At 51.8% G+C, this 137024-nt stretch overlaps 9 protein-coding genes and 1 long non-coding RNA gene across 18 annotated transcripts; 2 read left to right on the top strand and 8 right to left on the bottom strand.

Moving 5' to 3' along the window:
• Positions 1-13442: 13442 nt before the first annotated feature.
• On the bottom strand, positions 13443-20759 carry CNGA2 (cyclic nucleotide gated channel subunit alpha 2). Its single transcript, XM_013959813.1, has 6 exons — positions 20659-20759; positions 20190-20300; positions 19073-19243; positions 16102-16209; positions 15544-15650; positions 13443-14863 (listed from the first exon to the last, which is right to left on the bottom strand). Exons 1-6 carry the CDS (start codon positions 20757-20759, stop codon positions 13443-13445), a joined length of 2019 nt encoding a protein of 672 aa, XP_013815267.1.
• Positions 20760-27262: 6503 nt separating this feature from the next.
• LOC106498561 (mitochondrial fission factor homolog B) lies at positions 27263-37482 on the bottom strand. Its single transcript, XM_013959825.2, has 7 exons — positions 37442-37482; positions 33533-33760; positions 32668-32834; positions 31366-31454; positions 30736-30897; positions 27955-28033; positions 27263-27574 (listed from the first exon to the last, which is right to left on the bottom strand). Exons 2-7 carry the CDS (start codon positions 33726-33728, stop codon positions 27443-27445), a joined length of 825 nt encoding a protein of 274 aa, XP_013815279.1. The 5' UTR covers positions 33729-33760; positions 37442-37482; the 3' UTR covers positions 27263-27442.
• Positions 37483-39111: 1629 nt separating this feature from the next.
• On the bottom strand, positions 39112-44722 carry PRRG3 (proline rich and Gla domain 3). The gene is made up of 3 exons (XM_067304436.1): positions 44683-44722; positions 43365-43525; positions 39112-42807 (listed from the first exon to the last, which is right to left on the bottom strand). The coding sequence occupies exons 1-3, from the start codon at positions 44720-44722 to the stop codon at positions 42271-42273; spliced, it is 738 nt and encodes a 245-aa protein (XP_067160537.1). The 3' UTR covers positions 39112-42270.
• A 1195-nt stretch (positions 44723-45917) lies between these two features.
• Positions 45918-53183, bottom strand: LOC106498562 (uncharacterized). Its single transcript, XR_010885535.1, has 4 exons — positions 53146-53183; positions 48270-48311; positions 47345-47543; positions 45918-46368 (listed from the first exon to the last, which is right to left on the bottom strand). It is a non-coding gene; the product is annotated as an uncharacterized lncRNA (long non-coding RNA).
• A 914-nt stretch (positions 53184-54097) lies between these two features.
• RIPPLY1 (ripply transcriptional repressor 1) lies at positions 54098-55785 on the bottom strand. Its single transcript, XM_067304434.1, has 4 exons — positions 55694-55785; positions 55280-55346; positions 54438-54523; positions 54098-54296 (listed from the first exon to the last, which is right to left on the bottom strand). The coding sequence occupies exons 1-4, from the start codon at positions 55783-55785 to the stop codon at positions 54098-54100; spliced, it is 444 nt and encodes a 147-aa protein (XP_067160535.1).
• Positions 55786-60734: 4949 nt separating this feature from the next.
• Positions 60735-62112, top strand: CLDN2 (claudin 2). Its single transcript, XM_013959824.2, has one exon. It carries the CDS (start codon positions 60833-60835, stop codon positions 61526-61528), a length of 696 nt encoding a protein of 231 aa, XP_013815278.2. The 5' UTR covers positions 60735-60832; the 3' UTR covers positions 61529-62112.
• A 1846-nt stretch (positions 62113-63958) lies between these two features.
• MORC4 (MORC family CW-type zinc finger 4) lies at positions 63959-90247 on the bottom strand. Of its 6 annotated transcripts, none has more exons than XM_067304167.1 (19): positions 89375-89465; positions 89224-89296; positions 88482-88614; positions 86270-86487; positions 85376-85523; positions 84146-84308; positions 83746-83874; positions 81780-81899; positions 80985-81076; positions 79244-79342; positions 78751-78879; positions 76694-76771; positions 76399-76468; positions 74722-74903; positions 73430-74150; positions 71066-71143; positions 70180-70233; positions 65889-66018; positions 63959-65160 (listed from the first exon to the last, which is right to left on the bottom strand). In XM_067304167.1, exons 1-19 carry the CDS (start codon positions 89405-89407, stop codon positions 65057-65059), a joined length of 2754 nt encoding a protein of 917 aa, XP_067160268.1. In that variant the 5' UTR covers positions 89408-89465; the 3' UTR covers positions 63959-65056. The 6 variants fall into 6 exon arrangements, with proteins under 6 accessions (XP_067160268.1, XP_067160270.1, XP_067160269.1 ...); XM_067304169.1 differs by having other exon boundaries at positions 63959-65105; positions 89375-89462; XM_067304168.1 differs by lacking the exon at positions 70180-70233 and having other exon boundaries at positions 89375-89462.
• Positions 90248-91231: 984 nt separating this feature from the next.
• RBM41 (RNA binding motif protein 41) lies at positions 91232-99748 on the bottom strand. 2 transcript variants are annotated; one of them, XM_067304164.1, is made up of 7 exons: positions 99695-99748; positions 97241-97357; positions 96632-96824; positions 94713-94917; positions 92959-93335; positions 92229-92376; positions 91232-91849 (listed from the first exon to the last, which is right to left on the bottom strand). In XM_067304164.1, exons 1-7 carry the CDS (start codon positions 99700-99702, stop codon positions 91692-91694), a joined length of 1206 nt encoding a protein of 401 aa, XP_067160265.1. In that variant the 5' UTR covers positions 99703-99748; the 3' UTR covers positions 91232-91691. The 2 variants fall into 2 exon arrangements, with proteins under 2 accessions (XP_067160265.1, XP_067160263.1); XM_067304162.1 differs by having other exon boundaries at positions 91762-92376.
• A 1343-nt stretch (positions 99749-101091) lies between these two features.
• NUP62CL (nucleoporin 62 C-terminal like) lies at positions 101092-113422 on the bottom strand. The gene is made up of 12 exons (XM_067304161.1): positions 113106-113422; positions 111359-111753; positions 109908-110018; positions 109343-109471; positions 107926-108021; positions 106698-106809; positions 106412-106556; positions 105978-106027; positions 105716-105850; positions 104928-105039; positions 104015-104081; positions 101092-101327 (listed from the first exon to the last, which is right to left on the bottom strand). The coding sequence occupies exons 1-12, from the start codon at positions 113387-113389 to the stop codon at positions 101236-101238; spliced, it is 1728 nt and encodes a 575-aa protein (XP_067160262.1). The 5' UTR covers positions 113390-113422; the 3' UTR covers positions 101092-101235.
• A 268-nt stretch (positions 113423-113690) lies between these two features.
• Positions 113691-123808, top strand: DNAAF6 (dynein axonemal assembly factor 6). 3 transcript variants are annotated; one of them, XM_067304171.1, is made up of 7 exons: positions 113691-113993; positions 115229-115346; positions 117017-117080; positions 118585-118696; positions 119922-120018; positions 120824-120909; positions 122981-123808. In XM_067304171.1, exons 2-7 carry the CDS (start codon positions 115248-115250, stop codon positions 123108-123110), a joined length of 588 nt encoding a protein of 195 aa, XP_067160272.1. In that variant the 5' UTR covers positions 113691-113993; positions 115229-115247; the 3' UTR covers positions 123111-123808. The 3 variants fall into 3 exon arrangements, with proteins under 3 accessions (XP_067160272.1, XP_013815276.1, XP_013815277.1); XM_013959822.2 differs by lacking the exon at positions 113691-113993 and adding an exon at positions 114142-114322; XM_013959823.2 differs by lacking the exon at positions 113691-113993 and adding an exon at positions 114330-115106.
• The last annotated feature ends 13216 nt before the right edge of the window (positions 123809-137024 follow it).

Genomic DNA, 137024 nt, shown 5'->3' with positions numbered 1-137024 from the left:
ACTTTTCTTTGGGATATGCCTCTACCTCTGCTTTTTAACATGAGTTTTCCTTTTATTTCATCTCACTGATTTTATATTTGGTCACAGTTCATGCTGTCATAACTTCAGAATTACAAAATCAATCAAGTCATCATGAATTTAATCACTTGTTTACAGTGACAGGCAATATAAAGTTATTTCCAACCACATCAGTTTCTAATTTAGACCGCATCATTCTACAGAGACAGTTTAACAAGCAATTTGCCAGCTTCAGTTTAAAAAAAAACCAACACACATCTGGTTTTCTTCTCTTCGGTCAACCTTTCTGCCAATTTTGTTTTTTCTGTCCTGTCTTATTTGTCTGTGTTAAGCAGCACCCGTAACTGGAGCAGGTCAGTCATTCCAGAGTCAGAGAAAGGAGAATACTTTCCAACTGCCCAACGTTCCTGTGCACAAATTTAAGACTTTCTAATCCGAACACTGTAGTGCTATTTGTTCAGCATAACTCTTAAATGCTCTAGAGTTTTGATTTACTAAACATTTCTGAATTTGCCACAAGACTAGTCATACTGGTTTAGCCAAGTCTTCTCCAGTCAAACTTACATTGGATTCAGCTATAAGGTGAGAGAACAGCAGGGAAAACATTACAAAAAAATAACTGCAGGATTAATGAAAACAGGTACACGTGGAAGGTCTCAAGAAAAGTGTACGTAGGTATATTTAGGCATTAAGTTAACTGTTTGATGAAGTAAAAGATCATATGCAATCATCATCTTAAGACAGGGAAAAAAACACTGAGATTAAGGGTAGGGACTATGCATATTAAATTGAAAAAAAAACAAAGCATTTACTATTTTCAGTGCTCTTACACAATAATAGCTACAGCCCTGACTGTAATGGAGACAAGATGTGCATCCCTCAGGCTATAGCTGCATCATGTGATGAAAGATTTATCCAAAAGTACTCTCTCTTGCTTACTTCTTTTCCTTTTGCCATTTGACAATGGGACAAATGACTGGCAGATGGCATGTTTACTTTATTGTCACTTTTTTTAACTCAAACTTGTAAACATTCTGCATGTCTGCACATACAAAACTTGGCTATGACATAAAATCATTGTTTGAATTGTACAAGACATTGCTACAGGATTTTCCAGAGAAGTGTTTAATTAGATTACCGTAAATCAAGAATTATTATATCTACTTCACAGTCTCCTCAGCAGAAGATAAAGCCTTTTCTTTTTGCAAATGTTTTTAGTCATACTCCAGAATTTTAGTATTCATATTTTTTTCAGCTTCCAGGATGGAAAAGCAAATATTCCATGTATGAACCAAGGAAATATGAGCATATAAACTCTGCAGGCAATTTTAAGTAAAAGGAGTGAAAAGAGATAATGCCATTATCCCAATTAGGAAAATTTAAGTGGGAAAGCCCCTCCACAAAAAAAAACCAAAAAACAAAAAACACAGCTCTCCTTAAACCAACAAACAAACTTCAGATCATTTTGGCAATCAGTTTGCAGTGTAGTATTTTGGCCCATCTCTAAGAGCAGCCTAGTATGGCCTGAGGGTGGAAATTAGTAGTTGTTGTAAATCTGTTTTTAATTTGGCTTCATCTCTGAAGAAAATTTATTTTAAAAGTATACATTTTTCAAAAATCACTTTATAACATTAAAACCATGTAACTACAGAGGGCCACTACGATGCAGACACAACATTTCTCCTTGTGGTTTCTATGTAATCTGTCATATTCAGTGACATAACCAGAATAGCCAACAGTGACAGAAAACTGTAAATAAGCATCTGTTAAAAAATAAAATAAAATAGAAAAACAGACCATTAACTTAGAGCAAAGAGACCGTGTCCTGATAGGCATGAGATATTTTGAGCCACCCTCGGAGACATACTGTTTATATCTGAATTTGAACAAAACAGGCTTGTGAAGATGACTGACTGACGCAAGCAATATAAGAACTTATCCCTCTCTCCCCCTCTCTCTAAACATAAAAAGTACAACTGTGCAAACTTCCAGAAGACTCATACCCCAAGAACATATGTAAAAGAAAGGGGGTTTAAGTTTGGGACAGTTTATAAGTTCAGTGATAGAATTTCAATTTGCCAGGGAAGGCATAAGGCTCTGCTTAAAACAGCAATTCTAAAACAGGTGAAGTCAACTGGTCACCAAAGCAGCTATTCCTATTTTAGTCCTCGAGAAATGTTCTGTTCTCAGGTTTTTGGTAGCGAAGAAGGAAATCAACAAGATTGAAATCATTGTCCTAACTGCACTGGGGGAAAAAAAAAAAGAAAAAAAGAAAAAATCAATGTTCTGTATACTACCACAGGAGAAAACTTACTATATTTAACTTAACCGCAAACAGGAAATGTGTTGCTAAGTCATCCAGCAGTACATACCTTCAGCTTTTCATCCAAAAATTCTTTATCGTTCGCACAACCACTCTACCACAGAAAACACACCGCAGTCATCCTTCCACTGCTCCTGTTGGATTCGAAACATTCCTCAAACTGTCTTGTTTCTCCTCCCTATTACCATACTCAGTTTTCTCCTGAAGCAGTTACTTTCCTGCCCCTTGTCCTTTTTGCAGTTTTAGATGACCTATTTTACATTTAGGAATTTTTAAAAATCTTGAGAACTCTTCAGAAGGAAGCCAAACTAAGATTGCTTACAATGCATGAGAATGTGGTAAAATACAGTGATAAAAAAGTTGCAGTGTAAATAACTTAAAAGGTAGAAAAATGGGATTAGAAATATTAACTACTAAGCAATGTAAAGCAACAAAGAACATTATTTGGATATGAATAGATATTCTGTATTGACAAAATAAACTCATTTGTTAAAAATATTCTCTTTGACTATTAAGTTTAATATATGGTTTAGTTTGCAAACCTAAATCCAGAGAAAATTCACTTACTGATAAGATAGTCCCAGGAAGTACCTGTTTGCCAAAGGTTTGTTTAATCTACAACGGTAACTTCCCGGCCTGTTAGAGGCAGTCATTGTACGTTGCATCATGTGTCTGTAAATTAAGGTACAAGAAGTTACTATCATTTTTCTAACAAATGTATGTTAGTGATTTGTAAGTTCATTAAAACATCCTAAGTTAATCATTGAAAAATGAAGCTACACTTCATATTACGATCATGAACAGAATCAAAAATGTTGACTGAAAGCACAGCTAATTACAAATATTTCTATAGAAGGGGAGGAATACAGCATAGGCAGCTTTTCATAGCTATTTCAATGAGTTTGATTTTCCGTGGCCACAGCTACACTTTGTTTTTAACCAGTTATGAGATGGCTGCAGAACTGATCAGGCTATATACTGGAAAATTTTGAGCCAGCTTACACATTTTGTCTGTACCTATTTACACCTTTTAGGAAGAGGAAGCTGACAGCTCCCACCTATTGTTTAAAAAAAGTGTTCATATTGCATGTGTTAGTGAGGTAATTGACTCCACAGTCACAGCAGACCTACAGCTGAACAGTGCTTGCTGTGTCTAGCTCCAAGTTAAAACCAAAAGCAATGTTAGACAAGGTATAACATTATTAAATGATATATTAAACATACATAGTCAACCTGTGCCAAGACACTTCCTTCAATAAAGAAACTTATGTAAATCCAAAAATAAACTAAATACTGGTTTTAATCTGAACAAATTTTTAGTGAGCTCAATTTACTCCAGGACAGGCTCACCGAATATTTAGGAATTGAAAATTTGATATGCTTTTTAGGTTTACGTTTTCCAAAGTGTTACTTTTTTTTGTTAAAGCATTTTCCCTTTTTGAAGCATTTAACTAAAATAAGTGAATTCCATTCTCACCATTTTATAAGTTTTGGCTATTTAGTCTATAATTCTAGATCACAACTATGTTTCTCTCCTCCAAATGATCTTTCCCTGTCAGATTTTAAGAGAACATTAAAACTGTTTTCGTTTCCCAGTTGCCTTTTCTAGAAACAAATACATGCCTGAAAATTTTTCAGAGAAGATGACTTCAGAGGATGATATCAAAAAAAAAATACAAAAAGGTTAAAATTACTTTTGCAGAAATAAGTAAACAGTAATCCTTTTTTCTTCTTGTTATAGGTTTTTTTCCCACAGAAAAAACAGTTGGGTTTGAGCAAAGCATAAAATCAGTTATAGTCCAGAACATAATAATTCTGTTTATATCCAGGTCTTTTTTTCCTAGAACACGAAAATAGAATTCTCTAAAACAATCTTTGCTTTCCCAACTATTAAGATCTGAGTGGCAGTTGCAAATCTTAGTGCAAAGATTACACAGAATCCAAAGCCAGCTACTAAAATGTGGCTACATTAAATTAATTTTTTTAAAAGTCCAAGTAAAAGAAGTGATTTCAAACCGTTTTGCAAATTGATTTCTTATTATATATTTTCATTCTAAGAAAAGACTTCTCTTTGACACAGCAAAATTTACCAAGGTCCCTGCTCCTCCCCTTTTTATTCACTGAAATTTAACACTCCTTCCTGTAAGTTTGATGGTGGTCCTTTGTACCCAAGTTTTCTTTCACTTTTTAAATATCTTTATTACCCAGTTTTTCTGTTACCTATATTGTTGCGAAAGCCATTCTACCTAAGCATTATGTGACATTATTCTTTCATTACATTTATATACAGCTATGGAAAGTTGAGTACCTGCTATGCTACCACTTTTTCCTACTTCAGTTTACTGTATATTTATCAATGCCATACAATGACTGAGAATAGTTTTAATAACCTTCTGAAAGCTGAGTAAAAGGACTAGCCTGAGGAATGCAAAACAGACAAACACAATATTTACTGGTTGGTTGATATCCCTACACAAGATTAATACTTGTGCCAATCTTTATGTCATTTCTTTGGACACTGATATATGGACTAGCTAATATACATGGTAATTTTTTAATTATTGATTTCTTTTTTCCCCTTTGCTTCTAAAATATGAATTTGTAGTCATACTTGATACAAACTGTGGTTATTTGTGCGATTTTTATCTCAGCTTTGCATCTAGCAGTAATTTCTCAATACTGTTGGCAAGAAAAATGCCTGCTGCATTTTTTCATACAATAATCTTGATGGTATCATACAGAACTTCCTGGGTTAATATTTCCATTTTTAACAACATTTTATGTTCCAGGACAGGACTAGCTTATCTGAATATAAGCCAGTAATTATATATAATATAATGCCTCTTTTATTACAATGCTCAGATTTCTTTCCAGCTTTAAAGAACTGGATATGATCTATACAGAGAGAGAAAAAGAAATATTGCAGCTAAATACTATTTCTGAGTTTTCAAACATACATTTAATACTGTGTATACATGCTGCCTTACCATTTTTAACAATACAGTACATCTTTTTGATTTAGAGTCAAATCCCAATAGTTACTGTTGAATTAGATAGGGTATTCAAGCTCTTAGTAACAGCTACTAAATTTTCACACTTTTTCTATCATCTCTACTACTTTAGACCTGCACGTCTCTGTACTATCTGTAGCTGACCATATACTCCAGAGAGTGCATTCTATCATTGCATGCAGTTCTGCAGAAGGTAACAGAGAAGAAAAGGGGATGTTTCTTCAGAAAATAGGGGGGGAGGAGGGCGCGGTTCTGCTCCAAGGCTACTGGAGGACTTTGCTGTCTGTTTGCTCTGCAGGTCTCCCTATGAACCGGTAGCTGACTTGCGTAGTTTATAACACTATGGTATGTTCCCCAAACTGTTTAGAGCTTGACTTTCGATGTTCCTGTCTCACAGCACAATTTAGGCAAGGACTTTTGCTCTGGGTATGCTCCAAAAGCTTCACAGAGCCATACCAAGGTATCTCTACTTCAAAACTACCCTGGCAGCCTTCTCAGCAAGGTTTGTGTCCTTACCCTGGGCATGGGCCCTGGGAGGGTCCTGGCAGCCTCCACCCTGCACGTCATCTGGGCTTCCTCTGACCTCCAGGGAAGCGGCATTGTCCCTCCTGATGGATCCCTCCTGCCCATCTTCTTTCCCCCAGGCAGCAGCACAGTCTACCCAAGCTATTGCAGACCATCCTGCTTAGCAAAGCACCCAGGCATTTCTCCCTAGAGCACAGCCAGACCCAGGGAGGGCTGATGGGAGCACCCCAGCACCAGCTGCTCTTGTTGGCTCCCCTCTATCCGGCACCGCATGCAGGCCTGAGCTGCTGGGATCACAGCACTCGAGGAGATCAAGGGTCCTGCTACAACTACAGGTAATCCAGAGAAGGCAGGCAGAAGAATTCGCTTCCTCTTGCAGAGTTTATCTGGCTCCAAGAAGGATAAGCCTAAATCCTCAGTTGTATTTCCCCTCCCTCCCCTCCATCCTCTAGTCCAGGAGACATAATCTGGCATCTGACCAAGGTTGAAAGGCAAAATTTAGAAACAGGTACAGGAAAGACTTGACATCTCAGAGGGAGGGGAGGGAAATAGAGAGCCTGCAGTCTAAAAACACCCCTCCCATGATTCCCACCCTGATTCTGCAGGCTCTCATCTTAAACCAGCCACACGGAGGAGAAATGTCTCCTGCCCCAGAGGCTGGAGGAACTAGCCACAGCCAATGCCCCCAGGAGATGGTAAGCTCAGAGGTGACCTGCTCTCCCTTCAGGCAGGACTGGCATCCCTCCGTCCTGTGTCAGTGCCACCTGGCCCAAGCCCGGCTCCCAGCTTCAAGTCCTCCTTGACTCCTGCAAACTGCAACCCTGCTGAGGTGATGTGTCTTCCCTGCCAGGAGCTGCCCTGCTCGGACACCTGTGCTGCACCAGCACAGCCCCACCATCCCCGTGGAGCTCCGTACCATAGGCAGAGCCTGCTGGGGTTTCCCAAACACCTGTGTATTCCATATGATTCACAGACCACCATCTCCAGTGGTGGAGCCCCAGGAGCTTCTCAGCACTTCCCTGCAGAGGTGGGCTGAGGAGGGCACTTGGCAGAGCGCTGCTGCTGCCATGTCCCCAGGATGGGGCAGGGAAGCCTTTGCCTCGGGAGCCCTGAACCAGGGGGTCAGTAACTGCCCTCCCCAGAGGGGCAGCAGGAAGGTGGTCCCAGGGTTTTCCATCTTCCCCTCCGTGCCTCCAAGCGAGACAGCTCCCGCCAGCCTTCTGCCGGGGGCGGTTGCGGCTGGTCTCCCCTCCGCTTGCCTGCCTATCACCACCCCAGAGCGGCTGTCATGGCAACGCGTGCTGATGCGGGAATGCACCAGGGACTTCGCTTTAGTGAAACCTGTAGGCAGCGCCCTGATAGTCGGAACAGGGAAAGGAGCAGGGGAGCAAGCGAGACAACCTTGGCTGCAGCTTGCAAAGAGGCTGACCTGGACTGGCCCTCTGCATTCAGCTCAACAAACCTATTTACCAACATCAACACAACATGCGCAGGTTTGCAGCTTCCTGCATCCCAAGAGAGGAGATGTCAACATCAGCCACTCGGCTCTCCTCCTTATGGCTTGGCAATGTGTCCATAGAGACAATATTGCCCCACCACCACCCCAAGGCCCCATGTGAAGATATGGGCAATGGAGGGTTTGTGCTCCATAGGACAAAACTGGTACCGAGCACCCACAGGTCTGCATGACTTGCTGGGTGCTCAGCACCAACCCTCCTCTCCAAAGGGCAGACCTGACCTCTTGACTCACTGAAACACCTTGGTAAGGTTTCTCCCTCTTAAAAGACCTCAAACACCCGTCAGGCACTGCAAAGAAAATACCCATTGCCTGGCACTACCAAAAACCCTTTGGGCATAGTGGTGACTCCCATGCTGGTAGGTGGTGGCTGCCCTCCCTAACCATTTCCCAGCAGCAGTCCCAGACCCCAGCACCATCCAGCATCACCTGTGGATAATGAGAACAAACTGAGAACGGAGCCTTTTCTTAGAAATCCCACTCACAGCTGCAGGAGAAGCAAGTGGTGCTTTGCTTTCAGAGCTATCATGAGCAGTCATTCCCCTGCTTTGGCATACAGCTGCTTAGCAGTCTGGTGACCTTCCTCACTACCCAGCTTCCCAGCCCTTGGAGAAGGGATGCAAATCCTGCGCACAGCACCCAACCTGAGCAGTGCCTTGCTCCCAGGAATGCAGCGCCAGCAATGCAGGGGGGAGTCCTGGCTTTCCCTGGGTGTGAAGGAGGCAGGATCTGGGGGAGGCAGAGCCATCCAGGGAGAGCTCAGAGGGGGCCCATGCCAAACAGCTGCCTTCGAATTTTTCTAATCTTCAAGAGACTCCAGTGCTGAGCCCACTGGAGAGATGTGGTGCCGTCAGGAAGACAGAACAAGACTGGAGCTTGCCCACTGCTTCGCATCATTCACATCAGACCCCATCTCTCCCTAGCAGAGCAGGCTATTGCACAGTGCAGCACTGTGAGGAAGACCATCCCTGAGTTCAGCAGCATCTCTGACACATCATAGGCCAGAACACCAGTCGCCAGGAATCCCAGCTAGCCATTGAGCCAACCATCACCACAGACCTTCTGCGTTTCACACCTTGAGCCCTGACACTGCATGCATCATGATGGACCTGCTCACCAGGGTGAGCCTGGTGTGCTGCAAGAGCCTGAGGCATCAGGACTGAGTCAGATGCAGGGCTCCAAGCCAGAATCCCTCTGCAATACCCAAATCCAGTGGTCTAGATCCATACAAACCCTGCTCACAGCTTGCTGACCTGATACCACCTACCTTACCTCTCTAGAGAAGGGGCAAAGCCAGTAGGTCTCCCTGTGCTGTGGTCATCATCCCTGCTGTTCACAGCCCAAGTAGAAGAGGTTTGATTGGGGCCTGCTCACATTCACCAAATGACCTCTTCATGAACACCCTAAGAAAAATAAAAAGCAGGCAGTCAGCATGCAGGAGTTACCACCATAATGTCATGGTAAGATCTCTCCATTTCCCCTAGCTGTAAAATAGAAATACTTACATTTACCAGAGGCCCATGAGAGATTTTTTTGTGGGTGTCATCCAGCCACAATTATCTTATTCCTGGAACTACTGCTCAGAGAAAGGAGAGGAAATCTGGTACAACACAAAGCATTTATGGTTGATTTACCTGAAAAACCCAGCCTTTTTCCACTAGCTAAGCTAGGTCCCCTGTGAAGATGCACCCTTTGGGCTGTATCTTCATGTAGCAGCAGATCTGCAGAAAACATCTGCTGAATATGTCAGCAGGCTTTGCTGGTTTGATGACAATGGAAGGGGCTGCAGCCTGGCGAGGCTGGGGTCCGGGGTCAACAGATGCATGTCAGATGGCCCAAGAGAAGGTGCAGAAGACACACAAACTCCTGCGTGTAGTTGCCTGTCACCAAGGGCCCACAAGCAGGCCTCTGCAACCAGCCGCAGCCAAAAGGACATCCATGCTCACCCCAGCCTCCCCTCTCTGGAGGCAAAGCAGCAAAATATTTGCTCTGTTTGATGCATCCCGCTCACAACACACAGCTGAGAAAGAGCTTCTGTTGTACAGAGGGATTATTTTTTGAAATGGGATACAACCAGAAGAAAACTATTGACAATATATAGACAAAGCAGCTTAACACTTCATGGTGCAAGGACAAATCTCTGCAGGCACTGTGAGGTCCTTACAGTGGGCACCTTCAGTTTTTCTTCCCAGATGCCAACCCTGAGGAGGAGCAGCCTTTGACAGCCCTCTGCTCCCCATCTCAAGGAGAACCTCGCAGGGCCAGGGGAGGTGTTGAAACCACCTCTAAAATGGGCAGCCGAAAAAATTGCATCTGCTGTGCGCCATGTCCAATCTGCTGGGAATTTAGGCAGCCCAAAAGTGCAGCTGTGCCATTACGCACTTTTCTCCAACATCTGCCTGTCCTGCTTACTGGAAAATCATGGAGCCGCTGCTAATTTCATTAGCAGGCCCATCAAGTGGTTCATCAAACTATGATTTTCTGGCTTGCCGCCGCGAGGAAACAAGCAGGATCTGTTTGAATTCGCAAAGCCATCCTCTGGGGTAATTCGTCTGAAGGCTTAAAGTTTCCCGAGTGGATTATTATCTTGGATTAAAATTGGGGAAGGGAGTATTTTTGTCTCCCCAGGAAGAAATCAGAATATGCTCTAAGCTACCAGCAGCTCCCCAGCCAAGAGGCTGAAGCTCTGCTTGCCCGGGGCTGGGGCCAGGGCCAGGCAGGGGTGCAGGCACCCCCGGACTGCGACTGTGGCTGCCTCCTCCCGGGCAGCGGGTCGGAGCCCGGCGTGGGCCCCGGCCACTCTCGGACAGGCTCTGTAGCCCTCCCGGGGCTGCCTGCCGCTGCGGCAGCGCTCGCTGCGATCCCTGAGCTGCCGAGAGCAAAGTCAGCTCAGAGATATTGTCAGCAAAGAAGTGATGCCTGCTGGTTTTCAACCCGCCGCCCGGGGAGAGGGCAGGGATTATGCGCGTGGGGCAGGCAAAGGGCAGCTGAGAAGTGCCACGACACTAGAAGATGCTCCCATGCGCCAGTTCGCAGGGGCTGCAGCTCCCTCTGAAAACACTCAAAGTTGCGTTTGCAAATGCTCGGCAGCTGAAATGCGACCCCCACGGTTTGCACGGAGGCGCCCGGTGCTCAGGGCTGAAATCACAGCCCCCTCCCTCCCTCTGCCCTTTCCCCGCGGTACCCATTTGGGGGACAGGACAGGGCTGGGGTGCCGCGGCCGCCAGGCGCAGCGCGGTTCTGTGGTTCACAGCACCCTCTCCTGGCTCCGGCTCCGCATCCGCAGGGCGAAAGCCGCAGATGCGCTCAGCGCCCGGCGGGACTAGCAGGTGCTCCTGCAGCCCCTCGTCCACCCCTGCACCCCAAGCGGAGCTGGGAAAATGGGGGCTCTGCCCCTGCTGCTTCTGCACCCTTCCCGCCGGCAGCAGCCAGAAAATGACGAGCAGATGATGTTAGTGCTAAATCACAGGACACGGAAAAGCTGGGAAACAGGGATACCAGTATTAAATAAAAAATCAGAATAAAAGTCAGTTCATCTTCAAGCAAAATCATCTTAGTGCTTAAAAAAAAAACAAAACAGAAAACTATAAAATTTCATTTAGAGACCACACCATCAAACTTTTCATTTTATCCCAAATTCTGGTTTTGATAATTTAACCTTCCCAAACACACGCTCCCCAAAAGAAAGGCCTTTTTTAAAAATGAATAAGTCCCACCCAAATTGAAATGCTGTAGTCTTATTTTGGAGGGTAAAAGAAAGGACAAAGCAAATAACCTCACTTTTCCACCATGAACCTTTCTGGGCTGATAGACACCCTTGCGTCTCCCCATTATTTTAGCCAAACTGTTTGCTGAATTTGGCCCAAGACATGAATTTTCCCAGCACCCCTGAAATTCCTTTCTCCAGTGAACTTTCTCCTCCTGGGAAAATAGCCCCAGCCCTGTGGACTAGCCCCTGCGGACTAGGTGGAGAGGAGCAGGAGGTCCCAGATGCCCTCACACAGAGTCAGGGTGAGCTGGACAGCAGAAGCAAGAAATCAGGTTGCATCCTGCAGTCCAAGCTCTTGCCTGGCACCGTTACCCCAGTACCAGGAGGCCAAACAAGTTTATCCTGTGACAACAGGCACCACAGCGGAGACTGGAAGGCAGAAAGCACAAAGCCAGTTGCTGACGCTGAACGATTTGTTCAGTCTGCATCTAAAGGCACCTCCTTGCACAGGACAGAGAGCTTGCCCGACCTTGCTGGCTTGGCTGTTCCCAAGTTCAGTGATGAACACTGCAAGATATCAAGCTAAACAGTCTGTATTTTCATGTTAAGGAGCTAAATCTCTGAACCTAGGACAAGTGACTGCCATATGGGCACCTGGTGAAATCCTCCCTGCTCACAGACAGTTACTACAGGGACTGCAAGGGCTACAGCAGTCTCTGAGGCTCAGCCCAGCTTGCCCACACACAGGAGTCACACGTACGGCCGGCAAAGCCACCACTTGCCTCCCCTGGCCAGGGGTCGGGGCCGGCTCTGGGAGCTGAGGTTGGCCGCGGGGGACTCTGGTTTGAGGTAGGTGCCTCGAGTGATATTAGTGCTTATGCTGCGGTTGCTGTGTGAGATTTTGCAGGGCTGTGGTGGCCTGTCCTGCCCTGCACCTCTCGCCAGCAAGCTGCTCGTGCTGTGGAGCCCATAGGGTACGGCACAGCCAGGCAGAGTTTTGCCGGTGGCTTAAAGGGTGCCACATTTTCTTGCATGTGCAAACGCTCCCCCTTGACTCTGCCACTCATTTCTTCTCCAGAAAGCAACTGGCCTGAAAGACCCCAAAACTCCTGCAGAAGACAAGCAAACCTCCCACCTAAGAAAATAAATGTGTTCTGCTCTCTCTCCGAGCTACCCGCTGCGAAGTAAATATGGACACAGCTGGGTCCCACCAGTGCTTTGTTCCTTTAAAATATGTCATTTCAGTCAAACCTTTCCTGGCACCTCTAGCCATCATTAGAAAGATGAGAGAGACAGTTACTGTCTTCCTTCTGTACGTAGCGTAACAGTCACTGTCAGTCCAAAGAGCAGCGTTTGTTTCCTGCTGTATTGTACTTGTCATCTGAGACTTCCATAGTCAACATGAAATTCATGCCGCCTTCTCAGCAGGAGAGCTTGGAAACACCATCCTCCAGGAAAATGTGACATTGGGGGGCCACCTGCGCCAGGTGGAACTCAATAGCTCAAGCAGCAAATACAGCAGAAGGGGAAAAGAGGGTGGGTGGGAGAGCAGCACCTGCCTGTCCTTTAAGCAAGATGCCCAACTTCTGCAACGTTGTGGAGATGACCTATGTAGTGACGGTGACCCAGACAAGCCTCCCTGTTTACAGACATGAGAGGCCCAGACTTGGCTTGCTTAGCTGAGTTTATGTGTCCCACAGGCGTGAAGTTACTCAGTGCAGAGTGGGTATTTACCTACTGTGGTGTGATTTACAAAAGCCAGATCCAAAAAGCATTTGTAAATATCTGGCCTGTGATCTGGTCTCTTTCACTGGGATGGTTTTGTTATCTGCTAGGAATCTGGCATCTTCTAAAGGCCGTCTTCCTCCTCAGCCCCATTGTGAACAGGGAGGTGGCACACGGCAGGTTCTGTCTGCTGCGGCTCTGTGCCTCCTTGGCACACATGGGAGGTCAGCACGTCCAGGCATCCCTCCATGCAAGGCTGTGGATGATGACATCCCACCTCATATTAAGGCAAAGGGAAAGAAGAAGGTGTGATGAGCAGAGACCTTTTGTAGAAGTTGGAAGGAAACATTAGCAGTGGCATAAGCCATTCTCCTCTTTTTATTGATCCAAGCCCAAGATCTCAGATCAAGGCAGTCAAAGAGACAGACCTGAGCGAGAGGGAAGACAGTCACCTGATTTGGAGCCATGTCAAGAGCTGCATCAAGACAGTGGCAACAGCAATGCTAAAGACTTGAGAGAAATCCCTGGCAAAGCAGCCAAAGGAGCTGCCCTGTGAAAAAACATACACTGTCTCAGTGCAAGGCAGGACATCATTTAGCTGACCTGTGTGTCCCCTCATTGCATCCCACCAGGATGTCCCTCCCCATCCTCAGACAGGCTGTCTGAGTTATCAGAGAAGAAGCCCTCCAGATCTTGTTGCCTCATCTTGGACTCCAGAACAGTGATGCGCTGCTTGAGCTTCATCTGGGCATCGTTGTACTCTGTCAGGAGCCGGCCAAAACGGGTCTGCAGTGTGTCCAGGTTCAAGGCCAGCTTGTCCAGCTTCTCCTCCACGCTCTTCCCTTCCATGCTTTCCTCTGCAGCCGACTCATCCAGCAGCCCTTCCTTGGTCAGGATCTCCCGGCCACGCTCCTCCAGGACCTTTTTGGCATCAGGATACTCTGTGACTGCTTCCATCAGGTCTTCCTTCGACAGGCAGAAGAGATCGGAGTAGCCCAAGCTACGAATGTTGGCAGTGCGCCTGTTGCCCGTTTTGCTTCCTTTAATATTGAGGATGCTGATCTCACCAAAGCAGCTTCCTGCAGTGAGCAAAGCATATTGTGTTGTTCCATCATCTGCCACCACAGCCAGCTTCCCCTCCTTGATGATGTACATCTCTTTCCCGATGTCTCCTTTCCGGCAAATGTAATCCCCTGGGCTGAATACCTGAGGGCGAAGCTTCAGCACCAGCTCCACCAGTAGACCTGCTTCACAGTCCTGGAAGATCCTCACCTTCTTCAGTGTCTCCAGATGAACGTTGATAGCAATCTCTGCCTTTAACTTGTCAGGGAGATTCTTCAGGACTTCCCGTTCATCTACTGCCTTCTTGTTGGTCCACAGGTAGTCAAACCACTTGATGACTTTGGTTTCCATGTCTTTGCTCACCTTGCGGAACTGCATGTAGTGTTTGATGGCATCAATTTTTGCCTGGAACTCTGCCCTGGTGGCATTCATATTGGATATCATGGATCCCACGTTCCCCACAATGGTGGCAAAGATGAGGACGCCAATGAGGAAATCAAAGATCACAAAGAGATATTCTTCATCACGCACAGGAGGAGGGGTTTCTCCAATGGTAGTCAAAGTCAATGTAGACCAGTAGAGACAGTAGACATACTCCCTGGTGAGATATCCATATTCAGGGTCTGTGACATTGGGATAAACCCAGGTGTCCTCTCCAAAGCCTATGGCTTTGGAGATGGCGTAATAAATGCATGCATTCCAGTGGATGATGACCAGGATGTAAAGAACCAAGTTGCTGATGCGAAAGATGTTGGGGTAGCTGGTTCTGGTCTCAGTCTTATCAAAGAACTCAAACATGCGGGAGAAGTGCAGCAGCCTGTTGAAACGCAATTCAGGGCGGTGCAATCCCACAGCAAAGTACACCAGGTCTGTTGGCAGGATGGAGCAAACATCCAGCTTGAACTGTAAGGTGTGGATGTAGCTATCCCGTAATTTCTTCAGGTCCTTAACCAGAAGACCCTGTTCCAAGAAACCTGACAGGGAAGCAAATGATCGAATTATCTTGGCTTATGTACAACTCTTCTGCAGACTTTTTGATAAACATTTCACAGTATGCCTTTCACATGCATGCATATACACAGAGTCATTCAAATATTACTAATTCCACCTGATCTACTGAGTCTACAAGCTTTCATTATCCCTCAAGTTCTTCATCTGGCAAAAGCCATGCAAAGATATCACTTAGGGATTTACTCTATTGCCTCAAAGAAATGGGGATGCAAAGGTTTCCATCCTCCAGATCATAAATTATTGCAAGTTCTGGACAAAAAATGCACAGCTGCCTGCCCCATTCTGAGAACATTAAATTCTACCATTTTTCCATTTAGATAATTCATTAACTGAACTGATATAAAATCAGAGATACAGACCTTCAACTATGCCCGAGTACTAATAGTAATGTGAGTAATTTTGTACAATTATTCAAAGGTGAGGTTGAAAGCTAGGATGATTAATCTTTCATACTGAAACTTACTCTATTTCTCAGGTCTTTTAATTAGATTCTTTCTCTGGAGGCTGCTTCAGACGAGCAAGTGCCAAGGTAGATAAAAACCCTCTTTCTAATGGAGCTATAGATCCCTTCCCTTGCAGCTCATCCCCACTTCTAGGTAATTAAAACAAAACACTCACAAGCTGGGATGCTTCCTCTACTTACCTGTGCGCAGGCGGATCACTATGTCCCCGATATAGATACAGTCCGAGATATAGTCTAACACCAGCCACAGGACAACATAAGTCTTTTGTAGGTCACTGAAACAAGCCCTGGAGGAGGACCACACAGTGGGGTGATGAGACCACTGAACACCCTTATCATCTCCAACCCAGGTGGTTCTGGGGCTCCTAAACTCTACAGCTGAGCTTGGTCACTTGTCCCCTCTGCTCCTAGAAATTAAATCCTTCTTCTCGGAATCATCTGCCCTCCATTGACCTAGGTAAAGAAATGCTCTTGAGACCACCTCCCAAATGCACCTCACAAGGCCTTGCAAGCAGCTGCACCCAGAGATGACAGTCCTTTCCTGCCAGGGCCAGACAATGATGCTCTGCCTTTGCACTGCTGCAGTCAGAACAAAATGGGAGGTTCTTTCCTTTAGGTTCCCACAGGCCCCAGCCCCAGCACAGCCAGCTTCAGATGTCCAATACCAGCCTGAGCCACGACTGCCAGATGAACAGGAGGGACAGGCGAGACAGGGACCCTACAAGCCTTCCAGCTCACCTGACCACAAGCAAGCACCAGTTATAGAGGACAGGAACCGCAATGACAGCCAGCCAACGGTAATACCAGTCCCCCGCAGGGTCCACCACAAAGGTCTGCCATTTCTTCCTGGAAGCAGAGAGAACCCAGAGGTGGCAGGCAATGTGTGAACAAAGGGCTAAATGTAAATAGGGTTGGAAGGGACCATCCAAGTCATCTCCCTCATCCTTTGCACTAGACTGGCTTAAACATAGCTGCAGCTTGAGTGTCAGTCTCTAAGTTAGGTCCAATGCCAGGAGTGCTGAGTAAAAAAGTCCAGCACTGTTTAAGCTCCTTTATCCCCAAAATTGTGCTTGACAATGTACCAAAAGAGGAAACTGTAGCACAGCAAGACAAAGCAGGCAGCCTACATGCACACAGTATATCAGTGGCAGAGTCAGAAACAGACATTTGGAAGAAGGTAATCAGAAAACTTCTCATTAGATGACATTCCTTCTCCCAGATACAGTAGGGATTGGAGCCGGACAGATTTTGAAGAAGAATATTAATTAGGGCAGAAAGAAAATTGTGCTGCCAGATCAGTGGGAGCACCAGGAGGTGCTGCCCAAACAGCAGAGCAGTGACCTGGGCAGACAGCATTGCAGGGCTGCCATTCCCGCTCTTCTTACAGCTGCCTGCTTGCATTTTGCCCAGCCTTTGAACTGTTCCCAAGTGTTTGATCCAGCTTATCTTGGGACTCTGAGATGTGTGGGCTCCTGTCCCAAGATCTCACCGGAGAAGCCAGGGAACAGAAACTGTGCAGCTGAACTGCTAGGCTGCTACAGCCTGGTAGAGCAAAACTCCTTCTCGCCCTCCCTCCCTTCCAGCTTTTGAACATGCAAAACTCCCTCCAGCAATGGGAGGAACAACTCCATTGCCAGCACATAGCCCTGTGCACCCCACTGCTTCTGATGCCTTCACAAAAGCAAATCCTCTGCCTTGAAGCCTGCTTCCCTGGTGCCACGCAGGCAGCAGCACTTGCGGTGCCTGGCGTGCGGGGATTAGCGGCCCAAGCAGAGCCAGCAGCCGTCGTTCACATACGTTTCGGGTACAGGCACAGACAAGTGGGTGGTTCAACCTTCGCATTAGAAGTGGTGAGAGAGTGCATCCCTTTTGTTCAGAAATGGGTCGATCTGGGACTTAAATATTTTCTGAGAAAGAGACTGTAACCTACAACACCTGGCACAAGGGAAACATTGGCTCACCTAGAACCAGCAAGTGCTGTTGTAGCACACACATCACAAGCACCAATAACCTCAATAACTATGTTAATCATGCTGGCAATTTCAGCCTTAAATCACCAGTTGTGATCACAGCAGGTGGCTGGAGTCACTGACATTATCCAGCTGACATATACAGTACAGCTACCCCCTCTGACAACAGGGTTAGGGCAAAAACCAGGGACTGGAAAACCAGGGCCTGAGTTAACCCAGAAAGAGGGAATAATCAGCTGCCCATTCCTGAAGGCTTTGCACCCAGTACTGCAAACCGCTGAGGCTCCCACTGCAGTGCCTGGTGCCTTGTGCTCAGAGTTAGCAGACCTGGGCCTTTCATCCATACAGCTGAGGACCTAGAAAACAGCAGAAGTTAGCACCATCGCTCCAGAAGTTATTTGTGAGAGCCACAATGCTCTCCCTTCTAGAGACTGGTGAGGTAACTCTAAATACACATCTCCCCCGCCCCAGGGACCTTTAACCTATCTCTTAAATAAAGTCAAGCTGGCAAACAATATGCATCTACCGGCCATGACACGATGGCGCTTGGCTCTGTTGCCACATCACCTGTGGATGCAGGAAACCCTCATCCTGCCAGACTCACCTCAGAAAGCGAACAACCTCCCCTAAGGAGCCACAGCACCGAGCAGCCCCTTCACAGCAGCCTGCAACTCCCTCTTCCCCTGATAATTAACAAGCTCCCCTTACCCTCACAGGGCAGAACATTTTTCTCCATGACTAGTAAAGACCCACATACAAGCCTCAGATATATTTCTCCTACAGAAAACAATCATTTCTAGGTGTTCTAATTACCATGTATAATAGTAGGGTCCAGGCTAGTACATGAGCTTTGCCCTTTAATTAGCCAGCAGAAGAAAAGCCTGGTTATTGCTTTTCACCAGGTGTGTGAGCTGAGGAGATGAAAGGGCTGGAATTGAAAGAGCATTTTGAGAAAGCTTCTGTCACAGTGTCTGTTCTTGGGGGAGGCACAGGCAGCAGTGCACTCCCTTCACCTCCCTTTGTCCTGCACATGATGAAATGAGACTTGCAAACGTAATGCCTTTGTGCTTGCAATGGTCCCCGGAGGGTTTCTTCTGCAAGCAGCTCCTGTCGGAAGAGGGACCCTGGCCCCAGCACAGGGCCAAGCTCAGAAAACATCCCAGACGAGGGCTCAAGCCCTTGCGGCATTACAGCCGAGGGTGCCAACCCCGTGTCCCCTTGGTTTGCCCACAGCTCCTCACATATATGCACAGGCCAGAGGTGAATCTTTTTATGGATGCAGGGCTGCTTCCCGTTGCCAACCCCCAATATCGAATTGCTCTGAAAACAGGGGTGGGGGTCTGCTGACTCTCATGAGCCATGCTAGAGTAAGGACCAGGGCAGAGATGACCCCATGGTGAGGGACAGACCAGGTCTCTTCCACAGGGACAGACTGCCAGGAGGGAAAGAGCAGACCATGCGTTGCCTACACAGCAGCCTGGGAAGGCTGAGCTGACTGCCAGAAAAGGGGTTGGAGAGGACAGGGGACCTTCTCCACTGCTACCTTCCTACCTGTCCCTCTCCAGGCAGATCTGCACCTGGGGTCCCCAGGACTCATTCCCAGCCCCATACCTCCCCTTCCCCAGCACCTGGCACACCCCCATCCGTGTCCATTTGCCTACGCTGCCAGGAGGTCCCGAGCACCATGCACGGCTGACCTCCAGCCAAGGACGGCAGAGGCCGCGGGGAAGGGACTCTACTTTTTGTTTTTCGCCTCTGACGCCTCGCCTTCTGGATCGTTGCCGACGCCTGTAGTCACCGCCTGGAGCTCAGGGCCCTGGAACCGCTCGAGGAAGGGGTCAGGCTTTTGCTGCTCCTCGTGCAAGTTCTTGCTGGCCCAGTCTCTCAGCACCAGCATCAGGCGGACTATCCTGAACAGGGGAGAGAGGCAGAGTCAGAAGGAGGTGTCTGTGGAGCCAGGAGAGAGCAAAAACTTGAGAGCAAGTCCTCATGGGGACCTGAGGTAGTGCTCATGCTGGTGGGGGAGTCCATGGAGTACTCAAAGGTGCTTACAGCTGAGAGGAAGGGTCTCACAGCCCCTTGTCAGGCCCAAACACGGTCTTTTTGCCCCTTGCAGTGACAGTATGGGACCAAGAATATAAGAGCAAGACAGTCCTGGGCCCACCCTAGCAGAGTCCAGCAGCCCCTTTCCAAATCCTGCTGTCTCTTGCCACGGGTCATGAGGAACATGTAGGTCACTCAGGCAGAGCTGAGGCTGCCTGCAAGGGAAAGGTGCCCTCGGGCACAGCCAGTCTCCAAACTCTCCCGGGGCACTGGAGATGGTGGAGCCGTCCTCTCCCCCTGCCCTCCCCACGGGCACCGCAGCGCACAGAGTAAGTCTGCAGATGCTGGTCCCTGCAGCACTTGAATGGTATAATTTGTGAATGGTGTAAATTGTGACTGGTGACCCCACACAAGCCCCCAGTGCCCCTCTGCCTGCAGGAGCACTGGGGAGCACCCAGCTCTCCACAGGACGGGGGAAGCCGTCCATGCATTGCCTCCTCGTGGTCAAGGGAGCAGGCAGGCAGCGCACTCCCTAGCCCAGTATGGTAGGAGATGGCTCGGAGATGGCATGTACCACTTCTCCAGGCAAACCCGGAGCAGGAAGGACAGAGCACTGCTTATTCAGTGTCCCTGCAACACGGTGATGTTTGGCAGCCCTTTCCCCCGTTTCACTGTACGTATTTCAAAGTCAGGCCCAAAAGGCTCTAGCTCAGCCCAGAGCCCATCAAATAGCTCTGTAGCTTCCTTCTTGTGTCCCGGAAATGGCACACAGGAGCTGTTCCAGCACTCGGAGCCCGCCGCGCACACGGATACCTGGCCAGGGCTTGCCGTCCTTGGAAAGTGGGAGCAGCTGGCTGTTCTCCACCATCCGGAGGAGCACCTCCCTGTGGCTCTGAAGAGGCGTCATTGTGGGGAGAGTGGGTCCTGCAGCAGGGAGAAGGAGGGTCATGGCTGCACCATCCTGCAGTGGTGCCTGCCCTCAGTCAACTTAGACCAGCTGGAGAAAGCAAGCACTTGGCATTTGTCATTGCAGACCTGCTGTTGGCCCCTGGGGCATGGCCACGCTGAGGTGGTCTTCCTCCTCTCCCCCTGCCCCACTGGCACCAGAGCAAGAACCACGCGCCCCATCCCAGGGGCATGTGGCCAAGGAGGGCTTCCCCACACCGTGCGCCCCTGCGCTCCTGGACAGGCCAGGCTCTCCCAGAAGGTCCCCAGTGCCCAGAGCCTCCCTGAGTCCTTCCTCAGAAACGCCTCCCTCGCCCGGAGCACGGATTGGCCTCACTTCTGGGTGCTGAGCGCCGTCCCCTTGGTGTCATCCCCGGCTTGGGCAGGCAGACGGGGGTGGTGGTTGGCCGGCGAACTCTGCAGGCCATTACTCGTCATCGTCGTTGTCCATGCGAGGGGACCGTGGGCGCACACCCTGCCCCAGGAACCTCGACAGAGCAGAAAGCAGCTGAGACTGTCCGCGCACGGAGCAGGACACACCACGCGCTGAATGGGCCCAGCCCCCTCCAGCTTTACGCACAAAACACCGAGACGTGGCGCAACATGCGAAGAGAGGGTGGAAACCCACGGGACTTGCCCGTTCAATGTTTCCATCACCGGCCACCGCCGGTACGGCAGAGCAGGCAACAACAGCCCCACAGAGCATTTCGCCATCGCCGAGAGATCTTGCAAACTGCAGCAGCGCGATTGCAGCCACCCGCGCCGTGCGGCCAGCAATGATGCCGAGCTCTCCCTGCTCCGCAGCCATTGCCGGGGCAACAGCGCTGATGTCCTAGCAGCGAGGGAGCTGCTCCCCGCGGAGTTGCGGCAGCCCCAAGGCAGGAAACGGGGTGCCCACGCAGGTGTAAGGCAAGGCCAGCCCGGCATGGAGAGGCTGCCGTGCCGGCAGCACTGGGGAGACATTGCACGTACGGGGCTGTCTGCATTAAAGTGAGCTGACCTCCTCCCCCGCGCACTGGGGTTTGCGCTGCCCAACAAACCCCAGGTCTAACAAGGGCTCAAATCTCCGCTGCACCAGCAATTAAGGTTTGCTGTTGAAAAAAAATTGAGCCTTGCTGAGGTTCCTGCTGGCAGCAGCTGCCCTCTGGGCTCAGGGAGCAGTGGGGAAAACCATGCATTTATACATGAAGGCTGACACGGAGCTGTTAAATCTGGGATGTCACTGAAGTTTATTATCCAAAGAGCAGGAGATTGCCCTGCGGAGCTGGCTCGGCTTTCCCTCGTGCTGGCTCCCCCACATCGCACGCAGCCATCACCATCCTGTGCCGCCCACAGCCCCACCTGGCTGGAGAAACAGCCCCGGGATTTCGAAAGCCAAAGTCACAGCAGGGAAGAAAGGAAAGGCCAGGGGAAGGCCCTGCCCAGGCCAGCCGTGCCCCAGAGCGGCGCAGGCTCTCGGCACAGCCTGAGACACTCCTGTCCTCGCGGTCTGACACGGCTGCGTCTCCCCAGCCGGGGCCCTGGCTTTGCTCCGCGCCTCCTGCACCCGCAGCGACCAAGCACGGCCACCTGCGCTGCACTGCGGATGCAGCGGCACCGGCGCGCGGTGGACGCGAGACTCGGCACACCGCACTGGTGTACAGGCAGCAACACGCAAAGGCACCTCACAAAAACACAGACGTAAGCGCTCAGGGATGCACAGGCACACGGGCAAACGCTTACCGGTGCCCACCTGCACCGCGTACCCCTTCCTGATGGCCCCATCTCCTCTGCGCTTTGGGCACAGCAAGTCCTCCAAACCCCCAAACAGTCATGGACGGGCGGACGAGACAGGGAATAGATGCCTGGGGACAAGGCGCTCAGGCGCTGGTGTGGCGCGTCCCGTGGGCAAGGGTCTGCGCGTGCACAGGCAGCACCAGCGCACAGAGACCACGCTGAGCATACGCACAGGCGGAGACGTGTCCCCACTGTGTTCGGATGAACACACACGTGCACGCGACCGACCTGCAACCGGGGCATCCCAAAGCACACGAGAGCTGCCTCCCCGGGGCAGGAGGAGCCGGCACGGGGGGAACCACGCGGGGAAGCAGCCGCCATCCACTTACGAGCCTGGCGTCCCCGCAGCGCGGTCGAGCAGCCTTCAGCCCTGAGACGCCGCGGACCCCCGCGCGAGCCAGCGCCGTGCTGCTGTCAGCGGCTTTGCTCCTGCCCGGCGCGGGCTCCGCTCATCCCAGGGGCCGCCAGGAGAGCATCCTTCCCCAGAGGCGCCCCCGGGGCGGCCCCGGAGAGCGCGCACTTTTAACACACGTGCCGATGTGCCAAACAAATGCAGCGAGGGAAGCGGAGCAGTCCTGCCCCTCTCCGCAGCCCGAGCGAGGCGGCGGCGCCCCAGCGACGGCAGCACAGTGCCCCGGGAGGGTGCACACGCGTGTGCGCGCCTCCCCGCTGCTGCACGCCCGTCCCCTGCACGGCAAGGTGTGCCTCGGAGGAGTTAATCACGCCGGCTTTGTGCCCGGGGACGGAAGGGGAGGAGGGAGATGCTGTGCTCGGGACTAGCCCCTGTCCCCCTGCCTCGCGCAGCCTCCCGGCTCTCCCTTCTCCTCGCTGGCACCGCGGGCGTCTTCCGCAGCAAAGCCCGGCCCGAGGGCGCAGCCGCCCCGCGGGCTCTGGGCCAGGCACCCGGGAGCCCTCCGCAAAGCCTGGGGGACGGTCGCTCCCGCGCCTGCGGCAGGGGTGACCCCAGCTGGGAACCGTCCTTCCCTGCCTCACAGGCTGTGCCACCACTGCTGCGGCGCTCGAAAATCTGCACGGGCGTCCGCACTGTAATGCCCTCCATCCAGGTACCTCTTCTCATGCTCAGGGAGCAGGAGGCCAGACTTACTGCTCCGGATTCCCGGAGAAGAGAGCTGCCGAGTTTGAGAATGGTCATGGAAAACATCTTTCACTGATTTCCACCCTCTTAGTTTGTTTGTAAAGCTGTTCTAATTAACAGTTGACAGAAAATTTGTATTCCCAAAGCATAAAAGAAAGAGAGCAAAAGTTTCCCCCTTTCCCCGCTTCTTTCCAACGGCATCCGACCCTTTGCTGTGGCTAAGGTTAAACCAGTCCCTGCCATGCAAGTGGCATCATGCACAGTGTGCAGGGCTGGGCTGAAAGCACCAGCATCCAGAGTCCCTTGACTATCAGCAGCTTTATTTTTTTCCTTTAAAGCCTTGACTTCCATCTCTTCTGATCTCACTGAAAAACTGGAAAGCAGGAAGCCCCTCAGGATATCGGGAACTTTTGCCCTCTCTCACCAAGCTCATCAGGCCCCTACGCGTCTTTGCACAGTGCAGCAGCTCCCTCGAGCACTGTGTTTCACAACGCGCTTGAAGCGTTTTGTTGTGGCAGCAGCCCGAGGGGACGCCCCAGGCTGCCACGCGGGCCTTCCCTGGCACAAAGGACAGCTGGGAGGAGGAGGAAGGGAAGAGAGAGAGGGAATACATAAAAGCGTCGCACCTCCAGAAGGTGAGGACAGGGACGCTGCAGCAGGAGAGGTGCTCCTGTGATGACAGGTCTTGCTCTCCTTCTTCACCCTCTTGCACGCACACAGCCCATGCACGCGCACAGGACGCGGGCAGCCTGGCTGCCTTCCTGGGCGCTCACTCCTCGCTGCTGCATGCAGCCCACCTCCTGGCTCCTGCAAGCATCACCCCCTTGGCCTCCAGCACAGTGGCACGTGAAGGAGCCGTGCGAGAGGGTGGCAGGTCTGAACCAGCAGCTCCAGGAGCTGTTATTCATAAACCAGGAAGCTTGAGATCCTCCCTGCTTGCCCTTCTTCCACCCCCAAAACATTTGTCCCTGACTGTTTGGTCCTCGCTACCCCCAGCTCAATTTCCAGGTGCGGCTACGTTTTAGTCTGGGTAGGAGGGTGGAAAGTCAGGGCTCCTGGAGCCCAGCTCACCCACGCTCTTTTCAGCCATTTCTGTGCCTCAGTTTCCCTCTCTGTAAAGCACGAGTGCACTGTTAGATTTGGGCTTTTTCTGTACTTTCTTTATAGAAGATCCAGGGAACATCATTCTCAAGGGCCAGCTTTCCCAGGAGCCAGGGGAACAGGCTCTTTCCCCTGCTGCGAGATGGCCCCTCCGGACGCATGCATCCTGGAGGAAAGAGGGCAGTGAGAGATGCTGTAGGACTTGCCTGCACAGGACTCACGCAGCATCTGGGCAGCCTGGCAGCTGGCCCAATGGAGAGGTTTCAAGCCCTCGTAGCAGGCAGCTGCCCTCGGCCAGGCAGAAGTGGCAGCATTAGCCAGAAACTCTCCTCCTCCGGATTCCCCTGGCGGCCGACATTCCTGTTTTACACCAGCAGGCCAAGTGGCCTGGGGCTCTAGACAGGTCAGGAGCCAACATCTGATTAAATATACATGCATGGCACCAGTTCAGGGTCCTGCTGCCAAGGGAACAAATCTTACCCATTCCCATCCACGGGGATACCAGGATCCGACTCCACAGTTGGTGGAAGAGACGTGTCCAGACACACTGAGTTTATTCCAACACATATTTTATGGATCAGTGTTTCCAGATTTACACCAGGAAGCATGCCTTATGGAAAAGCCATACTGTATCCTCTGCAACCTGTCAATGATTAGCCTTCAAGAACACATACGGGGTTGGATCACCTCCCCTCTAAATGTCTTCAATGAACACTTTGAAGGTGTTGTGTCCCCAAAGGGTCAGCCCTTCTCACCCTAAACCACAGTTTGGGCAGGGAAAAAAAAAAAAAAAAAAAAAAAGCTTCTTCCAGAGCACATTTTCAGTTCTCAGAGAAGAGGAACCAGCCAAACAAGTACTTTCCAAACAGTGCGTTTTCCTGACATGACTCTCTCAGAGGCTGTGGCAGCTCCCTCTTCAAATCATGTGTACAAAGAGAGAAGGAGAGGTGGCAAAATGGGCTATTTCCCTCTCCCGCCCCTCCAGAAAATCCAGTGAGTTGGATTATCAGCCCAGCAAATCACACTCCAGGCACCCCAGAAGAGCCGCAGGCAGACTTTGTATATGAATTTGTGTGAGGTCCCCTGGTAACCCTGACCGCATCCCTTAGCCACAGGAACCATCTTCGCAGCAGCGCTCACGCAGTCCCTTACGTGCACCCTGCCGCTGCACTCTGAGCCAGTCCAACCATCAGGAGATCTTGGCTCTCATTCACAATAAATCTCAGCTCTCTCCTCAGCTCAGATATTGGCCACAGGGCCACCAGTTCAGACCTGCAATTACTTGTGGGACAGTTATTTATTAGTAAATGTCTGGCTGCCAGATTCACAGGCACAGATAGTTGATGCAGCTGCAGGCACAAAACACCTAAGTATCCATGTCTGTAAATAAGCAATTGGGACATCTAGATGTCCTGCAGTTCCAGCTATAATTATTTATAGGTGGAACAAAGCAGTCCTGTTAAAGCATTGCCAGGACCTGACCCCAAGCCTGCAGGCACAACTCCAGCAGATATTCTGGATAAACCACCAAAAACATCTCAAAGTCACCTCACTGCAGCCTTGAATTTCAAGTGTCATCATCCAATACGGGCACAAAGCACCCCTTGACCTCCAGGCACAGCTTTTTTCCATGTGTCGGTTCCCTTTCCTCCACTCCTGCCTTGTCCCCTTACAGCCCAAGGGTGAGCATGGACCTTGTCTTCACGCAGGTCTCTAAAGAGCTTGTGGCTTTAGGGTGGTATCAACAATCCACCCAGTTCACATCCACCCAAACCCACTCTGACGGGGAGGTCATGGGGGGAACATGACAGCTGCTGAGCTGGTCCAGCCAGACATGTGGAACTCAGGCGGCAAAGCCCACTGCAGATTCAAGTGGGCTAAATTCCAAGGAAGCAAAGAAATAACAAAACTGTTGAATTGGGCTGGTCATTAGCTAAAGAGCATCTGGGCCAAGAATTCCCCCTACCTGTATTATTGCACCATTGCTGAAGTTACAGTTTGGCAGCCACTCTGGGAGTGATCTTGCTCTCCAGCACTGGCAACCTAATAAATTTATATTGCTGCCCAAGTGGGCAATTTTCCATGGCCTGTCTGGTGCTATTAATGTTGTTATGAGGTCTTATTATCCAGAGAGTCACCATGGGGAGGTTTTTCATTTAAATCTCACTGGGAAATAGCCAAGCTCCTGGATAAGCCCAGACCTCACTCTTAGAGTCACTTTGGATCTCAACATTTGCAAACCCTTTGCTGAACTGCGTCCAACAGGATGGGAGCCAAGGAGACAGTGGCACAGCAGCTGCTGGAGGGATGGGAGCTCCCAGCTCCACCAGATTCATCCAACCTAGAGCAGGGGCTATCTTGGCATAGGAGAATTGGCAGTACTACATCCACTTAAGAGCAGTTGCTCAAGGAAGAAAAGAAAATCTATCAGCAGTGTAAAAATGCATAACTACTCTGTACAGGCTTTGGGGGAAAAAGATGAGGAAGAGACTACAGTAACTGGCTGAGGAATTTTGCGGGTCAGAACTGAGTTGTCCAAGCTGGGATGCTGGGATCCTGGGAAGGTGTCCAGGCCCACCACTGTCCAAAACTGTAACAGGACCTGATGCCCACAAACATTCAACGCCTTGGTTTTGCATCTCCTCTGGCAGACAGCCCAAGGGGTAGAGCATAACCCATCGCTTCACACACTACAGACACTTACTGCATCACCACCTATTTCTTATGAGACCTTCACAGCATCTTCCCAGGCAAGCATGGACTCCATCAAATAGGCAACATGACTGCTAGTGTTCACAGAGCATTTACAGTCATAGCTCAGCCCCAGGACTATGCCTGTTGGGCCATACTCATTGTCATTCCCCACCTCTCCCTAACACCCATCTCCAGGTGCTCTGGCACAAGGTCCAGATTCATCCTTTTCATCTCACCTGCCTCTGATGCTAGACTATGAGAGAAGGATGCCATCTTCATTGTAATCAGGGCTTAAGGGACACAAATCCTCAAGGGCCTACAGCGCGAAAAGCAGATCAAGTTAAGGGGAAGAAACACATAGTTTTACTGTTCACAAGTATTTGAGCAAGGATCCTGTCCCTGCTCTCACCCACCCTGCCAGGTTAGGGAGGGAAAGTCAGGGCACAGCAAATCTTCATCTCCTCAGCCAGAGCCATGTGTTGATGAGGCAGGCGGAGATCAGCACAGAGTAGACCAAAGCCTCCTTCTGACGCCAGCTGTTGCACTGCTCCTCCAGCACCCGAAGCCTTCCTGAGATCCTCGTCAACTGCAAGGAAAGAAGTGGGTCTGTTATCAGTCCTGGGGCAAAGTGCAAGACACTAGCAAAGCCCCAGAAATGCAGAATAGCAATGGATGACAGGATGCTTCAGGAAAAGACCCTTCCCATCAGAAGAGCATTTGGACCCATTGCTGCAAGCAGTTGGAGAGTCTGGCTGTCTCCTGTAGCCCTACAGCTCCTCAGTGTAGGAGCCTGAAGAGTCAACAAACATCTAGGTCTTTCCCTGCTTCTCCATTAGAAGCATCATCTGGGACTAGCTTGGCAAAGCCGGCAAGCCAGGACAGAGCGACAGACCCCTGGAGTGTCCCCATCTACCCTCCTGTGGCTTTCCCAGAAAACATCTGCAGTCTTTCACCCTCCTCTCTCACCTGTTTTCTCATTGCTGCCATCTCAGCCATGCCAACCTCCTCCAGGGAGCTTTCCAAGGCTGGGCCTGCCTCCTGGGAGCTGGGGAGAAAAACAGAGGCAAATGGGCAAACACTACTCAAGAGGTGCAATTACCTTCCTGCACACGTGGCCCTGCCCAGGGAAGCACAGGGCCTCAGCCTCCTCAACCGTGCAGGTAGTGTGTGAGTGGCCAGGCCATGCCACCCAGATGCAGCATCAGGAACAGGAAACAGCACTTGCACAGCATCGAATGATTTATTTTTAACCCCAGTCATGCATATTTAGACCCCTACACCATGCATCCTGTAGTGATCACAGCAAAACACACATGCAGCAGACAACTAAAAAGAAAAAAAAGCACATGCTTATATTTCTTCAGAGTTCCAACAGAGAGAAAACATGATATTTACCGAACATCCATTTTCTGTAGCCAGAGGAATTCATTGGGGGTTGGATAAATCATCGTTAGAGCAACTGAGGCAAATACAGATCACAGGCCCAATGCCGCAATGGAGGGATGATTCTCATTTACATCAGCAGGTGAGGATCCAGCTGGTGGGAAGCAGGCATCAGCTGGGGGGAACTATCTGAGCAAGTGCATCAACCAGCAGAAAATGGTCCTGTTTTTGCTTAGATAAGGATTTGTTTCCCTCCAGTACCTCCAAATCCTGCAAGCTCACTTTGACCCCACAAAATGTATCAGTTTTTGCCCTTATAGCAAATTTTACTTGCAACTTGAAATATAAACAAGCAACCCAAGCATGCACCAGTTTCTTCCGTCCCTGGAGACAAAGCAGCCACCCCTGGGATTAGCCAACAGGCTCCTCTTGGAGATACAACCTGGCTACAGGGCGCACAGCACTAAGAGCTGTGTCTTAGGAGTAGCCACAGAATAAAGTAGATCCACAGTGGAAATCAAAATTGTCATGTTCTGTCTGTTGTTCCTAGCATCATAGACTAGCCTTACAACAGTTCATTTATAATCCAAAATTCCCCTGTGCACACTGATAACTCCCACAGACACTTGCTGAACATGTGACATAGTGTGAGTTAACGAGTGTCTAACACCGCTCCCTTGGAGACCTCAGGGAGGAGGGTATTTATTCCCCTTTGCAACATGACATTGATCTTGCTGAAGACAAGCCAGAACAGCGTGCAGAGATTCAAGGTATCTAGGTCTGAAAATACATTCGTAAGCTAACACCTCTACATAATGGAGCTGCAGTGTAAAATGAAAGTCACGACAGACCGAATATCCAATTTCCCCCAGCACAAAGCCATTAAAAATGGACACATCCCACAGCTTTTAATTGAAAAATCCCAGTTGATACAGGTGAACATGCATTATAGTAGAGGCTAGAAATTACCTTCTGATGACTCATACCCTTCAAGAGGTCACTATAATGGAAATATTCCAGTCTCTGTCCAAGGCCAGAATTTTCTTTATTAAATTTTCAGGATAAACAAGTTGGGCCAGTCATTTTTTATTTTTATTATTGTGTGGGGTTGCAAAGTTGTCACACATTAAAGAGACAACTTATGCATTTGAAGTGATGCAAACTATCAAGAACAGGCACTGCAAGGTTCTTGGTTTCAAAGGGAGACCAAGACCTGGGGCAGAGGCACAGGACTGATGCCAGCTACGTTACAGCAGCTCAGCAAGTTACCACCTCTCATGACACCATGGCCTAAACTTCCTCCACTGCTGAGGGAAGGAGGGAGAGGATCTTACATAGTCACTAACAAACCAGATCTGTTGGCATGTCCAGACTTCTTTAAAAAGCTACATCTGAAGATAGTCAGCCTCATAGGTTTAAAAGCAGGGATATCGTTTTGCATCATCAACAAACAGGCTCCAACTTTGCTGCTTGCACCTTCACTCCGGCTGGTGAGGGAAGATGCAATGTGCTGCTGATGGCATAGATGATGTACATACACGTGTCTTATCCCTCTCTCCTCTCTTTCTGTCTGGAGATTTTGCTCAAGGAGAATTAGAAGAATTGAGACATTTCTCCAGGACTGCTGAGTGCTCAGCAGCCTTAGAGCAGTGCAGACATTTAAGGGCTGCAAAGGCAGCTGTGAATATTTTAAACTTGCTGCAAATGCACAGATAACAGTGTGGTACAGAGTGGCTCCAGAATGTCCTGAGATGCTGAGGTCATTGTCTACCTGATCCATGGAGCACACAGGCATACTGCCTCCTGGGAGCCCCTGGCCATAGGTACTGGTTAAGTAACTCAGTGCAGCCAGTTCTTGCAAAAGGTAATTTGACCAGGATATAGCCAAGGGTGCTGTGAGTTTGCAGGAGACAGTGTCCTGGTGATAGACTCCGGATCAGGCAGTTTGTTCTGGATTTTGATTCCCTTCATACATTTCTCTCCATCGAGCTATCAAAGCATGCAGAAAAGTAGCACTTGCTTAGCACTGAAGAGCAGCTGAAATCCCAGGAATCTCATAGGAGGTGTTAGATCACTTGGGGTAACCAAAGGAATGGTATTAAGCTAAGCAGGAGACCCAAGCTCGGCTGTTAACAGGGAATATGCAGGCTGACTGCACTAGATACTCCTGGGCCAAGGCACTCAAAGCTGGTGGACAGGATAAGTAGGACATAGAGACAGGCTGCACAGGATTATCCTGCTGCACTGCTCCTGTGCTATGCATTGCTGTGAGTTATAAAGCTCATGGCTGGTTCATGCCTTAGTAAGGCAAAGGCAGATCCCTGCAGAGTGACAGGGAGGTGGCTCAGGACGAGCCAAAGTCACCTGGATGGCACTGGGTCTTGCAGAGAGTTCTGGACACGGTGGAAGAGCACCTGGCCAAGGAGGCACATGGTCTGGAAGATGTTCTGCACAGAGTAGATCCTGCCCGTCTGCACGAGGAGGGGGACCGGGGCGCTGCGAGCGGGTAGGGGGCACGTGTCCAGCCTGGGGTGTACACAGAATCATGCCTGTCATTTCCCAGCCTAGTACAGCACGAGCGCAGTCGGACATTTGGTGGTGCTCTTCATCCTTACAACAACTCCGAGCCTTGCCAGGAACACCACTAAGGAGGCCATCCACACAGATCTCCACCTCACTGGGCAGAAGAAACCCCCTCTACCAGTCCACAGGTTCAGAGGCACTAGCTTGACTCATCCCAAGCCAGTCATGGTAATGGGTGGTCACCAGACGATAAGGGTCGCAGAGGACAGCTCTCCTGCCACCCTGACGCAACCCTCGACTTATAGGGCAAAAGATGGTTCTGTTTTGGGATTAATTTAGAGACAGTTTCCCCACTGGAGAAAATTTCTCCACTTTCCCCTTAACTAACTTCACGCAAGAGTAGGATTTGCCTATCACTACCTCACCCCACCTCGGGGACCAATCCCCAAACAGTTCTGGGTTAGTGCTCACCGCTCACGGTGCTGGCCTGGGCTGTGCAAGGCCAGCTGGGCATAGTCACTTGGAGTCCTCTCCTGCCGTGACCTGCTGCTGTGATGGCCCTGTTGGCATTAAACACAACCGCGTTAGCGCAGAGACTGCACAGGACAGCTCAGCCCAGCACCCTGCACCGTCTGCAGTGCAAGCACTGCTGTCAGCATAAGGAAAGCATTCAGTGGCAGTGGCATCACATGAGCCCCAACCTGGAGGACCAATGCCAGAGAAGGTGGGAAAACATGCTCTGAACAGGAGGAGGGTTAGCAACGAGGAGGCTGCCTGATATGGGGCTCTATTCAGATCAAAAATTTCTTTTTTTGCTGGTTTTCTTTTTTTTTTTTTTTGCACCTTACTTCACAGCTTATTTCCTCACATTTCACTTGGCAACATTGAACAAACCCAAGACCTGGGAATAAGCTGCAAAGCAGGTCATTTCCCAGTCTCATGCCTCCAGCTGATGAGGCATCCCTGTCCCTGCAGCAGGTGCATTCACCTGCCAGCACGTGTCCTGGAGCTGGGTTTCATGGCACAGCCATGCCCTATGCCTCCGGGACAGCCCTGACCCACCACCTTCAGCAGGGCCTCTCTGATCAGCACTGCTTAATCGCAGCCAGTTGTTGAGGTGGTTCCCTATAGTTTCACCCACAGTTAGAAGCTGTGCAGTGCCAGGGAAGGGGAATTTGAAATTTCAGCTGAGAAGGTGGATTCTGAGGAGAAAGACATGAAACTAATGCAGCCAGGAAAGGCTCTTGAATCCTAGGGAGGTAAAAGCACTTCAGAAGGCTCCAGGCAGTCAAAACAGCCCTACCCATGTCAGAGACCTCTCTTTGAATTAATGTACACAAGGTTAAAATCTGCTTTTAAGTTTGATACCAGATTCTTTTATGCTGCAATGATGAAACAGCTGTCTTATACTTGATCCAGGAGAAACAGTGATTGAAAAGGGACTTCAAAAGTGCCAGGTGGGGGTTGCGGGGGACTGAATCGCAGCCTGCGCCTACTCCAGCCTACTTCCTGCTCACAAAAAGCAGTAGGAGACCTGGCTCAATCCATGTCCCAGCATACAGGAGCCCAGCACACAGGTGTGTACTAGTTATGGGGATAGAAAGAGATCCCACTGCCTCTACACTCAAGCTCCTAGGTCAGGGTGTAGGAAGTAGCACTCCAGAAAATGAATTCAGGCTTGGGCTTATAACAGATCTCTGGAGAAAACCAAACCTAGGGATTGCTCCCCTCCCATGCTCCCGGGGGCAGCCCCATCTGCTCTCAATACAGTACCAGTCGTTTGCGTTTCTGGAAGCTTGATCTGTTGGCTACACGCAGAAAAGGGAGCTCCCCAAGTGCAGCGGGCTGAATGGAGGAGTCTGGGGACTCATGCACCATGATAGAGGGGACCTTCCTTTGCTGGTCTAGCAGGATGGGCCTCGGACCAGCATCCGTTATTTCTACAGAGAGGAGAGAGGGAAGAATTAAACCAATTTGAATGTGCCCCTTTGCCCTCAGAACAGGATGGAGGAGAGATCCACCCATGCAGGACAGCCAACCCTGTGTCTAGAGTTACCAGAAAGTACATCAGAAAACCATGCCCCACAGATGTGAGATGCAGGATAGCCGGGGTAGGCATGGAGGAAAGCAACTGGATGCACTACTCCAGGAAAGCAACAGCACCAAGGTTTGGGGGCTGTCTTCCAAGGAGAAGAGCCATGAGTCTCTGCATCCCCACGTGGGGAGTCTACCAAAGGCCAACAGGGAACTGTAAGAGATGTGGAGGTACAGATTCCTCCTTCCCAGACCCTCATCCCAACCCCATCCCCATTCTCAGTCTCCTTACAGCCTCTTATCTGCAAAGATATCCTGTCTGAGGCATGCACTAAAACATGTCTTTTCACTTAACCACCTCTTTTCCAGGACAACATTTTGGTCCTCACCTTTGGGAACAAGACCCATCCTGCCTTCTGTTGGTTATATTTGCCCACCTCTCCCCACCATGCTGCCCTGTCTTGTGGAAGAAAGCTGACATCTGCCTTTTCCTCTCCTCTTGCAAAGCAAACTGTTGAAGACTTTATAAAGGGATCCTTCTCCCTAGGATGTTACAGAGACCCATCGAACCTCAGCCACTCGAAAGGACAACCCAAGACATTACCTGCAAGAGAAATCCTATCCGGGATGTGCATCCGAAAGGAAGGAGGGACATGCTCTGTCGTTGGCTCCTCATCAACAGGGCTGAAGCCATCTGCTACCTTCAGCCTGTTGGGTACCTGCATGCTTTGATTGATGGCTTCTGTAAAGAGCAGGTCACAGCGGACTCGGTTCAGTTCCAGTCCCCAAAATGGCCACATCCTTTTTGTTTTCCTCAGATCACGTGGGCAGCCTAGGATTTCATACAGAGGAAGAAAAAGCAGCAGACTGCTGAAAGAGAGTGGTAGCAAACACCTCTTCAAAACCTGGCATCTGCATAGGACAACATAAGCGCTGCAAGACAGTTAAAATACAGAGAGAATCAATGTGAAAGATGGACACCAGAGGAGTTATCCCAGAGAGCTGGGTGTCCTAGGAAGCCCAGAGGCTGGGGCAGGGGCATGGGGTCCCAGGCAGGCTGAGAGCCACTATGGATGGGATCTGCAGCCCAGGAAGATGAGAAAGGAAAAAGCTCTCATGTGTGCCAGGAGCAAACCTAAGAGTTTAGCACTGAACAGCTCAGTTTATAATGAGTAAAGGGCAATAGATCAGCACACCTGTGGGAGAAGAGTACAGCATACACTAAAAACTAGTGAAAAAAGAAAAAAAAAATCCTTTCTAAAATAAAAGGTTGGGGGAGGCCTTGTTTTGTGTTCAGATGCTTTCAAGGAAAAGCGAGGTTTTCTAAGAACAAAACACACACTTGGATGATAAGATTACAGACTACCACAGGAAAAAACCTGTTCTGTGCCTCAGTTTCCCCTCTTTTTTGAGGGGGGGGGGAGAGAAGGATGAGAGGCCCCTTTGCAAAGTCTCAGGGCTTTACTGCCGAGAAGTGCTCTGGGGCACCAACTTCCCAGGTGCAGTTTTACGGGGCGATACAAGCAGAGGGCGAACAACACACATTCTGGGGAGGGAGACAGGTGAGGGCTGCAGAGGGGCAAACCCCACCAGCCCCCCGGCACTGGTCCCCAGCACCCAGACAAGCCACACGCGTGCACAGCTCCCTCGGCCCTCCTTGCTGCCCTCCTCAGATCTCGCCATGCCCAGAAAGGTCTTGCTTTGCTTCTAGGTCAAAATCTTCACCGTAGAAGGTGCCCTTGCTGCCCAGCACAGCCCAGACAGCCTTGGGAAGGGGAGGTTTGCTCTTCAAAGCTCCAAGGGGAAATACAGGAAGAGCTGAGCGAGCATGAGCGCACAGGGGCCCTGCCTGCTTTGATCACCTCCAGTGTCTATTTTTAGCACCTGGGTCTCTGATTTCCAGCCTGCCAGGCTCGCTCCGAGCCCACGACAGCAAGGGCTGCCCATGGCCACCCTCGCTGATGGCCCTCAGGGCATTTTGACCCTCTCAGCTCCATCCCTCCTGCCCAGCCATGCTCTCCAGCAGAAGAGGCTCTCTGGGCACAACAGGACCAAGTGACTAGACCCAGAGCCCAGAGGAATGCAGACAGCCTTTTCCCTCCTCCACGCTGGAGCCGGGGCTGGTTCAGCCCTTCCTGGGCCAAGTGCTGCCAGAGCCGGAGGTGGCCAGGGTAAAGCTGGGGGCACAGCTGGATGGTTTTCTGCCAGGTTAGTGAATTCAAGCACCTCTGCGCAAGCCAGCAAGCACCAGAGCAGGGAAGCAGGATGTGTCCTTAACAGCAGCAAGCTCTTAACTCACTCAGGTTGTCCTGACCAGCATCCAGCCCCAGCCACACTGGTCCCACAGACCAGCAGATCTGGCTCCGGGAATCCACCATGGCCAGGCAGGGTGGGAGAGGCAGTGCCCACAATGATCAGCATCTCCAGCAATTACCTGCCTCACTCTGCTCTTTTCTCCTCCTTCATTAAAAACTTTTTAATTAAAGAGACAGAAACTGACCCAGCATCAGCTGTAGCAATCTCCTGCTTCCAGCTGCATGTAAATGAGAACCCATCTCCACAAGCTAGGTTTGCAGAGACCAGCAACAGGGGTATCTGCGGGCACAGCAGCCCCCAGGCTCGCAGGACCCTGGCCGCCCCACACCTTCTCCACAGGCCACCCCACAACCCCTGCCAGGGGTCAGCATGTCTTCATGTGTGGGGTGGGTAGGGGACCTGAGGCACTGGCATGGGTGATGCCAAACAAGAGCAAGCATCAATGGTCCTGGTCCAACACTCCCCCCACCCATGAGCCCCTCAGGAGACCTCCTGGCTCCTGTAGCAGCAGACACCACCCCACACTCTCCTGCCCCAACCCCTCGCTACAACCCTGCCCAGTCACGATGCCCACACCCTGCCTCTGCCCACCACAGCCCCAAAACCGCAGGAAAAGAGGATTTTTGCAGGGACCCCCTGTCTGGGAGGGGGTCAGTAAGCCCCAGGGCTGTCCCAGAGTGGTGTCAGGCCCACAGGAGAAACGTACGTCAAGCCTTCAGCTCCACAGCCTACCGCCAAGGAGACCAGTGGGTTTTCCTTCACATTTCTGATGCTTTAGAGGAACAAACACCCGCATTGTTTTCATGTCCTGCTCTCTGAAATCAGCATATATTAATAATAATAAATCTAGAGAGGGAAGATCCATTCATTTTCTAATCACCTGTGAAACTGCTGCAGCTCCCAAAGAGCACAGAGACGGGAGGGGATTGAGAAGCAGGCTCTGAGAAGATTAAGCTATTAAGATGAAAATAAAATTCAGCTGTCAAAATTCATGAGAATAAAAGGCTTAAATGGCTAGATTTCCTCCTTTAACTTTCTTTAGGTTTTTCTATTTACTGCCAAGCAATCCCCCTCACATCAGCAGAAGGAGACAGCCTCTGAGGCTCAGGTCCTGCCCTTCTCCTTGCATTTGGAGCAGCAGGGAATTTCTGGCTCACTAAGACTGTGTGAGCAGGTCTAGAGTTGAGGAAGCCAGGAAAACCTACCCGGGGGAAGACCAACATCCTCACCCTGCTCTCCCACCAGCCCGGGCAGCCCCACACAAGCCGGCCGGGGGTGCCAGCCCGGTTCAGCACCAGTCCTTCGCCTCATGGGACCAGGATGCTGGAGGTGGCAGGAGGTGACACTGCTCGCAGATGTGCTCTTTGGCTTCAGGCTCTACCTTGTCATACCAAGAAGAGATGTACTAACACAGAGAAGGATGGTTTTTCACCAGGCTCAGGTCCTACAGGCTGCCACAGACAAGAAGTAGAGCATAGCAGGCCATGGCAGAGCCAGGGTAACCCCCTCTGCCCTCGGCATTGCCCGGCCTCAGCTGTCCTCCAGAAAGCAGTGCGGGACACCCCAAGCGGCCAAGGGCTGAGGGATCCTAAACACAACGTCCTTGCTCTGGTCACAGTGATGCCAGGAGGAGCCCTGCTCGCCGAGGGCAGAGGAACTCGTGGCGTGGGACACGTGCGCAAGGAGCCTGGCGAAACTCGCCGCAGCGGCGAGACCTGGGCGAGAGCAGCGCGCCGCTGAGGCTGGGTCTGCAGCCAGAGCCACCCTGGGCGAGCGCGCAGGCAGGCTCACGTGCAGGCCCCTGGCCCGGCTAAGGCTCGCGGCTGCGAGGCGAGGCAGGCGGCGAAACGCCCCCTGAGACGGGCTCCTGCTGCCCCCTCCCTGCCCGGGCAGCAGCGGCCCGGGGCGGCATCCGGCGGGAGGGATCTGCCTGGGGCTCTGCCCCGGGGCTCCCGCCGCGCTCTCGCCCCGGACGCGGACACGCTCCCCGCCGCGGCCAGCGAGCCGGCAGAGCCGGCACCCGCCGCAGCCGGCGTGGCCAGGAGCCCCGGCGCAGGCTGCCGCGAGCTGCTGGGCGCTCCCGTCCCTCCAGCCCGCAGCCAGCCTGGGGGCCCCGCACCCGCCAGCTTCCCGGCTGGCAAGGGGCGGGGGCGGGGGGGGACTTACTTTTTTGGCAGTTTAAGGCAACTTAACTAACCTGTAAACAACTGCTCTTCCTGCCCCGTGCAGCCAGCTGGGAGGTGATGTCAGCCAGGGCCCAAACCCTCCCATCCTGGCAGCCCGCCTGGGCACGCTTAAAGGCGCAGCCGGGCTGATTAATGAGTCGCGGCAGGTACTAACCAGCACGGCTCCTTCCCTGGGACAGCCAGGCGTCCGCCGAGCGGGTCTCGCAGGCAGCCCGGCCCAGACCCCCTTCCCCCTCGGCTCCTGCCCGGCCGCGGCGAGGCGGCTTTCGCCTTCCGGAGCTCATGGCTTGTCTCAGGCCACGGCCACGCAGCAGCGCCAGAAATAGAAATCAGAGCCGTGCTGCAAGCACCAGGCCATGCGGTCTCCTGGAAGGGCTCCAAGATGAGCCTCTCCTGCCGGTCCTAGGAGCTTTTCTCCCCTTTTCCACAGAGAGACATTATTGTTTGTAGCAAAACACTGCACAGGCGCTGAGGCTGTGCACAAGGGCTGCTTTGTGATGGGGCCTGCAGGCACAGCCCAAGGACTAGCAGGCACCATCCGAAAGCTTGTGTGAAAGTGGCATCTCTAGGGGTGCAGCTCCTGTTGCATGTTCCCCAGTGAACATCTCACCTCTGCTGTGCATCTCAGTGCATTTCTGATCACAAGAACTAACCAAAAAGGGGTACGAGCTGCACACATGCCATGCCGGCAGCCAGGAGACTAGCAGCCTGGGAGAGGAGAGACAGGACAGCAGCAGTGAGGATTTTACCTGGACCCTCTTCTGCCCCGATCACAGAGGTAATGAGTTTGCTAGTCCAGGCGAAAGGATGCCTTTTCCAGGGACAAGACCCTGGATCACAGCACTGGGCCTGGCACATGCAGATCTCCAGGCTTGGGGAGGGGAGTTTTCACCATGAAGTTGTTTTTTCACCAGGGCGTCTCTTACGTGCAAACTGAATCCTTCAGCTGGTTGCCAGAGCTGCTCACAGCGCGTCTCCGTGCAGCTGCGGGGATGCAGGAGCCCGGCTCCTTCCCAGGCAGGGGGGCAGGCTGCGGCCATCTGGCGCGGATCCACACCAGAGATAATCTTGACTGCCTCTCGGGGGAGTCTGCAGCGATAAAATGATCCGCTTCGGATGAACAACAGTTTTAAACACTTCTGAATGGCGATTGAGTCCAAGGCCTGACCGTAAAATCCGGTTTTGAAAGAGCTTAAAATAAATCCCACGCTGCCCTAGTCTTGCTATTTAAAGGAGATTATCTAAGAGGTTTAGGAGCATATAGGGGTACATCAAAACAATGTGGGCACCTAAATCCCTTCAAAGACTTTAGGAAATGCCTCCACACTTCATCTGCTGGTCAGGACTCACAATTCCCAATCATTTCCCAATTCTCACCGCATGCCTGGGAAGTCGGACGCTCCTGTCCGATGAGGGGGACTCGAGGCTTCGTTCCCGGCCCCACTGCAGCACACCGTGGGTCTCCAGCCCCGCACCCGGCCGCACAGAGGAGCTGGTCCGAGGTGCAGCCGTGCCCGGAGGGGTACTGGTGCTGTCCTCCCACAGCTGCCTTTGCAACCCGCATGCCTCCACCCCACTGCAGAGCTGAGCCCACACACCCACACAAAACGCAAACCCAGCTAGGCCTGGGAAGACATCCCCAGTCCCAGGAGTTCAGGAAAAAGCCACCCTGCACCACTCAGACAGTGAGGGTTTTTTAATAAATATCTTTTTGCACAGAAATATACCAAGTTTTACAGAATACAAACTGCAGGGATAATGACTGAGCATCAAAGACAGAGGATCCAAGAGTGCCCTTCTGTCTCCCTCTGGTCTTTTCCAGGCTCCGACCCAGACGCTCATCGTCAGGTCTTCGCATAACCCCACTTTGCTAAGGCTGAGAGGCAAAGTAAGGGCCTGGGAGGAGACAGACAAGGTGCCGACAGCCGCAAGCCCCACAGGCGTGGGCCCTGCCCCAGCAACGGCCGCGCTGGGTAAACCTGGGCTCTGGGCTGAGCGGACCTGCTGCGAGCGCACTGCTGGGACCAAGGGGGACAGCGGGGTGCAAGGCCACGGGCAGCCCACAGACGTACAACGGCTTTCGGTGCCGGTGGAGAGACTGGTGCTGGGGTGAACTCCGAGGACTGGCAGCGCTGGGTGTTTCTGGGCTAGCCGGGGCTGGGGGCGGTGAGCAGGACCTCCTTTTTAACCCATTATATGTTACTGGGAAAGGACAGGCCCATCACTTGGACCCTGCAAGTGGCTGCCCTCCTGGCTCAGGTCCAGGAAGGGGGACATGCTTGCTCCACAGCAAAGTGCCCGGCTCAGCCCTGCCCTGCCACCGCGACCACCCAGCAGCCAGAGGCGCCAGGGCTTGGCCCCGCTCCCATCCCACTGGTGTCCCCGGCTGCCAGGGCCTGGGGCACGCCGTGATCAGTCAGTTTGCACCTGTGCAGCCATTTCTCAGGGCAGCTGTGATTTTGTGCCGTTTCTCTTCCTAGTTTTGCTGCTTCCAGGGTTGGGGGGTCTCTTTGTTTCTCCCTGCCTTGTTCCTTTGTCCACTGAAGACTGAGAAACGAGGGAAAAGCCCCAGGGGTGGCCAAAAGGAGATGGGGGGGGGGTAAATTCCCCACTTAGGCCCTCAGCAGTCACATGGGGGCTGCCCCCAAGCCAAGGGCTCATGCCCCAATCAGAGGTTCATGCCTGCAGGGAACGGGATTGAAAGGAGGGGAAGGGGAAAAAGCTAGACCAGAGCATCAGCTCCTGTAAGCCCTTCGCCTCCTTGCGATCGGGAAGATGAGAGTCGTGGGGAGAGGTGCCCTCAGCTCGGGCCAGGCAGGGCAGGGGGGGTGCAGATCATGTGGTTAATGGGTCCCCTGTTATGTGCACATCTGCCCTTGTTTTGCCCCGTTAGCCTGTGGGCCTGAAACCCAGAGCAACCCACTAGGCCCTGTCCCCTGCTCCCAAGGGACCAGCCCAGGGGGGAGCACTGCGTTTTCAACTCTCCCATGGGCACCAGCATGAGATCTCCCCACATGTTCGCAGATGACAGAGGGATCTCTCAAACCTGTAAGATCTAGAAAAGTTCCCAACACCTTCATATCCCCCCATGCAAGATCTTTTTGCCCTCCCCTCCAATAAGATGAAACCAAGGGCCCAGGTAGGCTCTATCCTTACAGACGAGGAAACTGAGGCAGTGTCGTAGCAAGTGAGTTGCAACTTCACTCAGCACGAGGGGCAGAGAGGACAGGCTCTAGGGGGACAGTCTGTCTAGACCAGGCCCAGTCCCAGCAGCCGCGCTCCCACTTTCCAGGTTGCAGCTGGGTTGGCAGCCAAAGGCACTACCCGACCTGTCCAGCGAACAATCTCTGTTCTGCAAGTCCAGGTTGGGGCTGCCTGGGCTCAGCTCCCCAGCAAGGTCCTGCTGCAGTCCTCATCACCCTCATCACACTCCTTCTAGTGCCCCCAGCTACGCAACCACCCATGGGATGGAGCAGCAGCAGACCCTCCATGGCCGTGGCTACCAAGCTCTCTGCCCACCACAGGGTCTTGGAGGACAGCAGGGTCCCACAACCCCCCTTGCCTGCTCTGCATGATGAAAAACCTTGAAAAGAGGGCAAGGCAGGAGATGGAAGTTTGGGGTAGGGAAGGGGGCACCATTCTATCTGCTCCAAGCAGAGAGGTCCATCCACATTCTCCTGTCTGAAGAAGACAATGATTCACAACTGAATGATGGGAGAACAACTGAGATGGAGGTTTGCCAGGGACCAGCCACAGGACCAGTCTGTAACTGTATCCCACCTCCGTGGGAGACAGCAGGCAGGCAAGCCTCCCAGAGAGAGGAGTAGCCCTGCTGTTTAAAGCCAAAGGACCACCTTTGGCTCAAGGTCAGAGAAGACCCCACAAGCCAGCTCCACCGCAGCCAGCCGTCCTGCTCCCAGCACACCCTGGAGGGCTCTGCATTCCCCCCCCTTAGCACCCTGCAGCAGGAAAACAGAGGCCATCAGGAAAGGAACTGCTGGGACGCTATTCCAGAGTGACTTACCTCACGGACAAGATCACCACCAGCCTTCCCTCCTTTCAAAAGGGATCTAGATCACAAAACACTTCCAAGCTGTTCCTCCCTGTTCTCCAAACAATATCACCACAGGCAACACAGGAGAGACCAAGCTACCCACTCCCACCTAGTAGATAACTCACACGTGGGGGGAACTTTCTTCCCTGAATGCAGAGTGTGGACACTGACTGTGAGAACAGAGAGAAATTCACAGCACCCCTCCTGCATCCCCAACTCCTAATCAGAACCCCGAGCAGCAAAACAGGGTCTGGTGAAGACTGAGGTCTCAGCACATCATGAATCAGCTCCAGTGAACTTGGGCATGGAAAGGAACAACTCCAAAGACCCCTTCTGTCCCAACACCAGTCCCACGGGTGCCTCAGGCCCATGAACCAGTGTGTACACACGGTAGGGCTCCGCAGAGCCCCAGGGAGGCAGCAAGGCTGTTTTAATCATGGGAAATGTTATGTCTTTTTGAAGGGAAGGGAAGGAAATCAAATGCACCATGGGGAGACCCCCGCATTGAGACAGTAACAAGCTGCCACTCTGCTCTGGCTGCTACAGCACTTATGTGTGTGGAGAGCAGGGGGAAGGAGATGTCTGGCTGGACTCCAGAGCCATCCCCGTTTCCCACTCCCACCCCACTTTGGGACAGCTGTTTTTGGTAAGGAGGGTAAGGCTATTCTGTGATGGCACCAGCTTGTACAAGTGAGATGGGGTGCCGATTGGCACAGGAAGGGGAGGGGTGGGTGTGAGCGTGAGCATGAGAGTGTGTGAAGTGGCAGGAGGGAGGCATCAGATCCACTATTTGCCCGCAGCAGAGGCAGCGGCCACGATCTCTTCGTACTTGGGTGGCGGGTCATTGTAGGAGACGCTGGTCTCTTCACCACTGCTGCTCTCCGGGTGCCCTGTCACCTCCTCATAGGAAGGCGGAGGGGTGGCACTGGACAGTCTGGAGAGGACAGAGACTGAATGCTCTGGTGGGTAGAGGGTGCCATCTTGCTGGGGGGTGCCCCCTCCTCTGCCATCTCCAACCACCCGGTTGCTTGCCTCTCGCTGATACTGGGTTTCCCCTTGGCTTTGCGACCGTTCCCGGTACACCATGACCCTGGGGAGGCTGCGCCCCGTTCGGCTGGCCAAGTAGCGGTTCTGGGCATAGGAAGGGCGGTGGCGGGTGGCCTTTTGAAGCTGGCACCTCCAGATGATGAAGAGGGCGATGACTATCAAAAGAGCCACTCCCAAGAGAGGGACCACCACGTACATAGCATCTGAGCGCTCTGTGCTGTGTCCAGGGTCCTTGACGGAGTAGACAGAGTTGGTGTAGCCTTTCCAGAACTCCATCTGTGGGAGAAACAGAGAAGCAACCATCATGTACTTGCACGTGGGACAAGCACTACCTGACTACCACCAGCACCAGACACACACTGCCCTCTCTGGGCCCACAGAGGAGGCAGAGTCATTTGGCTGTTCCCCACCACCCTCACCAGGGCTCTGAACCATTCTGCCAACATCTGAGGCACTGTGGCAACCAGCACAAAAGACTATATGAACACACCTCCACAGTGGCCAACAGCCCTCATGCCATGTAGACATCAATTTGGCTAATGCCAGCCCCAGCCTGGAGAACTGGGGACAGCAACGGGAATTTCTTACATGTGTCATTTGAGTGCCAACTTGACCTGGAAATGTGGGCAGGGTGCCCTGATGCTGGCAAAGCTGAAGGCATTGCCTGAAAAGCGTAACTGGAAAGAAAGGTCACAGCATGCTGTCCGCAGACAGAAGATGACAAAAGAACACAGGAGAGACCATTCCCTCCTGTGCTTTTCTTCTGTGCCCCCAGCTTGCTAAGGTGTAAGCATCTCACACGTCCATGGGGGAGTAGGTTGGGACACACATACCGTCTTCTCTTTGTTTTCGAACACTTCCTTGACCTCCTCATAACTGCAGACCTCCTCGATGCACTCTCGCTCAATGGTGCCCTGTCGTATCTCCTCCAGGAAGCCGTTGGCTCGGGGAAAGCGTTTCAGGACCGAGTGGGCATTCCTGGCCCCCAGGAACACTGCAACACACAAGGCAGAGAGATGATGAACAGAGACAATCCTGTGCTCACCTTTGCCCAGTCAGGCTTTCCCCAACTGCTGGGCTGCAGCACAGGATTTTGGTGACACAGACTGGGAAAAGGGATCAGAGACACCAAATAGCCCAGGGCTGCAATTCATCTAAGCTCCTAGTACAGCAGGGAAAGCCCATCAAGGGAGAGCAGACCCAAAGGGGAACAGGGCTCTTGGGGTCTGCCTGGAGACTCCAAGCACCAGTAATATCCTTCCACCGGGGCTGAGATGCTAGAGACACAGGAAGTGGCAGGTTCAGAGCACACAGGACAGCTTAAGAAGAGAGAGAAGACTCTAAGAAGACTTGCTTCCTGCCCTTGACAGGATTTCACCCCACTTGCTGGAGGGCAACCGAGATCCTGCAGCGCTGGGGAGTGGAGCCAGGCCTGTGTGCCATGACAGAGGGTCAGCACCAAACCCAGCACAGTTTGTCACCTCAGTCACCTGACACACAGTTCATTACACAGCACTTCACAGTCCTGCTTTTCATCACCCCAGAGCCTCCCCTCTTGCTTCATACATCCACAGTCCCCCTTCAGGCCTGTTCAGTCCCCTCAGTGCTGCCAGCACCAGAACTGGGGATGAACACAGGCACCTCAAAGCAGAAGAGCCGCCCAGCATTGCTCCAGTCAACACCTCACTGGGGCATGGTCATACATGCAAGCAGAGCCAGCGCCGGGGAGGAGCCAGCCTGGGGATAGGAGAGCTCCCAGCAAGGAGACACTGAGCCCCCAACTCAACAGGCTAGAGCACACACAGCAGACAAGCTGCTTGAACAGATTTGAGGAAACCTTTTAGCATTCTCCAAGGACTATGGGAAAAGAGGCCAACCTCCCCAAATCCTCAAGCACTTAGCATCACCTCCCAGAGAAGGTGGGCCAGAGGCCAAGCAGATCTTCAAGCAAAGCAGTTAGGAGGGCACAAGGCAGCTGCCCCAGGCCCAGCAGCCAGTCACCGTAGCCAGGACCAAGCAATACCACCAATAACTTGGGGACATTGCCTGCCCACCAAATCATTGTTTCAGGACAAGCAGGTCCTCCTGAGCTTCCAGAAGGGCTCTGGGGGGGCAAGACCAGGCTCCATACAAGGAGGACAGACTGCGTACTGGAAGCTGGCATCCAGGCTGGAAGCTGCTGCAGGGTCATACAAGCTCAGGAGGCTTCAAGAACTCTGTACAGGACCCAGAGGAATCAGTGTGCCTTTGCCCCAGCCTAGGACCAACAAGGGCAAACATCTCCAAAACACGGGGACCACACAGAGGATGAAGAGTCAAATGCTGAAACCAACCTGAGAAACCTCATCAAATGGCCTCACATCCCCATCCCTATTGCCTTTTGGTGCAGAGGCTTTGCAGATCTTCCTCTGCTCCCAAAGCCAGGGAGCCTCTACCTTGCCTACATCAGCCAGCGAGATCTCACCACAGAGCATGAGTCAGGAAGCCAGACTGAGCAGTGATGGCATTTATTTGTCTGCAAAAGATATAGCTCCTTTTTAGCATCTCCCACCATATTCTGCAGGAGGGACACCTCTGTGGGGTGCAGGGAGCAAGCACCTAACAGAACCTGCAGCAGCCCAGAAAGAGATAAACGAGTTGTTACCAGAAAGCAGCTCTCTGCACAGATCATGACCCTCCCAGGATCCAAACATCCTGTGAACATATTTCATAAGAGAGCATTTCCGTAATGGAGCTCAGCACACCCAAATGGTGGACTGTCATCAACTCTTCCCGCCCAGCCACCTAATCCTGCCACTTCCCTTGAGTGAGACGAATCAGTTCAGCTGGCTGATCCACAGAAACCTATTTACCTCGATCACCCTCAGGCTTAGTCTTCCACTGGATCAACCAGATGAACCAACTCACACTGTGGCAACATCAACAGATGCACGACGAGGTGGCAAGGGGACAACTGGACTTTCCCATTAGACCAGCTTAGCTGTAATGCAAAAACACTCCTTCAGTAAGGAGCTTGGTAAAGGATCAAACATAACAGTAAAAAGTTACGTGCTTCTGTCATTAGGAGCCTTTTACCAGAGAGTGTGACAGGTTTCTTTCTGCTTAACCTTTGATTTATCCAGCTCCTAAAACAATGCAGCAAGATATTTCTGAGAATATTTGCAAATGTAAAGGCAGGGACAGGGCTGTGGCCATAAGCAGTTACTGCAAACTACGCCATCCCATGCTTAGAGGATTTTTTTGTGCTGTGTGGGTGCATTTTTCCCCCATGATTTATTAACGGCTTGCTTCAGTGAGAGAGTTTGCAGAGGGCTGAACCATTGAGGTGTGAATGAAGAACAGCATGAATGATGCGAGTCAGAGACTTCCCCTCAGAACCGACTTTATTATGCAAACTTTTTTTTTTTTTTTTTTTTTTTAAAACAAGGGCAACCAAAAAAGTGTTTTCAAGAGGCAGAGAAGATGCCCCACAGGAAGGCAAGGATCAGCTTGCCTCAGCTTTCACTGTTGAGAAGGGCTATACCAGCTGGACAGGGAGTGGGTTTTCAGGCCTTCTCTTGAGCCTTTCCTGAAGAAGAGGAGATTTCATAAAGATACCATCCATTCTGCAAACATCCCATCCTTCGCTGGAGAAGTCTGGCCTCAACTCCTTTGCCTCAATCAGGCTGCAGTATCAACTCTTCCCTCCTCAGCGCTTCAGTCTGAGCCTCTTGCCAACTTCCTCAGCATGTCTTGGAGCAACAGGCTTGGCTGCACATCTCGGGCTGTCAGGGTTTTCCATCCCTGCAGATACCAGTCATTTGCCCCATTCCTCGCTTTGCCATGCTGAAGTGGCCACTATGATGGGAAATAAAAACAAATAGGCAGGCAGGCAGATATCAAGAGCAACGTCCCAACTGAAAGCATGCTGGGACAGAGGCTTGTGCCTCTCCCCCCACCCAATCTCCCTGGGGGATCTAGAAATGATGGAACAGTAGAAATGTAAAGTGACTGCTCCCTCCCCTCTCCCACATGGAAAGAAAGTGCAAAGAGCTCTCACAAGCCTAGGGACCAGAGCAGGAACACCAATGGCCTTAGTAAACAAGAGCCTTGCAAACTCTTATCTCCTGCCTGGGACCCTCAACGCACATGAGGAGCAGACAGCTGAGCAGGAGCAAGTACTGTCCTCAAACCACAGGGCAGAGGAGAGTCTTCCCACAGCCCAGCGGTGTCAGTACTGACTCCTTGTGCCTCTCCAAGTCTCCCTGCACCAGCTAGAGCACTGGCATTCAGAAAAGGTCAGAGCTTTAGGCAGGGGGAACAAGAGCCAAGGACTGGGTTCACTGCCATCCCTCCTACATTTCCTAAGGTGCTGCTGGCCCCTGGTGGCAGGCAGGCTGGGTAGGCCATGCCACTAACCCACAGTTCTCCTGCTTGGCATGCAGAAACACCCTAAGGGCTGCTTCTCTTCAGAGTGACATGCAACTGTGTCTGGAAAGAGGCAGCCAGGGCTCCAAGCCAGGCACTGTGGGAGAGCACAAGTGGGTGACCATGCTGGCCAAGGGGACTGCTCAGTGGCCAGGGGCACTGCCACCATGAGGGGCAACTCCCACAACCAGCAAGGGCTGCTGAGCAGGCACCCAGAGGGCAAAGCTCCAGGAGGGAGAAAAGGTAGCAGCTGGAGGAGGGCAGGGGCCCAGCTAGGTACACACCTCATTAACAGAGGATTAAAACTGTATTTTAAAAACACTATTTGTGTCAGAGTCTGAAACAGCCTGAAGATCTCTGCTCCCTCCCCCAAGTGGCACAGCACAGATGATAAAGGAATGCATACCTGTCATCCCTGGAGTCCTCCTCCTGCCCAGCTTGACTACTGCCTCCACCTTCATAGCTGGCTCCGGTGACACCCCAAGCAGATCCCGAGATCCCAGATCTCTAGTACCTCCCTGTCCTGTTCATCATCCTCCAGGCAGTTCAGAACCACCGTCTTCCTTGTGTTCCCATCACATAGCTGCATGCAGCCTCCATGCAGGCTGCCCGGAAGAGCGAGGGGGGAAGGTTCAGTCCAGCTCTTTACAGACCACATGCCATTTTCCACCCTGCACCCTCGCTAGCCTCAGCCCAGCTTTAACCAGGCCAGCCCCCAGGCCCACTGGTCCCGAGCGGCCCTCTGCTAGGCACTTGTTCAGACACCAAGACCCAGCATGCTCCCAGCAGGGCTGACACAGAGCTGTTAAACAGCTGCCCAAGCCTCCACTGGAAACACAGAGCCTGAGTGAGCATCACCAGCCACACACATTACAGGGCAGCAAGGCCCTCAGGCTGGGAAGCTTGTGGGATGCAACTCATGGGCCACCTCCATGAGGAGCACCGTTGTTAGGAGACCCCTGTGCAGACCAGCAACCCCTGCAGAGGGGCCAGTCAGTCCAAAGAGCCTTAGGGAGTCATGCCTTGCACAAACAAAGATAATACAAATAAAGAAACACTGCAGCATCCAGGGAGTCCTAGAGAGGTCAGCGCTTCAGCACCACCTCTCAGCTTCCACCTTGCACAGGGGAGAGAGAAGCATAAGACAGGCTGGACCTCAAACCTTGTCCAGGGAAAACAGCCACTGGCATCTGCTCCCAGAGAATAACGGCCCCTCTCCCCCCAAAAAGCACAGACACAGGCGCCCCTTCCTTGAGAGGTGGCTGCAAAACACTCCCCTTCTCCCCTGCGGTGCCACTGCCACCTCTCTGCCTTGAGTGAGGAACACTTACTTGCCATGCTGCCTCACTCGGCTACTGGGGGCTCCCACCTACCTGCAGGGAAGAAAACAGGAGAGTCACTGAGAGCTCAGACTTCAGCCCAGCAGTCCCTGAAGCCCAAGCCCTCCAACACCCGGGGTCAGATCTGTGCAGAAAGCAGGGTGCTATCTGGTGGACCCATGACTGATCTCAGTCAAGCGCTACCTTTTCTGAGAGCCAAGGACTCAATCAGCCTCCCCACCCAACACATGGCTGGAGAGCCCAAAGCTGCCCAGGGTATCCCCAGTTCTCAGGCAACAGCATGCGTCACAGCGCTCTGAAAGACACAGCGATCTCCCATCTCCCAGCAGAAGGCTGTTTGGACATGGCCCATCTATGCTGAATTTCCAGGGCCCATGGCAGAAGGAGGCCAGAAGTACCCCAAGAACCCCCTCAACAGGAGACAGGTTTGTAACAGGAGTACCCACACAATGCACAGGAGAGAGGTGTGGAAGACGGAGGCTCAAGAACATGTTTTGCCATTACTGGCTTTTGTGGTTCATGTTTCCAAACTGCTTCCAAAAAACCAGTGTCCTCAGATTAACAACTAGATCATTGCCTAGACAGAAGACATCTGCTCCTCACTCCCTACCTACAGCCCTCCTAGGAAGGGAGGGCAGAAGGAAAAAATCAGGCCCAACCTTGCAACCTGTCAAGCACTTTGCTTTCTTTGAGTCCACAGAAATCAAGGATGCTCAGAAATGGTCAGCGTCTCTAAGAGACAGAGACTTCAACATAAACAGCATGGGACAAAGAGCAAAAGGGAGAGACTTTCCTTCACTTGATTTGGACACCCTTAAAACAGTCAGTGAGATATCTCCACCCAACAAGGAGATGCACATGAAGAACAATTAGGGATGTTCTGCTGAGCGTAGAAAGTGCATCTGGCACCATATTCTTCCTCTGCCTGGCCTGCCAGCTGTCATCAGCTGCTTGGGGCAGGTCTCTGCTGTACTTGTACAGCACCTAGCCCAGTGAGGGCCAGGTCTCTGCCCAAGAAGCCCAGATTGCTGAGACACATCCTAACTAGAAAGGGAAGAACTGAGATCAGGGAGAAGCCCTTTATCTCGTTAGAAGATCCAGCCTGTGTGTTAGAAGCTGCTGGGAACAGTCTGCTACTCTTCCCTCACAAAAGAGATTGATGGATACAGGTAAAGCAGTCATCTTGTTTTAGATCAACTTCACAGTCATACCAATTCTCACTTCTGCAACTCCTACCCACAATCTGCAATAAACATGGCTGTACTGTTTCCTCCACTGCTATAAAGCATACAGCACATTACATAGCAGGAGAGGAAAGGATACATACCTCCTCTAAAAGACATTTGGCCAAGCTAAGAGCAGCAGCAACAACGCAGGAGCTGCCTACACACCCAGTAAGGCAGTTTTCCTGCTGGAACAGCACCTTTTGCACTTCAAAAGCTAAACTAAACTAAGACCCACAGGAGTGAAAAATGTATTTCTGCAGAGGCAGAGTATATCCTTCTCTGCTCATAGGAGGAATTTTTTGCTTGTTTTTCGTGGTTTGTCTTTTCATCATGCTCTAACACTGAGCTAAACACATGAGTAGCGAGGCCCCTTCCCTTCCCCTCCCACATACTACCCACAGATCAGACTCTGGCCAAACCCAGCTCCCGTCACCTTCAAAGGGGCACCTGTGACAAAAATCACAACTCTGTCAAAAAACACAGGTGACAGGACCAAACTCCTATGGGGATTTATACTGAATGAAGGAGCAAAGGCAGTTAGTAACAGCAGGAATTAAAACACATCCTGACCTAAGATCCACGACTTTGGATAGTCAGTCTTGACCCAAAAGCACTTTGATTGGCTCAGCTGAAGTGAGGTCAGCGACAGCAGGCCATTCACTGGGTGAGCAGTGTTAGAAACAAATTTCTTAGAAGGCAAGAATCCAGACACACAGGAGGGTTGAAGCATCACCACCAACACAGGCAGTATCCATCCTCACCAACAGCCCACTTCTGAGTAAAACTAGCATTTCTCCCTGCCAAAACAAGGTTTCATATGGCTTCTGAGATTCCTGTACCAGGAATGGCAAGAAGCCAAGCAAGCCTGGAGCTGTGTGGCAGGCAGCTTCCAGAGCCAGAAAGCAGACTCTTTAAAACAGTTGTGAAACTCAGATTGTGAAACTCAGGCTGGAATTCAAGCAGAAGCAGGGGAAATCAGCAGAACAGAATTACATAAATCAATCTGCCATCTCCTGTATCTCACAGTCCAGACTAGAAGGCTGTTCACTTTTTTTTTCACAAGGAATCGCATACCTGATCTTGCTTCTCTAAGTCATTTTTATGGATCTCTGAGAGCAGTTTCACAGGCCTGCAGGATCTGTGCATCCCAGGTTGACAATCACTCCCTCACAGGCTGTGTCATCTATAAGCAAAGACTACTTGACCTGCTTTTTCTGTAATCAGTTTTTATTAAGAAAGCCAAGCCCACAAGATAAAATACACTGTATGGAAAACTTGCCATAGTTTCCATAACACAAAAACTTTGTACCACAGGTTATTATGGGCAGTAAGCACCACATCCCCCCCCATTTGACAGCAGTACTGAGTCACAGAAATAACACTGGACATTCAAGACCAGATTTGTCAGTGCGCCAGGCTCCACAACCCATGTGGTACATCAGGCAACATGTTTCAGGCGTAAGAGCATAGTGATGATGAGTTTGCAAAGATTTTTTTCTTTAACTTCTTCCAAAGAGGAGGGCTGATGCACATCATATCAGAGCTCAGAGATTGTTTATTACAGTGCAACAATAAACCAGGTCTACACAAGCCTAAAAGCATCACAAATGCCAACCTCTGGGTGTGTGTGAGAAATGAGGACATCCCAGTTACTCATTTCTATTTCCACATGCAAATTCCTAACCACCTTCACCAGCTCCAGCACCTCAGATGAGCAGGAAAGCTGGACCACCACACGCTCTGACAACACATGAGTAACATCCGTTCTGCCTCTGCTCAGCCAAATAAGCTGAAAGAAGCCTGAAGCTGGAGGCTGACCTCAGCACACGCCCACCCAATCCAGGTGGCCCCCCCCCGCTTCCCAACATGCGAGTGGCATTCACCTCCTCTGTAAATACCCCCACCGATAGGAGGTTGCTAAGGTAACCATGAGGAGGCGCGAGGGACGCAGCCATGAGAGCGAGGATGCTGCAGTCACACATTTGTGTCTCCCCCGGGCTCCCCCCATCTCCGCCCCTGCTCTCGTCACTGTTGCCAAAGGAGGAAATCGTGCTGGTAAAATATGGTGCGTGCGCAGCCCCAGCCCCCAGCAGACTTTGAGTAGGCATGGGGGGGAAGAAGGAGGTAGACTGGGAAGCAGCATCTCCTTGCCAGGTTTGGGGGCACTGGCACGGGGTGGGGGGTGATGCGCGGACCACGGCACCCTGCAAATACTACTGATGTGCCACAGCATACAGAGAGGCTGTCAGATCTCTTGGCATCACACTGTCACAGCTGCCAGCAGCCCAGCAAGATTTTAGCAATATTTGGGGTTTTCTGTGCCAAGATCCACATTGGGGTAGGAGAGGCTGCACCGGCTCCACTTGCCAGAGACAGTAGTGTCCCTGCAGGGTGCCAGGAAACTTCAACCTCCCAAAACAGCCCTCAGAGCCAATCCCATGTTGCCTGCCCTCATGCTGCCCCCCAGCCAGCCTCCACCCTGACCCACAGGACCCCCGAGGCTGCCCCTGTCCTCTCCTCCCTTCCTGACTCTTCCTTCCTCTGCTCCTCTCCATGTCAGCCTCCTCTCCGCCACAGCCCCAACACGGTCCCTGCCTTGCCTCAATGCCCAAGCCCAACCCCAAATCCTTTCCATCATCCCCAGTTTCTTGTGTCATCCCATATTAGGGTCTCCCTCTTAACTCATCTTTCCTGCAACCTCTTATCAGTCCAAATACTTTCCCAATATGTTCTTCCTACTCCCAAATGAACCTCATCTTCACATCCTCTGCCCCACATCCATGGTTCCTCTCTTCCCCAAGTGTCCAACAACCCCTTCCCTTTCCACCACCATGTCTCTTGATTCCCAGCTACAAACCAACACTCTCCTCCCTCCCTAGCCACATCCCTCCCTACAGCTTTTGGCCCATCACCCCATAACTCTTTCCATACCTGTACCTTACAGCTCTTGCCCTAAGCACCTCATAACCCTCCACATCACCTCAACAGTTCTTAAACGTCCATCATCTCATAACCCACCCCTCACCCACAGCTCCTGCCCCATCCCCATAACCCCAACATCACTCCACCCTACAAGTTCTGCCCCATCACCCCATAGCCCTGTAACTCCATAGCTTCTACTCTCATCACCCCATAATCATTCCTGTCATCCCACCGCAAAACTCCTAACCCCCTCATCCCATAACCCTCATAGCCCCATAACTCCTGCTCCCTTCATCCCATAATCCTCCCTTGTCACCCCACCTCACAGTTCCTGCTCCCAACACCCCATAACTCTGCCCGTCACCTCACCTCAGAGCTCCTGCCCTCATCACCCTCCTTGTCACTTCACCCTACAGCTCCAGTCCTGGGCACCCCATAGTCTTCCTCCTCACCCCACAGCCCCCCCTGCCGCCCCACAGCTCCTGACCCCTCACCCCACAGCCCCCCCACAACTCCTGACCCCTCACCCCACAGCCCCCCCCGCCACCCCACAACTCCTGACCCCTCACCCCATAGCCCCCCTGCCGCCCCACAGCTCCTGACCCCTCACCTCCTCACCCCACAACCCTCCTGTCACTCCGCAGCTCCTGTCCTACACCCTAGAGCCCCTGCTCCCTCACCCCATAGCCCCCCTGCCACCCCACACCCCGGGCCCGTACCTCATGGCGGCTCCCGCCGGCCCCTCGCCTCGCCTCGCCTCGCCTCGCGCTCCGCCGCGCCGCGCGCCGCGCGCCGCAGCCGCTCCCTCCCGCCGCCGGGAAGAGAGAGGCGGGGCGAAGCCACACTCCCGCCTCTCCCCACCCAAACACTGCCTCTCGGCCAATCGAACCGGCCGCGGCCAGCAACGCACCGCCTCCTCATCCCGCTTGCCCAATGGGAGCGCGAAGGGGGGAGCGGGCGGACCACTATGCCCATCCCCCCCAATCCAAGGGAGATTGGGCGAGCCTGTACCCAATGGGAGAGTGCCATGGCGGGACCGGGGCTGCCGCGGGGGGTGTTGGGGGTTGTAGTTCTGCCACTCACCTCCCCCCCCCCGGTTGCCACGCAGCGGGGCGTTCCGCGGGTGGCGCCGGGGGCCTCCCCGGGCGGGGAGACCGCAGTCACGGCCCAGAGCCGGCCGGGGCGGGCAGGTCCCCCGCGCCCCCGCTGGGCAGGCCCGGGAGGCGCCGCCAGGAGGCCGTTAGAGCTGCACACGCGGCGTTTCGTTTCCCCGCGCACGCGGCTGAGCCGCGGCGGGCTGCCTCCGGCGGGCGCCGCCCCGCCGCCCCCCGCGCTGCGGAGAGCCGAGCGCAGCGCCGGCGTCGGGCTGCTGCCGCTGCCTGCCCGTGCCGTCCCTGGCGGGACGCCCCGGCCGCGCCGCCGTGCAGAGCGCGGGGGCCTCCGCCGCCAACCCGCCCCGGCGCCTGGCCGCTGGCCTCCGTCCCCGCGTCTGACTGCCCCGGCAGGGGCGGCCGGGGGGGCATCTGCCCGGCCGGCGCAGCCCTCCTCGGCCCGGGCGAGCCGGGCTCCTGCCTGCCCCGGCGGCGGCCGCTCGCGCTCCCCTGCCGCGGAGAGCCTCCGCGCCACCCGCGCGTCCGGCCCTCGCGGCCTGCGCCCCACGAACGGGCACCCTCACACCGCCCGGGCTGCCTGCCGCGGGGAGCCTGCCTCCCGGGAGCGCACGGCCTCCTCTTCGTCGTCGTCGTCGTCGTCCTCCTCCTCCTCCTCCTCCTCGCTGTCCGAGTCGTCGTAGAGGCTGAGGGTGGCCTGCACGGGGAAGTTCTCCAGCAGCTTCTCCCCCACGCTGTACAGATAGTCGAAGGACTTGGATCTGGGCCAGAGGAGCCTGCGTGGGGAGAGCCCACCTGAGAAACCCCTGCCACGGGGAGCCCCGGCGGGGCGCGGGGCGCGGGGCACAGCGCAGAGCTCTGACGGCCACCGCCGCGGGGGCGCCGCGCGGCGGAGGACCTACCTGACTGGGTGGTGGAAGAGCGCCAGCGCCTTGTCCCCCGTCGCGTTCTCGGGTCTGCCATCCCCTGTCACGCCGTGGGGCCGGGCCTGCGGAGACACAGCCCGGGGTGGGCACCTGCCCCAGGGTCCCGCTGCCCCCTCCTCCTGGCGCGGCACGCGGGGACCGGGCGGGGCGCGGGGCCAAGTGGCCTCAGGAGGATGGGCGGCAGCAGGGTTGGGGACCTTTTCCACCCGCCGGGAGGGTTTTACACCCCCCCAGGCCTCACAGCCCCTGTGCAATGTCCCTGGAGGCTCAGCCTCCGCTGGACCCTGCTTCTCCCCCTGCCCGCGTGGCGTGCATCGTGGTCCCTGCACCCCCCCAAGGGAGCTGGTGCCCAGACCTCGCCGCCAGGCTTCGTGCCAGGGTAATCTCCCTCCGTGCTCCAAAGCTCCTGCCCAGACGCCTGCTAACCCCCTGAGGAATGCCTGCTGGCCGGGGAACGGGCGGCCTCATCCGGCCCCCGCAGGGCCCTCTGTGTTCGCAGGCTCTGCCCGGCGCTGCCCCCAGGGCAGCCCTGGCCCCGGGCGCCGTGTGGGCACGCTGGCTGCTCTGCCAGGGTCTCCCCCGCTCGCTGGCCCCTTCTCCTCCAGCAGCTCCTCGCGGAGCCCCGCCACCCTCCACGAGGCAGACAGGCTCAGGCTGACCCCGGCTCGGGGCCAGAAGGATGTCGGCCCCAGAGCCTGGGGGCGCTTGCAATGGGTGAATGCACCTGGGGCAAGAGGGCTGTTTTCTGCCTGCCTGGGATGGGGACCCCGATCCCCACAGTGGGAGAAGGGGGACCCAGCAGGGAGCATAAAACTCACAGTATCCATCAGCTGGCCGGATGCCTCCTCATCGCGGGGCAGCCAGGGTCTCCAGAGAGGCAGGTCTCTAGGGGGAGAGCAGGCTCAGCACCACCGCAGCCCTGGCCCGCTCCCCTCACGCCGTCCTCATCCGCACCCCGGCTGCCTGCCCGCTGGTGCACCCATGCCACCCCAGACCGCAGCGCCTTGGCGCTCCTCTCCCTGCTGCCCCCCGGGGACGCGGCACCCCCGGCATTGCTCCCCGGGGTCTGCGCCCTCTCCCCCAGCCACAGCCGCTGGGATGGTGCGAGGAGCAGCACAGCCTTCACCCCCGCGCCTGGCTGCAGCCTCCCCTACGCCCATCGCCACCAGGTGTCCCGCGCACCCCTGCCCTGGCCCGGCTTCCTCCAGCCCCGGCTGCAGCGCCCACGGTACCTTCCCCCTCGCTCGAGCCGCTGGGCCGGGCCAGCCCCAGTCGCAGGCAGCCGCGGCCAGGCAGGAGGCAGGCGGCAGGCGGCAGCTTCCATGGTGGCGGGCAGAGGCGGCAGCGATGTCCCCTCCGAGGTCGCAGGCCCCGTGCGAGGACGCCTTTATAGCCCTGCCCAGGCTGGTGACTCACAAATTCTTCAGGGCAGGGGCCAGGGAGCGAGGGGCCAGGGGTGCGGGGGACAGCGGTCCCCCAGGTGTGAAATTTGTCCCAGTTGTGTAAACAGAGGGTTGGGGGGGAGGCTGGGAGCGGGGTGCTGTGATCTCTGGTGGAAAAGCAAAACACAGAAGGGAAAAGTTAGACACCATTTGTGAGAAAATCTCCAGGGGGGCCAGGGGGGAGCAGGGGAGGGCAGGGACAATTAACGAGGATGATTAAGTGCTCTTTGTAGCCATTTGCATAAGGCAGGGGGGACTGGGGGAGAGATTGGGAGCGCTGGGGCAGAACGATGGGCACGCAATGGGCATGGAATGGGCACAGTGTGATGGGCAGCAATGGGACAGTGCAATGGGCACGCAATGAGGACAGTGTGAGGGACATGCAATGAGGACAGTGCAATGGGCACACAATGAGGACAGTGCAATGGGCAGCAGTGGGCACAGTGTGACGGGCATCAATGGGACAGCGCGATGGACATGCAATGGGACAGTGTGATGGGCAGCAATGGGACACTGCGATGGACACACAATGAGGACAGTGCAATGGGCAGCAATGGGACAGTGTGATGGGCAGCAATGGGACAGCGTGATGGGCATGCAATGGTGGCAAGGAGGTGGTTGAAGGGTTGCACAGGAGAGAACAAGGAGGGAAGACGGACCTGCAGGAGATGCACCCCAGCTGTAAAGCAGGGCAATAGCCATGCTCAGAGGTTCACAGACCCTGTTGGGCTCACCCCAAGGAGGTGTCAGGCACTGCCAGAGCAGCAGGAGGGCAAGGGCTGCTCCTCTCACTGGGGCCGGGAGCAGGGCTGGCCCCAGTGTGAGCCAGATGAGGGTGCAGGGTGGCTGTTGGAGATGCAGAACGGGACAGAAGGCGCGAGCAAAGCCCTGGGGACCGGGCCCTCCCCTGCGGCTGCCTGCTCTGGGTGCTTGCAGCTGTATCACAGGTTGTTCCAGGAACAGCCTCCTGGGACCAACCTGCCTTCCTGGTTTCTCCCCTCTGGCAGGAAAGGCTTCAGCCTTCGCAGCTCAGGGCAGTGCTGGGGCACAGCAGTTCCAGTCTGGGGCTGGAGCAAAGGAACAGTGGGATTTTCTCTGCTGAATCAACGCGAAAAACCCACACAGAGCTGGCTTGGCCAGGGACCAGCTTAGGACACCCCCATTACCGAGTGTCGCCTTGCCCGAGGTGGCAGGAGCTGGAGGCTCCAGGCACATTGCGTCCTCCTGTGCCAGATCCAGACCTGCGTCACCCCAGACAGTCCCACGCACCACTGAGCCATGGCATGGCACATGCTTGCCATCCTGCAGCCCGCTGTATCATTCCCTCTTTGATCCTTTGCTGGTTTCTCCAGCGCCAAGTGCGTCCGTGAAGTGCCTCGAACCCCCGGGCAGGCCAGCAGCCCCGCCAGCACACAGGGATGGGGACAGCAGGCACATCAGGTGCTGAGCTCTGGGACAGTCAGTCCCTGCCTTGGAGCACGGTGAAGCTCGCCTGTGCATGTCCCTAAATGTTCAGCACCCACCTACTGGCTCAGACAGCTCGGGAAGTGCGCGGAGTGCCTGCGCTTGCCTGGGAGAGCAGAGCTGTGCACTCCCCCGGCAGCATCTCCTGGCCAGGAGAGGGGACCGGCATGGGGGCTCTCCCACTGTATGCTTTTTTCACCCAGAAATGTCCCAGCCCAAACTTTGCAAGGCAATATTCACGCCGCGGTCAAGAGGAGAGGCTTTCTGCCTGGAAACAAAGCGGAGGAGAGCAGGCGTGCAGTGAGCCCTGCTCGCAGGTGACACTGCACGGGGCACCCTGTCCCCTCCAGGACCCTCCCGCCTGTGCAGAAATGCAGAAATATTTGCTGCAGCAGGGATGGGACATTCGGCCCCCGCGGTCCATGCCAGGCCCTGAATGACGGGCTGCGACCCTGGCTCTGAGCAGCCCTCCCCTCTCGCCCCGCAGCAAACAGCCGTGGCGGGGAGAGCAGCACAAGCCAGCCCCACCTGGGGTCGGCACACAGATGAGGGGCATCAGGGTACCTGAGCCCCCAAATTCAACAGAGCTCCTCGGATCAAGAGCTGGGGGAGACGTGAGGGGCTGGCACCCCTGCGCACCTCCCCGGGCTGTGCTCCCTGCCGACTGGCTCTCCCCTGGCTTTTCGTGGTCTGGACGGTACCGGGAGGTCGAGGGAAGCTGCCCCTGCCGCCCGGCACGACTCACCCCGGCACGGCCAGCGCTAGGGGTGCTGCGCAGGCAGGTCAGCCTCCCGCTCCCTGGAGAGAACGAGCTTCAATTGGGGGCAGAAAAGGAAAGAAAATAGCAAATGGTCCCTGCTGAAGCTGTGCCGTCAGCGTCCCAATGCCCCTGTCCAAATGCAGGCCGGGCCGGCTCGGCTCCGAGCACAATTTGTCGGCGGGGGCCCTGCCTGCCCCTCTCCATCTGCGGCAGCCGCGACGCTGGAGGGGGCACGGCGCGAGCCCGGCCCTCATTACCGTCCCCATTTGCTCCTCATTTGGGCCAGGAGTCTTACAAAAACAAACCCCGCGGCGGACGAGCGGGACAGGGAGGCGTGCGCCAAAGCCTGGGCTCGCCGCGCAGGCGGTTTAGCCCACGGCATCTCCCTGCCCCGCCGACCCCAGCGCCGGGCAGGCGGCCCGACACGGACGCGTGGAGCGGGGCGCGTGGTTGCCTGCCCCAGCGCATCAGGGCCGCCCTGTCTCGGGGCACTGGGGTGCCACGGGACGCCGCGGCCTCGCGCCCAGCACCAAACGGCGGCGGTACACCCTGTCCGGTCCCCAGCACTGCCCGAGCCCGGTCCGAAGGGTGCTGAGCGCCACAGGCAGCGGTGTCCCCGCTTCGTCCGCCGCGGCCGTGTCCCACGCCACCCCGGCCGTCGCCGATGGCCAGCCGCGGGGATGGCGGCGGCAGGGAGGAATTTGGCTTCGCCCCCACAGTCTGCAGCAGGTTCCCGTCCTCAGCTCTGCTTTGCTTCGCTCCACCCATCTTTTCTGCCTGCCTTTCCCCCACGCTGCACAAGCTCCCCCAGCCTCTTCCCCAAGCCGCACAAGCATACACCTACCCGGATAATTAATACGAAACAAGGCGTCACAGCTCCCCAATCCTTCCCGAACCCGAAAGGGTTTAATTCTGCTCCACGATAAGCCTCTGATCCAGGCTAAGATTTGTGCGTGGATTTTGCAAAGCTGCAGCCAACAGTTCGCAGTCCTTTATCCCTCCGGTCCGGGCCCCCTCGCCGCCGGCGCTGCCGCCGGAGCCACCTTCCCCCAGCCCTGGACGACCCATGTCCGCAGCTCGAGCGCCCCTCGGCCGCCGTCAGCCCAGCTCCGCGTCTCCGGCTGCCGTCGTAAGTACAGCAAAGCCCTGGGCGCTTCCCACACGTGGACCCCAAGGAGTGCCCGTGGCGTGTTATTTTGCACCCCGTTAGCAGCACCCACAAGACAGGGCAGAAGGGCCCAGGTCCTAGCTAGAGTCTGGGAAAGGAGACAAAAAGTTGGGAAAGTTTGGTACCAAACATTTGAGGTGCTGAAGCAGGGGAAGGAGAAAGGGGCAGAGCCGGGGGAGGCTGTTACAGCCGAGCCGGGAGCTTTCCCAGGGAGCGAGGCCGGCGGCCTGGTGGTATCAGTGTTAAGACAGCCCGGTTTCGCAAGACACCGCGGGATGGGAAATTTTGAAACAAGGTGAAGGGAAAAACAAACCACCCTGCTCGGCAGCGTGTGCCAAAGCCCGGCCGCCCGTGCCCGGGGCAGCAGGCCGGAAGCGAGGACGCAGCGGGGCCCGAGGGCGGCGAGGAGAGACACGGCCGCCGTGGCGCCTGCGAGCTGCACCCCCAGCGCGCCCACCCTGCGCGGGACGGGCAGGTAAACATCGCCCGGCGTCACCCCACTCGGCCCGGCACTCCCGGGAAGCGGCCTTCGGGCTGGCCCCGACGTGCTGCTAATGAACGCTCCACTCTGACGTAGCTCTGCCCTCCGCGGCCCTCTGGGCTTTCCCGAAGAAGCGGCCATCGCTGTCACATGCCATCCCTCCCAGCACCGTCCCCAGCAGCACAGGCAGGGTGACGGCCGCGTTTCTGTCTCAGGCGGGCGCTTCCCTGTGCACCGGCCCAGCTGGATACCCTGCCGCTTGCGGGGGAGGTTGGACGGCAACGCAACGCCCTAGGTGAGCCCAGCACAGAGATGGGGACGGGGAGCAATCCTCCTCCTCCAGCTCTCCAAGGAAGCTCTGGGGCCACCACCCAAAATCACCTCCAGCAGGTCCCACATGAGCAATGCACAGCAGCAATTTCGGCTTTCTTGCCAGAGGGCGTAGCAGAAAGCGCAAGGTTAGCTGGATTCTCAAAAGCAGCCTGATGAATTCATAGCAGCAAAGGAGTATTTCCACGAAACGCAGAGCTACAACACATGGGTGCCGCTAACACGCAGCCGTCAGCCCTGCGCGCAGTGGCATCCCACGGGTTCCTGCGTGCCAGGACAGCCGGCTGCCCAGGGAAGGCAGCGGGCCCCTCCACGCCGCGGGGGCTGCCGGCGCTTCGCTAGCGGGGCCGGCTCAATCCCTTCCCGCGCCCGGCAGCGGCCCAGCGCAGAGGAGGGCCTTGGCGGTCTGGCGTCCTTCCCAGGCTCTGCCTCTGAAGTTCAGCTGGGAAGATAGCAGAGGTGAAAGGGCGCTTGGCGTTTCTCCGGAGGCTCGGGTCAATCGTTAATCGGGGAGGGATTGCTTTTCACTCTTCCAGGTAACCTCTCCTCCCCCCGGCTCCCACCCACACGCCGTTGCCCGCACAAAACCAGCACCCCCGGGAGCGGGGTGGAGAGGAGCCGCCGGCCGGGCCATGGGAAGGTAGGCACGCGCGGGAGAGCTGCCAGCGAGCCGGGCGAGAGGCAGCGGCACAGCGATCCCCGGGGAGGTGACACGCGTGCGCCAACATGGTCTCCGTGGGGCTCCAGCTGGTGGGCTACACCATGGCTTTCCTGGGCTACATCGGCACGCTGACGACCACACTGCTGCCCAGCTGGAAGATCAGCTCCTACATCGGCTCCAGCATCGTGACGGCCGTGGGCTTCACCAAGGGGCTGTGGATGGAGTGCGCCACGTACAGCACGGGCATCACCCAGTGCGACATCTACAACTCCCTGCTCGGCCTGCCCGCCGACATCCAGGCGGCCCAGGCCCTGATGGTGAGCTCCAGTGTCGTCTCCTCCCTCGCCTGCCTCATCGCCATCATGGGCATGAGGTGCACCATCTTCATGCAGGGCTCGCCAGCCAAGGACAGAGTGGCGGTGACGGGCGGTGTGGTCTTTGTGCTTGGGGGGCTGCTCTGCTTCATCCCCATGGTCTGGAACATCCACGTGGTGCTGCGGGATTTCTACAGCCCCCTGCTCCCCGACAGCACCAAGTATGAGATGGGTGAGGCACTCTACCTGGGCATCATCTCTTCCCTGCTCTCCCTCATCGGTGGCTTCATCCTCTGTGCCTCCTGCCCTCCCCGGGACTCACCAGACACCTACCACAGCACCTACCAGCCCCAGCTGCTGGCGGGCAAGGGCCCCCGGCCCTCCACCAGCCAGACGCAGAAGACCAAGAGTGAGTTCAGCTCCTACAAACTGACGGGATACGTGTAGAGGGGCCCCGCAGCTGCCCTGATGGCAAGGTGGGAACCCAGCTGGCACCTGCCCCGGCTCTGCGAAACTTCTGGGCTGGTGCAAATGGCATCTGGTAAGAGGAGAGACCATAGCAGTGTCTCTCGCGCTCAGCCCTCTCGCTCGCACACATGTGCTCGGGGGAGGGGGGTTCAATCTGCTCTCCCTGCCATTCCCTCAAGAGCCTTGCTACTGTTTTAGAGATCCCAGCTGATTACCTAAGTTGGTGAAAAAAACAAATTTGACTGCTGTTACCTGCTTGGTGCAGCGCGGCGCTGTTAGCTTGCAGGGAGCACCTTGACAGGCGGAAAAGCAGCGATGCCGCAGCCCGGGCACAGGTGGCTGCACTGCAGGGAGACCCCAGGCACGCGGTGACAGCAGCCCCAGCAAGCGTGCCGGCCCCTGGCTGCCTCCGTGGGGCGCCCCCAGGGTTAACCCACTGGGTCACTGCATGTACCGTGTCGCAGGGCCAAGCAGAGGCATCGCAAGGGCAGTTGGGCATCCACGCGGGCCCGCTGCAGGTCAGGAGTCACCATTGCAGGGTCGAGTGCTGATTTCAAACCAGTTTTGCAATAAATCTGTGTTTCTAGCTGGGCTGTGTCTGAGCTTTCCTCCAGCACCGAGGGCCCGGGGGCCTCCCCACGCTGCAGGGGAGCCCGGTGGGGGATGTTTCAGAGGGACAGGGTGACCATGTGCCCATGTACCAGCTGATCCCGCTGCGGCCGCTGCTCCACCGGTGCATGATGGCACTGTGGGTGCCGGAGAAGGAAAGGGAGCAGACCAAGGAGGTGGGCGGCAGCGCCGGTCCAATTTTGGCCCTGCCTATGCACTGGGTGGGCAAAGCGGGGGGCAGCAAGGTGGTCCTGCCTGCAGGGTACGTGCCCATGCAGAGGTATCACCATGGCCATGGCCCAGGGCCACCTGCCCCCAGCAGCACTTCTCACCTGGGGCCCCAAAGAGATGTGGGGCAGCAGCGGGTCTCACAGGGAGGGTCAAGCAGCACTGGTGGGGGCACGTAGGGAGCCCCTTGCTCTGCCCTGTCCCCCTCTTCTCACCCCACAGCTTTGCCCCAGGAGCCCAGAGAGAACGGGCACACGCTGACTGGGGGCAGTCCCTGCCTGGTTTCTCCTGGGAGACTGCTGGGTGGTCACAAGCATGTCTCCCGGGCGCTGGCAGCAGGGTGACGGTCCCCTCGCACCCACTTGCTCCCAAAGCGCCTGCAAGGACCAGGCAAGCTCAGCTTCATCCTGCACCCGAACCTGCCCTCCCTCTGGAAACCCTGATGCCCCATCCCATGCTTGAATCCGCCAGCCATGTGCAGGTGCCACGAGGCGCGCAGGCTGAGCAGAGAGGCAGGACTCCACTGACATTAGCTTTTATCAGAAACATCATAAAATGAGAAAAAAAAAAAACATTACCAAGGGAGCAGGGGTAGCTGCAGGTCCTGGCTGCAAAGGGCTCCTGGCCATGAGGGTAATGGGACATGGGACCCATGAAACCTTCTCCCCTCACCCCCTTGCAGCCCTGGGCTGCTGCAGCATGAGCACAGAGGGAGGGCAGAGGGGAGGACGCTGTGGACTGGTGGGCAGCGGGCAGGACCCAGCACCCACTGCATCCCCATCCCCGTGAGGCAGCCAGCACCAGGAGCAGGGCCTGCATCAGAGGCAGCAAGGACCCCTCTTCCCCCGGCTCCCCTGCCCTAGGAGCAGTAGTGCCTCGGCCCCCCCACTGGCCCCTCGTAAAGCAATTTAGATTAGGTGCTGGAAAGGAGGGCATTGGGTTCCCCGCTCAGGCGTCACTGTTTCCATCATTAACCTTGCACGAGTGAAATCATGTTTACCTGCCGCGCTAACGCTCCTGATAATCGTGTGAGTCACGCTTTCTCCCCTCTTGGCCAAGGGAGAGGCCACCCCGGCCATCCCCACAACACGAGAGACGCTCCTGAGGTCACCAGGGATTTTGAGGCAAAGACCAGTCACCCACCTTCTGCGGCACCGGGACGAAGCCCAATGCATTACTGGGCATCGCTCCCACAGGGGAACGCGAGACACGGGGCCAGTGGGGACGGGGCGCAAGGAGGGCAAGCACAGCACCACCGGCCGCTTCCCCCAGGAGCCAAGGCATGGCCCTGAACACGGGCCCTGGAGTTCACTCAAGTCCTTCATCGGTGAATGTTTTGTTTCTTGGCAGATGACGCAGAGAGGAGGCTTGAAAATATTTGGCAACAGGCATGCTGCCTCCGCGTGTCAGGAATGCCTGCGCTCAGCCCTCGCCCCTCACCTCCTACCTGGGGCCGGAGGGCTGGCGGGGGCCGCGGAGCCGGCACAGCGCTGCCTGTGTCTGTGGTGAGAGACTTCCCTAAGCAAACAAAGGGGCGCTTGAAACTCAGTCTGCAGTTTTGTGGCTGCTGCTTTTATTAATGCTTTAATTCAAGCACCAGAGAGAAAATTCCCATTTTTAAGAGAGTCGGCACATATTGCCCATGGGGGAGAGAGGCTGCCGGCAGGGTGAGAGGCGCGGGTCGATAAAGCAAAAAGCTCCCATACGAGAAGGCCCTCGGTGCAGGACACGACTGCAGGGCCGAGGACAGCATGGGGCTGGAGGCGTTTGGGAGTGCGCTGCCCCAGCAGAGGCTCTCCGAGGGGGCAGGTGCCTTTGGGAGAAGCAGCCACTGTAAGCACACTCCTGCCCGCTCCGAGAGCTCGGCTCTGCCGAGCATGCTTGGGGTCTCGCTCTGCCTTTAAACCAAACGTTTGGCAAGAGCAGATGCACCCAGCCTCGACAGCCAGCACGGGGCTGGGGAAGCTGCGCCTGCACCGCTGTTGCAAGACGGTGAAACCAGAGCCGGGGGAAAGGCAGCGAGAAAATCCCCTGGAGGTGGCACGGGCCCCGGGGGGGCTGCAGCAAGTTGGGTGCTGGCGCTTCTTGCTTAAAGGCAGGCCGGAGGCCAGGGAAAGGCACTGAGTGCATGAAGGTAGGTTATCCCCGCCTCTCGCCATCGCCCTGTTTCCTGTGACTGAGATAAACCAGGTCCTTGAGGACAGGTTGGAGGCGGCCCAGCCCCGGGCTGGAGCAGACGGGAAGCCCAGGCTGACCCAGGAGCCTCTTCCCTCTCGCAGGGCTCCGGCACCTCGTTGCAGATTGAACATCACCAGAGCCCGATGTTTGGGTGGCTGTGCTGAGCCTGGCCAGAGCGATGGAGCCAGCCTCGCCGGTCGGTACGGGCCGTGGCCACACGTCACCCGCTGCGCTCCTCGCTGGCATCGCGAGGAGGACTGGCACCTCTCGGCCCCTGCACTTTCCTGGGGCCAGCTGGGCACTTGGGCAAATGCGTGCTCAGCCCTTTCCCAGCAGGAGAGCCGCAGCAGAGTGGGGCCCCAGGCGGGACATGAGGGATGCAAGCAGGACACGGGGTGGGAAGCAGAGCGGAGCCACCACCTTGCAGGGCAGCATCCTTGGAGCTGGGGAGTCTCGGCCCCGCTCAAGAGGGCCGAGGCCTTGCTCCGATGACTAATCCCCTATCGTGGGGAACGAGTCCTTCCCTGTGCACCTCCTTGTGCTGAAGGGTGTCACAGATGAAAAGAGGGGGCAATAAAATATTAACATGCCCTTATCTGCAAAAGCAATAGAGGCACTATAAACTTGCCCAGCACACAGAAACCCACGGCCGCACCTGGGCCAGGGGCTGTGACCTCATTGTACGTCTGCGAGAGCCACGTTTCGGTCACATCACCCCCTCCCGGCACCTGCACCCCAGGCTAAAACATTATGTGCTGGTCTCCAAGCCTTTTGCAGCCAGCCCTGTCCCCTACCACTGCCCCCGGGGCCTTTCGAGCTCCTTGCTGCCTCCCCTGCCCCCTGCTCCCTGCCCTGCCTCAGGCAAGGGAGCGTGCAACGCCCCTCTCCCCGGGACATCCCACCCCATGAGACATCCCACAGGAGAAGGCAGAAGCTCACCCCCGTCCCCAGCCAGACCATGCGCCTCCCTGCAAACCACACCAGGCCAGCAGAGTTTAGCCCTTTCAGCACCCACAGTGACCAACTGTTCTGGTTTTAATGGGAGACTTTGCAAAGGTGAGATAGTCAGAAAGCAGCAAAAGGGACCAGGGGTTGGGATCTGGAAAGAAATCGTTGCCCTTTCCTACAAGCGGAGAGGAGGTGAGGAGCCATGGGAGGACCCTGTGACAGGTTGGGGGACCTGGCAGTGATGCACGAATACGAAGCCAAAAGACCATGCTGCCAAGACCACAGTAACTACAGTTACTGTGCAAACAGAGCACCGTGGAGTTGGGGAATGAAGACTTTTAAGATGCCAACAGCAAATAGCAGCAGCAAAATTCACCTGGTATTACGGAGCTCTGGGAATCCCACAGGACATCACACCAAATCACCAGCAACTCCTCTGTCCCCACAGTCAGGCACGAGAAGAAACAACCATGGCACCTTTGTCCAAGGGACCACTTGGAGTAGGGCTGCAGGAAAGAAAAAGCAGCAGCAGCAGCTCATGAACACAGAAAACAAGGAAGGATGAAGATCTTTAAAGAAAAATATGAGGGAAATAGGGCAGAATGGACTGCACAGCACAGCAGGGGAAACAGACCTTTGGGTACAACAGAGGAGATTGCTAAAAAGTGCCTTCCTAGCTGGGTTGGGACGACAGCTCAGAAAGCTATCAGGAGAATTATGAAAACTATTTGTCTTAGAAACCCACATGCTGTACCTGTGAGCAAGACAGGGAGGTTTGATCTTCAAGGCATTACATTAACTTCACAATCATATTTCCCTGTAATTTGAGTCTAATCTACACTGGAGGAGTTTCGGGTTAGTGATCTCAGCAAACCTAGCACACATGCATTCTACAGCAGCAAGAACAGGCTTTCTCAGTAGAGCCAACACCAATTCAGCAAGTAAAATAAGCTATATCAGCAAGAAACACTTTTATAGCAGTGTAAAATAAGCTATGCCATGGATTTTGGAAATATTCCTAAAAGCGGACCATTCATCTCTAGTGAAAATCTGTCCTGGAGAACCAGGAAGAACCAAGAGAATTGATGATTAATTGTACTGCACCCTCAACAACTCCACCACTGACCTCTGGTTAAACAGCAGTGCACCACAAGAAAGAGGTCAAGACCAGAGGATTCTAAAGACCAATCCATGAACAAAATGAACCACAACCACATTAAACAGTTCACAGAGTCAATCCAAGCAATCCAATTTACCTGCTCTTTTATCTCCATGCTAAGGTTACATGGGGACACTTGAGGGCTACAATCCAGGAGCACTAACACTTTGGGAACTGCTAACCTACGTTCATATCTACAAGATATTTAGGCCCAAGACATAGCAGGGCCCCTCAGAAGAGCTTGCCATTGCACATCTAGAAACTGCCAGTTGATTTCTTGGAGCCTGTTTTGTTGAGCCAAATCTTTAGAGACTAGAGCACCCAGAGAAGGCGCTACCCAGCACCCCCGCGCAGGCCACAAGAGGAGCCCATGGAGGTGCTAGTAAAGAAGTTTGGGGTCTTTCAAGTCATTCCACTGTGCCATGGCTGGGGTTAGGAAGCAGTTTTCTCATTCCAGCTCCCTTTCATGGAGAGCAAAAGTCCGAGTCCCCCCCCAGCAGGGCTCACTGACAGCACCTGAGGACAGACAACAGCTCCTGTCTACACCTGGGTCATGGGGCAGGGACCCTCTCCCAGTTTGCAGGCAGAGGCTTCAACCTCCCAGAAGTGCTGCATGGAACAAACTCACTGGCAGCGAAGTCCCTGCAAAGCATGCCAAGAGTCCGCAAAAAACAAGAAGTCATCCCATAAGCACAGGAACCAGGGAGGCAAATAGGATTTCAAAGGGTGGGCGTGCTCTGATGAAGTTTTTCTCACACAGGGAAACTCATCTTTCCTGGAGGCCTTTTTTTCCACAAAACTCATAGTACCTCCCATTTCTGGGATGTCCAGACCACCAGGAAGGGCTAAAACCAGGCCAAGACACACATCGCAAACAGCATGATTGCATTAAAATCACTTCTTTGGAAAACCTATATCTAGGTATCTCAGATGACCAGAGCAAAGTCCCAGAACTCATTATACCTGGCAGATGGCTCCCAAGATGGCTTTGACAGATGTCTTTTCCTCACCCAAACTTTTAGTCCTTTCCTTTCTGGGGAGAGGGGAATGAGAAGGCATCTCAGCACTGAGGCCAAAAGCAGCTCCACCCTTCAGTCTATTTTCCAAGCCATACAGAAGCCCAGGGAGTTTGTGGTCATTATAGAGCAGGTCAGACCTTTGTCATTGCTGGCTCCATGGCCCTGGTGCCCCCATGTCCTTTGAGCTATTCCTCTACAATTTTACAGGCAATACCATGGTGCTCTTACTTAGCCTTTGGATTTTCCCCTGGCTCTGGTAAAGGCCAGGCTCCAAATCTCAGAGCCCAAGTAGGAGACAGGGCAATTAATCTCTGCTCAGTCCTATCTTCCCTAAGATTGTAGGCTTCCTCATTGACATTTTCCACTCCCCAGCACACCTCATGTCAGCGGGGTTTCCAGATGGCAATCCAGCAAGTCAGGTCACCCAGGCCATGGCTGCTGGCCTGTCCCCATCTCCACGCAAGCAGAGGAGACACAGCAGATAAGAGGCAGCAGTTGGCAAAAAAAATGAGTTCCTGTTCTTGAGGCAAGGAGAGTGAGCCCGTCAGGACCGGAGGTGTTCCTCAATGAAGAGAAGGACCTCCGCGCCCCAAGGCAAAGCGAAGGAAGAGGCAAGTGGCTCACAGCACAAAGCCCCTTCTCTCAGCACTAGGGGACAAGGCAAAGAACTACTGCTGTAGGGGGGTCTATTAACACAAATTAAGTCTCCCCAGGCAGAGCCATCGACATGAGATCTTTGTGGGGCCATGCGGTTAACGGCCCTGCGCCTATTCACACACAAAGATCTTGCTGTGACCTATGGGCTGCTTCCTAAAACTGGAATATCCCATCTCCCAGGCGTGCTATAGCAGCTAGCATCACATATATGTCCCAGGCACTGATTCTGGCTCGCATATTTTAAATTTACAACCGAAAATAGGTTAGTGTTACTGCACAGACAAATCCAGCTAATTCTCCCAAATTCAGCATTGCTACCAAATAAAAGCCTCACTGAGGGAATAAACACGGCCACACACACACTAAAGGCAGCTCAGTCTTGCAGGAAGAGACAAGTTTATCCTCCACTATCCCTGAGCACAGACACCCTTCTCAGAAGAGGGCTGATTTCCCACCTTTTCCTATGGAAAACCTCTGTAAAATGGGAGGAGGTTGCCCACAAAACACCATGCTAAAACTTCCAGCTCACTTATGGGATGGAAAAACCCACACTGCTTGCACTGCTCTCCTGGCTGAATTAGGCTCTTCCCCAGCTCCTCACACTGCCTGTCTGCGCTGAGGCTGCAATGAGACACTTGCATGCTTTGTGTGCAACACTGAGAAGTAAAAAGTTTAAATAGGTTTAAAAACAAACAAAAAAAACCGCAAAACAAGCCAGGTTTCCCTCCTGAGCCAGGGCTGCCTGCTGCAGTCCCAAGCCTTTATGAGAGACAGCATGGTACTGACTGTGGAGAAGCCGAGAGCTCCAGGAGGAAAAAGCTTTGTCAAACGGGGTTATCTTTGAGATCCTTTTCTGACTTCCTCACCTGCAATAAGTATTTATCTTCGATATACAACTTAATCTGCCCAAACTACTATGGCACCAGCCTGCCTTGGCACGGACAGTAGTGAGTGAGCTTTGCAAGGAGAGAAGTGCCAAGTTTCAAAACCAGGTACTTTGATACCAGCTTATCTAAGGAAAATAAATAACTGTACCGTTTGCTAAGCTACATTCATTTAGGAAATGTTCCATCACACGACTGTTTCTGTTATTTCTTTATGCTGCCACTTCTTAAGCTGATCTATTTTTCCTCAGCGACCTTGTATTAGTGTAGAGAGCATATATTTTGCCTTGTCGGTAATGCAAGACACAGAGGCGAGTATGAAACCTGCTAACTGCTCACAAGCTGTTAAACACTTCTAAAGGCTCCTGGATCTGCCCCTATCAATGCTTGCATTGAAGCTGCCCTTTGCTCGCCACCTCCTCACTCAGCACAACTCATTCCTATCACTAACACTGGCTGTTTGCTGTACATCAGGCAAATGTGTCATCCTTTCCCCGGGGCGCAGGAATTAAAACAAGAGGAGCTTCCAGTTGGGCAGCCCCTGTGGATGGTCCCGCTGCAGCAGCCACGTTGCTGGTGAGGGGCATGGCCCAGGGAGGCTGCCACGACGGACCGGACCCCTGCCAGCCCCACTGCTATCAGGTCTTGGAAGTGCTGCTGCATTTTGGCTTCTGCTCCTTAGAGGATCATTAATCCCCCAAATCATCTCTGGTTCCTCTTCCCCAGCAAGCACTCTACCTACTATTGAAGACCATAGAGAAACAGGGACATTTTGAAGGGTCCTGTGCAGAGGCGAACATGCTGCTCCCCGTGAGCGCTCACCTCCATCCCTGCCAAGAAAAACTGAAAATGTCCAGCAGAGCCGTGGCACAAACGCCTTTGCAGACAAGAAGCAAAGAGGAACTTAACTCCTTGGACGCAAAGTCTGCTCCAAAAGAAATTAATTACCTGGATGATACAGAGAAGCTGACAGGTCTCTGAGATCCCACCATGACAGCCAGGCTGGCAAAGTATTAGGAAAGCAGTTTTTAGTTTCCATTTATAAAACAAAGCACAGGCTGCTAAGATCAGTTACCAATGCTATTTAGCTTTAACAACCTTTGCTAATTTTTCTAGCAATGACTCAAGAGTGTCAGGGTTGTGTTGAAAAACAGGCAGAGTGTGAAAAAATGAGAAACATCGGAGGTGTCTGGAAATAATCTTTCAAAAAATAAGGTCAAGAAGTATTAGGGATAAACTTCAGATCTCAAAGCTATAATGGGACAGAATAAACAAGATGCAAAGAAGAAGAGCAACAGCTGAGGTAACTAGCTTAACATATATGTGCCGAGAAGAGCATTGAGATCAAGCCTGAAGGAGGTGTGCACATTTCCTGCTTTAGCAGCAGCTTTAGAGAAGAAAATAAGGTTCTGTCTCTTCCTTTACCAAAGGTAGATGATTCAAAGGAGGACTGGCATATGGGATAAAAATCCCCAGCACAGTCAGAATGTTGACAGCTCCCCACGATAGCTAGCTGTTTTGCAACTTGGAAACTGTATTTCATGCAACTGTAAAATGAGTGTAGAAGTGTCCCAACCACTGTGAAAGGGAACTTTGACTCATCAGCATCTTCCTGATGGAGATTCAATCTCCTCAACAGCTTTATTGAAAATTAAATGCTGTGAGGGCACAGTATAAACAGCCCCACAGTTTGAGGGCTAGCTGGTGAGCTGTCTAGAGAAAAAGAAAAAAAAAAAAAAAGCATGAACGGAGATAGGAAATGCTACCTTCAAACCATGAATTGAAATAAGGGAGCTAACTTTCAAACTCAAGTATTACCACGCGTGATACTGACCTGAAAATGCAGTAAACAGCACAGTCTGAAAACATCAGGAGAGGCCACAGAAACAGCTCTGAGATCTAGAAACATGAACTGAAAACAAAATAGGATTCAACCAGAAAAAGAGGAGGACCAGAAGTCAGAAATGGTAGACAGAGACAGCATCTACAGACTGCAGAAAAGCCACTGTTGTGGCTCAGCTCCTCTAAGCCAGTCATTTTACACCTATAAGAAAGCACATTTAATTTAAAAAGCTTCCAAGCTGGAAATAAGTAAAGGCTTGAAAGATATTGAGGATATATAATATTCACTTGTCCTGGTTCTTTAACTTCTTCCCATGAACCATGCCAGAGGTGGGACATGGAGCTACAGCCCCTCCTTGGTCTGAGTGTGGCCGTCATTCTGGGTCATGTCTGGCTACTCTTAAGCCCCTCATCTGCCCCCGAACACCCCACGTTCCTCTACATTCCCATTCCTGAAAGGGCAGCCGTGCTGCTGGCTACAAAGAAGCTAAGAAAATAAGCCTAACAAGAAAGTTGAATGGGAGAAGCTCCCATGCAGGACAGCACCTGCTCAGCCACGCTAGTCAGCGCCTTGCAGCAGAGCTGACTGCACACCTTGACGTCACTGTACCACCAACGGTTCCCATAGCTACATGGGAAGACAAAATTAGCTCAAAGAACCTTCTCTCGCTCCATTATTTAACAAACAAAACAAAGATGCACTTAGGAGAAAAATGCAGGCAGGGACCCAGTTTAGCTGCTGCCTGGGCTCATCAGGCCTGTAACTGGAGATGGGCACCTGGAGAGCCAGGGTCCAGCTCCTGAGGCCCACCACCGTGCTGCTGTAACAGGGACTGAGCCAGCCAGCCACATTAGTCACAAGAGAACTCCTGCCCAGTGGCACAGCGTGTTCAGGTTGTGCTCCCCTAGGATGCTTCTTGTATCAGGTGCTGGGCAGTCACTGCCAGGTTTCCCTGCCTCTCCACTACTCAATCCAGAGTGCTGAGGAGCAGAGAGGCCTTCAGCAGTGTCCACTGGCCAGGCAAGACACAGGCTGGCTGCGCAGAGCCATGCCCATGCTGCAGTCTCCACTGCTCCCACCACCACCGGGTTTCCGCCGCCAGGGGAACCCCAGCCCCCAGTTACGGAAGCAAAGAGCCATGCCAGTCCTGCAGACCAGGACAGGGCAAGAAGGGAAAACCCTTGCCCCACCAGAATGATGGTCTAGAGCACAAGTAAAGCAACCAGGGGTTTATTAACGATACTGTACAAAAGGCACAGTGGTAGGAGAGAAGGGACTACTCCAACATGCGGTTTGTCTCCAGTACAGTCTGCAAGATCTCATCCACCTGATCTGACTCAAAGTTAATCTCCTGGAGCTCCAAGTGAGGGAGGACCAACGAGAGAAGCCAGCTCACATTCATACGCAGGTTCTTAAGTTTCTCCATAACGCTGTGGGCAAGAGGAGAAAAGTCAAGAGAGGAGTCAGTGGCATAAGCCTGGATCCCGTCACACACTCAGCTGCTGTCCTCCTTCCTACCAGGAGTAGCACGTGCCCCAGAGGATTCCTTGCTCCACCCCACTCTTATCCCCACTACAGACCCGATGCTGTGCAAGTGATTCAGCAAGAACATATTAGTGTAGGACAGACCAGAATAGACAAACCACCTTTTTGTATGGCATTTTTGAAGCCTGATCAATTATTTGGATTCATCTGTTGATTCCACCCCCTCACAACAGCAAGATCTTCAGTTATAATCCAGTCACCAGTGTTATGGATACAAGGGTAGCAGTGTCCTATGGAAATGGCAGCCCACAATTACTCTTGCCCTCTCCCCCACTTTAGGGCCAACGGGGACAGCCAACCCAAGTTCTGACCTCTTCATGTCTCCTCTCTCTGGGCCCCTGCAGGAAACCTGTGCCTCCCTGAGCACCTCTAAGTGCATCTCTGTCTCCTTGAGTCTCTCCATCAGTTCAGCCTTCTCCTCTGTGGACCTTTCCAGCTTTGCTTTCAGCTCCTGCACCTCAGCTTGGCGGTAACCCATATGTTTCTTGCTCCAGTACAAGCCTTCAGTCTCCTGAGCTCTGAGCACTGCCAGTTCTTGCTGGCTTTTCAAGAACTCTGTTTTCAGGTAACACTTCTCATGCTCTATTTCCTCCACCTGAAATGGGAGAGGAAGGTGCATGCATAGGAATGACACCAATCAGCAAAATAAAAAGAGCTTTGCCAGGCCTGAAGGAGAAATGAAGAGTCAGCAGATAAAAGAAGCAGCCCACTACCTTCTTTATAGAAACATCTCTCCTGCTCAGCCCACTTTGACCAGCCCTCTCCAGTACCCTCCTAACCTGCTGGGATGCACAACCACAAATTAGTTACCTTGCACCGGAGCAAATCCCGCTCTGCTGAAATATTCTTCAGTTCCACAGAGATATTCTCCATTGCTCTTCTCATGTCCTCCTGCTCTGTTATATCCTCCTGCTCCCCTGTGTTCAAAACCTGCAATTCTCCTCCTCCTCTGTCTCCAGTCCTGAGGCATGGGGCCTTCCCCACCTTTGGCCTCTCAAGTCTCTCCTTCCACCCAAAAGGGAAGAGCTGAATGGGAGCCTCACCACTTGCAGCAGCCTTCGAAACACCAACAACCGCCACAAAAGGTCTCTTGTCCATGTCCTTTGTGCTCCTGTACGTGTTCACACAAACGTTCAAGTCTGCAGCCTGTCTTTCTGCTATTAAGTTTGGCATTTGGTCTTCCAGCTCTCCCTGGACCATACCAGTCTCTTTCTGATCTCCTGCTGAGCTACTGGGCGATGCTGGAGTCTCTTCCCTGTGGCAGCATCCATCCCAGTGCAACGCACTGTTAGCATGGCTGGTGCTGCTGAGGGTGCCCGGCAGCCCTTGGAGCAGATAGCTGTGCAAGCTGCCTCCTACATTTGTCTCCTGTTTTATGCACACAAGGTCTTCCCTATCTTGGTAAGGTACTGAAAAACTCTTCCGAAGGGGGAAAGGAGGCAGGCTGGGACAAGTCAGATCTGGGGGTGAAACCTCCCTCAGCTCCTCATGCTTTTCCAGTAGCTCTTCTTTTATGGTCAAGTTGGGCTTGCTATAAGAGAGAGAGAGAGGGTGAGCAGGCAGGAGTGCCCCAAATCCACAGCACAGCTGACCTCTTCCACCAGACAATTCCTGTTAGCTACGTGCTGGGGGAGAGACAAACCAGCAATTTCGTAGGACCACAGGGATTACAGTGGGACACAGCCCACTGCAGGGGGGAGCCCCTTGCCAAGGCTGCCATTGGGGTGGAGGCAAGAAAGAGTTTGTCACAGGGCTGTGAAGGTATTGGCACTGACTGACAGAGAAAGGACACTGGCTGAGGTGAAACTGGGAGTACTTAAAAATACCAACTTGGCAAGGGTTTCTGTTCCTCCCTCTGTCCCACCTTGCTCCACTTCCCTGTCCAGACGTCAGAAAGTGAAGGAGCATTTGAGTCCCACAAACCCCTCTCAAACAGAGAGGATGGGGAAAAAGACCAAAGACAGATCCACTGGCTTTGGTCAGTGCTCCTTCCACCAAACTGCATCTCACCAAGCCTTTCCACACTGGCCTTGGTACAGACCCAAACATGGGGACAGAGGATGGTAAAGGTGTGGAGCAGGAGCCTGCAACCTACCACCTACCCTGCTGTCAAGAGGGTGTTTGGTTCCTGAGGTCCAGTTCCTATCTGCCTTGCAGTGATCTTTTTGAGAGGAGGGGGAGAGGCAGCAGTCCCGTCAGCAACCTTCTCCTCAGTCTCCAGCTTCACAGCACAGGTGAAACTGCTGGTCCGAGCAGGCCAGGACACTGATGCAGGGGACGACACCTGGGGAAGAAAGAAGCATTTAAAAAAGGTAAGATAACAGCCCACAATATGCCAGCTGCACTAAGGGAAACCAAGCCTTAGCCAAGAGGAAAGAGGCACGAGAAGACAACTGAGCCCCTTTTGAGCAGGTTCCACCAGACAAGTATTAAATCAAGATGCCCTAACCAATAACCATCCTTGGGAAGCAACCAGTGGAGATCAGTTCCCAGTCCCTCAGACCGTGCCCTCTAGCATCCATTTCACCAGCAGCGACTGGCCCCAGTCCCAGCAGTCACACTCCAGGGAGCTCTGCCACCTGCGAGCCCAGCACAGTCCTCCTTGCAATTAACCAGCTTGCACCAAATATTCACTGATGCTGTCCCCAGAGCAAACAGTGCTCCCTTCACACCCCACTATCTTATACCACAGGTGGCACAGTTCGTGTTTCAGGCTGCAAGTGTGTCTCCTTGATTTGGGGGATGGTGCTTTAGTTCCTCCGTGCTTCGACGAGGCACTTGTTGCTGTGCAGTGAGAGCTTGCATGCTTGTTATAGATAAACATGCAACAGACAAACCAATTCTCTTTCTACATACATGCACCTGAGATAACATGAGATGACCATGTCATGGAGGAAAAATCAGCAACGAAAAGGAGAGATGCTGCTACATTATGGAAGAGATGACAAACGTGAGTGAGGACAGAGTTACTCCCAGAGAGCCTCCAAGGTTCAAACCAGAGCAGATTCTCTGTGACAGTTATCAAACTCTCATTTACTTACGTGTACTGCAATAGGCAGGTTTATTAGAGATGGCTCATAGGAGAAAAAAGGTGTGCGTGGGGGGTGAGAAATCCCCTGTCCTTACCAGGTTTGTCCTTTCCAACGCACTGAGAAAAAGACTAGTCTAGCATGCGACATGAAGGTATCTTTGGGAAGAGGGCATGCAGAGAGACTAGGCTGGGGTTGGAGGGCCACAGAAGACATCTGAACACCATGGTGAGGGTTGGGAGGGAACTGTCCCTAATGAACGGCCAACCTGATCACACGCTGCAGTGTCCAGAGCTGCCTGGAGAACCCATCCCGGGCAGCCGTGTCCAAAAGACAGATCTCCTGAAAATTCAAAACATCAGAGTCTTTATACAACTGGTTAACCTGAAAAAGGGGAAGGAGGCCACACAGAATCAGCCCTGCAAACCCAGGAGAGGAAGCAGGGAGCTCACCGCATCCTCTTCCAGCCAGGTGAGACAGTAATGAACTCACTGGGACTAGGCAGGACAAGATCAGGATGTGCACAAGAGCTGGGACTGCCCTGATCCCTGTTAAGAGTTTGAAGCATGTTCAAGCTGTGCATAAATAAGAATTATCGTCTCATTTTATATGATGCTTCATCATCATCACATGTTGGCTTCTCTCTCGGCAGAAGGAGGGAAGGAGGACAACAGCGAGGCAAGGATGAGAACCTGCCAAGCCCCGCAGCACCGAGCAGGCTCTTCCCGTGCTGTCTCCCACCTGTCTCACCTGCTGTTCCATGCTCTCCCCTGATGACAACGATGACGACCTCCTTCTCTTCCTCTCTGCACTCAGATCCCTAGACCATGGAAGGGAAAAATGGAGCAAGTGTGCTGTCATTCTGAGAGGTAAGACATTCTCTCTGCCAGGAAATGGAGCCTGGGATGCAGGAGAAAAGCAGCAGACATCTGCACCAGCAGTGACCACGCAGGAGGTGCCACTGCTGGGCAAGGAGACACCTGACTTCCCTCTTGCCTCCTTGCTCCAGGTAGCTGAGTGGCAAGGTGGAACCGGACATCCTCACCCCTTCCTGCATTTCTGGTTGTAGCTGGGGCTCTTCTCCTCATCGCTGGCTTCCTGCTCCTCAGGTGCTGAGCAGTTTCTGCAAAAAGAGAAATCCACCACATTTCAATATGTGAAAGAACAGTTTGGCTCCCCCTCCCATCAAAAATCTCCATGGTTTGGGCATCTGTCCAATGTCTCTAGTCTTTTAGGATTTCAGATAAGGTAAGACCATGGAAACAGTTGAAGAGTCAAACATTGCATTTAAGGGCAGAGGGAGAAAAAGAGCCATTTGACTCTCAAAATAACATAGATGAAGAGCAATGAAGTACAAACCATGAGCCCAGAGTTCAGCACATCAAATAGCATGCCAGCCATTTCTGTTTCAGTTTCGAGTTGACTGAGAAATGCATCATAGACAATGTGGGGAGCACAGACCACTAATACCAGTTGCTTCAAAGGAAAGAAACTGCCACAGTGATTAATTACATGGCAACAGCCTATAGGAGAAGTTCCCTCTTATATGTTTGCAGCCATGTCCTGAAGCACATGGTACAAACCCTTTATATATGAGTTTAAAAAGAAATTACTGTGGATTTATCTCAAGCTGCTAAGTCTCCATCACAACTGCTTGTTCATTGTCACAGTTATCTTTACATCACATCCCTCCTACTTGCACTTCCTCTCCTCTGACAGAAGTGCTGCCCTACTTCTCAGGATTTGCACAGACCACCCTTACTCTTTTCAACCTGGCTGCCCACAACTGAGGAAAGCATCACAAGTATGGCTGTACCAGGGACTCCAGATAGAAAGTTTCTAATATTCTCTAGCCTTTATATAAACCTACTATCTTTACAACTTCTTGTTGGGTTTATCTTTGCTTTTCTGACAGCCACAAGTACTGCACAGATTTTTACTGAAATATCCAAAATATTCTTAGGCTTCCCTCCTCAGATGATACTGCTAACTTAGAAATGATCTGTATACCTAGGCAATCATAATTATTCCTTTTACAGCACATTATTTGACTACCCTGCTCTTCCATTACCTTGCTGTCTGATTGTTCAGTTGTTCATTTGAAGCAGGTCAGTCTGAAGATACTCACAAGCCCCACAGTCCATTTGTCTGGCCTGACACAGAACTCTCTCTCATCTGTAGTTTCTTTTGCTTCTTTTTCCAGATCACTGACTTTAATGCATTAAATAGCTTTAAATTCAGGCAGTCCTATATTAACCTCCTTCTCTGTTGAAAAGTGGCTTTATTATCTAGTTTCTAGGCCATAAAAACTTCCCCCTCTCTCCCCAAAGCCAAATGATTTCCTTAATGGTTTATCATGAAGAATGTTTTATTACAGACTTTGTGGAACTCCAAACTTCAGTAGATAAAAGCAATTCAGACATTTAAATTGATTACTGGAGCTTGTTAAAAAGAGAAAAGGATTTTCAGTAAAATCCACCTGGTTGGTCTCAGTCACAAGTTCTTGTATCAGTTCTTTCCATTTAGCACTTCAGTAGATGCTCTTGGTAGGGGAATTTTTTTTAAATTCTCCAACAGGTCAGCAGATTTCAACAAGAAATCATATTTTGTTATTAGCAGTTACTGACAGTTATTCAATTGGCACATTTAACTAAAACCCATCAAATCCTTCATACATCCTGTAATTTAAATGGCCAGTTTCTTCTAGCTCAAAGTCTGCTATTTTAAGCATATCAGGAAAAAGAGGTCAGGCAGCAACCAAAGTAAGCATGTACTAAAACAGTGCTATAAATGCTGGCTTCTGTTTAAGGAAGAGACAGAATGCAAACATACTAAGTCTGAAGGAGAATGGGAACAAGCTACCAACAAGTCTTTCAGTAGGATTCTTGTTTTCCCTCCATACCTGCATTTTTCCAAGAAGAGACTGGAGAAATGCCAGTACAGACCTGACTCATACAATCTCCTATTTTAAGGAATCTCTGTACTCACAAGTGCATGGACAGAAAACAGGAACCCACACATTTGACACAAACCATCTGTATTTCAAGGATGTGGGATGGCAGCCGAGAAAAGTCACCCAGGACTCTATCTATGAGTTCCTACCTGTATTTGGGGAGAGGATGGAGATAGCAAAACCACTTTTCCGGTAATGATGTGAGATCAACCTGGTCAGGGAGTTTCCTCCATTTCAGACACTCCTCACACTGCACCCATGTCTGGTCTGGTCTCTCTCTGCAAAAACCAACACATGGTCTAAATATCTCAGGTGTGGAGCAAATGCTGGGAAAGGCTGGTCAGTGCAAGCACTGCCACCTGACCCTGAGGTGGTCCCAGCCCATTCGGCACAGCACATGGCATAGTCTGGGGCTCTGACGTTCCATCTGCTCTCCCAGAACACCCTGCCCATGGCGTGGCATCCCTCCCACTAACCACGGGGCCAAACTCCACGGGTTCAAACCTTGGCTCCCAAAATAAAGGAGGGATCCAAACACCTCTTTGCTGCCTCTGACCCTCCTGGTGGCACATCCCCACCCCACCTTGGCCAAGGGAAACTCCCAGGCTGTTAGTGCTGACAAAGATCAGAGCTGGCTCTCACGCTATTATGCAGGCTGCATCCGCACTTCCCAAATTCATCTGGGCCATCTTCGCCTTCCAGTAGGCGTTGAGTTTCTGCCCCAGCACAGCGACTGTCCGTCTGGAAGGGAAAACACAGTGAGAAACCAGGCAATCCCACCAAACAGCACAAGAGACAGCACAAGGAACAGCAAGGACAAACACAAACCTCTCCCCCAAGAGCCCAACTCAGACTTGGAATTGCAGGTTTTAGATTGGCACCTAAGCAGCCCCACGGTAGCACCCACCCCACAGCGGCAAAAAACGTGCCAATATCATCGTAAAACATTCAGACTTTCTCCTCCACTCTCCAAGGGCAGCTCTGCTGCCTCAAGCGCTCCCTCACCTCTCTGGAGTGGCACTGACTGGAGTTCAGGGTTGCATACACCTCCCTTCCAAACCAGGGCAAACCCAAGGCCTTGCAAGGGTCCCGAGGGCCAAGCAGTGCACGGGAAGTCACTCGTCCTGGTCACAAATGCATGTGTAGCATGAAAACATGCTAGACTGCATCAAATGGCCACGCAGACCCAGACCAAACCTTCGTGGCTAATGAGGTCTGACTAGCCCTACCCCAATTAGTTCTGCACAGACTCAGGCTCGCCCTCCTCCCCTCACACCCCAAAAAGGGGCCATCACCTCCTTGGTATTCTGTTATTAAACACGTATTACAGCACTAGGTCGCACCAATGAGAGCCAGGGCAGCAGAGACCACCCAGCCACGGCTCTGTGTTCAGAGAGACCCTGGCCACTCTCAGAACCAAACATGCAACCCAGCCCTCGCAAGGCTCTCGCTGCGATTCAGTCTGCAGGAGAGCACAGGGCACTGCAGGCAGGACGTCAGGTCCTTCCCTTCATCAGTCCAGGGGTGTTTTCTTGTACATCCTTTTGCTTATCAGCAAATTCCTGGGGTTGGGCTGAGAAAGACCCCTGCCAATCAGCAGCACAACCCTCCTACACCTCAAAAAGTTGCAGATAATCAAACTCCAGTGTTAGCAAAGCCTGGCAGGGGGAGGAAGCAGAGATGTCCACAAACATTGCACCTCACAGCCCTCACTTCCTGCTGAGGAAAGGGCCCTGCAAACTCAAGTCACTAAAGCTCTGTGCTATTTACTCTAATTTAAGAATAGTTCTCTAGCAGCATAGCAAAAATAAATTGCTTTGGTCTACTCTGTCCCAGTCTCGCTTAACCCTGCCCCAGGTTTCAATTTGCCCAAGTCCCTTTCCCAAGCGCAGCCCCCCTGACACGTGGAGCACGGGACACCAGGAAGCAGGGGCTGGCGCCCGGAGGGAGAGCACTGCTTGCTTCTGCTGTGCTCCTTGGCTGGAGGCTCCCTGCAAGCATCTGACCTTCCCTGCTGGCTTTGAGGGACTGTTCCCAACTTGGGCAGCTCTGCTGAAGTGTACACAAATGCAGACACCGTTTTATTTTGGAGGGGTTTCCTTAGGGCTGGATTCTTGTGGGGGAACATGCCTGGATGCCAAGGCTGGATGAACACACAGACTGCGTCCACGCTTCAACTCAGGGCTCTATGCTTGCACCACGCTTCCCAGGCATGCAATTCTTCTTGTTCTCTAAGGGCATCAGAGATGGAAAAAAATGGCCTGGTCTGGAGCTACTTCAGAATAAACAGACCTAAGAACATGTGTAGCAGCTCAGAGCGAAGGCTGTATCACAGCAAAACCCTCCCCAAGCAGCAGCAGCCAGGGGCACAGGCCTCTCTTACCGGTACTCTTTGCTTTCTTCAAAGTCCTGTTTGTTCTGTGCTGGTTTCAAGAAGTTGCATTCAATTACCCCAATGACACCCACGCCTTCTCCCTGCATTGGGGGCCAGCAGCGAAGGGAAAGAGCTGTTTTAGACAACTCTGCTCACAACAGAAAAGAAAGTAGTCCTCTGAGGAGAGCTGACACCCTCCTCACCCCCCAGTACAGATGTAGGCAAACCCATGGCTCGGGTGTTACACACCAACGTATGAGCTGCATTTGGCTAGCAGCATTCACAAGCCCCGCTGGCAAAAATCCCTGCAAGGGTATTTGCAGTATGTACTGAAGCTTTTCCTTCCAGAACACAGAGCACTGGCTGGCTTAAGTAACACGCCAGAATTATCTGTGGCTGAAGGTGTGCCACAGTTCTGATATACTCCCACAAGATAACGGCTGGAAGCAACTGCTTCAGAGCCAGCTTCCCATCAGAGCTGAGGCTGTCCTGCCAGAGCAGATCCACCTGGATCACCCTGGGGGAGAGGCCAGCTGCCTGTCCTCTCACAGCTCCTCCAACCACAGCAGCATTACACACCAGCTGGACACCTCTAGTTCCTAAAAGCCAGATAGGCACCCACTATGGAGATGCACACGCTGACCTGATTCTTGGGACATAGCCTCAGAAACACCAGGTCTCCGGGCTCAACTCTGGCCACTGTGCAATAGGGAAGCAAAGATCTACAACAAGGTTGTTTTTTGCAAAGCCCCATTCTCCCCTCTCCCAAATAAAAAAGGGAGAAAGACCGGTCCAGTCACTTACCTTCCTCTGGCAGCCCACTTTCTCATAGGACTTGATGAGCCGGTTGTTGTGGTACATCATGATCCCATAGTGGCTTTTGTTCTTGCAGTTGAATCCAAAGGTGATCTTCACTCTTTTGTTCTGCAGAAAAACTCGTCAAGGGAGCAATAAACCAGGAGTTCTGGGAGAGGCAGGGGTGGGTGGGGGAATGCAGACCCCAACCTCTGGGGGAGGCCACAGCACTGAGCGGCCCCCGCTGCCCTCCTCGGCAGGGAAGCAGCACGCAGCCTTGGCCCACTTCGAAGGACAACCCCACGCACGCAGCCAACAGTTGCAGATAACGGCAAGCACAACCGACTGGAGGTGAGCTGGGCACAGCTGTACCGAGCACAGCCAGCCTGCTACTGCCAAGTCAAAATACGCGTCAGTTAGAGCTCCCATAAAGGCTCCGATCCTCATTTATATTACACTGATAACAGAAGAGTCAAGATTTGGCCGAAGAAACAGCCTCAAAGCGTATCACAAACAAGATAACTAATGACTAAATTTTACTTGTGATTAAAAGATACAATAGCTAATGTTTACAAAACTAAAACAAACACACATGGTCAAGGCTGAAGAAACCTTAACAACTAGTGATAACACCAAGGTCCAGCACAGAAGAAAGAGTTCACTTTCAGCACCCTCCAATTTCACAAATTCAGTTCTGGACAGACTGTTATTAGATGGGGAACTGTGGTTTTTAGGATTAAAATATTTAAATAATCACTTACTGTTTAAAGATATTTTTAATTTGCTTATTTCTTAAAGTCAGAGCTTGTGTATTTGCAATGTTCATAGACATTGCATGCCTTCCACTACATGCCACTGTATATAACAGATGTTATCCTCCAGATCTCAAGGAGCTATTATTTCATGCACACTCACTATGAAAAGTCAAGGCATCTTTGACAGCAAATGGAAATCCACCATCATTATAGTTTTCTAACCTCCAGTTTGCTGCACTTCTGCAAATCATCTCAAAAAAACAGTGGCTCAGCAGTTGCCCTGAAGAGGGCAACTAGTGTGCAAAATCTTAACTACTGGTAAGCTACAAAAGCAGGAAAAGACTTGTGTTTTCATTCTCCAATTCCTGACTGAGTAAATAGGGATGGAATTTAGGCAAATAATATTTTTTCACATTTGATGCAGACACTGATATAAGCACAGAAACTTGGGACACAAAACTACCTTTAAGCATGTGAAAGGAGGGGGGAAAAGATGCTCAGATGTAGTTCAAAACAGCTTAAGCAAAATTCTTTCTGGAAGCCATTTGAACATATTTGATGGCCATATTGGCTTTGACCCAGACACACTCTTCTCCAAAAGGATGTGTCAACAGATCAGCCAGAAAAGCCAGTCTTATTCCCAACCACCCAATAGGGGAGGAAAAAAACCACCCCAAAACATCAACACACTCTAAGAACTCAAATTAGCAACTTCTAGTCAGTCAGGAAAAGCAAGCAACTAACTGTTGAGGAATGGGACAGAAAGGCTTTTCTGGTCTCTGCTCTCACTTTTGATAAAGTGTTTTTTTCCACTGAATTGAAATAATATTGACATTTAAAATATATTTGCTTTTTCCCAAGCAAAACTGACCAGTCAGCAAAAGCCTTGAGTCCCTCCCCACCCCATCCTCCCTGGACACAGCACATTGGCCTCATTGCATGGCGAGAACTGGCTCAAGTTCAGTGTGAGCCATGGCATGCCCTGCTCCAGCAGGAGCAGCCTTGAGGGATCCTTTCTACCTTCACATCAAGACTTGGCTTCTCAGAGGTGACCAGAAGACAGGAAGGAGAAGATAAATCAGCCTGTCTATTTGTTTAAATACTGTATTTCTCTATGCACCGAGAGCAGACCTAAACCTATCCACAAGGCTGATCTGGACCTTACAGAGTGCTGAGGCCGCTGTGAGAGCAGAGCGCTGAGAGGTTGGCAGGAAGGATACAGCAAAGGTGGGCTTGTATACATCATATTCGATGTTGGCCAAGCTCTTGGAGACCAGCTGAGTGTTCACCTTCTTCTGTCGCAGGACGATCTGCATGCGAGGCTTCAGGTACAAGATACTGCAATATGCCTGGGAGAGGGGACAGCACAACAGAACAGGAGGGATGAATTCCAGATATGGGGAAGACATCAGACACTCAGTCAGTCCCATATAGTCATTTTCAGGCCAACCCAAAATCTGCTTTGGATTCCACATCTTTCATCCCCTGCAAGGCACCAGAAGAGGGTGGTCCACCATAACGTGACACTAGAGGGACGGGTTACCCACACTGCCTGCCTGGGAAGCACGGAGCAAGCCTGGGGAAGGGCTGCCTGGCTCCCTTCAGCCCTCGATAACTCACCCGTAATGAGTACTCTGTCTCCGGGGCAGGAAACTCTTGGACCATCTCCTGACAGGGCAGAACCTTTTTGCTGGGAATCTCCACGTTCTCTGCAAGGAAGTCTGCTAACCGAATATCATACTCATCTGTATCAAAATCCAGCTCTGGCTTCCCATCTTTATTTCTGAAAAACACCAGAAGCAAAAATAAGGACAACCTCTTCCATTCATCCCACACCAGGGTCCAAAGAGGAACCAGCTTTAACACAATCACACAAGAGTCTCGCACCTGGAAGGACAACAGCTTAGCGGGACTCCACTATAGGGAAATCAATGACTAAATCTATCCCTTTGCTCTTGACCCTGGTGTCAGGAGACACAGCTTCCCTGAGCAGTCTGCTCTTCTGTATCAAGGTCCCAAGGGAACAGCAGATAAAGCAGTGTCTTTCACACAGCCCACAGATCTCATTAGTCAATCATTTAATTACAGGGGTTTCTATGCAGAACACCAAAGCAGTAGAACGTTTCACAACTGTCTTGATACACAGAAATATGGAAGTTTTCCCTTGCACAGAGGGGAAAAAAGAATGAGTTTGTAACAGACAGAACGAGATCGATCTCTCCCAACTCCCAGGGCAGCATGCCAAGCACTCAGTCACACAGAGGGAGGGGGGGAAATCCCTGTGCTCATTCCTCCAGCACTTCCCGGGGCGGGGGGGACACAGCACACACTGAAGGAGGCGGCAATACCTCTGCCCACAGCATAAATGCTCCTGCAAAGCAAGCAGTGCTCTGGTGGCTCCAGCCACAGGAGGGAAAGGGAGGAAAACGAGCCACACTCAACACAACGCCAAGTCCCCTCTATCAGCGAAATCCCCACTATTCTCCACACACATTTTACAGCAAAAGACAGTTTCTTCTGATGGTCCAAGGCAATCAGACTCTTGTGCAAACTCAATGCCCACAGCACAAGTGCTGCCAGGGAAATCTCATGTGCTGAAACTCCCCGGCCCCCTTCCCACAAGCAGGCTGGCGCTTCAGAGCTTGGACAGCAAGCAGCAACAGCAGGCAGCCCAGCCCCAACCCGGTCTCCATCGGGAAGCAGGCAACCGTTTCACGTAAGAAGTGGCTGCGCTGGATGTGTGGGCTTCAACCCCCCAGGCCGGCACTGCGCTGAAGCCGCCTGTGCTGCAAGCTCTCCCTGCCTTGGTCAGGGCACAGTCGCCTGCCCGCCAGCCCCTCCAACCCATACCTGCGGATGTTCCAGATGAGGATGCGCGTGCCCTTCTTGCCTGGGATAGCATCAAACTGTGCCAGCAGCTCCTCCCTGGTGTTGAAGAGGGTATGCTCCAGGATGGCCTCCAGGCTGGGCACAGAGTCTTCAGTAACAATTATTTTCTCTAGAAGCCACAGGGTCAAGGAGAACAGGGTTGCCTAGTCCCCCTGCAAAAAGGGACAAAAAACCCCCCAGCTACAAGGACCCAGCCCCAGGCCTGACACCCCAGAGAAGCGCAACCCACTATGGTCTCAAAGAAAGACTGAGCCAGCACAGGCATGACAGCAGGGTGTTTTGCAGAAAAATACTCCAAGTACTGAGCTGGGTGGGGGGAGCGGATGCAAGGCAGCAACGTTGTGCCAGCCGATAACGAAAGGGGCTGTGCGAGCAGCGCTGCGAAGCTGCATGACCTTGGCTTCCTTGGCATAATGGCAACACAGCCTGAAGGTATTCCAGCACACCAGGGCAACACTGAGGGATGTTCCTGGTGCAGAAAGGCAGCATGCAGCAGAGCTGCTGGGCTGGGGAGGCGTACGTGGGCCTGCATGGGGGGAAAGGGACAGAAACACGTAGTGCACAGGTCAGCAGCATGACAGCAAAGGCTTTCCAGGAGCCAGGCTGGCCTTGACGAGCAGCAGATACGCCCACCAGATGCACAAGTGACAGCAGCATGCTGAAAGCAGGGTCTGCTGCAGAGATGCTCCAGGTGCAGCACCCATTGCAGTTATTCCCACCCTCTCCAAGCATTGCACTGTGTGGGGGGGGCCTAGAGGCAGGCACGGGCAGCCGCACCCTCAGTACCGTGGCAGGGCCCCCCAGGACCCTTCAGAGGGGGGCAGGCAGCTCAGCCGCCCATCTGTGAAAGGATACTGTTTTGCTGGTTGAACGGCACCATGGGGACAATCACTGCCTCCGCATGGACACGTTCCAGGTAGGTCTGGGAAAGCAGCCCCACGCTGAGGGCCCCGCCGTTCTTGGTGAAGACAATGGCATCCTTCCCCAGACGCATGGAGCCAGACTTGAAGCCATTTCCGTACACCCCGATGCAGGGATGGTTTCTCTTCACAGTCTTCTCCGTGAAACCAAAGCTGAAAGTAGGCAAAGCAGAAAGGGACTGGAAATGGGGAGAGCCTGCTGCACTCCAGGCCCAGGTCCACATTCCTGCCCGAAGCACCTGGCAAAGGGAGCTCAACTCCCATCCAACAGGCAGAGAAGCAAAGACTCAGGGTGCAAAGAGGTTTCTCTGCTACAATACCACCCACAGCATTGCAGCGCATGTAAAGAAGCCAAATCTCCTACCTGCCAGTCCTACACTCCCTCCATCACGCACTGAAAACCACACCAAGGGAGGGGAAGTGCTTTCCACAGTGAGGGACTCCAAGCCCTAACTAACCCAAAGCACCTTTACAATGTTTTTACGTTAACAGACAAGGAAATCAAGAGGCAGAGGAGCAAGGCAATCTGCAGCTCTGCACACCCAGGCCGCCAGCTGGCCGGGGAGACCTCATGTGCCTGTTCTTCCTAACCCTGCACCAAGCTCCATCTCTGGTCTCCTCTGGAATGCCTGCACCTGCGCAGGGATGGCCTGCTCCTCCACCGCACACCAGGGCGGGAAGCGGCAATAGGGAAAAGAAGGAGTGTTCTTTCGTGATTTTGCTACACTTCAGCCTAACCTGTTCTGAATTAGCCCCAGAGCAGCTTACAAAGCATTGTGTTCCTCCCCGCCGCCCTCTTCTTGCCCTCTTGCTCTGCCACAGGGGAAGGATTTTGCAATGAGCATCCAGCTGCCACTGCAGTATCGCACCAGGGCTTCCCCAAGCTCACGGTCTGTCGCCCTCCCGCTTCGATCCACAGATGCACTGGGGCTAGCAAGAGAACAAGTGCGAAGCCCAGGGCATCTCCTCCTTCCGTCACAGCACGGGCAGGAAGGGGCCAGGGCTTCTGGTTTTCACTTCCTGAACCCCTCTCACTTTTCTGAAGAGCTGTGGTTTTGCACTTGCTGCAATTAAAGAAATTACAGTTCCTCTGCTTTGTTCCCCCATCTTTTTGCTTCTATCAAACAAAATGGTCGGACAGGAACAAAATTAAGCCCCAAGCCCTTCACTCCCACCCTGGAAATGACTGCGCTTTGCAACAGCAAGCTAGAAAAGGAGCAACTCATGAAGCAAAACTGAAGCCTGGACATTTTGCAGCAGCAGTAGTTCTGGGAGAGGAACAGCCAGGGTCAGAGCAAGGAGCAGCCCCAGCCAGGAGCCATCCCTGCCCACATGGGCACTGCCAGCAGGAAGAGCAGGGCTGGCAATAGCAAGAAAGGAGACCCCGGGGGTAAGCTGCAAGCAGCCTAGCACCTGCAAGCAACAGAGTGATCTCCTAAATAAAAGAGGCAGGTTATAGGAAGAAACAGCTTTCTGCTCTGTTTTGCGACTTCAGAAAAATGTATCAGTCACTTGACAGCGTTTCCTCACTGTAAGTAGCACCTAACGTCCTGAAACTGAAATTTGTCATCACACAATGTCACACTTCAAATCTCTGCCATTAGCCTGTTTCATTCTCTCTCAGCACTACCAGAAAAGCCTTCCTTACATCACAGAGAAAGATTAATGCAATATAAACACAGCTTCTAAAGCCACAGCTCACTTCAGCATCCTCGGGGTAAGGCAGATGAGAGGGGAAAACTCCTCTCTAATGTGAGTCTGCAGAAAAGGGCTCCTGGTTTGACTTCAGGCACATATGTTCATTTTTAAACAGATCTTATCCACATCCCTGACTGAAAGCACCTACTCTGCCCACTGCACAGTTTGCACAACATGGCTCCAAATGGCTTACAGCAGGGTGTTTATCAAGTAGAAAGCTGGCTACAAGTCCCTAGACTACCTATTACATGTTGAGGCAGACCGCGCACGTGTGTAAGAGCAGTTATCTTAAACCTTTGCATGCTGGGAGGATGAGGAAGGCATAAGTATGGAGAGATGTATGCATTAACATTGGATGACTATGATCCGGGGGCCAAAAGTGTCAACGCTCGCAGGAGCGAGGAGAGTCCAGGGCGGCTGCGGGACGCGGGCGGGAGCGTAGCTCATACCTGAGCATGCGGTGCAGTTTGTGAGGGGTCATTCCTGCCCCGTTATCTGTGAAAGTTAGACAAAGGTGACCCTTGAGCTCCACAACGTCAATGCAGAGAAGCTTTGCCGTGACGCCGGGATCTGAAGCATTGTCTGCAGGAGGAATAAAACCGGGCAGTCAGAAATACCCTGTTACTCTCAACCCTCCCCAGCCCCCTTCGCACTCTGGTCAATTCTGGGGAGCAAAAGCAGTTTCCTGAATCTCTTTTTTCCTCCAAACACAAGGGCACGCCTAGAAAAAGCAGCACCCCCGTGCTTGCTAAAGCCACTGGTGGCAAGGGAAGGCGCGCCCGCCGTCGCGGAGGGAGCGGGAACGCGGTGCGCCACGCTCCCCAAGGCCGGCGCGACACTGGCCAACGCGGCCCGCGCCGGGGCTGCGCGTTACGCCAGCCCGGCCAGCAGTCACTGCAGGCGACTACTGGCAAAACCCCACCCCGCGCTACAGAGGCGCCGCTCTGCGAGCCCTTTGGGAACGAGAACAAGAGCCAGGGAGCGGGAGCCGTCGCGCCCCGAGCAGCGCGCAGGGCCGCAGCCGCGCGCGGGGCCGGTGCAGCCTGCGCAGGGCGCCGGGGGCGGCCCGGCCCGGCCCGGCCTCGGCCTCGGCCCCGGCCCCGGCCCCGGCCCCGCGGGGGCAGCGCCCACCGCCGGGACACCCGGGCGGCGCGGCGCGGGCTGCCCCGGCCCCCGCAGCCCCGTGCTTACCGAGCAGCTCGGCCACGGCGCTGAAGGGCCGCGTGTGGCTGGTGCTGTTGCTCTGCAGGTAGCGGGGGCTCATCTGCAGGGACAGAGACAGCGGCGGTCAGGGCGGCGCGGCGGCGGCGGGGCGCGATGCGGTGGCCCGGCCCACACTTACGGAGCCCTGCTCGGTGCCCGGCCGGCGGGACATAGCTGCGCCCCCCACTGCCCGCCGCCCGCCACAAGATGGCAGCCCCCTCGCGGCGGCGCCGCCGTACGGCACGATGGCGGCTCCCACGCGGCCGCCCGGCCTCACGCGGAGCGGCTTCAAGCGCTAACGCCCCTCCCCGCGGCGCGACATGGCGGCGCCCGGCGCCGTACAACATGGCGGCGCCCTGCAGCGCCCTCCCCAAAAGGTGCCCCTGTTTGCGGCCCTCCCCGTCTCTCGCGGAGGCGCCCTGAGGCCCCCCGCGGCCTCCCGGCCCTCCTCACCCTCCACCGCTCCCCTCCCGCCCGCCCCGTGCCCCCGAGGCGGGGGGATCCATCGCACCATCCTTCCCCCCTTCTCCAAATTCACCCTTGACCCTCATGGGCAATCCCCAACTTCCCACCTTGTTTGCGAGGGGCCCCCGAACTGCAGCTCCCCGGGCTTGGCCCTGGGCTCATCCCCCCATGCCTGGGCTCGCTCCTGGGCTTGTCCCGGGGCTGCCCCACCGCCACCTCTCTGCCGCAGCCCCGCAGCCCAGGCCGCCCTCACTCCCGCGTCCCCCCGGCAAAGGGGTCCCAGCCGGGGGCGCACAGCGAGCAGGGCTGCCACAGAGGGGCCCCCCCACAGGTACCGGGCAACAAGGGCCTGGCCGAGCTCCAGCCGGAGCCAGGAGGCACAGCCACAAGGCCACGGCCTCTCCGCAAGCTGCGAGCTCACTAAAAACCAGTTGCCCAGATGCCAGTGCTTTGCTCTCCGGAGGGAGCAGGGCGACGTTCCGGGGGAAGAAACTGAAGGAGTCCCTTGGGACCTACCTGGGGCACAGCCGTGCCCTCCTGCAAGGCCATGGTGGAAAGCTCTGTGTGTCACAGAACCCTCCCCACGGAGACGCGCAATGGCTCCGCAGTGACTCCGGCTCCTCTGGACACAGCCGCTCTGCAGCCCCCAGCTGCAGCTGCTGTCCCAACCATCTCCAGGCATTTTGCGTGCCACATGGCTCTCGGGCCTCCAAACTTTGAAAGGGCAAAGTGTGCCAGCACCAGGGCACAGTTGGCTTGCTCAGTTCCTGTCAGGGCTGGGCAGAGCCAAAGCCTTTCTTCCGTTTTGATTTTTCAGTTTGCTCCAAAACTGAATGCTTTCCTCCCCAGTAGATCAAGTCTTTGCACTGTGCAGCCTTGGCCAGCATCCAGATCTACATCTGTGCTTTTTGTAAGATTTTTTGTAATTTGTGCATTTACAAGAAGGACAATTACAGAAGGAGTCAAGCAGACTGGAAGGGGAGATGGTGTCAGGGAGAAAAATGGCTGTTCTTGGGAACGTTCATCTCTTCTCTGCATGGCTATATTTAAGATTGCAGAGAAAATCTGCAACTCAATTCTGTTGGGAAAGACTTGGTTCCCTCAATCAGCATCAACAAGAGCTTGAATGCTGCCCTCCCAGGAATGGTAGAAAAACATGGGAAACATAAGATATTAGCTTGCCTTGTTCACAAAGTGAGCTAAAACAGGTCATCAGATCAACCATGGCATCTGCTGTAATGGTTCCTTATGAGCACTACCATCCTCCAAGCTACAGGGCTTTTAGAGATCAATATTGAGAAGTCAAGAAAAGGGGCAGCATTTCTCCCTTCTCTCAAAGCACTGTATCTGCTGCTGTCGGACAGGACAGCAGCCTCACCAGTCACTGCACCAGTAAGGAACTCCAGCTCCCAACACAGAGGCCAGGAACTGAACTCTGCTGACACAATCCTGCATCATAAAATTGCAGCACACTTAGCTCTAGAAGAAGGACTTGCACTGGACAAAGGCAAATAAATACATACTAAGAAAATACCATATAAGTGCATTTATTCATATGGTTTCCTCTCTCCCTCCTTCCCACAAAGGGCTGAGAAGGCAGACACAGAAGTGTAGACCAGGAGGAAATAGCCAGTATATGCTAACAGTGTAAAGACAATGCTAGAACTGTACACAGAAGGGCACACACACAGCCCAGATCCTCACACAACACTTAAAGATCCTCAGGTGCCCTCAAACCAGAGTCAAGCCACACTCTACACTGGGAGAGGCCATATTCACCCCATCACTCTGAGCTTCCCCACTGGCTCAGGCTAGGAAGGAGCTCTTTCTCCCATATCACTCAAAGAGCCTAGTCCCCTGCTTTCTCCCTTCCCCACTTTGAGATTCATAGATCTGCATGTTAACTTCCAACAGTCCTTTACTGTCCCAGTTCTGACCAAGGAGTTCCCACGGCCCGTGCAAATCCACAAGGTCCCCACGTTATCCATCCCTTACTTGGCAGGGGCATTCTCTCCAGTACAGGAGGAGGGGGTGGCAGAGTCAGCCTCTGACGAATACCCCTTGCTTTTCCCAAATTCGATAACCAGTGGCTTCCCCTGCAGATTGTACCCATTCACCAGCTGCATTGCGTTCTGTGCTGCCTGAATATCTGCAACAAGAGAGTAAAATGGGCTCAGGTTACAGGTCACCAGCTTCAACACAAACCCAGCAAGTTCTGGCATTGACACGTGATGTTGGCACAGACATTCCTGGCTCACAGACCCTTGATCAGCACCACGATCAAGTGCAGGGCTGCGATTGCTCAGCCAGAGTGACAGTGAATACAGCCTGTAACAGACTGCATTCCCTGTGTCTTGATGGACCTCTCAGTTCAGGGGAAAGATTGTTGGCATGATACAAAGGCAAAGGACTGAATTCACCTCCTGCTCCATGGACCATTGGCCTTGCACCAGCCCAGTACCCTGTGGAGCAGAGGTGGCACCTCCATGAGTCAGAAAAGAACTGTGAGGCACGAAGGAGCAACTCACCAGGGAAGGTAATGAAAGCCTGACCCCTCATCCGGCCACTCAACAGGCGAAACTGGACTGGTGGGCTGTTTTCCTTCTGGAACCGAGCAAACAAGGACACTAGGTCCTTCATCGTCACTCGAGGGCCCAAGTTCTTCAAATACAGCACCTATTCCCAAGAGAGAGGGAGCCATGCACACAGATTGCCTTTCAACTCAGTCCCAGCCTGTGCACCTCACACTGATGAATTAGTTCAGCCCCTCTGACACCCCAAAGTCCATCCTTCCCCTCAACACTGACAGTGGAGTTTGGAAGACAGAGGTGGGTGTGTAGAGACAGTCAGCACTGGATTCAAGGCATCATCATGCTGTCTCTGTGCAAGTTGCTGATGGCTCCAGTTATTCATAAAACATTACAAGCTCCAGGTACTAGTTAAACACAGTTTGAACAAAGTCATGGCTGGTCTCAGTCAGGCCCACATGGGCAGAGGACATTTTGTCTAGAGATTCCCCAGAGCCAGGAAGGACTAGGGTCTGAAGTGCAGCTATTTGCCAGGCAGGGTGACTTCCTGCTGTGGTCAAAGGGCCCCTTCTCTCCCACAGCAGAGGCTGCTCCCTTTGGCAGAGAGGATCAAGCAGGCACCCTCCAGGCAACAGTCATTCAATAGCGAAAAGGAATCTTTGCCTGCTGAAGGGGCTTTAGGATATGTAACCAGGATGTATTCATCTTCCTAGCTAACATCTTAACATACCTTGCTGGGCTCCCCAGGATGGTAGGAGGCAAACCTGGGGATACTCCGGAGTTCATCCTCTGAGAGCCGGTTCTTACAGATCTCCTCTTGCGGGACAAACTCCACAGGCTCTTTTATAGTCACAGGCCTTGGCGGGGACTGGTGGGGCTTAGTTGCAAGAAGGCTGGGACTTGTTTCCTGCTCTGCCTGCTCTCCCTGGTCTGGAAGTGATGTCTTCTCGAACGCAGGCCCCTTTGGGGCCACAGAAAGGGGCAAGCATGGATCATTCTTTGTAGGCTGGAGTTCCTCAGGCAACTGTTTGCTCAGCAGCTCTTGATAAACAGTCTCCAGGTGAACCATGGGGTCCTTTTCATTTGCTGTCCTCTTCTGAGTGTCATCTAACCCACCACAGAGCAACATGATAAAGTTATTACCACCAACAACCTGGAAAATGAAGACTTCAGGAAGAAACAGACAGGACCCCAAAACAAGAAAAGCCCTGTTCTAGGCAAACCTCCATGCACCTGCCATCTAGGACCTGTGGATTACTTAACATAGGAAGAACAGCTGCAACAGCCAGCAAGTATCAGTACACCAACTCAGGACAGACCTGCAGAGAGGAGCAGCTCTGCCAGTGCTTTGTACAGAGCTCATTTTTCTGCAGAGGATCTCATTAGGTTATCTGCAACCACATTTCAGCACAGTCTAGTAATTCCTTCCTCCTCCTCCTGCATGACCAGAATGTACCATGCTGATTTAACTTGGTATTTTGCTTCCAGGGACATCATCAGGTTAAACTAATGGATTTAAAGAAGGCCCATATCAGGGATGTACCAATGATGTGTCCTTTACTGTATTTAATGGAAGAGAGGACAGAAATGAAAGGGGCCTCTCCCAGCCTACCAGCCTCAACTTTGCTGCCTCTTGGTTTTCCTAACTGCAGCAACACTGATGTAACACCAGAAGGGGGAGCAGGGACCAGAGGACGTTGGAGTCAGCTGTATGTTAAAGCTGGAACAACATCAACCCTAACCAGAGCAGTGTTCTTCCTCACCTTGTCATCTATTTAACCCTGTCTTATGCACAAAACCAGTCTGGGGCAGGAGCTTCACCTCTGCATGTTCTCCAGCTAAAGCAGAAGGAGCAGTTTAACATCTCTAGGCAATACCAGACTCTCCATCCAAAAAGTCACATTAAACCACAGATTAGGGGAGAGCACTGCTGGGGTGAGAGATGGTGTCATCCCATAGACAGTGCACTCATCTGGGAATCAGCAATTAGGCTCTATTTCCACCTCTGCTACTGATTTACTGGGGGGTCTTTAACAAGTCACTCCTATTTGCTCTGTGCCTTTGCATCCCTCCCACTTTTGCTAGACTACTGCTAAGTCACAGAAGGGACAATCTCTAGTCCTTCACAGCCCCCTTGTTTCACTCAGTGCAGCTCTGTCCTCAGCGAGGACCTCCAGGCTCTACAACACCAGAACATCGGCTGTTATTCCAGGCACTGCACTGGGCTCTGCAGTACTCGCAGCACATCAACAAGATTCACAGCACAGCTCTCCAACCATGGAGATGGCTAGATTAAGGGGGGGGGGAGCGGGTTCTGAAGGGTTTATCTGCTCACACAAGCAAGGAAAAATATCTCCTCCCACGCAGCGCTAAAACAGGATGATGTCTACAGGGGCAGAAGGCCAGACAGAAATGTGTTGGACTCCCACACACCTCAGCTCTCCCTACTGGAGCAAAGGCAGGAACAGCCTCAGGCTCACATACCTTCGTGGTAGAGTGCCCGGAGGAAGGAATGACGGTCTGTTCCCTGAAAGAGTGCATTTTCAATCTCCATCTCTCGCCGGCTCAGCTGCTTGCTGCCAGCAAACCTCTGGGGTAGGGAGAGTATGCGCTGACGCTCTTCCATCTTCTCCTGGATGGCATGGAGTCGGTCCTGCGTGGCCTCAGGGGCCGCTCCCAGCCCAGAGCCCTGGAAGACAGGTACAACTCTGCTCAGATGCAGCACATGCCTCCCTTCAGGGGTCTGGCTAGCAGTCAAACCACATCCTCCACTTCTGGAGTGGGTGCAGCCAGGAAGCATCTGAAGGGCATTTCAGTTTTTCCCCATCAATCTTTTTCAGAATCCAGAGAACACATTGTTGTCTGGGGCTGTAGGTGGATTTTCTTTTCTCAGATTCAGTCTTTTCAGAATTACTATGGCAGATCCGTCTGCCTCAGGCAAAAAATCAGGCGCTCTCTGGCCACAGATCACAGTCTAACAGAGATTTTCCCAAGGGTATCTCTCCCTTCCCTCCTGATTGCATTGGCCTACATCTGCCCTGCTTCTATTCACCATTTCACAGCTTCCCTGGAGCAAAAAGGGCTGTTTATGTGGAAAAGCAATTCTAGAAAATCATTTGTAGCACCTTGTTTTCAAAAGAGCTGCAATTCAGCAGCTGAAAATAAGAAAGGCCTGCACTGATACCTTGCTGAGAGCTCCACAGGCAATCTGGAGTCCTCTTTGTCTCAGCTGATTCCTCTTTGATGGAATTTTTCACTTGGGACCCTCCACCTACAAAGTTGCACATCTCTGCTAGACTTGAGCTTTCTCTCTAAATATTATGCTCCTTTCATGAGCTGCAGAAAATATACCCTAATGTCACCGACTCTTTCTATCAGAATAGTGTTTGTCATTCTAATTTTTATTTCTAAATATCCCTGGACTGATTTTGTACCAACTTTAACAGATTGTGCTGTTGGCATTAATTTTCACTTTAAAGGAACACCACTCCCCTCCTTAACCCAACCTGAATACAGGCTACACCAGGTCTGGGCTTGCATTTAAATACTGAAGTACCGACTTCAGTTGAAGAGAGGCAAACCCATGATTACCACTGACTTACTGCTTCCTTCCACACAAAACTACTGCTCAGCAAGAGGAGGCAGAGTTGGAAGGAAGCCGAGGGTCAGCTCAAGTCCTGTTTTGTACCTTCTGCTTTACCAAATTAAGAGAAAGACATTCCAGAGCACTTGACACAGACTGACCCCAACAGCCCCTTATCTCTGAAGTGCGAAAGAAATGGGTAAAGGAAGGGAAAGGGGGAAGCTGCTTCCCCTGTCTGCTATGGCACTGCTCTGCTGCAAACTGCACCCCAAGAGGAGTATGTCACTGCAGTAACATACTTGGTCAAACAGCTCTGCACTGCTACTTTTATTGTTCCCTGAAGAATCTGCAAGCCTCTGAGGAGCACATGCAAAACCCTCCTAACAAACAGCTATCTCAAGCCTGCCAGTGATCCAGTGAAGTGTCAGAACACAGAAAGGAGGTTTTGGTGCTTTGAAGTGTTTCCTCCTTCCCCTCCTCCAGCTTTTAATACCTTCTTTCAGGGATATAAAGAGGTGAAATGATTTGCTCATGGTCATCAAGGTACTCTGTAACAGAGGCAGGAATACAACCAGGTCCTGCTGTGCTCCCAAGGACCACCTTTCCTGTCCATCAGAGCTTTTGGCACAGACCCTTTAACCAAACAAAACAGGCCAGAAGAAATGTCTGACCCTGCTGGTCTAAAGGCGAGAGATCCCATGGAGTGGCTACTCTTTACTCAAGAGATTACACAGAGCTTGAAATTTCTACAAAGGTGTTGCAGGCCATGAGGTTGAAGAGACTTGTACACATACAGGTCACAGAGTAGAATGCCTCTCACCTTCTGTGTTGAAGCCCGGTTCTTCCAGAGCAGGATCTCTGAGTCCGAGAGCCCCAGTTCCCTGAGAGAAGCAGTTTCTTTGTCGCTCTCCTGCAGGGCCTGGAACTGTGACAAGGTCAAAGCCCCCGCGGCCTCTTCCCCAAAAGGCTTGTAAAAAGCTGCAGGGGCAAAGCATCTCCGCTTCGATTTGCACCTGTAACCCAAAGCAACAGAACAGCAGAAACTCCTTTGTGCTGAGAAGCAGTGGGGATTGGGAAGGAGCTGGCCTCTCCCACCCAGCCACCCTTTGTCCTGCCCCATCCAGGCAGACACTGTTTCTGAAACACAACGCAGCCACACTCCCTGGACCCACTCCTGAGCCCCTGCCTAAACCTGCTTTTCTCTGAGGCAAGTGGCCTACTAGGTCAAAATAAATTGCTGCTGGCATTTGTCCCAGAAGATCAGGAGTGCTTATCTCCTGTTGGAAACGTCCAGGCAAAAGATACTACAAAGGAAGCAGGATTTGTGCAGCTGTTTTGGCTTACATGACTCACTGCATGAAACACACCTTCCTGGTTAGGAGGCCCCAGCCCCAGCCCCCTAGGCTCTGCTGGCCAGATCAGGACTTACTGTTCAATGGAGACACTGGTATCGAGCTGGTGGTGAAGGAGGCTCTTCAGCTGCCTCTCTCCTTCTGTCTCCAAGTCTTCCAGGAGGAGGTCATCGCTGGACAGGCTGGTGTTGACTCTGGGGAACACAAAGGCAACACGGAGATGGTGTGATGGTGTTCTCCTTTCCCCCCCACTGATGTGCTCTCTCCCCCTCAACCTGACCTCCCTGTAAACAGCACCTATGTAGGGGCTAGTTGAGCATGCACCAACTAAGGCCCGTCTAGTATGCAAATATGACTATGAGTCAATCATCTCCCCCCCATAAATAGGGGGCAGCCCAGAGCCCCTTGAGCTCTCCTACATGGCAGCGGGCTGCACTGCAGAACCTCCCCTTGATCAGGGACACCTCTCAGGGTTACTCCTCGTGGTTGCAGATTCCTTACCCGCGACAGATCCTCGGTAAGTGATTGATAGCATGCTGAACTTTTGCGTACTTCACGAAACTTTGCTGAGTTATATCTCTGACTAATTGCACGCATAATCCCTTAGACATAAACCGTTGACCAAGTCTGAGACTAGGACTGGATCCAGCTGCACCTAGGCTCCTCTCCGAAGGAGTTTAGAAAGCAAGGGGTCCAGTCTGAACCTCATGACTCAACGGGAGGGTCTCCGTTGCACATGCATCTGACCCTGTCCTTCATGCAGTAAATAACTGAGTGAACCTTGCCAATCGAACCTCATTAAATCGTTCTTATTTACAATTGAACTTTGTTAAGTCGCTGTCTTACTGCAATAAATGTAGTGCTGCTTCCCTCTTACGAGTGAAGTCCATCACTCCTTTCGCGACAGATAGTCAGTAAGGCAACAGGAAAAAACACTTACAATCCATTACCATTAGAGTCTCTCCACCTCCTTAACACTTTTTAGGGGGACTTAAAGCGCAGAAGGAACCAAAACTAGCTTGACCAAGAAAACTCCCACTGTTAACCAGAAAAGCAAATAGATTTGGGACTACTTTGAGAACATTAGAAATACCTCAGAGAGGGTTTTTGATTTTTTTTCCCCTATTTTTTTTAATTATGCATACAATCTTGTCATTTTTATTCCTGGAAGGTTAGTTTTTATTATCTAAACAAATATTGCCTAGTTTCAAGTAACTCAAAAAAAAAACCAACAAAACTATGCGAGAGAAAAAAAGAAACTGGGAATTTTAGCAGCATATGCACATATATTAAGTTCAGTTTGCCCTTCCTAGGGATACCTAGTTTCACGCACAGACACCGCCTCCTGCTTGTAATCCAGTACAAAACAAACCCTGGCAGGAGCATTTTCGTGTCTCACCATGGGGCTGGAGGGACCTGCTGCTTCCTCTCTCGAAGACCATCCTCCCACACTTCTGGAGGCACCGTGCGTTTCTGCCAAAACTTTCAGCGATGCAGAATCACGCTGTTAGCAAGATCTCAGATTAACCTTTTGTTGGAATGAGGGGAAACCCACACCTCTCCTGGGTAGCTATTTCAAGCTGTCTCAAAACTAGAAAGGGGAACAGGCATCAGGCAAGAAGCAGGCAAGCAGCCTAGTTTCAGGTAAGAGTTTTCTTTGCCACCTTCAGAACCAGAAACTTTTTTCAGTGAAAGCATGGGCTACATCTATAGATAGAGAAATGCTTGTCTAATACACTGATCTCATCTGAGCCTTCTATTAAGTAAGAGGCTTTGCTTTTTAGGCCTCTTCCTTATTGTTTTCTGACAGCTTTGGGCAAGGAGCTACACAAACGCAGAGGATGGGGATGGCACAGAGCACAGCCCGAGCAGACAGTACTGCAGAAGCCCTCAGCCATCTGCGCTCTCAGCAGCGAGCCTGAACTCCTGTACCGACAACAGATGAAATCTGCCTTTGAGGAACGAACTGCCTGGAAGGACTGACCACAGCACACCTAAAGGGTCTTATTTCTCAGCTCCGCCCCACAAAACACAGCTTTCAAATACATCAGGAAACCTGCAGAAACTGCATGCCCCATTAGGCATTTAGTGATTACTCAGGCCATAATAAGAGTTTCATGCTAATAAAATACAGTAGCTTTATCCTAGTTGGGTTTTGAAACAGCATCAGCTGTCAGAGCATCAGCCCTGGCCCTCGAGAGCGGAAGCAAGAGGGTTTGGGACGGCTGGCCCTGCCGTCCCGCGGAGCTCGCAGGGGACCGAGCGTCCCCCACGCACCCGCCCCACGGCCACCCCACCGCCCCAGGGCACCCGCGTCCCCCGCGAACCCGCCCCACAGCCCCCGCGTCCCCCACGCACCCGCCCCACGGCCATCCTGCAGCCCCACGGCACCCGCGTGCCCTACACACATACACCCCACATACGTACCCCGCGGTGCCCCGCAGCACTCGCGCCCCCAACACGCCCCTCGGCACCCCTGCGGCCCCGCACCCGCGCCCAGCCCGGCCCCACAGACAAAGGGGCCCGCTCACCTCCGCATGGCCGCGGCCGCTCCGAGGCCCTCGGCCGCCGCCCGCCCGGGCCTCCAACTCCCAGCAGCGCCCGCGAGCGGCGCTCCGCCCGGCGGGGGGAGGTGGCGCCGCGGGGGCTGCCGGGACTCGTAGTGCGGAAGGCCGCGGGGCCCACCCGGGGGGAGGCGCACCCCGTCCCCGGGAACAGCCCGCGCGGCGGCGGGGCGGGAACAGCCCGGAGCCCGGCCGCCTTGACCGGCTCCTATTCGAGCCCACTGCAAGCCGCAGGTAAAGGTAAGTTACTACTGACAGTCACTGAAGTAATGGAATAGCTCCGGTCCTAGGTGGGAGCGAGCATGGAGCCCTCTAACATCGTTTCCCCCACCCCTTTCCTCCTCAGCCCTCCACCTCCCCTGGCAGCCATCTCCTCCACAGAGCATATGAGCGACAGATGAACGTGTACGAAGACATTCCTCCTTTCCTCTAAGGGGACAGCATGCTCACATCGAGGAAGAAAAGAGAAGAGTTAAAGAACTTGCAAGAAAGATCACTCCATTAAAATCAGTGAAGTATTACAATAATTGGGCCACTTCCCTTTTTCCAGGGGACAATACATAAGACAAATGGGGGCAAGGGGTAAATGAAGAATAAAAGACATTATTTGTATCCATTCACAGCATTCAGCAGAATCAGAAGCCTATACATGGAGCAAGTCAGAATCAAGTATTAGTGCACTTCTGCTAAGAAAGTGGTTATTCATTTTCCCATATTAGTAAAAATATACTGGAAGCTGCATTAAAATAACATTTTAATCAAAAACAATGACATTACTATATCTCTAAAGTCTTCACAACAGACTGTTTAATACATTCTTTCCTGTACCCTTATGACTGAACAAGCTCTACAACCCATCACAACAGAAGTACCATTTTTCTTCTTGCACATCTAGTATTTAATCACAAATTCTGCTTACATCCAGGTGCTTCAGAAACACTTGAAGGTACAAGCACAAAAACAATTTGTCAAAACCACAGGAAACAAACCTCACTTTCAGAATTGGGAGCGTACCCAATTTAAACATGTATATGCCAGCTTGTGATACTGGGCATCTGCATTTGTCAGACTTCTGCAGCTCTTTGGGAGGACACCTGTTCATCAAGCCTTCTCATAAAAACCTGAACAAAAGCTTATGAGGTTCTGATTGAAAATATTTAAGTTATGTTTAAACATAACAGCACTGGAGAGCTCAGCTGTGAAGTCACATAGGGCTTAAATCCCTTAAAGGCAGCATTTTCATATCTACTCAGTTTGCATGCACTTAAAGATTAGAGAACAAAAGCACATACTTTCAGCACAAACTTTATGCAGTCTCTCAGACTGGACTCACTGAATTCCTGTATGACACTGCAAAGACTAACTTTGGAATAAAAAACAAAGCAAGCTTTATTGAAATAAAAAAACAAATACAAAGCCAGATCACAATTTAAAATCCAGGTCCCCACCAACCTCAGTTTTCTATGTAGATGGGACTTCAGGTTAATAATCTAACACCATTGAGTCTTTCAATCAAATGTGATTCTAAAACTGCGCTCTTGCTCCTTGCGGCGGCTCTCACAAACCTTTGTCACCTCTTCTACCTTTCTCTGCAACAGGGCTGGGGGAGGAAAGAAAAAAAGTGACCAATCAGCCTAAAATACAACCTTGCACAGTTTAGCCTGCAGGAGGAGAAAAAAGGCATTTTCAGTACTGACATTTGCTCAGGTTTGACACTGCACAAGGAAAGAGGAAAACCCAACAAAAAACACTGCTAGAGCTCCAAGAAAAAGAAGATTGTTCCAAGAAGTATTATGTGGCATTCAGGGACTAGCAGGCAGATCCAGAAGAGCTGTGGAACATGCCATAACACTCTTTACCAAGCCAGTTTCAGGTTGTTGTAGTTTCAGCACACAGCATTAGATAACAGAGCAAACCCTTCCTGAATAGTAACAGTAGCTGGCCTTCAACTGCAGAAAAAGTAATTGCTGTATTGAAGTTTTTCCTACCCACCTCATGCTAAATAGTTTTGAATTTTACAAGTTACAGGTTAACCACAATCTGTTAGAAGTCATGATATTCTGCAAGAAAATATGTAAATTATAACAAGCTTTCAACCAAAAATACATAGAAGTGCAATCAAAGAGCTGCAGATCACTTGCAGTCACATTACAGATCATCTGTTACCTGCAGATCACTGATTTGGCAATACACAGGCAATTAAGTTAATAACTAAATACTGTAGCCATTGCAATACACAAAGAATTTTTGGCATAAACTAGAGTACTTAATTTCATGGAACCTTATCAGATGTTATTCAACAGGCCTACTGCATTATGTCAGTCTGCAGCTTGAAGATATTCCAGGTTAAGTTATTCCACAGTGTGCCAAACCTAGAACCTTCCAGTAACATATGAAGAAACATATCCACCTTTCAGTTTGTCAGTTTTCAAAGATTCACCACACAAAAGTGATTGACATAAAATAACTCTGCTTCACTATCTCACATATCTAGTCTTGTTCAATTCAGAACTCTGGTACAACTAAGAAAGTAACTGGTTGAGGCAAAACTTGAGAACAAGGCTTCAAACAAATCCTCCCTTCACTGTGGCCACCTTATAAAGGAAGCAGCATCATGCATCTGTTCAGCAAGCCCATTTAATTGGTTTGGCATAAGAGAAGCTGAACAAATAAATTAACATCAATTTGATTAAAGTGCTAAAGTTGCATATAACTAAGTCAGACATGTTAATAGCCAAATAAAAATGTATGCTTAGAAAAAGCTCACTTGCTTTTGTGAAACAGCCCTGGAGGTGTCTCATAGGAAACAAAATTTGTAACATTATGTACAGTGCAGATATCTTACATTTTTAAATCAAGAAGTGTTAGAAATGTATCCTTCCCAGGCCTACTCCAAATTAATAATGGCAAGGGCTATTTTAGTTACTTCAGAACTGCATGTTCTTTTGCGATGTAGCATTTAAGTGCATATAATAACAGGAATTCTTCTCCTTGCCAAGAACCCCATAGACACAATGAGTCACATTAATCATCATTTTAAAAAGCTATGCATTGAGGTTTATTGCTTCTTTCTTGTTTAAAGGGCTTTCTCTACCACACTGAAGCTGAACCATTCCTTTAGAAGATGTACAGTTCCCAGTAAAGATAATGAATAACAATTAACTGACAAAAGAATTACTTCTAGCACAAAATGACTGACAAAAGAACTGCTCTCCTTTCCAATAAGTTTTGGAGAGAAAAAAGTTAACCTGTAAAAGTTGCTATTTTCAAATTCATTCTGTAAGTCAGTCAGAACTCTGATACTACAGGAGACATACCAACAACTATCAATTTCACGATGAAATGCATGCTTAGCATACAGAAGTTGGCACAGATCTTCTAGAAAACACAAATTCAATCCTGACATAAGCCAATATTATTTAAAAATCAATGGAAGTGTGCCTGCTTTCATCCAAGATTAATTACGCTGATGTGAGCACTTTGACAGTACTGCAACCAGATGGCTGCAATTCAGTGCCGGTGAAAGCTGCACCACTTTAGTCAACAGTGCCTCCTTGTGGCTACTAACATCAGTTAAATAGAAAAACAAAATTTTTGAATGCCTGACAACAGGAGAGTTCCTATGAGAAAAGTGGAGGGGTTGGGGGTTTTTTGTTTGTTTTTTAAAGTGTTGAACTCTGGAAGCACCCTGGTATACTAGTGAATCCAGGATAAGAAACAACAGTAACTACACTACCAGTTTTCCACTATGAAGTGCAGCTTCTGGTCTGCATTACTTTTTCAAGTTATTACTGCTGTGGCACTTTCACTCCATTATTCAATAATTACTGCCCTTGCAGACAAATGAATGGTGTTCAGAATCTTACCTGAGCTTGGCTTTCCTGCAGTTTGCAGTAGGAGGCCGATAACATTAACACCCCCCACACCCAGAATCTAACTTTCATATTCCAAAGGGAAACACACGAACATTTCAGAAGATCACACATTTAACTGTATTTTGATAGAAGAAACAAGGTTTAAGTCCCCTGCTTTGCACTGATGCATTTCAAGCAGTGTTTTTGGTGAAACATTAGCAGTGTACCAGGAATCACTTCTCAGTGGCACCCTTTTATACAGATCAGAAGGAGATTTCAAGAAAGGAAGCAACAAGCGTAGTCAGAGGCAAGGGGGAAGAGATTCCTCAGTGATCTTCAGGAATTCATTTATGTTCAAGAAACACTTCCACACACACAGGCACACACAACATGCTTCATTTTTATTCCTAAAAGGCTGCATGAAGACTCTCACCTGAGTTCTGGTCAATCCACTGCAATGAATCCATATGTGCATTCAAAATTTTACAGATCTGCTGAAGCTGAAGAGAAACAGAAGGTGCAAGGTATTTGTTACAGTACATAAAAACCAAGAGCAGCATAAGATAGCCTGTCCCTGCACCTTGAAACATGAAGCTGTCAAATTTCTCATATGTACAGCTTCACCAACAGTTATTTTCCCAAAGTCGGCACAGCAACTATGTTACATTGCTTCTTTTCCAGCAAGACAACAGATTTGTTTGGAGTATATCCCTGTGGCTTGGTCTTACTCAAATTCAGACCTCAGATGCATCACAACATTAGTCTCAAGATCGCAAGAATAAAACTGAATGGGGAAAAAAGTCTGCAATACTCAGAAATTTTTACTAGGGGAAAAAAGAAAAACTTATCAGTAAAAAACCATAAGGAGTATTAAGATCAATTTAATATACATAATAAAGAGCTCATAATTCAGATCTCTTCCAGGACACAAATGTACTAGTAAGAAAGTAAAAGAAGAGCAGCAACAGCTACTGCATTTTGTACAGAACTTAGATTTGCCACAAGAAAGATGCAAGTGGCAGAGAAGGTGGCAAGATCAAAACTCTGAACTGCCTCCGAAACAAGTTGCTATCTAGGCAAGAAGACAAGAAAAAATAACTGGAGGTCATACTACAATGAGATATTCTGAAAATTCTTAACAAATTCCAAAGTAATCTTGTGAGAGCCAGGCTGGCTTGAGTTGTGCTAGAATGACTTACCAGAAGAGAACTGGCTTAAGGACAAAAAGTACTCTTCCAAGGTTGAAACCACAAGCAGCAGAGTATCCACAAATGGAGGAGGTGAAGAGTTAGAACTTAAGATCTTTTGTGTCTCTTTACCCAGATGCAAACAAAGCTTGGACTTACCGGGTCACTAGTGTCTGCTGGGCCTCCTGATGTATTCAGGTGCTCAATGATGTCCTTGAGATCTTGTGCCATACGCTTTAACTGAGCATCTATGTTTTCGGCCAGTTTATATCTGCAAAATGCATGGGAACCAAGGGCAGAATATTTATAGTGAACCTCAGAAGACCTGCTCCCAGTTGCAGTATCTGCAGGTAATCAGAATTAGCACCCATGCCTTTCAACCAAGACATAGCAGATACATGGGAACTGCACCATGACTGGCATTCTATTACACAGATTAGGTAACACCTAATGTCTTTGCTCTCATGATAATCTATGGAGACAGATGTGCAATATTAATGAGGGCTTTCTAGAAGGTTAACACCAGAATTAAAGTAACCAGTTGGACAAGATTCTTCAAGATTCATGCCTCTTGAACCAAACACTTCACCCTGCTAAAATTCAGTACTTGTAACATGCTTACAAGGATGCTTGAGTTCCACAGAGTGCTTTCTGCTCTCATCACTTGTCATTAATCACTTTAAAGAAATTATGCCAAAATTAGTAACCTTATAAAACAGCTAGTTAGACCCACATCCAAAGAGCTTTTCATGCTGATTAAAGGGGCTTCCAGTTGCAATTCCCCTAATTTCTAATGTGTAAAATGTAAATTGTAAAGCATAAAGCAGGATTACATATTTGAAAGAGGCTATTGATAGTTCAATATTGTCATGCACCACAACTCTACTTCTGATTGAGCATCACCACACTAGTCTACTTATCACATGTTCAAAGCAGATTTATCTTACGTTCTCTCCCTTTCTTCATCTGCATGCTGCAAGTAGATAGTCCCACTCTGTTCCTTCACAGACTCCTCCAGAGGGGTCAACAAGTCTTCCAGCTCTTTCTGTTGTGACAGAATAAAGTCTAGTTCCTGATCCAGTCTGAAAAGAAAAACATTACCCACTGAACACAGTTTAGATCAGGTTTACATGTGGTATACATCCTAGGACTTCTATACAAAACCACAAAAAGATGAAAATAAAACCATCTCAATTGTCCATAGTTTACCTCTTCTGATCAAGCTTCACTTTCTCTACTTCTCTGTGCAACGAAGTAATCTAGAAACAAAACACATTTAGTGATAGTAGGAAAGTTCAGAGATCTGGTAAAATAGTGGAGGAACTGAGGAAACAAGCACTATGCAAATATATATTAGAAACAGGGAACAGACATGTTTGTAGACCAGAAAATATTTAATAAATCTTTGGCTTTGAAAGCTCAACTCTAAGATAACTTGTTCACATAACTCAAAACATTTTCAAGCTTTGATGCCTAAAAATCAAGACAGACATACAGTCAGGTTTTCAAAGCATCCATATATAACTGACACCCTATCTTTAAAAAAGAGAGAGACCCACCAGATGGCTTGCTGCATCTATAACACTTAATATCTTTTAAAAATTTAAGTAAACAAAATCAGGTTATACCAGATGTCACCTTACCTTTTCTCCATTCTCTATCAGTGTTCGATCCCAAGCATTAACTTGCGTAGCTTGATGAAGGAAGTGTTTCTCTTGATCTTCAAGTTCTAGACTCCACTTGTTTATCAAGCTCTCAAGCTGGGCATAAGTCATCACTGGAGGTGCGCTGAGAAGCATGAGACAGTACAGAGCACAAGATCAGAAATCAAGGTATAAACATGACTAACAGCACCCATTTCCCCTTCCTCCAGACACTAACATTAATATTGCTATTACCCAAATCAAAAAGTTACGAAAAACCACTCACCTGGTTGTTGCTGTGGTTATAGTAGCCGTAGAAGTCACAGCTCCAATGGTACCAGTGGTAGTTAACGGCTTAAGATTCAAAGCAAAGCTTACACTAGGAGCAGAGGAAGAGCCTGAAAGAAAACATTCATGTTAAACATCTGAAGAGGACACATCTAACAGATCAAGAACAGATCCAACTTACAATTTTAACCCCAATGCTGTTGGATGTCAAATGTGTCCCTTCTGACAAAAAGGGAACCCCATTTGAGATAAGCAGGGAATGATGCACATCTTGACACCATTAAAAGCAATGGACTATAAATACCTGTAAATAGTTCTAGCAGAATGTGGGATTGACAGCCTGCACTTTTCCTGGGCAATATTCAAAGAAATACAACATTAGCATAACCCACACCCCTCTCAATCTCCAGTTATTTTAACACTAGACCTAATAACTACCAGCACACCCAGTTCCTGCCCTGCACAATTGTTGCTACAGTGCATTTTGCAGAATAATTTCTAAATTTTTTTGCAAAGCTAAAGAGCAGTCAGTACTGTCAGCCAGTCATACAGCACTTCTATCCATTGATCTCAAATTCTTCATAGTCACTCCAGAAATGAGCTTTAAGTTCCTGACAGCTGAGCAGCATCCATGTTACAACACTGAAAACAGAGGTAACTGCAGCCAGAAAAGGATGCTCAGTCCTGAATCCCAACATTATGTAACAGCAAAGTTCACTGTCAGTTTTCACATGAGAGTTGCCATTTAAATACAGCACTTCTCTCTGCATTTTTAGAGAAATCCTACACTGAGACTTACAATAGGGAAGAAACGAATGGAAACAGAGGAAACAAAGGAAACAAAGGAAAGACAGCTCTCCCTAACCCTCCCACAAGTCTTCGGCCTCTCCCTTCCATCATAAAGGCATCTCTCCCTAGCCTCTTAAATCAATTCCATGACTACACAGGAGAGCTAGAGCAGTAAATAATCTATTTTACTTTACTTCAAACCAGAACAAAGCCCTAAAGGTCCTCACCCAAGGTCTCTTTACTATGGACATAAACTCTCAAAAGTTTTAACCGAATTTGGGGGATGGAAAAGGAAGATCAAAACCAAACAAATATTGTGCTATTTTCAGTTACTGGAGGGAATTAGAAATTAGAATTGCTGTGCTGCTACATCAGCATGGCCCTTTACTACTACAGAGCACTGAAGCCAGTGTTTATTTACAGCATTTAGTTCTTACTAGTCACAGTGCTTGTTGCTGCAGCTGTTGTCCCAGGAACTTTTAATCCAAATCCAAGAGTTCCAAGAGTGGCTGTACCAGTGGAAGTGGCACCAACTGTGAAGAGAAAACAGGAAGAGTGAGTGCCCCATTCCATAAGGGTTCCCTTTGAAAAATTATGCTCTTCCCTGCCTGTCCACCCATCTCCCCTTGATATTCGTACTAGCAATGATCACCATTTAGGTGAGGGAACATCCCAGCACTACATGAAGAAAAGCAGACTGAAACTATAAAATAGCCAGAGTGCTCTGTGATCCTTTCAGAAAATTGTCAACTCAGGTGCCAAGCTACCACCATTTCTCTTCGCTTATATTGAAGTATCCAACATTTAACTGCTATCTACTGCTAAAATAAGCAGAGGATACTGGATGCTGGCAGGTAGGAAACACCACCTTTGAAGGATAAGCTTCTCAGATATGATCAAGAGTGTTAAGGGTGGCCTGCATGCATCTACTTGTTAAAATAATACAATTTCACATACTACAGAAAGCATGCTGTCACTTCTTTATGGCCATGAAGCAGCTTACTTATATCATCTAAGCATAATGGTTCAGACATCTTGATACACTGAGAATGCCCAAAGGCTTAAGAGCAGTCTTAAACACCTAACTTTTCAGAGCTGGGCGTAAGACAGTATTATGGTATGAAATAATTATGTAACAGCTCTGGTAAACATTGATTTTTCGTAATTTTGCTATAGCTAACCTCCATAATCAAGGGAAACCAAAGTGTTTCATCTCATCAGGTTGGAAAAGATGGAAACATCTCATTACAGGTTGGAAACAAAAGCTATTAGGACTCCAATCAAGCCTTGCCTACTACCTAAAGTCATAGAAAGACAAAATATTTCCTGTCATGAAAATAAGTCTGCAAGGGGAAACACGCCCATTATTGCCAGAGGAAATTGCAAGTATACAGCTGTGTGAATATTTGGCTTTATCACATTGCATCTCCACTTCCACAGGCCACTTCTTTCTTAAAGGCTGAGTGTGAACACCTAACATAAGAGTCAAAGTTTCTTAAAGGCAGATGCAGCCAGACTCATAGCACTGTCTGACAAATAGCTAATATATCACTAGAAAGCTCAGTTGTGGTGATATTACCCCTCAAAAAGAAATTCACATGCAGCTACAATCGCCACTCTCTGCCTGCTCACTCTGAAATTAAATATGCTTTGTTTTGGACAAAGCTCTCCATAATTCACCACCAAAAAAAGTTTGCCATGAAACAAGAGGGAAGGTGACAAACATCAAGGACAGCTGACTATTTTAATTGTCCTATGTCACAAGAGCATCTGAAGCTTCATTACTGACAGATACCACCAAATATCCTCATCAATTATTCTTCCAATATATAATTTCTGTATATTGTGACTTACGTGAGAGGCCTGTGGTGGTAGATGACGTTGGTGCTGAGGAACTTGCTATAGATGCAAACAGTGTAGGACCAGTTGAACCAAGAAGGGAAGTTGTGGTGGTAGTAGCAGTTGCAGAAGCTGTGGATGTTACTAGAAACAGAACATGTAAGTCTCATACAAGCAGATCCTTGTCAAGCTCTAACACATTTCAGAAGAGCCAAGCTGAGAATGCAATGAGTCTGTCAGTTTATGCCATGTTTTTTTAATGGGTGCAAGAGAATTCTGAACTTTTTCCTGTACTCCTCCTCCATTCTGTCTCTTTTCCTATGTACCCTTTGCATTTGCTTTTGCTTCTGTTCCATAATGCCCTGCAAAGAACTACAGAACACAATTCTGCACACAGGACAGTACAAGATCTAGTATATTTAATAAGACAGTTCATTGAACTTTCACAGATTACCAATGCCACTGTAAATTCACATTAACAAATACATCCAGCCCATTTCCAGACTCCAGTAGAGAGAACTAAACTGAGAAGGACAGGAGGTTCTCTATGCTTTGAATCATTTCCTAAATCATCTCCTACCTCCAAGTTTGGCTCCAAATGACAGAGTGGGTGCCTGGCTCGTACTAGTGGTCAATGTTCCTGTGGGTGCACTAGTGGCTGCTGTTGAAGTCAATGATCCAAAGTTTAGACCTGGAACAAGTAGCAGCATAAGTAAAAAAACAAGAAAAGATGAACCCATTGCTATGGAGAAACTGATCATTGCATTATTCAAGTTAGTAGAGATAAGAATATTTATTAGGAAAACATTAATTTCAATCTAACAAATACTCTGCACTATCAAGGAAATTAACTAGAGCTAACAAGTTCCTTTGTTATATGAACAACTTTAAAGACCAATTCTAACACAGATTCACAGATTAAGAACAATTCCAACTTCAGCCCTCACTGCAGACCAATGATTCTTCCTGAGGCCTGCACTATCACCAACACAAATTGAAAGTTGCAGCCTGAGTTTTCGCTGGACTCTGCAGAAACAGACAGGTTTGTTGCCTGGGTTCAGCAGCAGTTCAGCATCCTGGGCAGGGCACTCCCCTTCCTCACCACTCCCAGCCCTGCCTCTACACCCCCCAAATCCAACAAAAACTTTATCCAAGCACTTCAAATGTAGCTGACACTTCTGTTCAGTGACAGAATTATTTCAGCCTCAGTCTCCAAACTCCTAAGTAATACTTCTCAAACACCTCTCAGCTTAGGAATCCCTATCCATAATGCTCAAGCCCCACCCCCAACAGCCCAAAAAGTACTGACAGCAAAGTCATTCAAAATCATGCAAGGCACATTCAAACACGAGTGATCCACTGTTATCTCTGCAGTTACTTTCCTTCTATGCCACCTTACACTGTACTTATCTTTTTATCACCTCCAGTTTCAAATTCACACACAGTCACAAAATAAAGACTAACCATTCAGAATTTAAGGAGGCAAGACAACAGGCTACTTCATTTCAGCATTAAGCTCAAGTATCACAAGAAACAGCTAAACCTAGACGCTCTTCTGAGAAACTCTCTCACAAACAGATGCTTTGCTTCACCAGACTGACCTAGACAGGTGGCAAACTCACTAATCCATTTAGACATACATAAAAACTCTGCCAATTGCTGCATCATTAAGAAACAAATGGATACAGGCATATCTGTTGGGGTCCTAATGGGTGCACTTGTGTCTGTATTATCTTAACAACCTCGAAAAAAAGCAAACAATTGCTAGGTAGAGCTCAATGTATGTTCAAACTCATGAGTTTAGAGACAGCTATTTCTCATGAAAATGGTGTGCCAACAGCTAAATTGTAAGTATTATTCATAACTAGAGATGCTGGATAAATAGGGAAAAAATAAAGGAAACAATCACAGGTTTCACTTCACACCAACAAAAGCTGAAGGAGGCTTCAGAACTTCATACACCCCCCCCAGGTGCCCTCCAGGTTGGCAGGCTTCCCGATTACAGCCCCCATTTCCAGCCCAGGCACTCACCTGAGGACTGTCCCCCAAGGCTGAAGGCAGTTGCTGGCTGTGTTGTTGCTCCTAGGGTGGCAGCAGTGGTGGCAGCAGCAGCAGGCACTGTTCCAAAGGTCAACCCCATGGGCACTGCTTGAGGGGTTGCATTGCTTACAGTGCTGATATTGAAGCTGGGTGTTGCTGCCTGAGTCACACTACCACTGGAAAAGTTAAACCCTCCAGTTGTCCCAGACTGAGTGGTGGTGGTGGTGGTGGTGGTACCAGCAGAGCCAAAAACAAAGCCAGATGGGGCTGCTGCTTGACTTGAGGGCACACTAGCAGGTACAGAGCCACCAAACCCAAAGCCTCCTGTGATACCTGTAGCTTGAGTTGTGCTACTGCCTCCCAAGTTTAATTTGGGTGCATTTCCCCTAGGAAAAAAAAAAAAGAGTAAGGTAATCTGTTTGAGACATATCCAGTGAACTACTAAGAATGACCTTTCTTACAGAGTATTTGCTGACAGCAGAAAACATCTTAATTTCAAAGAGATGTGCACTTCAGGTCCACATTTCAAGCTAACTGCAGCTCAGTTTTGACACAGATTGTATTAAAGTCTATATGATAAGAATTCTAAGTCCACTTTTACTGACTCCTTCTTAATTACACCCTCCCATCAAGGTATTCCAAAACATTTATGGTAATGTAAAACAGTTTCTTCTCTCAGATCTTAAACATCCTTGTCACCTCCTCTGCTTCAAACACAAGACTTTTTTCCAACTACCTTCCCACTGCTAGTCTCCATCCAACTCCCTTTCCACTGCTTTCATGTGGAAAAGTTATTTTCAATTCAAACAAAAACACTACAATGATGACAAAAGGCCTTCCTGAGCAGCAGCTGCTCCATAATTGGAAGAAAAAAGGAAAGAACATAAGCTAAGAAAGAAACAGTGTATTTTTTGAAAAAGTGAAACCATTCTTTTGTATGATTTTCCATTAATAAACTGCTCTAGAGACCCTTATTAGAAATGGCACTATTCTGTAAAGCAAAAGATAAAACTGGAAAAAAAAAGCCAATAACCTCAATTACTTACCATTTTCTAGTCTCTTCCCTTTCCCAGCCACAAGGCAGATGACAGAAAGTAAAACCACAGTTCACTCCTACACAACATCTCTTTTCCATTGCTATTGGTAAGATGTTGGTTCTTGGTAACCTTCATTCTACCTCTATTAACATTACCTGAAGAGCACTGTTTGGGCAAAATCAGAGCAAGCAGGATTTCCCTGGGCTGTTTCATCACATTTTTCTACTTCAGAAGGGGAAATATCCGAGATGACAAATGATTCTACAAATTCCCATTCCAGAGTGTATAACCTCTTGAAAGGACTAAATGGTCCTGCTTGGGTAAAGAAAGATTCTGAACATTCCAAGTTTCAATCACCACAGGAAAGACATATTATACAAGACCTCAAAAATTTTTTTCTCCATTCAAACAGCATAGACTCATGTCTCAAAAGAAGTAGCATAAACATACAACTTTCAGCAATGGAATAAATTACAGAATTGATTGTTCTTAATATCCCATAGAAAAGTGAATAGGGGGAAAGAATAGGCCTCATTAAATGCTTTTTTGAGCGTGCTACACTGCAGCGTGGATTCACACCACAACAGCAGTGGGCTCACTCTGTTCTGAATTGCTTTCTAAAATGCTTCCAAAGCGGCAGACCGCTCAGCAGCGCTGGCGCCCCCACCCTGAGGCGGTGAGCGCTGGGCCGCGGGACTCACCCCAGCGAGAACACGGCGCCGGCCGGAGCCGCCGTGGCGGCGGGCTGCGTGCCGAAGCTGAAGCAGGCAGGCTGCGCGGTGGTGGCCGGCGTGCTGAAGGAGAAGAGCCCGGCCGGCTGGCTGCTGGCGGGCGTCTGCGCCGCCGTCCCGAAGCTGAAGCCTCCCGAGGCGGCAGAGGTGAAGAAGGAGAAGCCGGTCGTGGCCGTGGTGGCAGCGGCCGTCTTCGGCGTGCCGAAGGTGAAGCCGCCTCCCGCCGCGCCCGACCCGAAGCTGAACTGGTTCATGGCTGTCAGCGGCCTGCGAGAGAAGGGCCGCGCCGCCGTCAGGCCTCGGGGAGGGAGGCGCGGCCCGGGCCTGCGGCTGAGGCGACGCGCGGGGGGCCCGGGCCCGGCTCGCCGCCCACCGGGCCATGCGGCGGGGCTGCGGCACCGGCAGGGCAGGGCAGGGCAGGGCAGGGCAGGGCAGGGCAGGGCAGGGCAGGGCAGGGCAGGGCAGGGCAGGGCAGGGCAGGGCAGGGCAGGGCAGGGCAGGGCAGGGCGGAGGTGGAGGTGAAGGGCCCCGGGGGCCCCGCGCACTTACCGGAGAGACGGCAACAGCCTCCCTCCACTGCCAATTCCCGCCTCCCGCACGGCGCTCGCGTCCGCTGATGACGCTATTTACGCAGGCTTCCGGCAGATAGCGCGTGACGCAACGCTCTGCGCCCGCCCCTCGCCCCCATGGCCCACTCGCCGGCCGGGCTCTCACCGCCCTTACAAACTATTGGCTCTTCTCGCCGCCGCTTGTGATGGCCGCGCCGGATTGGCTCGCGGGGCGAGGCGGGGCGGCGGGCTCCTTGTTACTGCGGCAACGGGGGACGCGGCCGGTGCGGGACGGCGGCTGGAGGCGGCAGTGAGGCCGGGGCCGGGGCGCGCCTGGGCCCGCTGAGGAGGCTGCTCGCGGCGTGGCGTGGCGTGGCGTGGCGTGGCGTGGCGTGGCGTGGCGTGGCGTGGCGTGGCGCGGCGCGGGCCGCGGGAGGCCGGGGCCCGGGGCGGGGTCTGCGGGGCGGTGTGCAGCTGGAAGCGGCTGGGGCACCGCCGGCTTCTATCGAGGCAGAGCCGTCCGGGCCGCGAGCGCTTCCAGAAAGTTCCGTGAAGGCCAGAGGCTGCAGCGGCCGAACGCTGCTGCGGGACGCTGCTGCAGCGGAGGTGTCGACCCTGGCTTGCTGGCAGCTCCCTGCGGTGGGTGGGGAGAGCTGTCCTTCCCTCGCTCCTCCTCCCTTCCTCTCCCGCCCCCAGCTTCCCCCTCTAGGCCCACCGTTGGGTTTTGTGTTTTGCAGCAAGTTATTTGGTGGCTTCAGTGCTCTGTGTAATGGGGATGGTTAAATTTCCCAATCTCAGAGCTGTTTGGTCAGGATGAATACAGTGTGCTTTAAAGACTTTAAGATGCTACATGAATGGGGCTATATGGTTATATGCAAATTTGTTGAGTTAATTGCCAAGTACAATCTCTGTTCCTGGATAGTGAGAACCTGGGCTAAAGGAGGAAAAAAATTCTAGATAATACAGTATTACTGGTTACAAACCGAAGCTGGTTTCTGTGGGGGCAGCTTAGATCTCTCTGCACCTCACTTCCCTGTGCTTTAGGTTGTTGGAAGGCATACCAGCTTGCCTGTGGCACTGCACAAAGTCCCAGCTCAGCTTGGACCTAGAGCTGAGTCTCTCCTAAGCCTCCCTGGAACAAGGAGGCCAGAGAACCTGGTGTGGAGACCTCTGCCTGGCTCCTCAGGGAGACAAATATAGTCCAGAATGCCAAACTGAAACCTGCAACAAGAAATTATGCTGCCCTCAACCTGGCCACAGTAGCAGAAAATCCATGTTTGCATGGGGCTGTGCCAGAGCTAATAAGCACTGTTAGACTTGAGCTGTCTCCACAACAGATGCTTATGGAGCAAAAGAGTCAATAACCTGGTTATGGATAAGGGAAAATTGATTATATTCCACTGTACATGTGTTGGCATCTCATGTAAGTTTTTGGACAAAGTTTTTCCTTCTAGAACATAGCAGGAAAATTGTTTGCATTTGAGGAAGGACAGTATAGAAAAGGTGTTGTTCTTTCTTCATCTGTCACTTGTTTTTTCTGCACAGGTAAGCAGTGGCTGTGGATATGGATATAGATGATATTTCCTCAGTCTCTTCTCTGCAGTCCCTTGCCAAGCTACTTAGTGATACTCAAGAAGATGATGATAATGACAATGACTATGGGGTGAGTCTTCCACAAGAAATGCTGCTTCTTCTACATGTTGTACCATAGTCTCACCTTGTTAACTAAGAAGAAGCAAATTTGGCTTTTCCCCGCGTGAGTAAAGAAAGCCTTACAAAGTTTTGGACGACTGAAACAGAAGGTATTTTTAGGATAAGAAGCTCCTGAGGGAGAAAAAAAGGAAGATGCCCCAGGAATAGGAGGAGAGATTATGACCACGGAATGGGAGGAAGACTTATTTTCTCAGCCTAAAGGAAATGAGAACATGTAGTTGAAAGAGTGTTAGATACTTCAGACTCCCCCCTGCTTTTCCCTGAAGTCTGTCAGAGATGAAGGCAATTACAATTAGATATAAAGGACTTCATATGAAGAAAAAAGTTGCGGCTTAACTTCTGAGTAAAGACTAAAATATCCAGAGGCAACTGAGTGTACTAATTCTGCATGTCAGGCATTGAAGAACTGTAGAGATAATTGATCACTGAAGTAATCATTCTAAGATGAATGATCTGAATGATTAATAGGAGAAATACCTTTCCATTCTTTTATATCAGTTCATCTCAGGACTAGATGAAAATCACAGCATCTGGAAAATGTCCTTTGTTTCCACAATATACTGCTGCTGGTTTTATCTAGGTATGCATGTGTGCTAGGGAGAAATATCTGTCTGTTATGCCCAGGAGGACCACACGTGCCAACAATCACAATGTACAAGGCCGCAAGGAATGTTCAAAACTCTTTGAAAAGTCTCTTAGGATTTGAACAAGTCTTTTTATGACCTGAGTAACAAAAATGGCACATGTCTCAGTAATCCTCCCTAACATCACCCTTCAAAGAAGAGCCAGCTGGCTGACCCAGCAGATGTGCCCTAATAGTAACAGTAGTAATGAACATTTGGGACGAAGGGGGTGCATTTCCCTTGAGATTTCCTTTCGGTAGATAGTAGATGTGGTCCTTCACACTCTGACTACCCTTCAGCTCTTTTATGTTTGCTTTTAAAGCTGGTATTATTGCTGTACATCTCTGCAGTAATCATCCCAGTTTTAAAAGAACTTTACATCTTATTAATAAAATGAATAACTCTTCAGAGACGGAAATGAAAAATTGCCACAAGTGATGTCAATTAAGTCTGAGTCAATCTGGGTATTTTGAAATCTTCATTTTGATTTAATTGAATGTTCTGTGCATATGAGGCACTTTTATCAAGCCAAGGAATCTTCATACATATAGAAATGCTTCACATCGGCCTATTAGCACTAAATTGCTTCATAATTAGAGGAAAATGTTGTTGCCTCCTATGATCTCTAGTGTTAAAAGGAATCCAAATGCTGTGATGAGATTTGCATGTAGCACCCCTGGCTTGTTGCAGTATTTTCATGGCAGGCAAAGCAGGACAGTTTTGTCAAAATGCCATGGAAACTAATACACAAAAAATAGCGCATCTGTCTGTAAGACTGTACTTCTGAGTTCTGTTTAAACCCAATGTATCAAGATCATTCTCTGCTAAGTGAGAGTGAGGAAGAGAGTATATTCAATGGTTCAGTCATGAAGTTGAGAATACTTTTGGATCCTATCACTGACTTGATTGACCCTGGATAATATTGTTACTGGATGTTATTGTTATTGATCTGGGCTCTGTGAAAATTAATTAAAGTTTCATTTGGCTTTTTTTGCAGCCACACTGTTCTGTTAGTGCCATGGCTCCTGGTAATATTGGACCAGTAAAGAAAGAAACCACTGGTAAGAAGGGTTGTTTGTACAGTTTAGCATTCAGTCACACGTTAGCAGAATAAAACAGCTATTTTAAGAGTTACTACTGACACAGCTTGCTTCAAGAATTGAGTGGTCACTGGCCTTTGAGTTGAGAGGGAAATAGCACTACTATTTTTACAATTACATTGTGAAATACTTCTTTTCCTGAAAGCTGAAACATATATGAAGGGCAGCAGAAAGGGTAGCTTCAGAAGGTAGAAACCTCAAGTGGAGAAGATAAACGGTATGGAATACAGCCTGATCATGGGCTGAGGGGAATCATAACTAAGCAGCGAAAAGCTCTGTATAAGAACTGCCATTGAACAGTTAATGCTCCCTTAGAGCAGACAAGGAGGATGAGCTTTTAAATACTCATCTGAAAGGATCTTCACAGAATAAATTGCATGGAACTGAGTCCATCCTTCTCAGGAGGATGAAAAGCTAAGTGCACCGTGAAACAGACATACCATATTCCCCCCAAAAGTCTCACAAACCTATTTATACAAAACACTGGAAGAAAAATAAGCTTTATTCAGTGCTGCCTTCGACATGCTAAAATCTGACAGACAAAGAGAAAAGTGTATTTCAGTTTTCCTCCTCACTACACCTATTTCTTTGCCAGGAAATCCAGGACAATTAAGGTGCTTTATCTGACTCCAGATGTTCTGGCAGCATATAGAAGGACAGACTTTCAAACAACAAGAACCAAAACCTTGAGGGTTCATAAATTTGTTTCAGCACCTTGGATTGTGTTCAGGAAAGAAAGAAACCCAAGTATAGTTTTAGCAAAGTTGATATAATGTTCCTCCTGAAGCTAATACCATCACATATTGGGCAGCTTAGTTATGAGCCATAAGAAAGGTCAACAAGGACCAGGATGGGTGTAGCAAACTTTAGCAAATATAACAAAATAGACTGTTTTTGCTTGGGAATCAAAAAATAATCAGAGATCTGACTATAAAAACCTTCAAGCTGAAGATTTACCAGATAAATAAAAAATACATTTTTCCATGTAGGATAGACATAAACCATGCTATTCTGTCAATGAACTTTCATGAGTCTTCAGTATCTTGTCTGGGTTACGCTCAATAGTTAATGGTAAGAACTGGATTTATATGAGGAAAAGAGATCCTATTGTAAACATCTCTGCTCACTTAAAATCTCTTGTCAGAGGGCTTAGGGAAAGATAAATATTTCATGTACTTCTACATATTATCCATTTTGAAATGCTATATATTTTATGCCTGAAAGCAAGATTTCCTTTACACAGAGGTTGGGTAAAGGAAATTTAAGGGAATAGAAGTGAAAACATCCTCTGTTTGCCAATTCTCTTTCATATGGTATCCAGGTGAAGGAGATCACAATTGTTAGAAAATCTTTTTATCAAAAAAATACATCATAATTATAGCCTAGAAAAACATATGTTTTTAGCAAATCTAGAAAAAAATAGACATTCTAAAATATGATAGTGTGATTTCTTTCTTATCACCAGTTACAGGTACTTTTCAAGTGAAATCTGAAAATAGTAAAACTATTTGGAATACAGAGGAGGTCCCAGAAGGATCAGAATTTGATGATACCTGGGATCCTAGGGAACAGCCAGAGTAAGTGTAAGCGAGCTGAGACTGCCTACATTGGTTTTACATAGCTTTGATGGAAATGTGTTAAATAGCACCTACTGTGTTTGAGTAAAATACAGCCATCTGAAAAATTTGTATCATGGAAGGACAAAGGAACGAGTACTGATTGTTGCCTTTAAAGAAGCAACAAGTGAAGAGGGATTTGGCATTCAGCTATATCTCTGCATACTGTTGTATGTTTGTTCTTATTTGAAACTTATCACCTGTGAGGTATAGAACATGCTCTCTATTTGTGTTGTGGCCACAATGGATGTTTTTCTCATGCCATTTTTTCTTGATTCTTCCCTGCTGGGGAAAGAGTGGCATGCCTCAAGCGATTATGTACTGCATTGCACAGATGAGAAGAGTATAAATCTTTGTAATAGTTCATTGTATTAATTCACTGAAAATGGCCCAAAAGGAAAACAGATGGTTTGAGAGGTGCATCCAGAGCTATTAGACAGATTTCTCATTGACTGAGAGAAATTGTTACATATGCACATGACCAGTGGAGATGTGAAGAAGACTCTTGCCATACACTTTTCCCAATAGTATAGAGAATGACTCCTTTTGCTCAATTTATTAGGAGTAATATATGTTCTAAATACAATATTTAGTTGTATTTCCTCATCCATTAAATCTCAAGAGCAAGAGAACATATGATTCCAAATTTTGTAGCATTCAGGATTGGACAAATTGATTTGGAGGGGGAGAAAATCAATGTTGGCCAAACGCAAAATAATTACAATTAGGCAAGAAAACAGTGTTATTCCCATGCTCCAAGAGTATGATGAATGACAGAACAGAACACAGTCAGAGATGTGATTATGTGACAGTATCCTTTTCTCAAGATACTGTGTTGGTTGACTAGTTGATAAGTATCATATTCATTTAGGATGCTTTCTCTGCTCCCTGATCCTGCAAAGACTGGTTAGTGAGGTGGAGGAAGTAAAGTGAATACCTTGGAAGGTGGTGTGAATGTTCTACACGTCTTCCAGCCAACTGTGTCATTCTTGGCTCTGAAAAAAAATCTCATGCAGACGGATTGAAGGCTTGAAGGGAGACTGGCAAGGAGGAGAGAGAATGTGATAAGGACAGGAGCACTGATACAAAGGTTTATGGTCAGTCCCTTGAGAAATGCAGCCTCCTTTAGTCTCCTGCCGCTTCTCCAGTGTGGTGTGAGACAACTAATTTTCTCTCTGTCTCTCAGGTATGATATTTTATTCAAACAGCGGGTGGGAACAGAGGACATCTTCTTAGGGATGAGCAGGAAAGACCCTTCCACAGCCTGCTGTGAAGACATGGTGGTACGCTGAGCCTGTATCTCCCATCCCTTCTCTGTAGCCTTTCCCTGCAGCCTCCTTTCAATCTTGCCCTCTTCTCAAGACACAGAACATAAACATCAAGCTATATTGCAGCTTTTGGCCTTCTATGGGATTTTCTTGTATCTTTCCACATACTTGTAGATGATATTTACCCTTGCTAATCTGAGGAACTTGTGTAGCTCCTCAAGGACACTGTACTCAAAAGAGAAAGAATCAATGCAAATGTATACTACATACAGACTTGTGGGAAATGAAAGTAGCTCCAACATGATGTCTCATCTTAGACATGATTTTTTGTGGGAAAGGGGGGGGCTAGGCAGGAAGAGACAGTTTTCTTCTGCCTGCATCTATTACAAAGTACGAGTTAGCAGAGTACTACAATACTGTGGCAGTCTTTAAAGTTACAGGTATCAGATCCTGTCCCATTTATTATATGATCAGGGACTTTGCTGCTTTCTAAAGTTCAGGAGAGATGTAACTGCTATATGGTTTTTCTAGCTGAAGCAAGCTGTCCTTAGAATAAACAAACCCAGGGGCTTTTGGTGGATGTAGAATACCTTTCAAGTATATTATCAGCTCAAGATTTTGTAGAAAATAAGGTATCAATAAATAACAGAGCTATTGAAAGCACTGATTATCACTTTCTCATATTTTCTCTAATACAGATTGCCTGCTTAGAATGTTGCTCTTTGACACTAACATCAAAATGATCATGAAGATATGAGATCTTTTATGGTTTGTAGGGCTGCACAACTAATCACAGCTTTACCTCTGCTTGTTATTTCAGATTAAAATCAAACTGCCAGAAACAAAGTTCTCGGACATCACTTTAGATATCCAGGACAAGGTTCTTGACCTTCGAACCCCCCAAAAGTAAGAGAATCAGAAATTGATAGAGGTGTAGTTAGTATCTTGTTTCAATGGGAGTTTAACCAAGCTTTCAATAAAATACTACGTGAAAAGCAAAGATAAAGATGCAGATGGAATTATTAATTGCACAGGAGAAATAAATACAGAAAAAAAGGTATTATAGTCCATTTTTAGGCTTGTAGTGTGCTAGGGTTAAAACCTCTGATACTGGTCTAGCAAGAATAGCCTTAAAACAGTTTTTGGCTACTGAAACAGCAAGCCTTTAAGGGCCCAAAATGTTTGTGACAAATTGACTGCAGTCTTGAAGGACTACTTGGGAATTTGGTTTGTAAATGCTAATTTATACACGTGCACAAATGAAAATAAACAAAAATGTGCAGATACAGTTTTAGAGGTTGAGAGTGGAATTGCATCTGTGCCTGGTTATGTACACAGAGGGATGGAATTATTACAAGGTTGTCCTAAAGAGATTGCCCTTGAGTTCTTGCTTTCTATAGGGCTGCTTCATAAATACAACAAAGACAGCTAAAAACTGACTGACATACTTTAATACTTCCTCACAATCTTCATTCATATTTCCCACAGTGTGGAATAGCTAATAATCACTTACAGAACCCATAGTTAGCAAAAGACATAGAATGATGCAGTACTGCAGATGTAGGAAATCCTCAACATCCTTTTTCTTTTGCAATCCTGCTTTTTGATGACTCAGATCTGCCATTATCTTCTTAGTATCCAGCTGTCTCAAGTCACAAGTCTAGCAAATAAAATGTTTGCTGTAAATCTAATGGATACTTGGGTAAAGCCTGACCCAGTGCTGATTTCACAAATATAAGTGCATACTGTCAGTATGAAAGAAGTAAATAAGACTTCAAGTTCTACATACCAAAAAACACTGTGCTCTCACCATTGTATAGGAAGGGCTCAAAGGAACTGTTTCCAACTCTGTGGTCCTGAGGCTGATTCTAAGCCAGTCTAATTTTAAAGACTTCCAAATTATGCCAACTGGCTACTTTCAGTAGGCAGGGTGCAAAGGTGCTCTGACTGTACCCCTTCCTTTCAGCTATGGCTCCTATGACACAGAGCTGAAAAGATCTGTGAAGAAGAATCAGCATGACCTAAAATCCAATTTGAAACAACCCCCATCTGTGCTACTTTGTTTTCTTGCAGGGCTTTATAGTGTTTGGCTGGGCAGGTCTCTTGATTCTCAAGTCTCCTTGGTTCTATTTGCACTGTCAATAGAGCACAGGTCCAAGACTGGCCCATGGTTCATTTTGTTAACATAAAAGCTCTGTGTTAAGAGAGGAAAGAGGCCCGACTTTGCATGGGCAAGTGAGCTTGAGCTCTCATTAATTGTCGAGTTGATCCAGAAGGCTTATCAGCCATTCCAGGAAGAGCTTTCTGCTTGCTGTAGCAAGGGACTGCAGGATATCTCCTGAGTCCAAGATCCAGCCTTCCTTTGTATGTTAGGTGCCTCAGCTACAAGTAGGAGATCACTGAATTGATCTCCAGTGTAGGTTAAAAAAAAGCACAGGGACTTTATAACCCTAAGTCCTCTCTCATACCTGCACTTTACTTTGTAGTATAGACATGCCCTTTGTGTAACTGGACTGGACAAAACCTCTAATTAGACTTCACCAGTAATTTCTTTTTATTAGGGAAGACAAGCTCCTAAAGACACATGTTCAGGCCTTAGGCATTATTCAGATTTTTTTTTTTTTTTTTTTTTACCACCAATAGAGCATTATCAATGCAGCTCCTCCTTCCTCTGCATTTACAATGCAGCACTATGCAGAAGCAAGAACTGTGGAGAGAGCCCGCAATCCATCATTGGAAATTGTTGTCATAACCACAGCCAAGAGAAAGAAAAGAGTAGTGTTGGAAATATTCCAGAGCCTGTATAACTGTGCACTGGGTATTGCAGGTGCCCCACAACCTGTCATGAGTGGGAGAATATGCTAAATTAATGTTTCTTGATATACTCTGATAGGTGAACTGCTAGAGTAAGTTGCAGTCCCATCTCAGTTGCTCACCCAGTCTGAGGCATCTAAACCCACTGTGTCCTGTTTTACAGGAAGCTGTTGCTGCACCTCCCCCACCCTGTGGACAGCAAGAATGGAAAAGCTCATTTCTTCTCCGAAGAGGGGATCTTGGAAGTCACCTTGAGGATGACAAGGGAGTTTGACTTCATCAATTTTGCCTGATGGATAGAGAAGTGAAGAAAATTTTCGAAAAGTGATCCCTGTACATTTGAAGTTTTCTCAAGACCTAACCGGTCATCAAGTAGTAGATTGTTCCCCTTGAACAGTCCAGAGGGAAAATCCCTGGAGAAATTAAATGAGTTAAGAGGAACAAAAGAGAAAGGAAAAGATGTATTTAAAACAGCCATAGAATCTGTAGACTGGGGCTGTCCAGCTCTTGCACTGCTCTGGTTAACATTCTGCTTCCTTCAATCTGATACAGGCCTGGGAATCAGGCAATAGGTGATCACAAATTCTGTAAGCCAGGAAAAGTCTTTCTGTGATTGTGGCTGATAAGTAGAACAATGAGGCTCTGGCCCATGACTGTGTTTCTTAGTTACTGTTGCCAGATTGCAAGTGATAATATTCCTACCTGGCCTCCTATTAGAGAAGCTGAGAACAAGGCCAGTTCAGAACTCACTTTTAGCTATTCCTAGGTGAGGAGCTCTAAGCTTTTCAAGGGTCCATTTCCACATCTGAGGCTCCTTTACACTGGCAGAAGAAGATGCCCTGCTAGACTGTTGAACAGCTCAGCTCTATTGAACGATTTTTTACAATGTGTGGTTCAGTGTCATCTATTCACCTGCTATCCCTCCAGCTATTCTTCTGATCTTTCTTAATTAATAAGTGTGTGTTCTAATGAACTGTTCCAGTTAGCTTCACCTCTGTCTTCTCTGCATTGTGTTCTGAGAGGCTTTCTAGAAGTGAGATAAGAGGAACTTTGAATAACAAAGCATCATTTTCTTAAAGGGCTGAAGCATGGCAGAAGCTTTTCTATGGCCTTCAGGTCTAATCTAGAACTACACAGGTGGGTAACAAAGATGTTCCTCTTTTACCAGCTGCTGGGCTAATACATTCATTTAACATTTTGTCAATCATATAGGAAGAAAATAGATATCTGCTCAATGATCAAAGTAGAAAGGACAAGTAGGGCTTGTGCTTTAATGGAATAAGTATGCTTATCCAAGATTTTTGAGGCCTCTTGATAAAGTCCGTCAGTGCCAATAAAAATGAGGGCGGGAAAGGACCAGGTGCCTTTGCAGACAACTTGAGCCAGGCCTAGAGTTAAGCCAGGCCTAAAGTTAAGCAGGAAAGGACCAGGTGTCTTTGTAGATCTTGTCTGCAAGTGGCTTTTCACTTCTGGGCATTTTTCTGATACATCTACCAAAGCCTAGATCATTCTTGCTTAAAGCACCGAAGACTAGGCCAAATTCCTTCACACACCAACATCCCAGGAGGAAAGGGAGAGCAGCAGCACCTAACAAAAAAAAAAAAAGTTTATGTACAACTGATTCAGTTGTTTTAAAGTACTGGTTTCTGTGCAGAGAAACAACAAATCAACCCCGAGGGCATAGCTATACTACGATCATTTTGACACTATTTCTACAACAGCATTTTCTTCCCCAAGATAAACTCTGCAAGACAGAAAATAGTCATATTTGCATGCTAGATGAGTCTTAGATAGCGCACGCTCAATTAGCCCCGTCTACGTGCTGTTTACAGGGAGGTCAAGTTGAGGGGCAGAGAGCACATTGTGGGGGGGGGAGGTACATATCATCACACAAATGGGCACAGTGGAGGACTGCTGGGAAGGAATCAGGGGCTTGGGAAGAGAAGGGGAGCATCTACGGAGAGAATTGTAGCCCACGGGCCTTGGACTGGCTGCTGGGGCTCAGAGACCTTCTGAAGGTGTCATGAGCTCCTCACAATGGGCCGCTGAGCGTGCGTGCGGCCTGCTGGCTCCTTGCGAGTCGCCCTGTGCAGGTGGGATCTCAGTGGCACCCGCTGTTTGCTCTAGCCTGCGCTTCTCCTGAGCGCTATCTGGCGGAGAGGTGGTCCTTCACAGAGCCGGGCAGGCTGTGCAGATGAGCCTCTGCAGGGCCTGACTAAAACGAGGGAGGGCGCGCGGAACCAGGCTGGAAGGCTCTTTGGCTCCGTGCATTTCCCCACAGTAAAACAAGAAGCACAGTAAAAGAACAGCCACGTAAGGCAGTGTTTGAATGGGTTCGTCTCCTTTTTACCCCATGGCAGGCAAAGGCTTTCCTTTCCCCAAAGGGACAGAGGCAGTGGTGACCCTCCCCTTGCTTCTCGAGCTGACCCAACTCCCCAGCAAGGCAGCGAAAGCCCTCTCTCAGCCAGGCCCGTCCCCACAGAGAGGAAGCAAAGCGAGTCCGACTGGAGCTTCCTAGGTTGTGAGGGAGCCGGTAGGCTTTGAGTTTGGATTTGGTGGGAGCTGCGCCAGGTGGCGCACGCGGTAGGAGGGACTGTGCTTTCTGAAGGAGCTCGTCCTGAAAACGCGGCTTCCCCTGCTTGTGTCCCGCACGTGGCCCAAGCAGGAAGGAGCTGCGTGTGCCCTGTTGACTCGGCAGTGAGTGCAGCTGTGCATTCAGAGCCGTGTGTCTGGCAGGGGTGGGAAGAGAAGGGGAGCGTCTCCGGAGAGAATTGTAGCTGGCAGGGCTCGAGCGTGACCCAGAATCCCTTCCGCCGGGGTCGGAACGCCGCCTGTCCGTGCGGTGTGCTGCGCTGCAAGCGCGGATTGCTAACGGGAGGGTAAGCGAGAGCTACGTCGGGAGGCACCTTGACTGATCGGAAGCCTTCGTAAGTCCGGGGAGTCCGCTGGCTCCCTTTCCACCATGGTGTCCCTGTCCTGCACGTGTGCTTGTGCTGTTGGCAGTTACGCGGGCTTTTGAGGAAGAGCGGCACGCGCAGGCAGTGCTTGCTGCGCCTCAAGAGAAGCGTCCGTGGCACAGCAGAAGAGAAAGGAGCAGCTGCACCACTGTGTGTGGGGCCCCAGGCTGATGCTGCTTGTGCCGTGGTGTGTCCAGGGGAGAGCTGAGGGTCGAGCACCTTGTCTCTGGAGCCGCATGCAGCTGAACTGGAACGTGGTAGGGCACAATTTTGTGGGCGTGGTGCCATTCGGGGTGTAGGAAGTGGGTGTAGATGCATTCATGTCCTCGTCCTGGGATTTCTGCTGCCTGGTGGTGGACAGTGGTGGGTCGTTGCTTTTCATGTCCCGATGGCTTGAAGGAGGTCTTGTGAGTGTGAGCGCTTGCAGCTCTGAGGTGGAGGTGGTGTCTTGTGAAGACATGGGCAGCAGTTGGTTTGCTGCTTGTGGAGTTGCTGCTGGCAGGAGGGGAGATGCTTGAGGGAAGAGAGGTGTCCTTGCAGACCGTGAGCGCAGCGCTGGGGCTTTTCAGCTGCTTTGTGTCGTAAGCAGATACCCTGAGCCTCTCGGTCGCGCTGGGGTTGCAGTGCAGGGTCAGTAGCTGTGTTGTTCGTGGAGCAGCTTGTGTGAGGCCTGGTTGCCGCAAGGAAGAGTGTGCGGAGCTGCTGGAGCAGAAGTGCGCGCGAAGGTTGTGCTGGAAGGCATGGAGCCCTGGAGCAGTTGAGGTCGGAAGGGCTACCTGGAGGCCAGCGAGTGCGCTGGCCTGCCCAAAGCGGGTCTGATTTGGCCGGGTGGCTCGGGGCCTCGTGCAGCCGAGTCTCCGACTGCCCGAGCCTGGGCAAAGCTGGCGTTCCTTCTTCGTGGCGTTGCGTTTGGTGGACCGTGTGGAGACCGTGCGGGTTGTGGTGTGCGGTTTGGTCTCTTTGCTGGTGTGATGTGCGAGCTGGTGCAGGGAGCAGCGAAGCCACGACCTCCTTGTGGAGAAGCCCCGGAGGCGCTGACAAGCCGTGCAGCTTTGCCCCGCTTGTCTCGAAGGGGCCCGGCTCCCGAAGCGTCTGCGAGAGTCAGGCGAGAACCGCGACGCTTTTGCGCAGGAGATGCGGGCGCCCTGTGTGCGTGCAGCAGCCCTTTTGGAAGCACTTTGCAGCGGTCTTTGGTTCTTCTGCCATCGTGTGGCTGCGCAGAGCTTGCGGGCTGAGGTTTCTGCGGCGGGTGATGAGAGCGCGCTTCTGTGAGCAGGAGCAGCCCAGCGCGTCGCCGGGGGTGTCGCAAGGGCTGTCGGCGAGGCTTGTGCCTTGCCGCAGGCTGCTGTGAGGGAAAGGGGCTTTTTGCAGCTGCCCCGCGGGCGCGGCGGCAGTGGCGGCGGAGTGCTGGGAAGGGATGGTGGGCTGCGGCTGGCGGAGCCGGGGCCCCTGTGGCAGCCGCGTGCGCGCGTCAGGGCGCGTCGAGCGGCAGAGGAGGGGCGGCAGGCTGCGCGAGAGCCGGGCGCCGCTGGGGCGCAGGCGGGGGCTGTGGCGGGGCGGCGGGGAGGGGGCTTTGCTGCACGGGGCGGCGGGGAGAGCACACGCTGCCTTCAGCCGCGGCGCCGCGGCAGGGCTCTGGCTGCGCCCCGCGCGGCTGCTGCCGAGGGGCCCGAGGCCTGGCCGCCGGGACGCCGCGCAGCCCCGCGTTGCAAAGCCCCGGGAGGCGAGTGCTGCTGGCGCAGGCGCGGGCGGTGCGGAGCACAGGAAGGCAGCGAGGCGCTGGCAGGTGGCGGCGCTTCCCGGCGCTGGGGGTTGGGCACGAGCGCAGCGTGCCTGGGAGCCGGCGCGACAGCGCAGGGAGAAAGGGCCGGGCTGGCAGCGCGCGGGGCTGTGACGGGGTCTCGTAACTGGTGTCCCCTGTGCTCCGTCTCGCCCAGGAGTGCTCCTGGCCAAAGCCCTTGGGCCCAGCTGTGCTGGTGCTGGAGCGTGTGCGAGCGAAGGAGCTCTGTGCCCCAAGGGCTGTGGGTGGGAGCGCGCCCCCCACGGAGAGCCGCTCTAAGTAACCACCACTCTGGCGCTGCGTGAGCTCTGCCTCCTCTTGATCTTTATTACGCAACTGCCCGCTCGTGCAGGTGGCCGTGTGTGATGATGGCGCCGGCCCGAGACGGAGGAGGGCAGTGCGGGCAGGCCGGGCGGAGTGTCGGTGCCGTGCCCTGGCGTCGGGGCAGGCTCTTGCTTTGCGGGCGCGCGCTGGAGCTGGGCAGCGGCAGCAGACTCTCGCGTGTTGGGCAGCGGAGTCATGGGCGTGCGAGTAGGTGAGCTTGTGGGCGAACGCGCCCGTGCTTCGCCGGGGCTCTGCTGGGCTCTGGCTGATGTGCTGTTGAGGGTCAGCGTAGTTCTCGTGGTGCCTCAGTGGCCCCGGTGCCCGTTTCCCACCGCACGGCCCCAATCTCGCTCGGCGTCAGCGTGCCCAGCCCGGCATGCCGCCCGCTCAGGCCCCGTCACTGGTTGGTGGTTCGGGTCCGTGTGTGCTGGGCGCGCCTGCATTGTCGGTGTTCTCCTCCTGCGCCGTGGCACTGAAATGGAAGCAGCGGTTGTGTGCAGTAGCTTTCTGAAGGGCATACTGGCCAGCGCCAAAGGAAAGGGAGCGGGAGAATACGTCTTTAAGCCCGCCAGGAGGCCCCCCCCAAGCAAGCCCACCCTTGAAAGGGGCGCAGTATAGTCAGACAAACATGTCTTCTGCTTCTGTGGTGGTTATTACCTGTCAACAGAAGAGCTTCTGCTGAAGTTGTCTAGGTCCGGGGTGGGAGGCCAGGATGGAAGAAAAAGGCCGCCAAAGGGATTTTCATCTTTATCATCCCAGGTGATGCCGAGCTCTACGCTTTCTGCGCTCGGAGAAGTGCACCTGGAGCAGGTAGACTGCAGGCTCGTGGGATGCTGGGAATAATGCATCAGCGGATGAGCTTTGTGTTGGTGCGAGTTTGAAGAGGGGAAGGTTTGAAGGGACTCGCTCGGATGGAGCTTTTTGTCCCGGAGGCAGAAGGGAACTCACCTCCCCGCAGCGGCCGAGGATCTGGCGAGCAGCTGCCTCCGCGTCGTCCTCTGGAGACCTAGGAATCGTACAGAGAGGTTTTACTTGTCGTTGAAAGGCAGAATCGTAGCGTGTTGTCCTTAGGTAGGCTAAAGCCAAGGCCTTTGCGCTTCCTCGTAGGGAACTTGTGCTTTGCTGCATTTGCCAAGGGAAGCCCCTCAGAGAGTAGCAGGGCTCTGCGTCTTTGGTCAGGTATGCGGCCTTTAGGAAGGGTTCAAATGCCAGCCTGGGAGCTTTCTGTGAAGCCCTGAAAGTACAGCTAGGCTGAATGTAAGCCCTTTGTGCAGCTTTGTAATGGCCGCTTTGCAGTTGTGCTGTTCCTTCTGCCTGGCCATGAGCGCAGACTGGCAAGAGAGGAGCCCGGGGAAGGGTGCTAGTCAGTGGGATTGAACCCATTTACGAGCAATGCCTGGAAGTCCGTCAGCATCCGTATTGGCAGCCTGTTGAGTGCAGCTGTCGACTTCCCTGCAAGTGGTGGCCGAGTGCTCGACTCGGGTCAGCACTTGGCTGTCGCTTTCTGCCCATCTTTCTGCTGTCTGCCAGCTGTGGAGCAGGAGGGTCAGCGCTACAAGGGCGTTGCTGTGGGTGGACCCTGACTCATGCTGCGAGAGGCTAAAGCTAGGGACCTGCCCGCACTGCGAGCTGCTTTGCAACTTATCGCTTTGTAAGGGATGTGAATTTTAAACGTTACCTTTCTTTGCTGGTCTTGAGCCGGAAGCAAATCCAAATGCAGAATGTGCAGGAGACCGCAGCAGCGATGAGCGACAAAATGTTTATTATAATGATGAGTAAACGGTGATTTAGAATGCCAGGGTCAACCTCTTCAAAAGCATTGGGGAAGATTGCTGCAAAATGATGGAAAGAGATCAGAGTTTATATGAAACGTGCATGCTGTGGTAGGTCAAAGGTAGGAGGTGGAGGGCTGATGTATGAAGAGCCCGAGCACAGTGGCACACGCGTTGCGGCCGTGGGGACATGGCGCCCCAGCACGTGCGGGCTGCTGTGTGGTATACGAGTTCAGTGCTGTGCATTGAGAAAACACGCCCGCTCTTCTCTTCTACCCTCTGCTCCTTTTGGTGGAGTTGCTCCTCCTCTCATGCCCTCTCCTTCCTGCACTGGGAAGAAGGGAAGCAGGAGCCTGCTGTCACGAGCAAGAGCCAGAAGCGCTGGGACGAGGCTCGGCAGATGCTTTTGCGTGCCCCGTGGGGGCAGCATAGGAGGGCGGCGCAGACGGCTTTGGAAAGCCAGGTCTCTGCAGAAGAGCTCCTCCTAAAGTGTTCTCAGCTTTGGAAGGGACCCAGCTCTTCTGCCTGTGCCCCCAGGTGCTGCTATAGGTGCCAGGGGAAGCGCTGCCTCCCCCCTGGAAACTGATCCGTAGAAAACGTTAGTGGGGGAGAGGAGGTTTTACGCTGGAGTACGTACCTTCAGGCGATGCTGAAGCCTCTCTTTCCTCGGGTATGGGGAAGCCGTGTACCAGAAGAGTACCCAGGAGAAGGCACACGAAGGCAGAGCAGCCAGCCATATCTGCTGCTACTCCGAAAGCGGTGTGCACAAATGAGGCCTGCGCGGCAGCGGGGCCCTTGGTTGCCCTCGCAGGGCTGTGACATCGCTGACGGGCGCAGAGGCCTTCTGAAGGTGTCATGAGCTCCTCACAATGGGCCGCTGAGCGTGCGCGCGGCCTGCTGGCTCCTTGCGAGTCGCCCTGCGCAGGTGGGATCTCAGTGGCACCCGCTGTTTGCTCTAGCCTGCGCTTCTCCTGAGCGCTATCTGGCGGAGAGGTGGTCCTTCACAGAGCCGGGCAGGCTGTGCAGATGAGCCTCTGCAGGGCCTGACTAAAACGAGGGAGGACGCGCGGAACCAGGCTGGAAGGCTCTTTGGCTCCGTGCATTTCCCCACAGTAAAACAAGAAGCACAGTAAAAGAACAGCCACGTAAGGCAGTGTTTGAATGGGTTCGTCTCCTTTTTACCCCATGGCAGGCAAAGGCTTTCCTTTCCCCAAAGGGACAGAGGCAGTGGTGACCCTCCCCTTGCTTCTCGAGCTGACCCAACTCCCCAGCAAGGCAGCGAAAGCCCTCTCTCAGCCAGGCCCGTCCCCACAGAGAGGAAGCAAAGCGAGTCCGACTGGAGCTTCCTAGGTTGTGAGGGAGCCGGTAGGCTTTGAGTTTGGATTTGGTGGGAGCTGCGCCAGGTGGCGCACGCGGTAGGAGGGACTGTGCTTTCTGAAGGAGCTCGTCCTGAAAAGGCGGCTTCCCCTGTTTGTGTCCCGCACGTGGCCCAAGCGGGAAGGAGCTGCGTGTGCCCTGTTGACTCGGCAGTGAGTGCAGCTGTGCATTCAGAGCCGTGTGTCTGGCAGGGGTGGGAAGAGAAGGGGAGCGTCTCCGGAGAGAATTGTAGCTGGCAGGGCTCGAGCGTGACCCAGAATCCCTTCCGCCGGGGTCGGAACGCCGCCTGTCCGTGCGGTGTGCTGCGCTGCAAGCGCGGATTGCTAACGGGAGGGTAAGCGAGAGCTACGTCGGGAGGCACCTTGACTGATCAGAAGCCTTCGTAAGTCCGGGGAGTCCGCTGGGTCCCTTTCCACCATGGTGTCCCTGTCCTGCACGTGTGCTTGTGCTGTTGGCAGTTACGCGGGCTTTTGAGGAAGAGCGGCACGCGCAGGCAGTGCTTGCTGCGCCTCAAGAGAAGTGTCCGTGGCACAGCAGAAGAGAAAGGAGCAGCTGCACCACTGTGCGTGGGGCCCCAGGCTGATGCTGCTTGTGCCGTGGTGTGTCCAGGGGAGAGCTGAGGGTCGAGCACCTTGTCTCTGGAGCCGCATGCAGCTGAACTGGAACGTGGTAGGGCACAATTTTGTGGGCGTGGTGCCATTCGGGGTGTAGGAAGTGGGTGTAGATGCATTCATGTCCTCGTCCTGGGATTTCTGCTGCCTGGTGGTGGACAGTGGTGGGTCGTTGCTTTTCATGTCCCGATGGCTTGAAGGAGGTCTTGTGAGTGTGAGCGCTTGCAGCTCTGAGGTGGAGGTGGTGTCTTGTGAAGACATGGGCAGCAGTTGGTTTGCTGCTTGTGGAGTTGCTGCTGGCAGGAGGGGAGATGCTTGAGGGAAGAGAGGTGTCCTTGCAGACCGTGAGCGCAGCGCTGGGGCTTTTCAGCTGCTTTGTGTCGTAAGCAGATACCCTGAGCCTCTCGGTCGCGCTGGGGTTGCAGTGCAGGGTCAGTAGCTGTGTTGTTCGTGGAGCAGCTTGTGTGAGGCCTGGTTGCCGCAAGGAAGAGTGTGCGGAGCTGCTGGAGCAGAAGTGCGCGCGAAGGTTGTGCTGGAAGGCATGGAGCCCTGGAGCAGTTGAGGTCGGAAGGGCTACCTGGAGGCCAGCGAGTGCGCTGGCCTGCCCAAAGCGGGTCTGATTTGGCCGGGTGGCTCGGGGCCTCGTGCAGCCGAGTCTCCGACTGCCCGAGCCTGGGCAAAGCTGGCGTTCCTTCTTCGTGGCGTTGCGTTTGGTGGACCGTGTGGAGACCGTGCGGGTTGTGGTGTGCGGTTTGGTCTCTTTGCTGGTGTGATGTGCGAGCTGGTGCAGGGAGCAGCGAAGCCACGACCTCCTTGTGGAGAAGCCCCGGAGGCGCTGACAAGCCGTGCAGCTTTGCCCCGCTTGTCTCGAAGGGGCCCGGCTCCCGAAGCGTCTGCGAGAGTCAGGCGAGAACCGCGACGCTTTTGCGCAGGAGATGCGGGCGCCCTGTGTGCGTGCAGCAGCCCTTTTGGAAGCACTTTGCAGCGGTCTTTGGTTCTTCTGCCATCGTGTGGCTGCGCAGAGCTTGCGGGCTGAGGTTTCTGCGGCGGGTGATGAGAGCGCGCTTCTGTGAGCAGGAGCAGCCCAGCGCGTCGCCGGGGGTGTCGCAAGGGCTGTCGGCGAGGCTTGTGCCTTGCCGCAGGCTGCTGTGAGGGAAAGGGGCTTTTTGCAGCTGCCCCGCGGGCGCGGCGGCAGTGGCGGCGGAGTGCTGGGAAGGGATGGTGGGCTGCGGCTGGCGGAGCCGGGGCCCCTGTGGCAGCCGCGTGCGCGCGTCAGGGCGCGTCGAGCGGCAGAGGAGGGGCGGCAGGCTGCGCGAGAGCCGGGCGCCGCTGGGGCGCAGGCGGGGGCTGTGGCGGGGCGGCGGGGAGGGGGCTTTGCTGCACGGGGCGGCGGGGAGAGCACACGCTGCCTTCAGCCGCGGCGCCGCGGCAGGGCTCTGGCTGCGCCCCGCGCGGCTGCTGCCGAGGGGCCCGAGGCCTGGCCGCCGGGACGCCGCGCAGCCCCGCGTTGCAAAGCCCCGGGAGGCGAGTGCTGCTGGCGCAGGCGCGGGCGGTGCGGAGCACAGGAAGGCAGCGAGGCGCTGGCAGGTGGCGGCGCTTCCCGGCGCTGGGGGTTGGGCACGAGCGCAGCGTGCCTGGGAGCCGGCGCGACAGCGCAGGGAGAAAGGGCCGGGCTGGCAGCGCGCGGGGCTGTGACGGGGTCTCGTAACTGGTGTCCCCTGTGCTCCGTCTCGCCCAGGAGTGCTCCTGGCCAAAGCCCTTGGGCCCAGCTGTGTTGGTGCTGGAGCGTGTGCGAGCGAAGGAGCTCTGTGCCCCAAGGGCTGTGGGTGGGAGCGCGCCCCCCACGGAGAGCCGCTCTAAGTAACCACCACTCTGGCGCTGCGTGAGCTCTGCCTCCTCTTGATCTTTATTACGCAACTGCCCGCTCGTGCAGGTGGCCGTGTGTGATGATGGCGCCGGCCCGAGACGGAGGAGGGCAGTGCGGGCAGGCCGGGCGGAGTGTCGGTGCCGTGCCCTGGCGTCGGGGCAGGCTCTTGCTTTGCGGGCGCGCGCTGGAGCTGGGCAGCGGCAGCAGACTCTCGCGTGTTGGGCAGCGGAGTCATGGGCGTGCGAGTAGGTGAGCTTGTGGGCGAACGCGCCCGTGCTTCGCCGGGGCTCTGCTGGGCTCTGGCTGATGTGCTGTTGAGGGTCAGCGTAGTTCTCGTGGTGCCTCAGTGGCCCCGGTGCCCGTTTCCCACCGCACGGCCCCAATCTCGCTCGGCGTCAGCGTGCCCAGCCCGGCATGCCGCCCGCTCAGGCCCCGTCACTGGTTGGTGGTTCGGGTCCGTGTGTGCTGGGCGCGCCTGCATTGTCGGTGTTCTCCTCCTGCGCCGTGGCACTGAAATGGAAGCAGCGGTTGTGTGCAGTAGCTTTCTGAAGGGCATACTGGCCAGCGCCAAAGGAAAGGGAGCGGGAGAATACGTCTTTAAGCCCGCCAGGAGGCCCCCCCCAAGCAAGCCCACCCTTGAAAGGGGCGCAGTATAGTCAGACAAACATGTCTTCTGCTTCTGTGGTGGTTATTACCTGTCAACAGAAGAGCTTCTGCTGAAGTTGTCTAGGTCCGGGGTGGGAGGCCAGGATGGAAGAAAAAGGCCGCCAAAGGGATTTTCATCTTTATCATCCCAGGTGATGCCGAGCTCTACGCTTTCTGCGCTCGGAGAAGTGCACCTGGAGCAGGTAGACTGCAGGCTCGTGGGATGCTGGGAATAATGCATCAGCGGATGAGCTTTGTGTTGGTGCGAGTTTGAAGAGGGGAAGGTTTGAAGGGACTCGCTCGGATGGAGCTTTTTGTCCCGGAGGCAGAAGGGAACTCACCTCCCCGCAGCGGCCGAGGATCTGGCGAGCAGCTGCCTCCGCGTCGTCCTCTGGAGACCTAGGAATCGTACAGAGAGGTTTTACTTGTCGTTGAAAGGCAGAATCGTAGCGTGTTGTCCTTAGGTAGGCTAAAGCCAAGGCCTTTGCGCTTCCTCGTAGGGAACTTGTGCTTTGCTGCATTTGCCAAGGGAAGCCCCTCAGAGAGTAGCAGGGCTCTGCGTCTTTGGTCAGGTATGCGGCCTTTAGGAAGGGTTCAAATGCCAGCCTGGGAGCTTTCTGTGAAGCCCTGAAAGTACAGCTAGGCTGAATGTAAGCCCTTTGTGCAGCTTTGTAATGGCCGCTTTGCAGTTGTGCTGTTCCTTCTGCCTGGCCATGAGCGCAGACTGGCAAGAGAGGAGCCCGGGGAAGGGTGCTAGTCAGTGGGATTGAACCCATTTACGAGCAATGCCTGGAAGTCCGTCAGCATCCGTATTGGCAGCCTGTTGAGTGCAGCTGTCGACTTCCCTGCAAGTGGTGGCCGAGTGCTCGACTCGGGTCAGCACTTGGCTGTCGCTTTCTGCCCATCTTTCTGCTGTCTGCCAGCTGTGGAGCAGGAGGGTCAGCGCTACAAGGGCGTTGCTGTGGGTGGACCCTGACTCATGCTGCGAGAGGCTAAAGCTAGGGACCTGCCCGCACTGCGAGCTGCTTTGCAACTTATCGCTTTGTAAGGGATGTGAATTTTAAACGTTACCTTTCTTTGCTGGTCTTGAGCCGGAAGCAAATCCAAATGCAGAATGTGCAGGAGACCGCAGCAGCGATGAGCGACAAAATGTTTATTATAATGATGAGTAAACGGTGATTTAGAATGCCAGGGTCAACCTCTTCAAAAGCATTGGGGAAGATTGCTGCAAAATGATGGAAAGAGATCAGAGTTTATATGAAACGTGCATGCTGTGGTAGGTCAAAGGTAGGAGGTGGAGGGCTGATGTATGAAGAGCCCGAGCACAGTGGCACACGCGTTGCGGCCGTGGGGACATGGCGCCCCAGCACGTGCGGGCTGCTGTGTGGTATACGAGTTCAGTGCTGTGCATTGAGAAAACACGCCCGCTCTTCTCTTCTACCCTCTGCTCCTTTTGGTGGAGTTGCTCCTCCTCTCATGCCCTCTCCTTCCTGCACTGGGAAGAAGGGAAGCAGGAGCCTGCTGTCACGAGCAAGAGCCAGAAGCGCTGGGACGAGGCTCGGCAGATGCTTTTGCGTGCCCCGTGGGGGCAGCATAGGAGGGCGGCGCAGACGGCTTTGGAAAGCCAGGTCTCTGCAGAAGAGCTCCTCCTAAAGTGTTCTCAGCTTTGGAAGGGACCCAGCTCTTCTGCCTGTGCCCCCAGGTGCTGCTATAGGTGCCAGGGGAAGCGCTGCCTCCCCCCTGGAAACTGATCCGTAGAAAACGTTAGTGGGGGAGAGGAGGTTTTACGCTGGAGTACGTACCTTCAGGCGATGCTGAAGCCTCTCTTTCCTCGGGTATGGGGAAGCCGTGTACCAGAAGAGTACCCAGGAGAAGGCACACGAAGGCAGAGCAGCCAGCCATATCTGCTGCTACTCCGAAAGCGGTGTGCACAAATGAGGCCTGCGCGGCAGCGGGGCCCTTGGTTGCCCTCGCAGGGCTGTGACATCGCTGACGGGCGCAGAGGCCTTCTGAAGGTGTCATGAGCTCCTCACAATGGGCCGCTGAGCGTGCGCGCGGCCTGCTGGCTCCTTGCGAGTCGCCCTGTGCAGGTGGGATCTCAGTGGCACCCGCTGTTTGCTCTAGCCTGCGCTTCTCCTGAGCGCTATCTGGCGGAGAGGTGGTCCTTCACAGAGCCGGGCAGGCTGTGCAGATGAGCCTCTGCAGGGCCTGACTAAAACGAGGGAGGGCGCGCGGAACCAGGCTGGAAGGCTCTTTGGCTCCGTGCATTTCCCCACAGTAAAACAAGAAGCACAGTAAAAGAACAGCCACGTAAGGCAGTGTTTGAATGGGTTCGTCTCCTTTTTACCCCATGGCAGGCAAAGGCTTTCCTTTCCCCAAAGGGACAGAGGCAGTGGTGACCCTCCCCTTGCTTCTCGAGCTGACCCAACTCCCCAGCAAGGCAGCGAAAGCCCTCTCTCAGCCAGGCCCGTCCCCACAGAGAGGAAGCAAAGCGAGTCCGACTGGAGCTTCCTAGGTTGTGAGGGAGCCGGTAGGCTTTGAGTTTGGATTTGGTGGGAGCTGCGCCAGGTGGCGCACGCGGTAGGAGGGACTGTGCTTTCTGAAGGAGCTCGTCCTGAAAAGGCGGCTTCCCCTGTTTGTGTCCCGCACGTGGCCCAAGCGGGAAGGAGCTGCGTGTGCCCTGTTGACTCGGCAGTGAGTGCAGCTGTGCATTCAGAGCCGTGTGTCTGGCAGGGGTGGGAAGAGAAGGGGAGCGTCTCCGGAGAGAATTGTAGCTGGCAGGGCTCGAGCGTGACCCAGAATCCCTTCCGCCGGGGTCGGAACGCCGCCTGTCCGTGCGGTGTGCTGCGCTGCAAGCGCGGATTGCTAACGGGA

Source organism: Apteryx mantelli, chromosome 13, assembly GCF_036417845.1.
Source record: "Apteryx mantelli isolate bAptMan1 chromosome 13, bAptMan1.hap1, whole genome shotgun sequence".
Taxonomy (NCBI): domain Eukaryota; kingdom Metazoa; phylum Chordata; class Aves; order Apterygiformes; family Apterygidae; genus Apteryx; species Apteryx mantelli.
Note: the sequence above shows the minus strand (reverse complement) of the source record. Positions and strands in the feature narration are given on the sequence as shown.

What these genes read in the sequence shown, in the direction of transcription:
- NUP62CL (XM_067304161.1), bottom strand. Translation starts at nt 113,389, where the DNA reads ATGAACCAGTTCAGCTTCGGGTCGGGCGCGGCGGGAGGCGGCTTCACC. An exon ending in TACCACCACAGGCCTCTCAC is followed by an intron (nt 108,022 to 109,342) that starts GTAAGTCACAAT and finishes TTCTCTTCACAG; the next exon opens with TTGGTGCCACTTCCACTGGT. An exon ending in AGCAACAAGCACTGTGACTA is followed by an intron (nt 106,810 to 107,925) that starts GTAAGAACTAAA and finishes GTTTTCTTTCAG; the next exon opens with GCTCTTCCTCTGCTCCTAGT.
- DNAAF6 (XM_067304171.1), top strand. Translation starts at nt 115,248, where the DNA reads ATGGATATAGATGATATTTCCTCAGTCTCTTCTCTGCAGTCCCTTGCC. An exon ending in AGTAAAGAAAGAAACCACTG is followed by an intron (nt 117,081 to 118,584) that starts GTAAGAAGGGTT and finishes TCTTATCACCAG; the next exon opens with TTACAGGTACTTTTCAAGTG. An exon ending in CCTGCTGTGAAGACATGGTG is followed by an intron (nt 120,019 to 120,823) that starts GTACGCTGAGCC and finishes TTGTTATTTCAG; the next exon opens with ATTAAAATCAAACTGCCAGA.
- RBM41 (XM_067304162.1), bottom strand. An exon ending in ACCAGTGTCTCCATTGAACA is followed by an intron (nt 96,825 to 97,240) that starts GTAAGTCCTGAT and finishes TTTGGGTTACAG; the next exon opens with GTGCAAATCGAAGCGGAGAT. An exon ending in ATCCTGGGGAGCCCAGCAAG is followed by an intron (nt 92,377 to 92,958) that starts GTATGTTAAGAT and finishes TCTTGGGAATAG; the next exon opens with GTGCTGTATTTGAAGAACTT.
- CNGA2 (XM_013959813.1), bottom strand. Translation starts at nt 20,759, where the DNA reads ATGACGAGTAATGGCCTGCAGAGTTCGCCGGCCAACCACCACCCCCGT. An exon ending in TCAGAGGCGAAAAACAAAAA is followed by an intron (nt 16,210 to 19,072) that starts GTAGAGTCCCTT and finishes CTCTGCTTCCAG; the next exon opens with GAAGAAATGGCAGACCTTTG. An exon ending in AGTGATCCGCCTGCGCACAG is followed by an intron (nt 14,864 to 15,543) that starts GTAAGTAGAGGA and finishes CTTCCCTGTCAG; the next exon opens with GTTTCTTGGAACAGGGTCTT.
- LOC106498561 (XM_013959825.2), bottom strand. Translation starts at nt 33,728, where the DNA reads ATGTGGCCATTTTGGGGACTGGAACTGAACCGAGTCCGCTGTGACCTG. An exon ending in GGATAGGATTTCTCTTGCAG is followed by an intron (nt 32,835 to 33,532) that starts GTAATGTCTTGG and finishes TCCTCTCTGTAG; the next exon opens with AAATAACGGATGCTGGTCCG. An exon ending in TGGCAGCAATGAGAAAACAG is followed by an intron (nt 27,575 to 27,954) that starts GTGAGAGAGGAG and finishes CTTTCCTTGCAG; the next exon opens with TTGACGAGGATCTCAGGAAG.
- MORC4 (XM_067304165.1), bottom strand. Translation starts at nt 89,407, where the DNA reads ATGTCCCGCCGGCCGGGCACCGAGCAGGGCTCC. An exon ending in CATCCTCTCCCCAAATACAG is followed by an intron (nt 76,772 to 78,750) that starts GTAGGAACTCAT and finishes CTCTTTTTGCAG; the next exon opens with AAACTGCTCAGCACCTGAGG. An exon ending in GGGAGAGCATGGAACAGCAG is followed by an intron (nt 74,904 to 76,398) that starts GTGAGACAGGTG and finishes TTTCTTCCCCAG; the next exon opens with GTGTCGTCCCCTGCATCAGT.
- PRRG3 (XM_067304436.1), bottom strand. Translation starts at nt 44,722, where the DNA reads ATGACCCTGCAGCAGCTTCCAGCCTGGATGCCAGCTTCCA. An exon ending in AGCCTGGATGCCAGCTTCCA is followed by an intron (nt 43,526 to 44,682) that starts GTACGCAGTCTG and finishes TGTGTGTTGCAG; the next exon opens with TGTTCCTGGGGGCCAGGAAT. An exon ending in TCGAAAACAAAGAGAAGACG is followed by an intron (nt 42,808 to 43,364) that starts GTATGTGTGTCC and finishes TTTCTCCCACAG; the next exon opens with ATGGAGTTCTGGAAAGGCTA.
- CLDN2 (XM_013959824.2), top strand. Translation starts at nt 60,833, where the DNA reads ATGGTCTCCGTGGGGCTCCAGCTGGTGGGCTACACCATGGCTTTCCTG.
- RIPPLY1 (XM_067304434.1), bottom strand. Translation starts at nt 55,785, where the DNA reads ATGGAAGCTGCCGCCTGCCGCCTGCCTCCTGCCTGGCCGCGGCTGCCT. An exon ending in CGGCTCGAGCGAGGGGGAAG is followed by an intron (nt 55,347 to 55,693) that starts GTACCGTGGGCG and finishes CTCTCCCCCTAG; the next exon opens with AGACCTGCCTCTCTGGAGAC. An exon ending in CCGGCCAGCTGATGGATACT is followed by an intron (nt 54,524 to 55,279) that starts GTGAGTTTTATG and finishes GTGTCTCCGCAG; the next exon opens with GCCCGGCCCCACGGCGTGAC.